The 144,179-nt window shown below is 36.4% G+C and overlaps 2 protein-coding genes across 9 annotated transcripts; one reads left to right on the top strand and one right to left on the bottom strand.

The window, feature by feature from the left end:
• Nucleotides 1–30,171: 30,171 nt before the first annotated feature.
• On the bottom strand, nt 30,172–66,994 carry COPS4 (COP9 signalosome subunit 4). Of its 3 annotated transcripts, XM_074324126.2 has the most exons (11): nt 66,704–66,811; nt 64,902–64,984; nt 58,114–58,193; nt 55,338–55,489; nt 54,666–54,769; nt 50,227–50,380; nt 49,913–50,063; nt 43,097–43,267; nt 39,176–39,291; nt 37,306–37,390; nt 30,172–30,693 (listed from the first exon to the last, which is right to left on the bottom strand). In XM_074324126.2, coding segments are annotated over exons 3-11 (1,068 nt in total). In that variant the 5' UTR covers nt 58,115–58,193; nt 64,902–64,984; nt 66,704–66,811; the 3' UTR covers nt 30,172–30,559. The 3 variants fall into 3 exon arrangements, with proteins under 3 accessions (XP_074180227.1, XP_019586885.1, XP_019586886.2); XM_019731326.3 differs by lacking the exon at nt 64,902–64,984 and having other exon boundaries at nt 66,704–66,994; XM_019731327.3 differs by lacking the exons at nt 37,306–37,390; nt 64,902–64,984 and having other exon boundaries at nt 30,502–30,693; nt 66,704–66,881.
• Nucleotides 66,995–79,217: 12,223 nt separating this feature from the next.
• On the top strand, nt 79,218–142,534 carry LIN54 (lin-54 DREAM MuvB core complex component). Of its 6 annotated transcripts, none has more exons than XM_074324238.2 (13): nt 79,218–79,395; nt 94,673–95,388; nt 99,510–99,633; nt 106,593–106,735; nt 125,438–125,654; nt 130,389–130,462; nt 130,615–130,809; nt 131,977–132,068; nt 132,854–132,925; nt 133,712–133,814; nt 134,240–134,377; nt 137,892–138,094; nt 140,188–142,534. In XM_074324238.2, the coding sequence occupies exons 2-13, from the start codon at nt 94,705–94,707 to the stop codon at nt 140,387–140,389; spliced, it is 2,247 nt and encodes a 748-aa protein (XP_074180339.1). In that variant the 5' UTR covers nt 79,218–79,395; nt 94,673–94,704; the 3' UTR covers nt 140,390–142,534. The 6 variants fall into 6 exon arrangements, with proteins under 6 accessions (XP_074180339.1, XP_074180352.1, XP_019586888.1 ...); XM_074324251.2 differs by having other exon boundaries at nt 79,228–79,395; nt 94,673–94,725; XM_019731329.3 differs by lacking the exon at nt 79,218–79,395 and adding an exon at nt 79,514–80,147.
• Nucleotides 142,535–144,179: the final 1,645 nt, after the last annotated feature.

Genomic DNA, 144,179 nt, shown 5'->3' with positions numbered 1-144,179 from the left:
AGGAGATATATCGGTAAAGATATCCCTAAGGGTAATGTCTGCGAGTTTACTTCCTACATTTTCTTCTAGGAGTTTTATTGTTTGGGGTCTTACATTGAAGTCTTTAATCCATTTTGTGTATGGTGTAAAAAGTTGGTCCAGTTTCATTTTTTTTTTTTTATGTATCTGTCTAGTTTTCCCAGCACCATGTCTTTGCTGCAATGTAAATTCTTTCTTCCTTTGACACAGATTAAATGCCCATATAGGCATGGATTTATTTCTGGGCACTCTGTTCTGTTCTATTGATCTATGTATTTGTTTTTATGCCAATACCATGTTGTTGATGACTATATCTTTGTAGTATGATTTGATGTTGGGTAACATGATACCTCCCACTTTGTTCTTGTTTTTCAGGATTGCCACGGATATTCAGGATCCTTTATGGTTCCAAATAAGTTTTAGAATTATATGTTCTAGTTCTGTAAAAATGTCATTTGTATTTTGATAGGGATTGTGTTGAATTTATTGCTTTAGGTAGTATTAACATTTTAACTATATTAATTCTTCTATCCATGAGCATGCTATGTTTCCATTTATTTGTATTTTCTTTAATTTCTCTCTTAAATGTCTTATAATTTTCTGAGTACAGGTCTTTTACTTCCTTGGTTAAATTTATTCCTCAGTGGTTTTTGTTTTGTTTTTTGATGCAATTGTAAATAGGGTTGTTTTATTAATTTCTCTATCAGATAGTTGGTTATTAGTGTATACAAACACAACTGATTTCTGAATATTAATTTTGTATCCTGCTACTTTATTAAATTAATTTATCAGTTGTAATAGTTTTTTGGTAGAATCTTTGAGGTTCTCTCTACATAGTATCATATCATCTGCAAATAATGACAATTTTTCTTCCTCCTTTCCAATTTGGGTAACTTTTACTTCTTTTTCTTGTCTGATTGCTGTAGCTAGAACTTTCAGTACTATGTTGAATAACAGTGGTGAAGGTGGGCTCCTTGTCTTGTTCCTGATCTTAAGGGGAATGCTTTTAGCTTTTCCCCCTTGAGTATGATGTTAGCTGTGGGTTTATCATATATGGCCTTTATTATGTTGAGATATGATCCTTCTATTTCCACTTTGCTGAGTTTTTATCATGAGTGGCTGCTGGATTTTGTCAAATGCTTTTTCTGCATCTATTGATATGACCATATAATTTTTATTTTTCATTTTGTTAATGTGGTGTATCACATTAATTGATTTGCAGATATTGAACCAACCTTGCATACTAGGAATGAATCCCACTTGGTTGTGGTATATGATCTTTTTAATGTATTGCTGAATTCGGTTTGCTAATATTTTGTTGAGTATTTTTGCATTAGGGATATTGGCCTGTAGTTTTCTTTTTTTGTAATGTCTCTGTCTGGTTTTGGTATCAGGGTAATGGTGGCCTCATAAAATGACCTTGGGAGCCTTCCCTGCTTCTGGATTTTTGGGAATAGTTTGAGGAGAATAGGTGTTAATTATTTTTTGAATGTTTTGTAAAATTCACCAGTGAAGCCATCTGGTCCAGGGCTTTTGCTTGTTTGGAGCTTGTTGATTACTGATTCAATTTCCTTGATAGCAATGAGTCTGTTCAGATGATCTGTTTCTTCTTGACTCAGCCTTGGAAGATTGTATGCTTCTAGGACTTTATCCATTTCTTCCAGATTGTCTAATTTGTTGACATACAGTTGTTCATAGTATTTTCTTAAATTTTTTTGTATTTCTGTGGTGTCTGTTGTCAGTTCTCCTCTTTCATTTCTGATTTTATTAATTTGGATCCTCTCTGTCTCTTTCTTGGTGAGTCTGGCTAAAGGTTTGTCAATTTTGTTTATCCATTCAAAAACCATCTCTTGGTTTCATTGATCTTTTGGGTGTTTTTTTGTTTGTTTTGGTTTTTTGGTCTCTATTTTGTTTGTTTCCACACTGATCTTGATTATTTCCTTCCTTAAACTCCTTTTGGTCTTATTTTGCTGTTCTTTTTCCAGTTCCCTTAGGTGTAAAAATAAGCTGTTGATTTGAGACTTTTCTTGTTTCTTTAGGTAGGTTTGTGTTTGTGTGGTTTCCAGTTTTCTTCTGTAATTGATTTCTAGTTTCATAGCACTGTGGTCACAGAAGACACTTGATACGATTTCAATCTTCTTAAATTTATTGAGACTTGTTTATTGGCCTTCATGTGCTGTATATTGCAAAATGATCCATGTGCACTTGAAAAGAATGTATATTCTGCTTTGGTGTGAAATGCTCTTAAAATATCCATTAAATCCATTTGGTCATATGTCTTTTAAGGTCATTTGTTTTCATATTGATTTTCTGTCTGGAGGATCAGTCCATTGGTGTTAGTGGGGTGTTGAAGTCCTCTGCTATGATTGTGTTACGGTTGATCTCTGTCTATATGTCAGTCAATCTGTTTTATATATTTAGGTGTTCCAATGTTGGGTGCATAGATGTTTACTAGGGTTATGTCCTCTTGTTGGATTAATCCTTTTATTATTGTGTAGTGCCCTTCTTTATCTTTTATCATAGTCTTCATTTTAAAGTCTATTTTGTCCAATGTAAGTATTGCTACCCCAGCTTTTTCCTCATTTCTATTTGTGTGAAATATCTTATTCCATCCCTTTACTTTCAGTCTGTGTGTGTCTTTTAATCTGAGGTTTATCTCTTGTAAACAGTATATGCATGGGTCTTTTTGCTTATCCACTCAGCCAGCATATTTTTTGATCGGAGCATTTAATCCATTTACATTTAAAGTGATTATTGATAGGTACATAGTTATTGCCATTTTACTATTCATATTTCTGGTCTTTGTTAGTCAGTTTGTTTTCTCCTTTCTTCTGCTTAAAGAAGCCCTTTTAACATTTCCTGCAATACTGGCTTGGTGGTAATGAATTCCTTTAACTTATTCTTTTCTGGGAAGCTCTTTATCTCTCCTTCAATTTTAAATGATAGCCTTGCTGGGTAGAGCAATCTTGGTTATAGGCCCTCGTTTTTCATCACTTTGAATATTTCCTGCAGTGGCCTGCAAAGTTTCTGTAGAAAAGTCAGCCGATAGTCTTATAGGCGCTCCCTTATAAGTAACTAGCTGTCTTTCTCTCGCTGCTTCTAGAATTCTCTCTTTGTCTTTACCTTTGCTTTTTTAATTATGATGTGTCTTGGTGTGGACCTGTTTGGGTTCATCTTGTTTGGGACTCTCTGCACTTCCTGAACTTGTATGTCGATTTCCTTCACCAGGGTAGGGAATTTTCAGTCATTATTTCTTCAAATAAGTTCTTGATGCCTTGTTCTCTTCTCCTTCTGGTACTCCTATGATGTGAATGTTGTTGCACTTGTTGTCCCACAGGTCTCTTAAACTATTTTCATTGTTTTTTATTCTTTTTTCTTTTTTTTTGGTTCTGATTGTGTGAATTCTGCTACCTTGTCTTCTAAATTGCTGATTTCGTCCTCTGCTTTATCTAATCTGCTGGTGATTCCTTCTAGTGTAGTCTTTATTTCAGTTATTGTGTTCTTTATTTCTGACTAGTTATTTTTCATGGTTTCTATGTCCTTCTTTATGTCCTTGCTATCTCTTTGTTGAAATTCTCACTAAGTTCCTTAAGCATCCTTATAATCAGTGTTTTAAACTCTGTCTCTGGTATGTTGCTTTCTTCCATTTCATTTAGTTCCATTTCTGGAGGGTTCTTCTGTTCTTTTATTTGGGAGATGTTTCTTTGTTTCCTCATTCTGGCTGACACTCTGTGTTTGCTTTTTTGTATTAAGTAGATCACCTATGTTCTCAGTCTTTGCTGGGTAACTTATGTAGTATGTGTCTTTTGTAGTCAAATTACATAGTCTCCTTAATCTTCTGTGCTTGTGTTCCAGAAGGTGTCTCTTGTGTTTTGTGTGTTCTCCTGTTATAGTTGAGCCTTGATTGCTATTGGCATGTCAGTGGGTGGGATTGACTCCCAGGCTGACTAGCTATGAGGACTGGCTACACTCACAGTGTATGAGCTGCTATGGGGACAGAGCCAGGAGTGCAGTTTCCAGGCTCTCGGCCTCACGTGGAAAGGTGCTGGCGCGGGTACTAGATGACCATCAGCTGTGGCTAGTTGGCCATCAGCTGTAACCCTTGAGCCATTGGCCACTAATATAACTGCTGCAGCTGCGCTGGGGAGTCGAGGGGAGTCGAGGAGAGTCGTGTTGGTCGGTTGCCAGAAAAGCGGACAGCAGGTCGCATATCGTGTGAATCCAGCCTCCAGTGAGACTATAGTGGTATGACTCCCCTACCTATGGCTCCGTGGGTGTGCCTTTTTGGCCTCACCATGTCCTGCATTCTTATGTGGGGAGCAGGACTGGAGACCCCACATGACACCCCCCATGACAGCTGCTGTGTGAGGGTTGACCCCTCAGAAGAGGCTTTGCCCCACAGGCTCTTGTGCCTACTGAGAACCCCCTTTGGGTGTGCCACTTGTGGGTCTAACCAGGTAGTGCTCTGGTGTGGTCTGAAGAGGGCCTCTGGGTGTGTTGTTTGTGGTGTCTCTTGGGCAGGGCTCCCATGCTGGCCAATTTCAGCCCGGCCTATTACTGGCCCATGAGTACCTGGTAGGTGCCTCAAAGCTGTATGTGGTTGGCTGCTGCCTGTGCTGTACCCGGAGTCCTATGGGCATGGCCTTGCTGTGAACTGAGGCTGGCTGCCACCCATAGTGGGCCTAAGACAGCTTAGCAAAAGGCTCAGAGCCCCCTAGGCCTGTTGCCCCTTGTCAGCTGCCCATAAGGCCCAGCTATTGAAAGAGGCTCCTTAGGTGTGTGTGCCTGGTTGATTGACCTGGTGTTTAGAATGCCCTCAGTGATGCAGCACTAGCTGGGCGGGGTGGAGTTCAAGTGAGTCACCAGATGTGACCAGTGGTTTTTACAACATTAATGCAGATTCAGCGCTTACGCCAATACCTGGCCTGTGACTGCCTTGTACAGCACCCCAAAGACCCTGCATCCAGCCTGCACCACAGGCTTACAAATTCCCGAGAGCTCTTCTCAAGTGGCTGCAGTGCAGTTTTGGGGTCACTCTTCACCACTAAAATCTCCCCAGGTCGTTGAAAATGGTCTGCTGTGTAAAAAACCTCCTCTGTGGTTTGTGGGGGTAGGACCAATCACCCAGGCACCCAGAGTGCCTCTGGCAATGCAGCTGTAGTTGGGCAAGGCGGGAGTTAAGGGGTATGGTCAGTGTTTCTACAAATTCAGTGTAGTCTCGGCTTTTGGACCGGTTCTGGGCCTGAGACCACCCTGCAAAACAAAACAAAACAAAGCAAAACATAACAAACCAACAACAACAAAACACACACACACAAACAGCAAACAACTAACAAAAAAAAATGGAAACAAACAAAAAACAGATTAAAAAAAACAGAAAAAAAAAGGGGGGGAAAACCCTCTTTGTCCAGCCACCATCCATCTACGCTGAAATGCAGGTCTTGGCTTAATGCCCTCCAGTAAACATTTCCAGGGCACCACAGGTGCTCTGCCTGTTTTAATCTGCATACAGCCTGTGGGGTCGGGCCAGCCACCCAGCAGTAAAAAGTTTCCCAGGCAATGTAGTACTAGCAGTGTGGAGGGTGTGGACCTGGGGCATCACCAAGGCAGTGTACACCGTGGATTTCATCAGACCAATAATGGGCATAGACTTGGCCCTTTGGGGGAGGGCTTAACTCTGAAAAAATGGTGCCCTCCTATAGGCTGCACATCGCAGGTTCCACACAGGGAAACAATAGCTCCTATCTCTCCAGATCCCACACCAAAGGCACTCAGCTCAGTCCGTCCCCACACGTCCTGTGCCTCCCAAGCTGCCACCCCTCTGCCAGAGGCCAGGTGGATGCCCATAGCCAGTGAGACTGTATGCCGGCTCTATACAAGGATGTCTGGTCTTTCAGGTGCCTTCCACCCACCAGGAAGGACAGGCAGAGTCCTTGCTGTTTTTCACTGCCAGATACCGTGGGAATGCCTCCTCCCAGCACAGGACCCCTGGGCTGAGGAGCCCAGCGTGGGGCTGGGAGCCCCCTCCCTTTTCTGGGGAACCCTCACCACTAAGGTTTCCCTCCTGATGTTCAGCCTCTCTCTCTGGGCTTGGGGTCACCCATTTCATGTCTCCACCACTTCTACCAGTCTCAATGTGGCTTCTTTATATCCTTATGGTGGTTCTGTTCCGCTGGTGTTCAGATGTATCTTGAGTTTGATAGTTCTATAATTTATTTTTAATTTTGGTGTGATCCTGGGATGCAGTAGGCATAGTATTTACCTAACCTGCCATCTTTGGGACTCTGATTTGTTTTTATTTATTTACTTTTTACTGAGGATTAATCGACATACATTATATTAGTTTCAGGTATACAACATAATGATCTGATATTTGTATATAGTGTAAAATGATCACCACAATAAGTCTGGTTAATATCCATCACCATACATAGTTACAATTATTTTTTCTTCTGATCAGAATTCATGTCCTTTCTTAATGCTTTATTCATGGGGAACTAGAGTCAGGGGGAGGAAATTTGTTCAAGTACCAAATTCCCCCCAAATAATGGAAAAAAAAAAATTAAATCCATCCATATTACATTTCTTGCCCTCTGCTCTATCAGATATTTATTTCTGGAAGCAAACTACCCAAACACTTGGTGGCTATACCAGCAATCATTTATTTTGTCCACAAGTCTGCAACTTGGGCAGAGCTCATAGGAAATAGCACATGTATTCCTCGCAGCTGAACAGGAAGGCTCTTCTTTCAAGATGACTGACAAGTACTAACTGTTAACTGGGAGTTCAGATGGGCTGTGGGCTGGGTTTCAGTTCCTCTCCATATGTACCTCTCAATGGGCTGCTGGATTTCAGCAGCAAGCATCTCAAGAGATAGGAAATAGAAGCTGCCAGTTTCATATGGCCTGACCCAGAAAGTGTCACAGAGTCACTTCTGCCATATTCTATGGTCAAGAAATCAGAGTCCAGATTCAAGGGAAGAGGGCATACATCTCACCTCTAGATAGAATGAGCATCAAAAAATCTTGGGAACATGCTTTGCTGCAACATCAGCAATATTTTTTTTTTTTTTTTAAACCAGAAACTAAAGAGATTGGTTACCTACAGGTAAGAAAGAGGTGGAAGGTGGAAAGAAAATAGGGCAGCAGAGATAAGGAGGGAGTAACACTTTCCTGAGTATATCTTACCTAAGCACACTAAAGGAGGTAGGAAAGAAAAAAACTAACCTAAGTAACTTTGGAAAACAGTGTTTTGATTAGATACTGTAAAACTAAAAACAGAAAGAACTGTACACAAACACTATAATCTAGTTAGTAAATTTGTTTCTCACAGGAGTATGAGTTAGAAATTCTGAAACCATCTTGTATACAATTGAACAAATAGGATTATAGGATTGAACAAATAAGTAAATATATTGTAAATAATGAGAACTAAATTTTTCACTGTCTGAGAAGGAACTTAGAAATAAGTCTAGAAAGGAAGGCTAGAATTAACCCTTGTGGTATTGGATTGGAATTAGAGGTCATGGTTTTGATTGATAGATAAAAATAGCTGTATGTATGCAAATACATATATGTATACATATTTACGTGTATATGTCTATATATATATATATATATATATATATATATATATATATATATATATATCTTAGCTTTACTGAAGAAGCAATGAAAAGCCAAGAGTAATGAGCCCACCTAGCACCCAGATCTTGGTTTCTAAATACCATTCTGCAGTGAAAGGAACGAGGGCTCCTTGGAGAAGAGGTTAATTCCGAGGCCAGGGCAGGAAAAACACACGATGGGCCCTGGGACATCTTGTGATGCCAAAGAGTAAGAAAGTGCTTAAAAAGGATGAAATCATGTGCAAAATACACAGGAAGCAACCTGAAGGAACTGTCAATGGCCAAAGGTAGAACAATTTGAGTCACAAAATAAATATTGATAGTATTAGATTGTAATTCATAGAATAAGATAAATATCTTTAAGTACATATTGATATGAATAAAAATTTAATGACTAAATGAATGGGGGAAGCTGTCTCTTTTCTTTACAGAAGAATTCCAATTAATGAATGAATAATAAATGAGGAAATAGAAAATTACCATTGTAGGCAAGATCTCATTAATGGATACTAAAATTAGTAGATGAAAGTGAGAGGAAGAAGAGGATATTTGTATAATCTCAAGTAGCTTCTTCAAGATATGCATGAATTACAAAAGAGAAAACAGTAACTTTACAGTGGGCAGACAATACCTCAGCCACGTGATCAAGGCTAACATCACCAGTAATAAGACGTAGACGTAATATAAGCTCTGTATGATGCACTGAGAAAATGTCAGAGAAACCCAAATTAAGAGACATTCTATAAAATAACAGATCAGTACTCTCTACAAATGTGTCAAAGTCATGAAAAACAAGGAAAAACGGAGGCACTTCTCCAATTTTTAAGAGACTAAGGGGAGAGATGACAACTAAAAGCAGTCTGGAATCCTAGAATGGATGCTTAAATAGAAAAAGGGAAATCATTGAGATTCAAATAATGTCTGGAGTTTAGCTATTATTATTGTATCAATTTTTTTCTGTTTTGGATAATGTTACTATGGTTATATGATACGTTAATTTTAGGGAAACTAGGTGAAGTGCATATGAAAACTCTTAGCTTATTTTTGCAACTTCTGTTAAGTAAAACTGTTTTAAAATTAATATATATATATATATATATATATATATATATATATATATATATATATATATTTAGGCACTTGGAGGGAAAAAAAAATCTCTCATCTCTCCAACATATATCTCTCTCTACCTATCTACATCTCAATCAGTAGCCAGTAACCACAAAAACCCTTTAAGTAAAGTGCTAAAAGCAATATTCCCTCGATGTTTTTGTTGTTTTTGTACTTGGGGGTCCAAATCAGATAAGAATCAGTCTTTGTTGATCTCTCAAAGAATAATTTTCCACTGCTAGGACAGTATAATTTCAAGTAAATTATTACTCAATGGTTTTTCAGGTATAAAGTGACAAGAATTAAATACACCTTAAGTTTCTTTAAGCAAAGAAAAAAAGCAGTTGGGGAAAATGGGTATTTGTTGGCTCACGTAACAGGGAGGTTTATTGGAGCAGCTCATGGAATCTGAGAGAGAGCTCCCAGGAGTCAGAGCCTCAGGGTGGGGAGGAGAGCCTTAGTGCTCCTTCAACTCTCTCCCCTCCTCTGTCACCTCACCCTGAACATTGGAATCCTCTCCTGGTGCAGGCAGATGTCTCCCAGGTAGCCAAGGAAGATGACCACTGGCAAGGCCAGGCTCTTGTTCCATTTAAACAATTCCAACAGAAAAGAGAGAGCTTTTTCCTTCCAGCCTCCTTACAGCAATCTTCCGAAAGAAACTGATTGGCCTTGTTTAGGTCAGATGCACAATCTTTTGGGCTAATCACTGTTCCGAGGAGATAGAGTTCTATGAATGGATAACCTGGGTCACGTGCTGTGTCTGGCATTGCAATGCACCACCTCAGGATTCCGCTCAGGAAAGGACTGGCTGCCTAGCTGTGAGGAATGTGGTTAGCTGACAGATTTCGTCTCAAGGTGGTCTGATGACTTCCCTGCCCAGTCCTTCTTTTCTTTTCACAGATGATAGCCCTTCAATAAACTGTCACAAACCAGGACTCCTTGGAGAAATGTATATATGTATATCTCAGAAACTATCTAAAATGAACTGGGAGCATCTTTTCATAAAGAAAGCAAGGAATTTATCAAAGCCCAATTTGACCATCGATAAGGATAATAACCCTGAACAGCTATGGTGTACACCTGAAACAGATATCATGTTGTATGTTAGCTCTACTTTTTAAAACAAATCTTTAAAAAACTAAGAATAATAACCCCAATGGATTGAAAGACATCCAGTATGTTTAAATGCATAAGTTCATAACGATATTAAAATTTTTTTAACTCATTAAGTACTTGTGGAAAATGTTAGGGAGCAACTTATTTTGCAAACTGGTAAATAAAGGGACCAAATCAAACATGATTTGCTTTTTTCATAGGAATTATACCTTAAGGTAACCAAATAATGGATGAAGAGAATTTTCTCTTTTTAGAAGCATTCCAGCTATAAATGAAGAAGAAATGTGTGTTAGTCCTTGTCCCCTGAGAAGCAGATGCCAAAACTGGATGAACTGTGCAAGGGTTTTAGTTGGGAAATGGCAGTGTGAAACGTGTTGGGAAAAAAAGGTGTTGACAAAAGAAAGGTCCAGACCTGTAAAAAGTCTTAATAAGAATTTATTTGAGTCAAGTTTTAGGACATGCCTGGAAACAAAACCTCATTTGAGGTTATACTCTGGAGAAAGGTAATTCTCTAGTTCTCTTTATACATTTAAAAATCAAAGGAAGAAAAGTAAGAAAGGTTACATGGAATCTATTGGCGATAGATTAAGAAGGGCGGAGAAGGCAAAGGGGGAAATCTCTAGGACTGGGTAAAAAGAAAAATGGAGTGATATATATACTTTTTCTACATTGGTGGGCACAGGATAGTTGACATTTAACAATTACAGTGAATAGAGGTGGTATGTAGGCAACAGGGTAACAACAGGGAGTTTTGATGTCCTGGAGCTCTGCTGCTAGTGTGTCTGTTTTGAAGGGTTTGGAAATGAAAATTACTCGGACAGTCCAAAAACATCCTAGATGCACAAGAACAATAGACAGGGCTTGCTTAAGGTAAAGCTCAGATTTCTGTGTTGACTTTCAGAGTCCACATAGCTAAGAAGTCACACAACTATGATTTTATCCCATATCAGCTCCGCTATAAGCTGTGAATCTTTTTTTAGTCTTTAAATTCTGTTTTTTAATTTTTCGATTACAGTTGACAAACATTGCTATATTAGTTCCAGGTGTACAGCATAGTGACTCGACATTTATATAATTTACAAAGTGATCACCCCAATAAATCTACTACCCATCTGACACCATACATAGTTGCTACAGTATTATTGACTATATTCCCTATGCTGTAAAACTATGGTTCTTTTTACTACATCACATCCAATTCTTTATACAACGTTCTTACATTTGTAGTTCATCCTTTTGAAATACTTGTGCATAGTCTTTAATTTCTGATACTGTCATTTAAGCCTTTCAGAAATGAGGCCAGCCTTCTCACTCACTCTGAAGTTGTTTGGAATAGCAAATCTTCCCCATTAGACGAGACTAGTGTTGGAGTGTACTGTGAGAGTGTGAAGAAACATGTGGTACAGACACTGAGTGCACAGATTAGATTCTTGTTTCAGCCAGTTTCGAGCTGCCACTTCCTAGCTACTTATCGTTGTTGTGACTCAGTTTCCTTATCAGTCAAATGGGGCTAATAATCATACCTAGCCCACATAATTATTGCAAGAAATCAACAAATTAATATGTGCATTTAAAACAGTGACTAACACAGAGTAAGCATTTAATCAGTGCTAGGGAAAACAAACAAAGGAGTCCAAAGAAGAAAGAAGAAAGAAGGAGAAGAGGGAGAAGAGGAAGAAGAGGAAGAAGAAGAAGAAAGAGTAGGAGGAGAAGAAAGAGGAAGAAGAGGAGGAGGAGGAAGAGAAGAAGGAGAAAGAGAGAAAAAGATGTCTGATTAGGTGTGGAATCCCAGATAGCCCGTTTTCTCCCAAATACTACCTATAAACTCCCCAATAAAAAAGATGGCTATATATATCTATATACATACTAAATCATAGTCATTGATTGTATTAAGGGGAGGAAGTAAATTTTAAAAATTGGTAAGCTCTGCCAGGCATGTAAAACCAATCAAATTATATAACGAATAAAATATTTTTCCCCCTAAAAAAAAAAAACACTATGAGTGTACCTAGCACAATACCAGAGAAGGAACACACGTTTTTTTTGGCAAGAAATATTGTCATTTTCAAGATAAAAGAAGCACACCTTTAAAACCCTTCTGCCTGGACTACATTGGCCAATGAAAAGCTCTGAATCTGTTCTTTGTGCTACATTCTGCAATGAAAACATGGTTACTTCTCCCCTTTCACATGCCTACCACTTCTAGATTCTCAAGCCACAAGACACTTCCTGCTCAGAACATATTTCTTACCTGTAAGTACTTTGAAATTAAGCACCTTTTAAAAAGCTTGTCTTAGCACTGTAAAAAAGAAAAAAGTTTTGTTTCAAATAATTTTTTTTATGGGTATGCAGGTCTTTTTCTTTAATTAGTTTTAGGTGTACAAAGCAGTGTAATAGACATTTACACCCCTCACAAAATGATAACTCCTGTCCCCCCAATCTATTACCAGTCTGATATCGTATATACCTGTTATAATTCCACTGACTCTATTCCCTATTTTGCACTCCTCATTCTGTGAATGTGTATGTGTATATATATACATATATATGTATATATAAAAATGTATATATACACATATATATGTATATATTAAATTATAGTTGACATGCATTATTATTCAGCTTCAGGTGTACAGCACAGTGGTCAGGCATAAAAGAATTTGATTTCCTTGGTTTTATTTCTAATATGCTGCATTCTGAGTTTCAGTTGAAAGACTTAACTAATTGTCTTAAATTTAGTCACATTCAACAAATATTGCCAACCATTAGATGCCATGTTTTTCAAAGTGGTATAAGATAGCCTTGAATCGTGGTCAACTACTGCTTTCAGCAGGAAATATATTTTGGGTGATATGTTTGCTAACTTGATCAAAATTTCATTCTTTATTTCAATACATAAGCATGTTTACTTGTGCTGGTCTAATTTCTTTGTGCCTCGAAAATGTTTTACTTGATTTTATCCATTTAAAATATTTAGAAACAGGAGATGGGATTTTGTAGATTTAGCTAATAAATCATGAAAATCCTTCAATTTTCAGTATGAAAGAAAAAAAAAACAGATTAGAATGCTTATACATTAAATTCTGGTGCTTCCTTTATAAACTAAGATGTTACCTTCTTATCTCATATTTGATAGCTTATGACATGAGAGATTATGAAACAGAAATATTTCAATCAAAACAAAAAAATTCAAATTTAAGCAATATATTTAGTGGCCAGATTGATTAATATTAATAATATTGATTAGTATTACAGTAGTCTCCCCTTATCCACGATTTCACTTTCCATGGTTTCGGTTACCCACAGTCAACTGAAGTCTGAAATATTAAATGAGAAATTCCAGAAATAAGCAATTCATAAGTTTTGAACTGTGCACTATTCTGAGGATCTGTCGTTGTCCTGCTCACTCCCACCCTGGATGTGAATCAGCCCTTTGTCCAGCATTTCCATACCGTATACACTACCTGTTAGTCAGTTAGTAGCGGTTTCCGAGTCAGATCAGTTACCAGAGAGAGAGAGACCACGTTCACATAACTTTTTTTTACAATATAGTGTTCTAATAGTTCTATTTTATTATTAGTTATTGTTGTCAATCTCTTACTGTGCCTAATTTATAAATTCAACATTATCATAGGTATGTATGTGTAGGAAAAAACAGTGTATATAGGATTTTACTATCCTCAGATTCAGAAACCTACTGGGAGTCTGGAACATATCCCCTGTGAATAAGGGAGGACTGCTATAATGTAATTTATTTAATATATTAATGCTATTAATGAATGTTAGCACGATGATAGTATCCTTCTTAAGAGTGAGGTGTTCCAGGACAGGGCAGACAGGTAAAAGGTTAGTTATAACTGAGACTAATTGGTAAAATTAGGAGTTTTCAAATGTGAACCAAATCTTGCAAGGTTCCCTGGCATTGATGCCATTCCATGAAAGGAGCCTTCTGGAGAAAGGAGTCTGTCTTCAAAGTTTGTCTACAAGATTCCCATTTCCATTCCTTCTGCCTCCATTTTCCCTTTATCCTGAGTGACCTCCACCAACTTTTTTTGGTGGAGGCCACTTTTTCTGCCCCTGTGGGATCAAAGATGGCATGAAACGAAACAGCTGTGTGGTCACTCAGTGATGGGCAGAGCTGCTGGCCATAGAGAGGGAACTGCAGGCATGTCCTTTACCAAGTCTAACACAAGGCTTTTACACACAATGGGTGATCGATAAAATGTTTGCTAGATTGGATTCGATCTGTTATCGTAGCAGAAGAGAAATGAAAAAGCCCAGGCTTGTAGATTACAGAGTATGCATTGCAAGGCTGCTGGCACTGGAATCTCCTGGCATGCCAGGGCTCTGCACGGGCAGGCAGCAAAGGGGCAAGTGGGGCTACTTCAGCCTGTGCTCCTCAGGCAAGGTGGGGGCCCTGGCATGGGCCGTAGTTGCCTGGAGAAAAGGATTCCATTGTTCTAATTCTCACCAAGCTGTGTCTACTCAGAAGGGCAGCCTTTCTCCACTTTACATGACAGCACTCTATGGCATAGGAGCAGCAGCCCCAAAGGCACTTGGTACAGATCCTGGACCCCAGTCCATGCCACCTAAATCACAGTCTCAGAGGAGAGCGCCCAGGAATCTACATGGGAAACAAGCTCTCCAAGTGGCTTTTACACACAGTAAGCACGGAGGACTACTGAACAGGGAGCCGGACTTGTAGATAAGGTCCCAGCAATTCTTAGAAACATCACTGGGCACGAAAGAGATTTCCAGGAAGTTGTCCCATTCCTGCTGTTGATCTTTTACCTTGTATGGCTAAGGTTAAAAACGACTGGATACTTTTTTTCCTCGAGTAAGAAATCTCGCGTGAGAGGTTTTCTCAGAAGAAGCTAAATTGGTCTAAGTCTGGGATGCTGATTCCCTCTTGTGCTGCAGGGCAGGGCTGGGCTGGGTAGAGCAGCTGTCTCCACTGCTGTAAGGCAACCTTCACTAGAGAGGAACCTCCACTTCAAATAGCATGAGAAACCTCGTGGGGCCACCACTGCCTGCTCAGTTCTCTCTGCTGATGCCCACAGAAGCACCTGAGTCACCACAGCTTCCTGTATTCAGACGAGGAAGTCAAAAGTACTGAAAGAAACAGAAACCCAGAGCTTTGACTGTTGGGCTGACGACTGTTTAGGCCACTACACTGAGGAGGTAAACTTTCCTACAGGCTAATTGGCAGTCAGCACACAAATATTATGGATGAAGCTGCCTGCTACCAAATATACAGATTACCACTGATTGGACTTCATGGCACCAGAGAATGATCAGGCCTCAAGCTGCTACAAGGACTAATAGCCAATTTGAATACACAAATACATATAGTATATATTGAGTGAGGACAGTCAGCTAAAGGATGAGAGGATTCTATAATTGCAGGCAAGTTTTTATTATATTAAAAATTTATTCTTGAAAAATAAGCAGGTTAAATGATCATGTTTTTCCTCTGAAAGAGCTCTTGGAGAGGATATTCATTTATTCACTCAACTGGTGTTTATTGAATGCCAGTTGGGTGCCAGGCATTGGCAAGGGTCTAAGGAAAAAAAATACAGACAGCTATAGGATAATCAGTATGACCCCTTTACATTATTTTTTAAGTCACTGGGTTTGCTTTTTGTTTCCCAAATGTATATTTCTTGTGTGGATTATAAAAGAAATAAATGCTAATTGTAAAAAAAAAATCAGACAATACACAAAATTATAAAGACAAAAGCGAAAAGTATCTATCAACCAATCACCCAGAGATAATCACCCAGCATTTTGTTGTATAGCCTTATTCATTTTTTTCTAAGATTTGATTCTTAAAAGAAATACAAAATAAATTTTAAACGTACGTTTTTTTAGCAGTTCCTGTGATGCTTCTTTCCAGGCCTCAAATGTGGGAAACTATCACCCAAAACTATGGTTTCTATCAATTAGTAGTGGAGTTTGGGATACGGGGAAGAACGTAATCCTAGTACGTATGTCTGGTGGTCGAAAGGAGTCCTGGGAAGAATGCCATTGTTTACACGGTTTCCAGGGCTGGGCACTAACCAGTGTCTATGTGTGCCATCTCCCGAGGGCATCACGCATTGCCTCTTCAAGATGGGAAGAAGGGGTCATGGTAGTGGGCCTGTTAGTGGGCACCTACTGTGTGCCAGGCCTTGTGCTATGTTTGAGATACATCAGCAAACATAACCCAGAGAATGCCCTGCCCTGGTAGAGCTTACATGTCTGACTGGAGGCTCACTTGTTCCACAGCCAAGCTGATAATTGTGGAAGAGGTGAGCAACAGAAATGGAATAATTGCAATTTCTTTACTCCTTTTTCATAAGATTGACAGAGCAACTTTGTTTCAGAGAAGTGTGGCTGCTTCCTCTTAAAATGAAAAGTGGATACATGCCCCAGAAGTAGACAGTAGGGCCCACCCAATACTGTCCTGTTCTGTCTGCCTCCATGACCCTCCTCCCTGAAGGGAGCCAGAGTAGAGCCCACTCACAATCACTCTGATCCGTCACCTGAAGTTTCTACCCTTCAAGATAGATCCCTTCTTCCCATATAGACACCACAGATAATGCACACACACACCTGTTTTTTGTTCACTTACTAGAACTTTCTTTAGCATTGTTTTCTGTGAGATCCACATTGGTTAGGCTCTATCTTTTATTGCAACAGAGCAATAAAAGGCCATTATTGTAATTTTTAAAAATTAAGCAAAAATCAAAACAAAATCACTTTAATACATATAAAAGGGCAAAGTTAATATATTTAAAATAAGCTTCAACTATTCTGAATGTATTTTATGCTATTTTACACACAAAAAGAGAGATTCTTTAGAATAGTTCCTAAGAATTATAAGAGAGAAATGCAACTGTAGTTCAGAAATCTTATAATGGCCGTACATATTTACATTACATACTACTTGGATTTGGGGATATTTTTTACAGTGTGCAACAGATTATTTTCACTCTAAATTTTATGGGGCTCCCCTCTTTCCATATTCTTTTTCATGCTTCGTTTTGTTGTTTTTTGAAATAATTTTATATTTATGAAAAATATTGCAAAAACACCACACATAAAGACAGATAATAGCAAATGTTAGTCAGGATGTGCTGAAATGGGAACCCTCATGCAAAACGCAGCTGTTTTGGAAAACAGTTTGAAGCAGTTCTTCAAAGTGCTAAACATGTGTTAGTGGTATAGTGGTGAACATAGCTGTCCTCCAAAATGCTAAACATAGAGTCAACATTCTGGCCCAGCAATTCCACTTCTAGGTATATACCCAGGAAAAATGAAAACAAATACCACCACAAAATCTATGCACAAATAGTCATAGGAGAATAATTCATAATAACCAAAAAGTAGGAACAACCTTAATGTCCATTAATTGATGAGTGGATAAAAACAAAATGGTATATCCGCACAACGGACTATTATTCAGCAGTAGAAAAGTACTGACACGTGCTACAACAGGGATAAACCTTAAACACATTATGCTAACTGAAGGAAGTCAGTCACAATGCATTCTATATATTTTTTGATTCCATTTATAGGAAATGTCTAGAATAAGCAAACCAATAGAAACAGAAAGCAGATTAGAGGAGGTTTGGAGCTGGGGGAGGTGAGTGGAAATGGGAAGTGACTGCTAATAAGTATGGGGTTTTTTAGGGTGGGTGTGCTAAAATGTTCTAAAATTAGATTGTGGTGATGTACAACTATGAATATATTAAAATCACTGGACTGTACATTTTAAATGACTGAATTTTATGGTATGCAAAACATATCTCAATGAATAGAACACAACATCCCCATATACCCTTCGCCCAGCTTTCCCGAGTCTTAATGTCTTACATAACCATAGTACAAACATTGAAACCAGTTCATTAATGTTGATAAGCTACTGTTAACTAATTAATCTACAGATCTTTTTCAAATTCAGCCAATTGTTCCACTAACATCCGGAGGAAAAGAAAAGCAGCCCTTGCCATCCAGGAGCTGGCCTGGTGCTATCAGCTAGGCTTTGATGTTGCTGCAAGCTGGCCTGGCACTCACTCATACCAGTCGAGGTATAATGGACATATAACATACTAGTCTCAGGTGTACAACAGAATGATCTGATATTTTGTATATATTGCAAGATGATTAGTTAACATCCATCACCACACATGGTTACAAATGTTTTTTCTTGTGATGAGAACTTTTAAGATTTATTCTCTTAGCAACTTTCAAGTATACAATACAAATAACTGTAGCCATCATGCTGTATATTACATCTCCAGGACTTATTTATTTTTCAATTGGAAGTTTATGCCTTTTGACTCCCTTTACCCATTTCGCCCAGCTCCCATCCCCCATCTCTGGCAACCACCAATGTGTCCTCTGTATCTGAGTTTGGTTTGTTTGTTTTAGATTCAACATATAAGTGAGATCATACTGCATTTGTCTTTCTCTGTCTCACTTACTTCACTGTAGCAGCAAGGGGCTACGTTTCAAGTGGCCACAGAATTTGGGTGTCGAATACGCATTCACCATGCACCCTGAGACGGAGTTGAGGCAGCAAAACACTGTTTATTAAGTGAAGCAGTAAGTAAGACAGAATAAAGCAAAGTAAGAGAAAGCACAGCGAGTTCTCACCACCCGAAGAGTGTTTCAAAGGCGCTGGGGAACTGAGACAGAGTCTTGGCTTCAGGGGTGTCCGGTGAGCGTCCCCGTCGAAGAGTTCGGACTAGGGTTCCCCCAGGACACTAATTATATAGGGTTTTTCCAATAGATTACCAGTTGGGAAAGAATGCTAGGCCATAGCGATTCCAATCAGCAAGCATGGGGACAATGAATCAAGTTTCAGGGTAATCATCTAGGGTAGAAGGCAGGGGGCATAATTTTGGCAGTTTCACAATGTACATGAGGTTACTATGGCCACAGGGCAACCTACGTGATCCTATTCATGCGTTCCACCGGATGGTCAGCTATTGTTCAAAGGGGGTTAGGGGGGCTGGCGAGGCCTTCCCGAGTTTACTCCTGCTGACTGGGGAGTCAATGTCCGGGTGCCACCCAGACAGAGTGTTCCCCTGACGCAACAAGTGGAAGTCTGATATTTTTTTATAATTAGTAAGATTTGCCCACTATAAAGTTGCTATTTTTCCCTATGTAATTAGTAAGTAGCCTGTGGCGAGATGTTTTGAGACCATATAAATATCTTGTTTCTCATACTTTCAAAGTCTCCTAATTTTAGCGTTCCTCTATGAATCTTGCTACACCAATTACTACTGTGGTGTTTGCCAAATGGTGATCTTGTACTTCCATCTCTCCTTCTACATTCATTAGTGGAAGTTCTACAGTAAGAAAACACTATCCCTTCTCCCTCATTTTTAAACTTTTAAAAATTATGTCAGTGTGGAATTATGGATAGTTATTTTAGCCTATGAATTATATTCCAATATTAACATAATTTTGTTGCTCAAATTGCCCCAGATTTGGCCACTGGGAGAGCCATCAGGTTGGCTCTAAAGTCTTGTCTCTGATCCATTTTCCAACCCTTTTTTACTTTTTGCCCCACAAGATGTTCCAGGCTTATCTTGTACTTTCCCTGCCCGAGCCCTGGAATCAGCCATTTCGCCAATGAACTCCAGCTCTTTTGTATAGGAAAATGGTATTTATGAGTCAAGATTTGGGCATGAAGTATGTTCATTGATACTGGGATTGTTGCTTCTAGGTCCTCTCAATGGAGAGGGCTAGGAAATATATTACTGTATACGTACATATACACACATTTCTATATCTATGTGTATGTGTGTGTAAGTAACTATGAGTTAAAACTCTGACTCCAATCCAACAGCACATTCTGGTTGATTTTAATTATCTATTTATATGTTGACTTCATATGTGATACATTGGCATGATTCAAAGAGAGACATGAGAAGGGTACAATTAGAGACGTGTCCCCCCACCCCCACCCCTACTACTCCATTTCCATTTTCCCATCCTTTTTACCCAATTTACTCTGAACATAATAAATTTCATTGTTTCTGGTTTATTCTTCCTGTAATTCTTATTGCCCAATTGAACAGATCGGTACATGTATATTTTCTTACATCCCTTTATTTCTTCCATAAAGGATATCACATGATATTCTTTTGCACACTGCTTTTTACACTTGACTGTACATCCTGGAAGTCCTTCCATATCAGTTTATAGAGATTGTTCTCATTCTTTTTTTTCATAGCTGCCTAACACTCTGTTGTGTGGCTGTACCATAGTTTATTCAACCACTCTTCTAAATAGAAGCATTTGGGTTGTTTACAGTATTTTACAAAAACACACAATGTTGCTATGAATAACCTCCTTCATATATATTTTGTATATCTTCAGGATAAATTTCTAGAAGTGGGATTACCAGGTCAAATGATAAGTGCATATGTAGTTTTGTTAAGTATTGCCCAAGTTCTTTCCAAAATGCTTGCACATGTCTGTATTCCCACCAGCGGTATCTTAGAGTGCTTACTTCTCCACGGCCTTGCCAAAAGAGTGTGCTGCATACTTTTGAATTTTTGCCAATCTGACAAGTGTTTAATTTGCATTTCTTTAATTTAAAACTCACTGCATAAGTTTGAACATCTTTTTTATATATTTAAGGGTCATTTTCATGTTTTCTTTTGTGAATTAATCTGTTCCTGCTTTTTTGCCATTTTCTCAACCTCGGGGTTTTCAACTGTCTCTTACTTTGGAGGTTTTTTATAATGCTTAAAGTCAAATTTTGTACTCATTTTGTGCACTTATAATCATTTTACTAAATTGAAAACAAAATCTGGTGTTTGCATGCTACTCTCACTAATAGGAAGGGAAATACCTAGAGCTGTTTTCTGATGGTGATGATGTTCAACAGATATAAACAGTTAAAGGAACATTTTAAAGGTTATTCCTTCTTTCTAGAAACAAACAGATTGGTTTTATCCTCACCCCAAACAACTGAGCATCTTTTGCATGAGGCTGCTTGATAGGACTCAGGGGACCATCTGTAAGGGTAGGCCTGGTTAATTTATAATTAGCTATGATGAAGCCTGGGCAGGTTTAGACATGTTTGAACCATTCCTGCGTGGTATACTTTCAGTTATGTGGAAAAATATCCAAGACGTTGCCCTGTTTTTAAAACTATTCCTGGTTTCATATACGGCTCTTTCGTGGTGTCCAAGGGAACTACCAAACTAGCCAGATGTTACTAAGGAATGAGATCTAGAAAGAAACCAGCTAATTTAAGAAATTTTAAAAGTGTAAGGTAATATGGAGGAATTGAATTAATTTGCTTGTTTCTGAAACTGCTCTATGAGGGAGAAAATATAAGAAAGCAAATAGTATGATCACATTGCCTGAGTATCTGGAGGCACTGTGTTTTCGATTTTTGTTTTTATTTTGTTTTTTAAAACATGTCCTGAATTCTGAAGTAAAAATTTATCATATCCCAATGCCTAGCACACTATAAGGGAATCAAGCATATTATAAGTACTTAATTCAATACAAGACAATGAAAAGTATCTTCTATGAGCCTAACATTGAGCTTGGTACTAAAGGAATAAATATGAGAGGATGCCAGTTCTCTAGGAGATCATAACAAACAATGACAACATGATACTGTAGTAAGTGCTGTGATGAAGTGGGGCTCTAAAGCTGAGGGGCAAAGAGAGGAGCAGGCTATGGAGTGAGCCAAAGAAAGACTTGCATTTCACAATTTAAACTCGCTGAGCTTTCATTTCCTTATCAACTCAATAATTTCTACTTTGCAGGCCTGTTGTAAGAGTACGTGGACAATGTGAGTCTAGTGCAGTGCCTGATGGAGAGTAGCATCTCAATGAATATTAGTTCATATTATTGTCCAAAAATGTGCATGGAAATCATCAAAAGAAATATCCTTGCTACATTTTTGTACATTATATTCACACTCCCTTGTATTTATCTGATTCTTTATTATTCATTCAATTTATTCCCAGACTTTATCTCATTTAGTAATCTCAATAAGCATGTAAGGTGTGTTGGTCAGAAACCATTTACATTTTACAGATTAGTAAATGGAAATTTAAATGATTGGTGAAATGACTACACTTTTAAGTGACCAGTCCAAGATCAGACAGCTCAGGAAACCAGGATTTGAGCAAAAATATTCTCATTCCAAAGCTAATCCATGTTCCATGACCCCACATTCATGATGGAGGAAAAATACGACGAACCTAACAAAATGTACTTCATAATAAACTTTGCTGGGACACACTATCAGGGCTTGCTCCTAACATGGGTCAAGAGTCTATCAAGCCAGCACTGACATGGCGACACAGGCTCCAGGTAAACTTGTAAATATGAAGTAAAGGATCAGCTTGGATGCAGGAAGATTGGCGAGGACTGCTATGATACCGTGATTTATATTTGGTCTTCATCTCTGTTCCTGGCACAAAGCTTCTAAGATCTGTTATGTCCTAAGTGATAAGCGTGATAAAGGTGTCTTGTTATTCAAAATAAGCCTCTCTCAACTACAGTTTATGCTAATAAAGTGACTTTTGGAAAGCCCTAGAAGATAGGAGCTGGTTGCCAGGCAACCAAACCTTGCCATTAGAGTGTTGGACTTTTCAGCCCTACCTCCCAATACGGCCAGGAAGGGGAAAGGGGACTCAAGATTAAGTTCAGTCTCTATTGGCCAATGATTTAATCAATGCCTGTATAATGAAGCCTCCATGAAAACCCAAACAGATGGGTTTCTGAGAGCTTTTGGGTTGGGGTGCCGGCAGCGTGACACACCTCGAACTCCACAGGTTCTTAACCTTGTCCTACGTATCTCTTCATCTGGTTACTCAGAAGTATCCTTTAATAGCCTTTACCATATCCCACTTCCTTTCCCAAGTGCATGAGAATTCTGTATTAGTGAACAAAAATAACTCTTGGAAGATATGTAAACAAATATTTTTTTATTTAGCAAATGATGTATCAAGTAGCTAGTACACTGCTAGGTGCTGTGGGGAACAAAAATAAAGGAGCTGGTCCTCTTGTCCCTAAGAGACTTTAGATTCCAAATGAAGGGATTAGACAAGCCCTCAAAATACAGTCTGACCAATGCCTTTAAACAAAATGCTATTTTATGTTCAGAGCAAGAAAAGATCATATTCTCTGAGCTGTACAAGTGAAAGTTTCTTGAAAAAAGTGGTTTTTGTTTCTAAAGAGGAAGTGACTATCAGGGTCACAATAGGAAATAGATGGAAATTGTGAAAATACAAGAATTTAATGAAGACCACTTATAAAGCTGTGGGTGGGAGACGTAGGGAAATGACAAGGGACGGTGAGTAACCTGGGCTAGCAACAGCTAATAAACCGTTACTACCCCTGGGCCTCAGGGAAGAGAGAACAGAGTAGCTAGCTGAATCCCAAAAGAGAGAGCTCTGTGACGCCGGCTGCTTGCTCTGAGAGGAAGAGAATCCTCTTAGTAGAGGGGCATGAGCAGCCTGAGGCAACCCTTCAGGATGGAGTCAGGGAAAGAAAAACCCAGACCTTACTCCCTGATGTCCTTCTGGGCTTGAACCCACTTGGAAGTCAGAAGGCAGAAAAGTAGTCCCCATGTCAATCACACAGGGCACAGAGCAGGGCTGACGAGGGTAGAAATGGATCCGATGGAGCAAAGAGAATATCTGACACAAGATGTGTTTTGTTGTTTTTTCTTTCTTCCTTTTTTAAAAAATTAGTTTCAGGTGTACAAAACAATGTAATAGTTAGACATTTATACCCCTCACAAAGTGATAACCCCTCCCCCAATCTATTGCTCCTCTGACATCGCACACAGCCATTACATTTCCACTGTCTCTATTCATTATGCTGTACTCCGCTTCTTGTGACTATACATACACACACACACACATATGTATATGTGTTAAATTATAGTTGACATTCATTATTGTTCAGCTTCAGCTTCAGGTGTACAGTGCAGAGATCAGGCATCTACATCATCCCTGAGGTGGTCTCCCAAATGGGAGACAAGTGTCCATCGGATACCCTACAAAATTTTTACAATATTATTGATTATATTCCCCAAACTGTCTTTCATATCCCCGTGGCAATTTTGTGGTTACCAATTGTGCTGTTTAATCCCCTCACCCTCTCCCTCATCCCCACTCCCCTCTCATCTAGCACCCCTCAGTTTTTCCTCTATGTCTCTGAGACTGTCTGATTAGCCTGTTCATTTATTCTGTTCTTTAGATTCCACATATAAGTGAGATCATATGGTATTTGTCTTTCTCTGTCTGACTTATTTCACTTAGCATAATGTTCTCTAGGTCAATCCATGTCGTTGCAAATGGTAAGATTTCATTCTTCTTTATAGCTGAGTAATACTCCACAGTTTCTTGATCAAGTCATCTACCGATGGGCATTTTGAGTGGTTCCATGTCTTGGCTATTGTGCATAGTGCTGCAATAAACATAGGGGTGCCTAACTTTTTTCAAATTAGTGTTTTGGATTTCTCTGTATAGATACCTAGGAGTGGAATTGCTGGATCATAAGGTAGTTCCATTTCCAGTTTTTTGAGGTACCTCCATACTGATTTCCATAGTGGCTGCACCAGTCTGCAATCCCACCAACAGTGCACAAGCGTTCCCTTTTCTCCACATCCGAGCCAGCACTTGTTGTTTGTTGATTTATTGATGATAGCCATTTTGACTGGTGTGAGGTGGTATCTCATTGTGGTTTTTCTTTGCATTTCTCTGATGGTTAGTGAGGTTGAGCATTTCTTCATATGTCTGTTTGCCATCTGTATGTCCTTTTTAGAAAAATGTCGCTTCATGTCCTCTGCCCATTTTTTAATTGGGTTGTTGGGACTTTTTTTTTGGTGTTGAGTTGAAAGAGTTTTTTTTATAAATTTTGGATATTAACCCCTTATCAGATACATCATTGACAAATATCTTCCCCCCATTCAGGATGCCTTTTTGTTTTATTGATGGTTTCCTTTGCTGTGAAAAAATTTTTTAGTTTGACATAATCCCATATGTTTAAGGTGTGTTTTTAATTAGTAGAAGTGAATGTTGCTTCTAATCAGCAATGTTAGTAAAACGTTAGAGGCAAAAAGAGGAAAAACATTTTTGTGAGCTTGGTCCAACTTGGCAGGAACTTATGGTTTAAAATAGGAAAATAATGAAATATGAAAGATTTTTAAAAGAGAGTTGGAGGCTTGGCATACAATGTCATGAATACTAGGCCAATGATTTGGCTGTTTATTTGGTAAGCAGTGGGGAGTTATTGCAGGCTTTAAGTAAGGGAGTAACATAAATAGAGCTACACTTTAGAAAACTTAATCTGATAATGGTATATAGCACAGACTGGACAGGACGAGGTCAGAAGTAAAGACGTGAAGTTAGACAGTTTTCAACACTGTTTATTTAAATAAATACATGAGACAATTTGGATAAAATATCTATCCACACATACATAATAATGAATCCTGACATCTGATTTGTTTTTTCAACCTTGGGGAAATTATTTGACTGAATCTTTGAACTGGTTTGAAATAAAATATCTTCGTGGTCCTGAGTTGTGCTCATCAACTTGGTCCTACATTATTAACTGACAATAAAACTTTAGATATACAAGTATCTGAAATGGAAGAATCAAAGGACAGAGATCAAAGAATTACATGATGTACATTAAAAACAGACTGAGACAAAGGAATATAGGAACCAACTGAAAAAGCTCCCAATAGTCAAAACTGAAACAATTTGAACAAAATAAGTAGTATTGGATTATAACCCAAAGTGTAAAATAAATATCTGTGAGTCCATACTAATATAAATACATAAATATAAAGAAATGGGAGAATACAAATCTCCCAGAAATACAGAAGAATTCCAAATAATTTATGTAGATATTCCTCCCTCATGGAGATGGAGCAAAGTCCCCACCCCTTAAGTGTTGGTTTGCATAGTGACTTCCTTTCTAGGAGTATAACATCACAAAGGGAAAAGAAAGAGTAACTTGACAGTGGAGAAACCTGACATAAATACCGCAGCCAGGTGATCAAGTGATAAGTCATGTTGATAGCAGTACCCCTGAAATGTGATAAGAATGAGAAAGGCACTTAACTTCTGTGGTCTTCCTCTTAAAACCAACACCAGTCTAACCATGAGAAAAATATTAGACAAATTAAAATTGAGGCACAGTCTACAAAATACCTTACCAGTACTCCTCAAAATTGTCAAGGTCATCAAAAATGAGGAATGTCTGAGAAACAATCACAGTTTAGAGGAACCTAAGGAAACATGAGGACTAAATGTAATGTGCTATCCTCAGTGGGGTCCTGGAACAGAAAAAGGACACTAAGTCAAAATAGAGGTTAATAATAGGTTAATAATAATGTATCAACATTGATTCATTGGTTGTGACAAACCTACCATAGTAAGATGTTAACCAATCTTTGCCAACTTTTCTGCATATCTAAAATGATTCTAAAATTAAAAATTTATTAAAAATAAAAATGTATACTGAGATAATTTAAACTTTAGAAAAAGTTTTTTGTGTGTCCCTTATAGGTAAAGAGCTCTTATTGAGGCAATTAAATCAGCAGACACCTCTTTAGCTTGAGTACATCTCCACCCTTTGCAACTGAAATTTGATTATGTTTAATTACAATCAATGGGGTAAAGAAAAATAGAATTTTGATTTATTTTAAATGAATGTTGTCCCTTAGTTTTGCTAAATGGCCCAGCTTAGTTTCTCCTTGCTTTCACATTATTAAATTTTCTGGTTTATAATTATTTTCTTACATTTAAAATATAAACCAAATAAAGGATTTTACTAACATTTTTTCTTTATGCTTCTTTGCTCAATAAAATGTCTTTAAATCATTAGTTAATTTCATGGGTCAATCTCATAATTTTGTTCTCATAGTTTGGTTCATGAACAGGAGATTTTGATCTACAGCAACCCAGCTTTCTTTCATCTAAGGACTTTAAAACAGAGACAAAAAGACTACAGATAACTATTTTAAGACACTTATGGTACATTTAGCCAACACTTTTGTTCCTTTTCATGTTATCTGTAAGTATTCTTAATGCTGACAAAGCAACAATGTACTATGCTCTGCTTCCCAAGTATACCTGACGTGTTCATTGTTACATTGTGGATTTCTTTCTCTTTTGAATATGAAGTATCAGAGTGAATAATAAAAATTCAATATGACTCAATTTTGGTTAAATATTGATGAATAAATATGTGAAGCAAGTTTTTTTTTTCCTATTTGTTATCCTATTTGATCCATCTGCAAGTTTTTTCTGATGTAAATCTCACTTCCTAATTTTCTTTAGCTTTCCTCCTACACTTCTGAGTCCATTCCATTTGTTGGGGGGAGGGTAGAGAATATCTACTGTTTAAATATATTGTGAAATTTCATTGAGATAAAATGTAAAAGCACCTGGAACTTCATAGGCATTCAACAAACTTGAGGGCTATGCCCCCCTCCATTCCTTGCCTTGTAGATGTCGGTACGTTGCAAAATGTAGCTTCTGTCCTCGGTCCACTCCTTTCACACCTGTTCTTCTTGGTGTCACCTACTCCCATGGCTTCAGCTGCCTCTTACATGCAAGGAAGACTGTATTGCCAGTTTCTCCCTTACTATTGATCTTCAGAATGTCTCTTCAGTAACCTACTAAACAAGTCCGGAAGAATGTCCCCGAGGCTGTCTCTACCCAACAGGTCAAATGATATCACAACTTAGTTGTTCAAGGTGAGAAATCTAGGTAAGTTGTGATATGAAATTTTGGTTAAGTTGTATTTTCATTTAGTTCTAAATATTTTAAAATTATTCTTGAGATGTCTTCTTTGACCCACGTGTTATTTAGCAGTGTAATTGTTTAACCTCCAAGTTTTTTGGGATTATCCAGTTATCTTTGTTATTGATTTCTAGTTTAATTTCATTATGGTCTGAGAGTACACATTGTATTTCTATTCTTTTTAATTTGTTAAGGTGTGTTTTATGTCCCAGGGGTGATCTATTTTGATGAATGTTTAGGTGAACTTGAGAATATGTTCTCTGCTATCGTGGGATGAAGTAGTCTACAGATGTCAGTTATATCCAATTGGTTGATGGTGCTGTTGAGTTCAACTGTATCCTTACTAATTTTCTGCGACTGGATCTGTCCATTGCTGATAGAAGGGTTGTGAGGTTGCCAAGTATAACAGTGGATTTATCTATTTCTCCTTGTAGTTCTAAAAGTTTTTGTCTCATGTACTTTTTTGCTCTGGTTTTAATTAAGCATTTTATGATGCCATTTGCTCCCTTCTCTTAGCATATCAATTGTATTTCTTTAAAAAATTTTTATAGTGGTTGCCCTAGAGTTTGCAATATTCATTTACAGCTAATCTAAGTCCACATTCAAATAACACTATACTGTTTCATGGGTAGTGTAGCTACCTTGTAACAGAATATTTCCAAGTCCTTCCTACCATTCATTTCACTTATCTATATGCTATAATCATCCAAAAATTGTTGCTATTATTATTTTGAACAAAATTATCTATTAGACCAACTAAAAATAAGAAAAAATATTTATTTTACCTTCATTATTTCTTCTCTCAAGGTCTTCCTTTCTTTAGGCAGATCCAAGTTTCTAACCCACAGCATTTTCCTTCTTTCTGAAGAACTTTTTTTTACATTTCTTGTAAGGAAGGTCTCTTGGCAACATTTCTTCAGTTTTTGTTGGATAATTTTGAAGGGTAATTTTGCTGAATAAAATCCTATATTGATGGGTTTGTTTTTTAAACATCTTAAATATTTCCACTCTGTTCTTACTTGCATCGTTTCTGACAAAAAAAAAAAAGAAAAAAAAAGAAAAAAAAAATTCCAATGTAAGTCTTCTCATGTTCCTCTATAGCAGGTGTGTCCAAACTTTTTTCAACATTTTTTACGAAGGGCCATATGCGGTAAAATACACAAACAGCCGGGCCACTCACTCGAGGTGAAGTACGTATTGCCTCACCTGGTTTATTGAAGTAAACTAAATGTATTTTTGGAATTTGCTGAGTCTGGGTCTGATGCTTGATTTGATCCTTCAAATTGTGTTTTTTTCCCTTGTATCATGCTTTGTAACTTTTTTGGTTTAAAGCCAGACATGATGTGTCAGGTAATAGGAACCGAGGTAACTAGGCTTTAGTATAAGGTTTTATGTTAATCTGGTTAGGAGCTGTGCTGCACCTAATTGTTTGCTGTAGCTGCAAGTGGCCGTCTTCTGGTTCCTCTGTTTTCCATATTTTCTTCTTCCTTGTTGTTTCCCTAAGAAATCTTTCTTAAAAGGTCTGTCTTGCAGTTCTCAGTCATAATTCGCTGATACTATACTGTTGCTCCGGTAGTAGAGTATTAGGGAAGCATTCTATAGTCTTATCTCTATTTATTTGGCCTGAGTCCCTGGCCTGTGCCCTTCAAAAGTGTTTCATAGCCTTTTATCCCTCCTCTTGCTATGATACAAGGCTAAAGGGGACGGGACTTGTCTAACTGCCTTTTCCCAGGTCAAATAAGGCTCAAAGAAAGTAGTTTCCCTTAGAGGGTAGGCCTTTATCATGGAAAATGATCTGGGTGTGTTTCAAAATAGTTCCTTTCTCCTCTCCAGCTTGCCTGAAACACTAAGGGGTCCCTGATCTTAATCATGAAAACATGGTAGGGTTCCTGGGGATAAATCCTAGAAAGCATAGGGACTTCCCTAAGAGAGGGCACTCACGGGTTTTAATTGTCAAGCTAGTCCACACTCAGCCTCCAGTAATTCATCAGTTACCAACTCACTGTTCATATCAGTTACTGGTTCGAGCAGATTCCGTTCCAGGAACGCTGATCTCCACTGTGATCCTATTTGCCTGTCTCTCCAGTTTTTGGAGTGGTGATTTGCTCTGTGACTTCAATTCTCTGGTGTAGCTAACAAAAGGCATTGATTTTTTCAGCCTATTCAGCTTTCTTCTTGTTGTGAGAATGGAGTGAAGCTCTTTATGGGTTGGAGCTGAAACTGGTAGTTGCCCACAAACTGTTTTGAAAGTCCGTTCCCATTTTCTCTATAAAATTAGACTGAAATAATCCTTTCTGAGGAACACTCCCCAGTCTGTCTCTGCTAAATGAAAAGCTCCTCCCTCTGTGTTCTAGTACTCGGTACAAGTATAAGTATCAGACTTACTATCTACTGGCTCCGTGACTCTGAATGCCTGGAGAGTAGGCATTATGGCTTATCTTTGCATTTCTAGCATATGGTATAAATGTCTGCTGAACTGAAAGGAAAAAGGAAAAAAACACTGTTCACTAATTAAAAACAAAATACTACTTTTATTTGGCTCACTTCTCCATTTATTAGAATAACCACATTTGGAGAGGCACAAAGCGCTTAAGTTTTACATGACTACAAAGTTATCACAAATCCCAAACATTTCAGTCACAGATATTTCACTTAACTCCGTTTAAAGAAAAGCTTTCAAAACATCTGAGTTAGCTTGATACACAGAGACCCTGAATACATGGGAACTACATAGTTTTAAATGCTTGTACTTCCTGCTCTAATAATGTCTTCTTTAAATGGAATCCAGCATAAAAGGGATTGAAATACGTAAGGTCATGATGCAAATGCTTTGGAGATAGTGAAATTAATCTGTACAACATGGGAAAAGATGTTGTGTGCACAGAAGTTCTATAAGGATTCACTGAGCCATCTGGGCTTCCATGGCTTGTGCTGTCCATTCTGGTGCTGTCTGACTAATTTTCTCCAAAAGGTTATTCACTTGGAAACAAAGCGACTGGATCTGTTTGTCCCATGTTGGCAGGGCTTCTCGTGCTAAAAGAAAAAAGGAATAAGGTAAAAAGTTGAAATTACTCCTTTATTTTCATAGCAAATGAGTTAAAAGATAACTGTAGTAACATTCATTTTTAAAAGTTTACTCCAAAATTCTTGGCTAATAAAATTAAGCTAATTAAGCAATAGTTAAGAAAAGTACCTAAATCACTGGCACAAAGTATAAAACAATAAAAAGACATATATACACAGATTATTATTTGTGAAAACAAAACCAACCAAACAACTTCAACTACAACCACAAGACAGCGTCACTGAAGCCAACTGTCTCATCCCCAATGATTCATAAAACACTGCCATCTACTGGAAAAAGTAAATCTATTTATATATTCAAGGCTGTCTCTACTTGACTCTGAAGGATATTTTAATATTTAAATCCCAAACAAACAAACAAAAAAACTAATCATAAATCCAGCAGGTTTTCCTCTACATCAGCAATATGCAGTTAGAAATGAAAAACTGGAGGGATGGGGATGGGAATTCTATTTAAAACATCACCAAACGTTACAAAAATGGACACAGAATTAATGAAGAAAAAACTATCGCTCTTCATAAAGAACATAAAATAACTTGAGTAGATGCAAATCACATTCCCAAATGGAAAGAAGCACTATCAGTCGTTTTCTATTGATATGTTAAGTTTAAAGAAATTACAAAGACAACCCCTCCTTTTTTTGTTTTGTTTTCTAAACAGGACAAAATGACTAAATATAGAGGAACTCATGTTTGAGAATAGCCAAAATAATTTTGAAAATTAAAAACAGTGGCAGGATTGTGGAATGGCTATAAAATATTATTCAGCTTTAAAAAGGAATGAACTACTGACTGTGTGCTACAACACGAATGAAACTTACAAACACCATGTTAAGTGAAAGAAGCCAGGAGGTCACATGTTGTATTGTTTCATTTATATGAAATATCCAGAATAAGTAACTCCATAGACACAGAATATAGACTGGTGGTTGCCATCAACTGGAGAGAGGGAGGAATGAGGAATAACTGCGAAATGTGCATGGGATTTCCTTTTGGGGAGATGAAATGTTTTGAAACTAGCTAGAGATGGTGGTCGCACATCACTGTGAACATACTAAACGACATTGACTTGTTCACTTTAAATTGGTTAAATTGGTTAATTTTATGTTATGTGAATTTCAACTTGATTTAAAAAAAATAGTGAAGGGTTAAGAGTTGCTTTCCCAATGGTAAAATTTACTATAAATTTGTTTATTACCATATTGTTACAAATCAGTAGAAGCAGAGTTCAGAAATAGATCCAAACAAATATGTGTAACCTCATATACGTCAAAAGTTAGAAAGGATATTAGTAAATGATACTTGCAAAATTGGCAATCCATCTTTTAAAATTTAACCAGATCATAGCTTAAAATTATACACACACACAAAAAATGAGCTGCAGACAGATTAAATTTCTAAATAAAAATAGAAGAAATTTTAGGAAAATATTAGTTTTACACCAACGTGAAAGAGAACTTCTTAATCAATACAGGAAACTCAAAAGCTTTCAAATTTAAAATGCACATGTTTGGCTGCAAAAAATATTTTTAATGTGTTTATGGTGTGTATTATCTTACAGAAACACAACTGACAGAATAGGAAAAGTATTTATAACACATATAGCAAACACAGAGTTAAAATTATCATTAAACCAAAAGCTACAGCAAACTGATACTGGGAGAGGTGTGGGAGGAAGGAAGAAAACAGATAAGAAAAAGTATTAATTCACAGAAGAGGAAATGCTAATGGCCAATACATGGAAAGACATTAAAGTTCACTAGTGCTAAGGAAATGCACAATAAAACAATAATTTTTTTGTTTTTCCCCCCAACAATTTGCAGAAGATTAAAAAGGAATAGTATCTAGTGATGAAGACTTTAATCTCTCATATTGGTGGCAGTGTAAATGGCCACACCATTCTAGAAAGCAAACTGCTAGTAGTTATTAAGAATCAAAATACAAGGGCAGCAAGTTAGCTCAGCGGTGCTCTTAACAACAAAGTTGCCGGTTCGATCCCCACATGGGTCACTGTGAGCTGCGCCCTCCACAACTAGATTGAAACAACTACTTGACTTGGAGCTGAAGGGTCCTGGAAAAACACACTTAAAATGAATTTTAAAAAGCTAAAAAAAATAAATTGATGTTCCATTTAAAAAAAAAATCAAAATACACATTTCCTTTGATTCAACAAAGGATGCAGTTTTTGAGACTTCTAGAGAACTAAGGGTACCAATATATAAAGATATGCACAAGGAAACCAACTGAATGACTATCAATAGGTGAATAGTTGAACTCCATGAAAAATTACACAACTATTAAAACAAATAAATTAGATTTATGTCTACTGACTTGAAAATACATCCATGGCATATTAACTTTTAAAAACAATTTGCAGAACACTATGTTTTTAAAATAAGATGTTACTTAAAAAAAATAAATCTCTGTTTTCACTTGTCTGTATAAGCATGTAGAAAGACACACAAGACTGTAGACTAATATTAATTATGCCAGGGAGCTGAGATTAAAGGAATGGAAGTGGAAGTGGAAATACATTATGAACTCTGTCCGCCTTTATTTATTCTTGTGATGCTTTGTTATTATGAGCATATTTATCATTGTAATTTTTTTAATCTAAGAAAATTAGAAAAATATTCTATATTCTGTCAAGTTGGTATACATTAATTTAAATGGTCCTTTCACTTGGTGACCCGTTTATACTGTTCATCACATACTGTGTTTGTTTTTCAATACTTATTTACCACTTACAATATGCGGGGCACTGGAACAGATGTTGGATATACCATGGAGAACAAGAAAGGCTTAATCTCTACCACCAGGAAGCTTAGCTTGTTAGCAGAAACAGACATTTAGACAAATAGCTACAGAAATGAAAATAATTATGATTAATGCTAGGAAGAAATTCAGGGTGACAAGAACATATAACTTAAAACCATACCTAACCTGGGGAGTTAAGAAAATCATTACCAATTAATGTTGCTCAAACTAAGACACGGAGACAAATAAAAGATAGCTGGAGAGATTGGCTGTGGAGAGGGGTGGATATATCAGAATGTTTGATGTGGGAAAGAATTTACAATGCTGAGAAAAACCCAAAAAGACCTGTATGGTTGGATTGGAAAGAGAAAGCTATAAAAAATGTAGGACCTTGTGGAGACTTTGTAAAACTTCGTTATTCTATAAGCAATGGGAAGCCATTCATTAGAGTGTCAAGGAAGAGAATAATATAATTTAATAATTTATTTTTTATTTCTTGTTTCTGTTAGCATTTTTTCCATTTTATTTTTTAAAAATTAGTTTCAGGTGTACAAAACAACATAATGATTAGCCATTTACACCCCTCACAAAGTGATAAATCCAAGTCTACTCATCTGACATAGTACATAGCTATTACAATACCATTAACTATAGTCCTTATACTGTACTTTACATCCTGTGACTATATATTTATGTATTTAATTATAGTTGGCATTCAATATTATTTTATATTATTATAGTTCCAGGTATATAGTGCAGTGGTTAAGTGTTTATATAATCTATGAAATAATTTCCCCAATAAGTCCAGTACCCACCTGACACCCTACATAGTCTTGATAACGTTATTGATTATATTTACCATATTGTATTTCACATCCCTGTGACTATTTTGTGCCTACCAATTTGTACTTCCTAATCCCTTCACCTTTTTTGTCCACCCCCCCAACCCCCTCCCATCTAGCAACCATCAGTTTGTTCTCTGTATCTATGAATCTATTTCTTAGTTTTCTTTGCTTGTTTATTCTGTTCTTTAGATTCCACACATAAGTGAGATCATATGGTATTTGTCTTTCTCAGTCTGACTTATTTCACTTAGCATAATATCCTCTAGATCCATCCATGTTGTTGCAAATTTCATTCTTTTGTAAGATTTGTATTGTAAAATTTCATTCTTTTTTATGACAAAGTAATATTCCATTGTATATATGTACCACAATTTCTTTATCCAACCGTCTATTGATGGGCATTTCGGTTGTTTCTATATCTTGGCTATTGTGAATAGTGCTGCAGTCAACATAGGGGTGCATGTATTTTTTCAAATTAGTGTTTTGTATTTCTTTAGATAAATACCCAGAAGTGGAACTGCTGGGTCATAAGGTAGTTCTATCTTTAATTTTTAAAGGAAACTCCACATTGTTTTCCATAGTGGCTGCACCAATTTGCAATCCCACCAACAGTGCAAGAGAGTTCTCTTTTCTCCACATCCTCACCAACACTTGTTGTTTGTTGATATTTGCATTTTAAAAAGATCACAATCACTCTGACTATACAAGGGCAACTGGACTAGAAAGGAACAATTATAGATATGAGAAAAAAAAGTTAAGAGCTATTTCTCAAGCCCAGAAGAGGTTAGGGGGGATCAGAATAAGCTGGTGACAATAAGAAATGAAGGAAAGTATGTGGATTCCAGATGTACCTAGGAGGTACAATTGAAAGGTTCTGGGGAGTAAAGAAGAGGAGAGAACAAGGATAAGGAATACTGAAGATAGTGAACAATGCAGCTTTTGGATGTCTGGTTAGTTGGTTGTTGTGGGAGGCAGGCAAGTGGGAGAGCTAATGAATGCCGTTTGGGATATGTTCATTCTGAGAAGCTCACAGAGCAATCAGGTGAGAAACATCTAGTAATCAATTAGAGCCAATGGGTCTGGGACTCAGAAAAGAGATTTATACTAGAAAGGTAAATCTACCGTGTTTCCCTGAAAATAAGACCAGGTCTTATATCAAGTTTTGCTCCAAAAGACGCATTAGAGCTTATGTTCAGGGGATGTCATCCTGAAAACTCATGCTAGGGCTTTTTTTCGGTTAGGTCTTATTTTCAGGGAAACACGATAAGCATGTCGGCATAGAGCTGGTAAGTGAATCAACAGGAATAGATGAGATTGCCTAGGGAAATCTCATCTTAATAGAGTGAGGACAAAAGGCCTAGAAGTAAGCCCTAAGCAGCTCCAATATTTAAATTTAAAGGCACTATAGAAGTCACAACGATGACTGGGAAGAATACCTGGAGAAGTGGGAAGGAAGGCAGGAGAATGGGGTGAAGGAGATGACAGAAATCAAGATGATGGGGACAGGGAGGTAGCAAAAAGGAGTGATCAATTCTACTCAATATGTTGAAAATTCTTATCACTTTGTGAGGGGTATAAATGTCTAATCATTATGCTGTTTTGTACACCTGAAAGTAACATAAAATAAAATAAAAAAATGTTGAGTCAAGATGAATCCTGAAAGATAAAAGGATCTTTGTTAGTATGACAGAAACCCAAGTATGTTTAAACATTGATGGAAAGAAGCCAACAGAAAAAGAAAGGATGAAAACAGACAAAGTAAGCTCAGGTTCTTAAAAATATTTGTTTGTTTGTTTGTGGGGAGTGTGGAAGAGGTCAGAGAAGGGATCCAAAACACAAGTGGAAGAGCTGGAGAGGGGGACGGAAACCATCTCCAGTATAATGTGAAGGAAGAAAAAGACAGAATTAGATCTATATTTAACATTTACAAGTTTATGCATCTGATAAAGAAGTTAATGTAATTTTACACAGTTTTTTCTGTGAAAAAAGAAACAAAGTTATCTGCTGAGATAGAAGAAGAAATGTCAGAGATTTGGGAAAAATGACATCTGAAATAATCTTTCAGAGTAGGAAAAAGAATATGTAGACTAAAGTAATATATCAAGAATACATTTCTTGAGGACCCATAGTAGTGTTGAGGACACATGACCCTGAATTTGCAGCAGTGTATCAATTTGTCTGGTGCTCTGACTCTTCTGTAACATTAGTTATCTACTCAAGTACAGGCATGGAAAAGATGGAGAATGGGTTCATTCAAGGTCAAGTTTTGCTGGACAGCTGGAACAAAAAGTTAACAGACAAATATTCTGGGGCATCCATAAAAGAGTAATGAAATAATAAATCATGTAATCCCAGCTGGATAGGAAGAGCATTAAAGACAAAAAAAGCCTGGGTGGACTAGAAGAAAGTAAAAGAGTCAGTGGACCAGAGGCTTCAATGCCATTAAGGAAGAATTTAAGATGAAGTAACTGAGATAGACCACTAGAAAGAGAGGAAAATGGTTATGGTTAGAGCGGGCTGTTTCAAATTAAAATTTTATAAATGGAATGGTTCTGGCCACAACAAGATCCACAGTATAAGTGAGGTAAAATAGGGGCTGAGGATGTATTAGACAATGAGAAAGTCAAGAGATCTTCTGCCTCCATTAATGTAATGAGCTGCTGAATAGGAAATGCAGCTGTCATTTCTACATGCCCAAGACATGGTATGTGTTCAATAAATGTTTGATGAGTAATTGAACCAACTGATGACAATTCCAGTTTCAAATGTTTCCACAGCATTGCATTAAGTAGATCCATGAATATAAATTCACAAAAAAATATTTTAAATTATTTCTTTGGGAAATAAGCTTATTCCAGTAGTAAGATTCTAGGTCAACGGAAATTGTTCAACATGTTTTAATCATAAATATACAACACCTCACTGACATTTCATTAAGGCAGAAACAAGCAAAACTTACTTTCAAAATGAACTATTCCATCAATCTGATCAATAAATCCATTCATACGTCCTTCTGTTATCATTTGCGATGCTATCTTTTCTGCCTGTTTGAAAAAACAGAATAAATTCTCAGACACTTTAATTATCATATCTAATACATCCACACATGACAAACAATTAATGGTTGGGCTACGCATCACTAAGCTTACACATTTGCTTCTCTGCCATACATTACAAGAGTAAATCTTATAATCAGCCTATTATATCCCCCCCAGTTCTTTTTGGGTACAATCCGTTATTTTAAGTTAACTGGGATCTGTTTTGCTTATTGTGAGATTTTGGATAAGAATCTAAGATAAGTACCCCTTTGTATAAGTAGTCCTCTTACAAATTTTAATCTCTGCTTAAAATCAAACTATAATCATCACTTCATAAATTATATAAATGTCTAACCACTATGCTGTATACCTGAAACTAATACTGAATGTCAACTATAATTTTTTAAAAATGTCACAGGAATATATAGTACAGCATAGGGAATATAGTCAATAATATTCTAATAACCCGTCTTACTGGGGTTATTACTTTATGAGTTATATCAATATCTAATCACTTTGTTGTTCTGTACACCCGAAACTAATAAAAAAAAAAAGATCAAACTATGATTTTTTTTTCCTCACTGGGCTCCACACCTCAAAAAAACCCCTAGTTTTTCTTATTTTATTTCATTTCAATTTTCAGTGTTTATCACCACAAAAACTTTTTATGAGAGTAATATTTCTGTAGAAAAAGTTGAAAGAAGGAATAGCTGTTCAAATTTAAAAGAGAATTGCAAGGATTTAAAAGACAATTAAAGGAGAGCAAGAGGATCTCTACCTAGCTCCTAAAGACGTATTTCATGTTTACTATGACAGCCATTTTAGTAATTCTGACCATCTTCACAATAATCCTAAATCACTTCTGAACAGATTGTAACTAGCATTTATTGTTAAAAATACATTCATATATATATATATGTATATATATATATATACATATATATATATGTATTTACTTCCCTTAGTCTCAAAAAGGGATAATACCTCAAAGTCTAAGAAAATAAGCATCTATTTTAATAGTAACTGAAGCCTTGGTTCCCAAATTTTTCCACTGCTATTACTGTGTATCGACTGTGTACATACAAAGGAACTGTGTTAGAAAACCCTAAATTAAAATTGCACTAACACATAAAAGGGTATGTGACCCATAATTACATGACTTTAGGGTTTGCAAGTTAGGTAAAAGTGAGGTTATTGTTTGCTTTTACTATTATTTAAAATTAAGAGAATGTTTTGTAAATGATACCTGAAATATCCTCTAAATACAATTGGGACTTTGTTGGGACTTATACATAGCCAACTAAATCCTTATCCTGACAAAAAATGAAATTAATTTCCTAATAACTCAGTCAACTCCTTAAGTTAAATCACGGACAGAAGTTACAATAGAATAGCATGGTGTATTACCATAGTCACTCTTTCAAAGAGAAGAAATATTTAACCTTTGAGTCAATCTAGGGCAGAAAAAAGAAGGCATGTATTGAAATCTTAAGTTAGAAATCAGAAACCACTATGAAGTGGATTTAAACATACTCTAAGCAAAGATACTGTCACAAAATGGGTATTATATCCTGAACCCCTTTAGAATTTCCATTCTAGGTCATTTTATTATAAAATACAAACAAAAAACAAAGACAATTCCACTACAATACTGTTTTAACATTCAAATAATTTGTTACCTGAGACTTTTTATGTGTAATTTTTGTTGTCATTATCAGTTATATGTTTTGTCATTATATCAATAGTTTAGTCTCTTAACTTCCTTTTTATGTATTAAAAACAATAAAATACCTTCGCTGCAGGGATCTCTAAAAGAGCTCCAAGTTCTTCAAAAGTAATATTATTATATAATTTACTTGCAGACAACAAATTGTGTTCAATAACAGCTCTGTCCAAGATGCTAGAACCTTAAATAAATATAAATAAGACAGTTATGAGTTTGAAACTAGTTTTACACTCTTAAAATATGCATCCTTTTTTCCTGAAAATTTCTAAGCATTCAATAACTCATAAACACTGTCAAAAACTTTTAAATAACCAAAATGCCTTATCTGAAACAGCTTAAATAACGTACAATCAAATACAAATAACATATTTAGAAAATGAGTGATTGGCAATAATTACTAACTGAATGGATTTAACCCTTTGGGTTTGAGGGTTTGTTTCCTTAAGCCAGCTGTCAGCTTCATTAACTTTTCTTGCTATAAGCTAACTTTCATTAGCAAGTACCAGCAAAATAATCAGGCAACCTGTCCTGCAAGCTTAATAAAGTCAATACATATAGCTCAACAAAAATATCTCTATTCTTTTAGGCATTCCACAAGCACCTTATTCTGAGGCAAATGTGAGAAATATGCAAAATGCAGGAACAACAGCTAACTTTCATGAGAGATTAGGCATAGTATCCTCCCTTAAGTGAGGTAATATAGGGCCTGATAAAATCCTGGACCAAAGGCCCATCCTGAAGGTGTTAGACCACTGGGCTCACCCAATTCTTTTTCCTTTCTTTCCAGTTTTATTGAGATATAATTGACATATAACATTATATTAGTTTAAGGTGTACAACATAATGAGTTGATACATATGCATATATATATATTGCAAAATGATTATCACAGTAAGTTTTGATAAGATCCATCACCTCACATAGTTACAATTTTTTTTCTTGTGATGAGAACTTTTAAAATCTACAATTTTAGCAACTTTCAAATGTAAAGACCTAAATAAATGGGGAAACATGGAAGACTTAATATTGTTAAGATGGCAATACTCCCCAAATTGATCTACAGACTCAATGTAATTGCTATCAAAATCCCAACTGGCATCTTTGTAAAAATTGACAAGCTGATCTTAAAATTCACAGGGAAATTTAAGGAACCAAAACAATCTTCAAAAAGAACACACTTCCCGATTTTAGAACTTACTACAAAGATACAGCAAATGAGACAGTGTGGCACTGACATTAGCCCAGGCATACAGAATAGTGGAATAGAACTGAAAGGCCAGAAATAAACGCTCACATGTACAGTCAATTGATTGTCAACAAGGATGCTAAGACAATTCAATGGGAAAAGAATAGTCTTTTCAACAAATGGTGCTGCAACAACTGGATATTCACATAAAAGTAAGACCCCCCCTCCCTTACACCATATACAAAACTTCACTCAAATTGAATGCAAGGCCTAATTGTAAGAGCTGCGACTATAAAACTTATGGAAGAAAACAGAGAAAATCTTCATGATCTTGGATTAGGCAATGGTTTCTTAGATACAACACTGAAAGTACAAGCAACGAAAGAAAAAAACACAAAACAGATAAACTGGACTTCATCAAATTAAAAACTGCTGTGTTTCAAAAGACACAATCAAAAAAGTAAAGAAACAACACAAAGAATGGAAGAAAATAAACGCAAATCATTTATTTGATAATGATCAGATCTAGAATATATAAAGAATGCCTACAAGTCAATAATAAAGGACAAGTAACTCAATTAAAAAATTTGCAATCTCATAGACATTTCTCTAAAGATATACAAATGACCAATAAGCACACAAAAAGGTGCTCAACATTACTAGCCCTCAAGGAAATGCAAATCAAAAACACAATGAGATACCGCTTCATACCCAGTATGATGGGTAAATTAAAAACATAGATAATAAGTGTAGAAAATACAGAAAAATTGGAAGCCTACACACAGCTGGCAGAAATGTAAAATGGAGTAGCCACTTTGTGAAACGGCTGGGATCTCCTGAAGACTAAATATAGAGTTACCATATGACCCTTAACTCCTAGGTATAGAACCAAGAGAATGAAAACTTATGTCCATACAAAGACTTTTATATGAATGTTCATAGTAGTATTATTAATAGCCAAAAAGTGAAAAATAACCTAAATGTCTATCAACTGATGAAGAAATAAAATGTGGTACGTTCACATAACAGAATGTTTCTTGGCAATAAAAGGGAATGAAGTATACTAATACATGCTACAACATGATGTAAATGAAAGAAGTCAGTCACAAAAGGCCACATACTGTATGATTGCATTTATATGAAATATCTATAACAGGCAAATCTATAGAGCAGAAAGTAGATTAGCAGTAATTTTCCACAACTCTGGTAATATACTAAGTCTCAAGATTGCTCGCCTAGGGTTGTAATGACAACAAAAATGTCCAAGAAAGATAAACAAGGAAAGCAAGTAAGTCTAAAATGAAACAGAAAGAAGACAAAACATCTGTCCTATCTACTCGTATATAGTCCCATGTGAGAAATTTGAGAATCACTTTCATTCTAACAGATCCTAGGGAATATTCCTCTTTTTAGAAAAGAATTATCTAACGGATTATACATTTTCTTTTTTTTTTTCCATGACCAGAACGCTCAAAGTCAAATCTGTGGTTTAACCGTATCAATTCTGGAAACTCTATCTAGCTTTTAACTTGTTTGTCAGACATTTTCATTCAAAGAGATTTGAAAGCTGCTCAGGAGAATACACAGAACAGAATATAAAAGTAAAAAAGAAGTAATGAACACAAAATGCAATATATAGATAATGTATTATAACATTGTACACTTGAAATTTATATAATCTTATTAACCAAGGTCATCTGAATAAATTTGATTTTAAAAAGTAAAAAAGAAAAATAAGAGTAGCAACAATCAAAACACATATACACTACACTAGAGCTACAAATTTAATTTTAAGCTTTCCAGCTACCAACCAAATTAAGAAAACCAATCAATTTATTAACTCACAGTATTTTTAAATAAGACAAAAAACTGCTCAGGAGAATTACAACTAATCCTAAGACTAAAAAGGAATTTTTTTCCTCAGGATCTACATAAAGAATATCCTATAGAAAACAGTTATCTCCTTTACACAGAAAGATAAGAATCAACTGGTTTGATTTTTAAAGTGCAATTAAATGAAATTCAATAGAAGGTCAATATAATCCCTTCACTGCTCTGGTTTAACTCGGGTTAGTATGACTGGGTGAGGTGTACATCTTTTATCCAAATCCTACATAAATGACTCTTTACAGCTAAATTCTCTTCAATATAGGATGACAGTGAATTCAAAACAGTTAATCTAATAAATTTGCAAGATTATTTTAACCTTTCCATTTTTCCAATGGTCTATACCTACATTTTTATCAAGTGTTATTGTTATAAGCTACTTTGAAACCTGTAAAATAATGGATGTTATGAACAAGCATTTATTAAAAAATTTCTTCCTTGGCAAAGACAGCGTGACTTAAGCAAAAACATCCCTTAACTAGGAAATACGACACTAAGTTCTATTCTTATTGGCAGCAATTTCACCCTGAACAACCTTGGGCAGGGTACTGTGCCAAATTTTGCTGCATCTAAAATTAAACTGGATAATTACTAAACAAATCGATGTTTAAGATCAATTTAGGTACTTATCAAATGGTTTGAGTTTTTTTAAAAATCAGGCATTTATAAAGCCTGGCCTATAATTTTTCTTCCCTTACAGTAATTCCACAAAATGCTTTCCAGTAGGGCTATTTTTATACTTCAAACCCTACCTGTGTAGGTTACTCATTTTCAGTCAAAATATTATTTTTAAAAATCAAATATTATATAAAAATGTTACAGAACGATATCAAGATGCTTCAAATTTAACATACTTTCCACTAGCATGTGTGTAAATATTCGCTACAACAGACTTGTAAGACACGATCATTACCATCAGCTGTAGTTGCTTTTTGATGAGGCATCAGCATGGCAGCAAATTCTTGAAGTTGATTTCCTCTGATGATCCTATCCAGGTACATTTTCTCTAGAATCCCATAAGCAGCAAGTTGCTGGCATCTTTCATCCTTAAAAAGAGTGGCTAGCATTCGAGAACGCTGCTGTCCTAAGGGAAACAAATGAACATCAAATATTCTCACAATCTATTTCTTCAATGAAAAACAATCTTTCTTATGACCCCATTTTTGCCTGCTAAAATATATAATCAATCCACATTATTTGCAGTAGTTATGTTTTATAAGGTTGCTGTCAACACGAAATTAGCAAATATTTAACTTCTGTTCCTAGGGGAAAATACAGGGTTAGGTTCCTATGAGCCTCTCGTCACAACATTTTTGTCAGCTAATCAGTATGTAACCTTGTTTTATGTGTGTTTCTGTTTAAAGGCACCTTATTTAATAAATATCCTTGATTGATTAACACTGAACTCAAGGCATATACTATAACTCATGCCTGAATGAAGCTTATCTAATACATGTATTTTCTCTGTCAGGCACCTCATAGACTTCCTTCACTTAGGAACACCAGATAGTACTTCAGCACTATGCTTAGGAACCACTTTAAAAATAAAAATCACCAACAAAAATGTGAAAAGCATGGTATAAAACAAGCCATAAAAAGGACACTTGTTCATAGTATGAGAGCTGAAACAAGACAGCAGAGTACTGCCTGGTCAACCCCATATGGAAACATACACTGTGAGATTCAAATCTTTTGCTGCTCTGCACATCTCTGTAAATGACTGTGAAGGCACCATGAATATTGATTTTGGGGTGACAAATTTTAACAAGTAGGCAAATTCACAAATATGGAATCCATGAACAGAGGATCAACTGTATATTTATTCATTTGTGAAGACTAGGATATACACCAAAATGTTACGAATGGTTCAAATCATAGCTAATTGTTATTTTCTTCTTGCTTATTTGTATTTCTACAATGAACATGCATTCCTTTGATAATAATAAAAAAAAACAGATGAACAAATATTTCTCTGATTGGAAACTTAATATTCATAGTTTCAATTTATACTTTCGATGGTCTTTAAATGGTGAAAAATTACATGACAACTAATGACACGAAAAATGGAACTAATGGAAAGAATACTATGAACACCCTTTTTCTTTTTAAATATATTTTTAACTCTGTATACTGAAAGAGCCTAACCACAACGACACCCAGTAGCAATAAACATACCTAGCATCCTGATCTTGGTATCCCCATGAAAAGAAACTAGGGATCCTTGAAAAATAGCTGATTTCAAGTCAGGATCTAGGAAAATACTAGGTAAGCTTAAGGCATCTTTTTATGCTATGATACAGGCAAATATTCAAAGATTAATGGGGCCGTGTCAAAAAGCCATGATTTGGTCATATCTGGGATAATGTGAGCATCAAAAGGATAATAACTATAATAATATCACATGGAATAAATAAAAAACAGAGTCAAATATACAAGAATGTTCATAGCAGTACTGTTCCTAACAGCCAATAAGAAACTACCCAAAGACCATAGGCAACTAAATTGGGGTGCATTCACACAGTGGAATACCATGTAACAATGAAATGAAGAAACTGTAACTTTTTGTAACAATATGGATACATTTCATAAAGTTAAGCAAAAGAAGGTGAGTATATATATATGATTTCATTTATATAAATATAAGAAGCAGGTAAAACTAATATATACTCATGATTATCTTGGTGGGTGGAGGTTGGGGCTCGTGGCTAGAAGAAAGCATGACAGACACTTTCAGGGTGCCAGTAATATTTTGTTTCTTGTTCTGGATGCTGATTACATGATGGTGTTCATTTGTTACAATTCATCAAGCTGTCCACTTTTGATATGTGCACTTTTCTTTGTGTATATTATACACACCAAAAAAATAGCAGAAAAAAAAGCCTATAGTGATACTAAAAAAAAAAAAAAAAAAAAAAGGAAAGCTCTTACAGAAGTGGCTAATAAATGTAGACTAGAATTAGTAAATCACCATTTTTCATTTGCACTTTATGTTATACAATATATTGAATGATCCAGGCAAGAATTAATAAATAATTATCAAATATGTGAAAAGAAGTTAGGGAACAGGATTTTTATAATGTCAAAGCACCCCACAAATTATTTACAAATACAAAGAGGACAAAGTACCTTTACAATGGAGTTTCCACCTTAACCAAATGACCAAACTCAGCATCACTGACATTATGTGATCTCAAATGTGATGCAACTACAAGTACACAGCATCACTATGAGGCATTCTTGCTGAAAAATTTTAACCTGAATCTAATCTTTTGCTAACTTCCATTTTATAGGAAATACTTGGGATTAAGGAATAAATAAATAATATATATCAAACAAATCGAGAATAAAGGACATTCTACACAACAACTTCAAAAAGTTAGTATTTTTTTTAAATGAGGAAACTATACAATGTTAAATATTAATTATATCTCAGTAAGCTGGAGGATGGGAGTGAGGAAACTATTCTAGACTAAAGTCTAAAAAGACTAAGAAGACATAATCACCAAATGCCACACATGAACTTGTTTCCTGTTTAAGGGGAAAAAGGTAGGTATAAAAGATATTCCTGAGATAACTGGGGCAGTGATAATATGAACCAGATGCTAAATTCTACAGTGGAATCACTGTTAATTTTCTTAGGGATGATAACTGTATTGCAGTTATGTAGAAAAATGTTCCTACTATTTGGAGATGCATGATGATATATAAGGAGGAAGTGTCATGATGGCCCACAAGTTACTTTAAAATGATACATCAAAAATGTATGTATGTGTGACAGAGTGAGAAAGCAAGTATGATAAAAATTCAGAAAAAATTGGAAAAAGAGTAATGAAGGGGAAGTATACCTACTAGGTAATAAAACATATTATAAAGCTACAATAATTCAAAAAGCATAGTATTAGTATATTCATAAATAAACAAGCTAATCAATGGAACAATACTATGTCCAGAAATCTACTATAACATGCTTCAAATCAATAGAAGGGAAAATAAGATGGATTGTTCAATAAAGGATACTAGGTCAAACGACTAGCCATTTAGGAAAAAAAAAGTTAATTCCCTATCTCATTCCTTACACTAAAATAAATCCAAATGGATTAGGATTTGTAGATAAATTTAAGTAAGAAGTAGACAAAACTCATATACTAGTGATTACTCTTTGGAGGCAGGGTTTGGAGGCAGTGACTAGGAGGAAGCATGAAGGTAAACAATGAAACCCTAAAGCAGCAATTCTCAAAGGGAGTCCCCAACCTTTCTGGAATCAGTGAGGTTGACACATTTTTTAAAACATAGAGACATCCTTTGCCTTTTGCACTGCCATAGACATCTACACTGCTGGTGCAAAAGCAATGGTGGCTAAAACTACTGGCACAATAGCACAAATCAAGGCAGTGACACAGGCGCCACACTGTATTGTGTCACACACTCGACAGTCAAAACAAAAAGATAGTTTCACTTAAAAATGTCCTTGCTTTAAAAAATATATTTTTAAATTAAATCTTGATAGCTGAGAACACTCCTTTTTAATTTTTGTATGACGAAACCGGAAATAGCATACAGCACTTTTGCTGCAAACCAAAGTACGAGGGGTGATCAAAATATACGGAGAATGTTTAAATAAAAAAAAATTATTACAGTAAAGGACACATTGCCATTAATCCCTCTCAAAATACTCCCCCTCGCTTCGAACACACTTATCCCATCATTCTTGCCACTTTCTGAAGCAGTTCTGAAGGTCCTCTTTCGTGAATGTCTTTACTTCATCCTCATCATGACAATGCTCCGTGTCACACATCGCTTCTGGTACAGCAATTTCTGTCAAATAAAAACATTACGGTGTGGCCTCATCCACCTTATTCACCAGATCTGGCACCACGCGACTCCTGGCTCTTCCCCAAAGTCAAAATGATTCAGGACATCAAGGCCACGACAGCATAACTAAAGACACTCATGAAAGAGGACTTCCAGAACTGATTCAGAAAGTGGCAAGAATGATGGCATAAGTGTGTTCAAAGCGAGGGAGAGTATTTTGAGGGGGATTAATGGCAATGTGTCTTTTACTGTAATAATTGTTTTAAATTTAAACATTCACCGTATTTTTTTATCACACCTCAAAAAATAGCGGTTCTCCCCAGCAAACACTGCAAACTGAACTATACTCTTTTTTCATGGAACACCATTTACATAAAATAATGACTGACACATTAGTATTTGGGTATTTGGCAGAATTTTCTTAAAAAATGAACAAAGTGAGCTTATCATTACAACCACCAACATTTATTGCCCTCAATAAAATATGAGTTTTTAAGAAAAAAATTAGAATTTTAGGAAACTTCTATCTGCCACAAGCTTGACAGGTTTGCAATAATTAAAGGTTTTTCTGATGAGATCAGCAGTAACATACTCAAATATTATTTTTGTACATTATGTAACAAAGTATATCAGTATTTGGAAGCTCTGAATAACTGAGTGAACCAATATTTTCCAAACAATCAATACATGATGGTACAAAATCTTGCATAGGTAAAAGATCTATTCAAGATGGACCAAGATTTTAATCATAACAGAGTACAAAACCTCATTGACATGGTTTCAGATGCCACGCTGTAACTAACCTCTACGAAACTATACCACTTGTCAAGTTAAGTGTAGTATCAAAGAATAATATCTACAATTATCTGAAGAAGCATTAAATATGCCTCTTTTTTCCAATTACACATCTGTGTGAGGCTGGATTTTCTTTATACTTCCACTAAAACAATATTGTAAAACAGGCTGAGCATAGAAGTACCTTTAAGAATTCGGTTTTTGTTTTTTAAAACTAGACATTGAAGATTGTTTTAAATGACTCCATTCTCCTAATGTTTTTTGCTCTAGAAAATAGTTATTTTATGAAAATGTGTCATTTATGTTTATATATAATAGACCTATTATTACTTTTAAATGAATTAATAATTTTAAATTTCTCATTTCAATTTGTAATACAGTAATCAATAGATATCCCTATATAAACAAAAGCTCTCTAGTGTTTTCAATTTTTCAGTGTAAAGGGGTCCTGAGACCAGAGGATTTAAGAAATTAAAGTACTAGAAGAAAACATGCACAAATATAAAATATGTAAATTTCAAAATAGGGAAGACCTTTCCAAGTAAAGTCAACAAAACCCAGAGACCATAAAAGAAAAGATTAATATACTTAACTATATAAAAATTTGAAGTTTCTGCATGGCAAAAATTTCATAAACAAAGTCAAAAAAAGGACAACAGATTGGCAAGAAAATTTGTTAAATTTCTTATATAAATGAAGAGTTTTTATAAGCCACCAAGAAAGGTTTTTTGAGATAAAAACTCAAAAAATGGCTAATGGACATAAACAGATTCATTCACTAAAAAAAGGGGAAAAAAATACAGATTTTTCAATAATGACTTATTTTTAACATGAAAAGATGCTCCAGAGCATTCATGATAAATGAAATGCAAATTAAAACTAGGATGAAATGCTATCTTGCACCTGCCAGATTAGCAAGGATAAAGAAATCTGGCAATGCCTGTGTGAGGAATCAGGTACACGTGGACATTGTTGTATGAAGTGTAGCATTAAACGGCAATGTGTACTTTCTATCAAAAGTTTAAATGTGTGTACCCTTGGACTGAAGAATTTAACCTATACATTTACTCATATGTGTGTATAATCACTACAGTACTGTTTGTAATTGACTAAACAGTGAAAAGCCAAATAACAAAAAATTAAAAAGAATCAGCTACATGTACTGACATAACACCACCACTACGATATATAGCTACATTAAAAAAGCAAGCTGCCGAAGTGTGTATATCATGTTATCATTTGTGTATAAAAAAAGAGGATACACACACATACACACTGTTATATTGAAGGAAATACAAGAAACCGTAAGAGTTCTTTAGAACAAGAAGCAGTACCATTTTATATATTGCCTTTTCAGTAACAAAAATAAGATTACTGCTTCCTAAAGAATGAAATGGGTAGTCTGAATATGTCATTAGGCTCTCAAACATAATTCAAAACTAAACATTCTAAAATGATTAGAAGGAATATAAATGATAAATGTCTATTACATTGTTTTGTACACCTGAAACTAATAAAAATAAAAACCTTTCATCTTAAAAAAAATAAAAATAAAAATAAAATAAAATGATTAGAAAACCCACGGCTTAGAATTATCAGCATTTCCTCTCAATGCCCTTTCTGCTTTATAAGTTGAGTGATTTACGTACTATAATTTAGTAAGAAAAACAAAGACTTGTTTATTATTTATATTTATTGGAAAAAAAATAGATAAAAGGCCAGGTCTAAAACTGAGACTTAAAGGTTAAAAAAATCCCAAAAGCAGTACATTACATACCACCAATCTCTAAATTTTAATTTTCTTTTTCTTCGGTGTAATTTTCACTTAATTTGATATTCATTATTTCAGTGATATTTTAGGAGCACTAAACTTCATATTGTCTCTTAACTATTCCTAATATCTGTGGGTAATAGGCTGATACATACACATTTAAAAATTTTTTAAGTTAGCAATCCATTTTATCGATGTTTCTGTTTAAATGTTGGAACTAAATTTACCATAACTGTATTAATAAGACATCCCCGTGAAGAATAGTTCCTTGCTCAATACTTCAGTAGTAGTGAGCCTAAAATAGTAAGCAAAGATAACTGACGTTCATTACAGCATAAATGACATGTTTACCTGCTGATGCTAAGATGGTACAGTGCAAAGCATGTTTTAAGGCCTCTAGTCTTTCACTTTCGTGCACTATTGTCTTGTAAGAGAGCTCGTTGTACCTTTGTGCAGCTTCAATGAATTTTCTTCTATAATCAAGAACACGTGCATAGCATACCTGTAGAAGGGGAAAAGTTTAAATTAGGGGGGGAAATTAAAAAGCAAAAACATAAAACAAAATTTCTAATATATAATAGCATTTATCAGATGTTACGGAGCATCTTAGTATAGCAGGATTCTCCAATACTACAAAATTAATTCCAAATCAGTTCATCTGTTACCTTATAATGTATCTGTAACTGTTCGTTGGTTGATTCATTCTGAAGCAATGACGCTCGATTTATGTAAGCTTCTGCCTGGACTGGATCATCATCCTCTAGATATAGCCTAGCAATCTTCAGATAAGTCTCCAGTTTATAATCTACATTGTACTGTCTGCGATGTAACAGGAAAACACAGGATGACTAATTATTTTAAGAAGAAAATTATTAAGGGTGGTAAAAAAAAGTTATTTTTTCCATATTTATATATATATGTGTATATATATATATATATATATATATATTCTGTTAATATAAGGGAATCACACTTTACTGCATTATATTATAGAAAACCTAAGAAATATTTCCAAAATAAGTTTTATTGAATTTTTATTTTTATCATCATTCTTCATATTATATTTTAGCTTATTCTAATCCTCAGATAATCTCATAAGTCAAATATCTTAAAAGAAAAAATGCCCAGTTAAAGGATATATCATATATTATTGGTGGGACTATAAATAAGCACAACCATACTGGAAAAAAATGTGGCAATATGCTCTCCAACCATTCTTTGAATCCTTTAAACTGCATATACTCTACCCACTACATTTTATCTCTAGAAAATAAACCCTAAGAAAATAATCACGGATGTGCATATATATGTATGTACAAGGATATTCATTTGTAAAGTCATAAATATCTGTAATAAGAAAAAAATGGAAATCACCAATTATGATATTTATGGTAATTAAGTTGTGGTACATAAAGATGATAGAATACTATACAGTTATTATCATCATTACTGTGTGATAATAATTATGTATTTTTGCTAAGTGAAAAAAATGGATAAAACAGTATGTAAAAACCATTAAAATGTATTCTATACACATATATCAACAGAGTAATAGCAATTATCTCTGGGTGGTGAGATTATAAGTGGTTTTCATTTTCTTCTTTAGCCATGTGATCATATTTTATGCAAGAAATGCATAACTGAAGACCTTACATAATCCAAAAATCACGTAATTTAAGATTAATTCTTACAGAAGAATTAATTCTATTTATCAGCAAAAGTGGTGCCACCATGTGGCAAGAACAGAGTTTACAACTGACTTGGTCCCAGCTTTGAAATTAATTCTTTTAAAATTTTTATACTAATTCAAACTTTCTTCCACAAGTCATATTATTTTTACTGTATTATTTCTATTTACAACTCAAACTTACATAAACTTCTATAAACGGCACTGTACTTTTTTGAATTTCTATATTTTATGCCAATGTATCTATTATATGTTACTTTCATAATCACGATGAATCGTCTTTTAAAGAAAAAAGTTCTCAGTCAATTATCCACATTCTCCTTTTAATCACTGTTACTTTATTTCTAAAACCACTAAATTTTCAGTCCTTTGGTATCCTCACAGATGTTATAGTACTATCAAAATGATAATAACCACCACTGCAAAGAACAATATCTAATTTTATATTTATTTCAACTACCAAGTGAAAATAAATCAATTGCTCTGTACTAGGGATAAAATGCTCTAGACAGAATAAGACCAAAGCAATTTAAAAAGTCCTGCCTTTTAAAACTGTCAAAGAAAAAAAACGAGGCTTTAGAAAGTAAAATTCGGTATCTACATATAAAGGTTTTTTCATATATTATGGCTGCTTTTTCAGAGCATCACTGCCTAATAATTTCATAAATGCACAAAAGGTAGGATGCCTGAAGTAGTATCTGCCTTATCATCACAAATATTAATGAGACAAAAAGAATCCCTCATTCACCTGGTGAAAGAGTAAAGCAGTTGAAAATATTTTTAAGTCATTCAGTTTGTTTTTATACTTGCCAACTGAAAGAGTTTAATAATACAACCAAGAGCCTCACACCTTTCACCCTTCTTGTATATATATATATATATATATATTTTTTTTTTTGGATAAATGTTTCATAAATAACCATAAATGTTTTTTTAATATACATCAGAAGGTAAGATTGGTTGAATAAGAGTTACAAACTATCGTCTTAATTTTGTCTAATTGTTTTTCCATCTCACTTTCTCTATTATCCCAAACCCAACAATTCATTGTGACCTACAAACCAGTGATCAGATATTATAATGTTACTGTCTTTTTCCCCTTAAAGGCCTGACTGCCCTCCTTACCTAGCTTAATTCCTGTGGTCAATCATAATCATTAAATGGCATATGCACTCATCTACCCTGTCCCTCTCATGCTGTCATATTTGTTGGGCAAAATCATAACTGTGGTTAAATCAAACAGTTCACCCACTCCTTTCCTGTAACCATGAAGCTGAACTCGGATAAAGAAAAATACCCAGCTGGTCTGACTGATTTCATTTTAATCACTACAACCTTCAAATGAGCCCTTAATGCTGCAAGTATACTATACATTCCTAGTCCATTCATTGTCCTTCTCTCCTAGAGAATTTTTTCTCATATTATCTCTCCTCAACCTCCCAACTCCCACCCCCACCTACACTTTTAGCTGATGACTAAATCCAACTTCACTAAGAATACTGAAGCGATCAAATAGTTGCATAAACTCCACCACCACATCCCTTAAATCTGCAGCCATATACTCTTGTGTCCCTGGCTGTTACTGTAGATCACGGGGATCTATTCTGCCCAGTAAACATGTGGCAATAGCAACAGACATTTTTGATTGTCACACCTGGGAGTGGTCATGCTATTGGCATCTAGCGAGTAGAGGCCAGTGATGCTGCCAAACATCATACAAAACAGCCTCCAGAACAAAGAATTATCCAATCTAAAATGCCAATAGTGCCAGGTTCAGAAATGGTCAAATACGAACTATCTATGCTTCCATCTTAAAGCCTATCTCTCCACTAGATTCCTTCCCCTCGTTTACTCCTGTAAAAATCCTCTCCACTACTCCCCTGTATCAAATTTTTGCTTCCCACTCGATCATAAAACAAAAAATAATCTCTTAACCTAACCTCTGCTATCACCTTCTACCCTACTTCTCTGCTCCTTTGTGAAAACTTCCCCCAAAGAGTTGCAACAATTGCTCACCATCTCCAGTTTCTCTTTCCATTCCCTTTCAAGCAACTTCAATCAGGCTTTTAATCCCACCATTTCACCAAAACAGCTTTTGTCAAGGTCACCAATGACCTCCACATTACTAACTCCTATGGTTAACCCTCACTCCTCATCTTACTTGACCCATCAGCACCATATTGATCACCTGCTCCTTCTCAATACATTTTCCTCATTTGGAGTCTAGGTCACCACATTCCACGTTCTTCTAGTTTTCTTCTTACCTCAATGGTCAATCTTCATTTGCTATATCTTCCTCCAGCCCCTGTCCTCTTATTGCTAGAGTGTTCCAGGCCTCAGTACTCAGTCCTCTTCTCTATATATTCCTTCCCTTTGAGATATCATCCAATCTAATGGCTTTAAATTTCTTCTACATGCCAATGACTCCCAAATGTATTTCTCCAGTCCAGACCTCCATCCTAAACTCCAGACTAATATATTCAGCTTCCTACTAGGTATTTCCACTTGGCTATCACATATCTGAAATGCAACCCTTGATCTTCCCTAAAAACCTATTCTTCACCACTCAGTAGACGGCAACTCCATTTTTCCAGTTGTTCAGACCAAAAACCAGGACTTATCTCGGCTCTTTTTCTTACACTCCATATCCAGCCACTTGTCAGGCATCCTTAGCTCTACCTTAAAAAAAAATCCAGAATCCAACATTTCTCATAAGCTCTATCTCACCTGCAACAGTGCATAAGCCTCTTAATAAATGGTCCTCCTTCTATCATTGCATGCCTACAGTTCATTCTGAACCCAGTCGTCAGAATGATTCTAAAAAATGTAAGTCAGATCATGTCAGTCTTCTGTACAAAATGTTCCAACGGCTCCCCCTCATTTCACTTAGAGAAAAGCCAATGGCTTACAAAACCCCACACAATCTGGTCCCTAGTACTCGCTGGTCTCATCCTCTATCTCCTCTATACTCTCCCCTTTGCTCACTCCACTCCGCCCACAACGGTCTCCTTGCTCTTCTTAAAACACTCCAAGCATACCCCCATCTTAGGGCCTTTGCACTAGCCATCCTGTCTAAGAGGATCTACTGATACTCTTCCCTTAGGTAGCTCTTAGCCATTCCCTTACCTCCTTCAAGTGTGTGAGGTGCGATCAGGATCACCCTACCACTCCAATCACCCTATGTAATGATACAACGTGTCCACACTTTGCCCTTTTCTTTTCTCCATAGCGCTTATCACCTTATAACATACTGCAAAACTTATTTATTCATGAAATTGTTTATTCTGTTTCCTGCATTAGAATGTAAGAAAAAACATTAAGTGAACAATTATACATACATACATATATATAAATATATATGTGTATATACTTATATATATACACATATATCCATCCAATATCCACTATTTACTATACTTTTGTCCTGTTTCCAAAGGAATTCCCACCAACACTTGGGCTGCATTTCTCCAGTCTTCTTCTTTCTCATATATGGATGCAAGATGCTGTCTTATGGAAGCAACCTGGAATAGTAGGTACACCATGTTATATTATATCAACTGACATTAGTAACTAATTAAAATAAATAGGTAACTTTATCTACTGCGACAATGCTCTCATTCAACATATTTACAAGAGGGCAAGTAAATAGGAAAAGTTTATCTAGACCACTCAAATTTTTATACAAGTTTTGCATTCATAGAATATGAAAATAGTAAACTGAAATAACACATTTCTGCAATGTGGATTATGGCAATAATTTAATTTAAATATTAAGTTTTGCTTTTATGTTTATGCATATCTAATGCTAGAATTTTCCTATGTTTTCAGCATAATTAAAAATTTTAGCAATTTTTAAAAATTGTCTAAAGAGCAATATTTGATGCATAAAATCAAATTGTAATAAATGAGCAAATGTCAGCTGGAGTCACAACATCCTAACATTTGTTTTACTTTACAGTGTAAAATGCTGACTGCCATACTATTTTGGCAAAATGACATTGAATGATCATGTCCTTTAAAAATTTAATAATATCTCCCAAAATAATTGCTGCTATCTCAAATTCAAAAATCACTGCTCTAGATTTTTACCTGCTCTTCAAATGAAATGACTCTAGGCTGGATCTTTTCCAAGGTGAAATGATAGATTTCTTTGGCTGTGCTATCAGGCAGGTTAGGGAGATGTGTGCAGAAATCAGTCAGCAACTGTCGAGAGATCACGAGGCTGACATTCTCATTTACCACTTGTTAAAAAAAAAAACACAAAAAACCAAGAGATAAGAAAACATGAGTAATTTTTTTTGTTAAGCAATCAATCTTTACCTAAAATTAATACTAAAAACAATATATATTATACAACCTGCAACGAATTATACAGGAATTTCCATACCCCTATTATCTTATATTACAGAGTAAATTTTCCTTGCACTGATTATTTGATTACAAAATGACTACACCAAAATAGTAAAAATACCATAACTTTTCTAAGAAACAGAAATGGTTGGAAAAAAGTTTTAACAGTTGAGAATTTCATATTCTTTCTGTCTCTTCTTTATTCTTCTACAAAGTAAAGGCAGAAACACCTTTATTATGTACTTATATCCCATCTTGCTACCAAAAGGAATTAAGAAAACGAAAATAATTTTCATGAAATTTAAATAAAGCAATAGTGATAGTTACTGCCACTTGTGCTTTCCCAATAAAAGCAACAGATAAGAAATTATGTGTCAGCACTAGATGTATTGACATATTTTATGACATTATTTATAAACATTTGTGAGGTTATTGTATGTGATTAAGGATGAAAGCTCTGGGGCCAACTGCTTCCACCACTCCTGATTGTATGCCTCCAAACAAGAAACTTCTCTGTTTCCTCATCTGTAAAATGTGGAGAAGGTTGTTGTGAAGCTTAAATGCAATACACATAAAGCACTCTGAACAATACCAGGGAACATAGCACTCAACAAATGTTAGTTATTATTATCATCACTATTACTACATTTTTATTTATCTTATATTTTTTAAAAACTTTTATTTGTTTAAGTGGGTTTCTCCAGGACCCATCAGCTCCAAGTCAAGTAGTTAGTTCAGTCTAGTTGTGGAGAGCCCAGCTCATAGTGGCCCACGTGGGGATCGAACCAGCAACCTTGTTGTTAAGAGCACCGCGCTCTAACCAACTGAGCTATCCAGCTGCCCCTATTACTACGTGTTTTAAAAATGCATTATGCTTCTGACCCACTCACTGCTGATTTAAATGTTTTAAATCAGCATTTACTGTGAAAATAAATGATGGTTCAAAAACTATTCAATTGATATAAATGATTTTAACATTAGACTGCTTTTTTTGGCAGTTCACTGGATTCAGTTTACAAATAGCACTTTTCTTTTCCTACTACAGTGCAATCAATGTTCTCAGTAAAGCCAGTCTTAAAAGTTTTTCTGGGGCCGGCCCGGTGGCTCAGGCGGTTAGAGCTCCATGCTCCTAACTCCGAAGGCTGCCGGTTCGATTCCCACATGGGCCACCACAAGGTTGCCAGTTCAATTCCTCGACTCCCGCAAGGGATGGTGGGCTGTGCCGCCTGCAACTAGAAAAGGCAACTGGATCTGGAGCTGAGCTGCGCCCTCCACAACTAAGACTTAAAGGACATCAACTTGAAGCTGAACGGCACCCTCCACAACTAAGATGGAAAGGACAACAGCTTGACTTGGAAAAAAGGCCTGGAAGTACACACTGTTCCCCAATAAAAGTCCTGTTCCCCTTCCCCAATAAAATCTTTAAAAAAAGAAAAAAAAAGTTTTTCTGAAACCACTGCTAGTTCATCTCACATTACAGGCTCCAATTTTTTGAGACAGTTAACTTACAGGTCTTGTAACTAATCAGTTTATAATATATTAATTGGAATTCATTATAGGATAATACTGGATGTGACTTAGAAAACAGTTTCATTACAAGTGCCATTAGACACATAACTGTTAGAAAATTACTATGCAAACTAGCGCTTTTCAGGGAAATGTAATTAAATAAGGACTATAAATCAGCAAAGTTAATTTCCAGTCTGGGCTCTGTCACTGACTAACTTGGAGAAAAAAAAGTCACTTAATCCTGAGACTCACCTTGCAATATATTATACAGGGATATCTGTATCTATATCGTCTAAGTCACAGAGTTATTAAAAGGAACCTGTGTGATGGACAATGTGTGTGAAAGCACACTGTAAACTATAAAGCACTATCAAGTATCATTAATTTGTTAACTCAGTATAAATTCTAGCCTGAATTTTGAGTAATTTTCAAGATAACTGATGTCAGGGAGTAGAGGAGAGTATCTTGAAAAATGGAAATTTCTAGTCCCCATTCAAAAGGAATGCTTTTAACATTAATAACAGCTCACACTCTATAGCACTTAATATATGCCAGATACTATGCTAAGTACTTTATTATGTATATTAACTCATTAACCTGCCAACAATTCTACAGAGTACGTATCATCTTCATTTTACAGACAAGGAAAAGGAGGCACAAAGAGGTTAAATAACTTACCCAGGTTAAATAGCTTATAAAATAGCAGACTAGGATTTGAATTCAGACTATTCTCTTCATCATTATGCTATTAACATATTGTCTTTCATCGGTTACTGTATCAATAACTATACAAAACCTTAATTGAGAATGTAACTCTGAAGACAATTCATTAAAAAAATCAAGCTGTAAATAGTTTAAATTCTAAAATCAGTTCATCAATCTCAAAGTATATTTAATTTATTCTCATGAAAATTATATTGATAATATGATATAAAACAAGGCTTGGGCAAGCTTTAAAGTCCTCCTCAGTAATACAAGGCAAACATGGACTTTTCATTGCACTTACTTGCTTCCACAAAAGCTTTCAAAGCTTCTAGTTGTTCTGCCCCAGATAACTGAATGGCTTTTTCCAGGATCTGACGATACCTAAAACACCACCAAATAAAAATAATGTTCAGAGGGCACTATCTATTCGAATGCTAACTTTGATGTTTAATCATGTCTGTTTCCCATGGTTTCTTTCATAGTGCTCTCATTTCTGGTTTTCTTTAAAGAACACCACTTTTTTTTTTCTCCAAGTTTCCAGTCCATCACGAGACACACTAAATCTATAATTCTAAGGTGCCACTTCTTCTAGTTTTCTTTACAGTACACCACTTTTAAAAAGTTCAAAAGCCTATCACAAGTTACTGGATGTAAGGTGCCATTTTTGCTGGAAAGTTTTAGTCTTGAATTTTAACTAAAAAGTAAATTTCTTTTCAAATGTCTTAAAATATAAGCCATTTTTCCTTCAATTATGAACTACTCAGACACACAAGAAGAGTAGATGAGGTAACCTCTAGAACCCTTTCATCTTGTGGACAATAGAATAATGTTGACTAGGTAATGAAACCAAATATTAGAGAATAAATGTCTTAGTATGTACAAAATAAACTCTACCAAGCGAAATGCACTGATAGAACGCCCTTTATGCTGTCAGTCAGTGCCTATTCTTTATTTGCATTCAATGCTAATAACTATTCTGCCTAATATCCATGACCATATATGATCCAAATCAGCACTTTAAAAAGGATGGGGAAATGCTAAAAAAAAAAAGCAACAACGACAATTATTAGGTAATGGCAAATTCCTTCCTAAAATATAACCTCCACGAGGACAGAGATTTTTGTTTGTTTTGTTCACTGCTATATACACAATGCCTAGAACAGTACTTGACACATCATAAGCACTCAAATAACTTACAGGTATATTGGTAATATTTTATTGCTTTATTTTATTTTATTTATTGGTAATTATTTTATTTCTCAAGTTGAGTGGTGAGTACTTGAGTGTTAAACTATTTTTTAATCTCGTTTGTCTTCATCATAATACTTATTGAAAGCATTTTACAAACGTAATAGCATTGCAATTATTCAGAATGTCATCAAGAATTTAGTCAAAAAAATAAAAATACGTAAATAGGGTCCAAACTCATTCAAATTTATGACTTGCGTTTTGTAGGATACACCATCAAGCTACCATTCAGCATTTACTGATTCTCAACTCACACAATAATAGTCTCACAACCCTGGTTACATGATTTCTCAAAACTACAATGAATCAAACTGACTTTGTAAGAAAGCAGGTCTACGGACAGAAAAGACAGCAAATTCCAAAAGAGAAGAGCTATGTAAGAAAGCAAGGAAATACTGCTATTTTAAAATAGAAATTGTTCTTTTTTAAATTGTGATATTTGTTGAACAAACAAAACAGACTCATAGATACAGAGAACAAACTGATAGTTGCCAGAGGGTTGGGTGGTGGGGGGATGGACAAAAAAAGTAAAGGGAATAAGGAGGTACAAACTTATAGTTATAAGTAAGTCACGGAAATGTAATATACAGTATAGTGAATACGGTCAACATCGCAATACACAGATGTTTAGTAGACTTCTGATGGTGATCACTTCGTAAGTTATATAAATGTCTAATCACTATGTTGTACACCTAAAACTAATACAATATTGTATGTCAACTATACTTTAATGAAAAAGTGCTTTATATTCCAGAAAAAAAATTGCTACATTTGAGGCATAAAATTCAGTTATCTCATTCTTTCTCTCTGTCTACACACACACATTTTTCGTTATCTATATTTATACATGTATTTTATTGCCCTGGGCATGCTTTCAGTTAATACAGTCAATGATTTATTATTTCTTTTTTTGATATTCTTTTTCCTTTTTTTTTTTTATTAAATTTATTGGGGTGACAATTGTTAGTAAAATTATATAGATTTCAGGTGTACAATTCTGTATTACATCATCTATAAATCCCATTGTGTGTTCATCACCCAGAGTCAGTTCTCCTTCCATCACCATATATTTGATCCCCCTTACCTTCATCTCCCACCCCCCCACCCCCCTTACCCTCTGGTGATATTTTTCATATTCAATTAAATCAAGGCTTATGGCTAAGCCCTCTTATTCTTACATCCTCATAGATTATTTTATACTAATAATAACATTCAAAGATGATAATGTCTCACTTACAGAAATTTGCTGATTAACCTCAGTTTTTAATAATAGTTTCATAACTTATTAACTAGTGTGTACTGGGAACACACCAAAATAAATCTAAAAAGTAATGAAAGCTTTATAGTAACAAATTGCGTAATTTGCCAGGGCCTTAGAAATTGCCTACTTAAACTCTTGACTTTTATAGATTAAGAGTTTGGGGCTAGATGCTACCTTGCTCCTTCTCTAATACATAATTTCTAGCACCTAAGAACAAGGACTTACTTTTTTCACAAGAATAATATAGAATGACTAAAAAACTTGTTTTAAATCAAAGATTTAAATAGCCATTTAATACTGCCATATAAAAATCATCCAAAAATGCTGAGCACCTAGGCTTTTTAAAATGCTATATGAGATTCTGTGTGTGACACTAAAAAAATTTCAAATAAGCTTAGACTTTGAAGATCTTATAGCTGGGAAATAAAAAATAATATAATATACCAAGTATTAAATTACAATAAAACAAAAACAAACAAAAGTTAAAATGAAACTGAACAGTGTAAGAGATACGACAAGTAATTAAGTATCTTATTCAGAAGCGAGTAAAACCAAAATGGGTTAGATTAATCAGAGGAGGTTTCACAGAAAACAATAATAGCTTTTTATTGAGCACTCAGTATATACTCAGTGGAAAAGAAGGAAAAGTAATTCATATGGAGAACATGACAAGTACCAAATATTTTTTCCTTAAAAAATGTGAAGGAAAACAAATTTCATTAAGTAAGGCACCTTATATCTGTTTTATCCATTTATCATCAACAAATGTTTACTGAGCATCTAATATATATGCATGTGAACTAAAGTTCAGTATGTCAATCCTGATTGCTTGGCACTTAAAAGGAATCTGGAGGTAAATAAAACATATACACATGAAAATGTATCACAGTCACTATTTAGGCATGTATTAACAAGATATTTCACTTACAGTAACGGTGAACTAGGTGATTAGACCAATCCTACCTCAAAAAAGAAAAAAAAAAATAAGCTAAAAGAAATGTAAAAAAACAAACAGCATAAAATCCTAACAAGAAAGAGAAACCAGGTGAGAGTGAGAGCATAAAGACGTGAATCATAGCTTCTCCCTGAAAGCACTTGCTGACTGTGGCAAGACAGAGAGGTAGAGTGGCACTTTTGGTGGGGCGAAGGAGGTGGGTTCTGCTTTGAGGCATTCCGCCATCTGCTGGAAAAACAGAGAAGCGAGTTGCAATTTCTGGCCAACGAAGAGAGCTATACCAGAAAAACAGGGATCTCAGTTCCTTGCTGGCCAAAGGAGGAAACACTGGCACTTTGGAAATAAGATTACAAAATCTATTCCAAGGATCACCTAGGTAAATCAAAAAATTCTGAAGCCTTGGAACCTAGATGGCTAGCACCCCCAGGTACCTACCTGGCACAAGGAAATGAACATCCTCCCTGAAAGGTAACATCTTAGGCCTCCAATTGTTTCTAAAAATACATTTTTAAATAATTGGCCTAACAAATGAAGATTACAAAGCACATGACAATATGAACTAGAATCAACAAAAGCAACAGGCAATAACAACAAACAGGAACTCCAGATACTAGTTATCAGAAAAACTATAATACAATTGTGCTTACCACGTTTATAGACATAAAGACAAACTGAAGTTTCAGCAAGAAACTGGGAATCATAAAAGGTGTCATTTGAAAAAAGAACTACGAAAAACTGTAAAACTGAAATACTATAATCAAACTTAAAAACTCAATGGTGTTCTTAACAGCACATGTGAAGAACTGATAAACTAGAAAGCCGGTCAGAAGAACTTATCCAGAATAAAGCACTGACATAGTAAGTATAGGAGACAGGGTAAGAGACAGAGACCACAGTAAGAGGGCCAACAGGTGACACTGGAGGAGAAAACAGAATGGGACAGAGGCAACATTTAAAGAGCTGTAGCTGAGGGGGGCGGTTTATCACTTTGTGAAGGGCGTAAACGTCAATTTAGTTGTTTTGTACACCTGAAACTAATTTATAAAAAGGGGGAAAAAATAATAAAAGAGATATAGCTGAAAACTTCCCACTGCAATGAAATAATCCAACCTATTGATTCAAGAAATGCAGTGAAGCTCAACAAGGATAATACAGTAGAGCATTTACAAAAAGAGGCCACAATTCTTTCACTCTCTGTATCTACATTCCTTTGCAATGTGACTTTGTAGCTCTTCACAATGAGAGGTAGTTTATTTCCCCACCCTTTGATCTGGGCTACTTTTGACCAATAGAATGGAGAAGTGAAGTGCCTATTCTGAACCTAAACCTCAAGAGGCCTTACATGCGTCTTTATCTCTTGGCACCCTGCTGTTGTCACACGAACAAGGCAGACTAACCTATTGGATAACGAAATATGTGGCGCAGTCACCTCCACTGCCCCAGCCAGCACACAGAAGCAGAACTGCCTACCTGACCTGCAGCTGACTACAGGCACATGTTCGAGCCCATGTGGAACCCAGGCCATGTGGAGCAGAGAACCATCCAGCTGAGCCCAGCCCAAACTGCCAACTAACAGAACTATGAGCTAAATAAATTATTGTTTTAACTTACTAAGTTTTACAGTGGTTTATTTCAAAACAAAAACTAATAAGTTAAAAAAAAATCCACATAGACCCATCAAAATGAAGTTGCAAGAGATTAAAAGACAAAATCTTAAAAACAGGTAAGGGCTAATATAATTTTTTAGGAGAAATAATTTCCTAAAGAGGTTGATCTCTAAGCATTCTAAATATCTCAACTTCGTGGTAAGTGGGAAAGAGTGGGGGAAGACAGGCATGCTAGGCAAAAATAAATAAATAAATAAATAAATAAATAAATAAATAAATAAATAAATAAAAATTACCATCTGAAATGCAATCCAGTTTCGTGAAAATAATGTAAAGCCAAAAGGCAGATGTGTTTAGAGGTGAGGGCTATGAGCCAAGAGCGCTGTATTCTGGCTTTGCCACTAGCTAGCTATGTGGCCTTGGAACAAGGTATTCTACCTCTGTACTTCAATTTTCTCATGTAATATAAATGTTACTTTTTAAGAATCATTAAAAATGTCAGTAAAGTTGTGCTTGGCACAGAGTAAACACTAGATATTAGGGAACTTCACTCTTGCGATGGAAACCACTAAAACTGTTATGTGTGGGAACAAGAACCAGAGAATCTGAGTTAGAAGGGGCCTCTGAGGTTATATGCACATCGTCTTTATCTTCTGTTTTGTGTGTGTGTGTGTGTCCTCCATTTATTGACAGTTTTATTCCACTCTAATCCAAAGTCTACTTTTATAATGCAGAGGAGTCTCTTTTCTTTTCTGTAAAACAGCTTTTCTATTAGTCAAAGGCACTAAAAGGTCTCCCATTACTTCCCTTTCTCCAGGCTAACAGCTTCTTATAAAATGAAATGTTTAGACTCCAAAGGTCTGATAGCTTCCTCTGAGTACCCTCCGTACCCCAAAATTGGAAAGAAAAGAAAAATATAAAAGGTTCTATTTCTATAGGATTAACTCAACAAAAACCTATAATCCAACCTCATACTTGCCCTCAAAGAAATCGTTCTAACTGGAGAAGCAAACAAGTAAACAGACAAAACAATTAAGCGCTATGATACAGGGAAATATAGGATGCCACTGGACATAAGAAGAGCAACTAACCAGGTCCTATGTGTGGGTGGTGAGTTTATGATAGTGGTTATTTAGAGAAGATTTTTGGAAGAAGTAACATCTGAACTGAGTTTTGAAAAACTAAATAGGTTTTAGCTAAGTGAATAAGACAGGCTATCACAACAGTTATCTACTCAAATGTTCCCTGTTAAGGCTCTCTTTCTCTCCTTCTTGTCTAAGGCTTATTTTGGGAAAATGAACACAACGCATACACGTACAAAAGCAGCCTATAAATTTGCAAAAATGCTTCTCCTATGGCCAATTTCTTATATCAATTTTACACTGCTGTGTTAAATCACAGTTATGGGAAAGTATTTCTAGTTGAAGTTTTGGCCAGAAAAGCAGTAGAGGTTAGTAGATTAAAAATGTGCTTTTTAGAGTAGACGAACCTGGATTCAAACATTAGTCCTGCACCTTTCTAGATATGCACTGAATCAAACATTTATTGAATGACTGCTCTGTTATAGATATCTTGTTAATTGCTGGGAACACATAGTATCAATATTTTAGAAACAAATTTTCTCCATCATTCCTTAATATGGAATGCTATGTTACTCGACTCCTAATGGAAACCCAAAACTACTGCTATATTTCATGAGTGTTATTCTCATAAAGCATGTAGCTGGCAGAACTATTTTGTTACTAAAATAAATATCCTGACGCGTTCTTGCCCACATAGAACCAGATATGTACCTGCACGCAAGGCTGAAACTTTCCTCAGAAAGCACTGGCTATCAGTTATCAAGCACATTATCTCATTTAATCTTCACAGACCTCCATGGGATAGATTGTTTGGCCTCCAATGAATTATGCCTCCCTCTGACAATGAGCCTTTGCAATGTAACTCGGCCACTCCTTCCATTAAAAGGTAAACTCCATTTCCCCTCCCCTTGAATCTGCGCTGGTCTTGTTACTTACTTTGGTACTTGAGAAGTGATGTTGTAAGACTTCCAAGCTAGCCTTAAGAGGTCTTGGCAGTTTCCACTCTCACTTTGTTGGTCCTGTAAGGAAGCCTTAGCTAAACAACTGAATGAAAGACCATGTGGAGAGAGAGAGACCCAGCCAACAGCCATATATGTATGTGAGTCCATTTTAGCCCCACCAGCCCCAGCTGAGCTGCCACTAACTGCACCTGTCTGAGTGAGCCCAAACAAGACCAGCAAAACAGTCTAGTCAACCCAAAGAATCCTAAAAAATAATAGTTATTCTACACCAGTAAGTTTTTGGTTTGTTATACAGCAATAAATAACTGAAGCACCCAATAAGATTGGTACTATTGTTTATCTGCAATTAGAACTGAGGAATTAAATGCTTAAGTTTCAGAATTCTGCAAATACATAAAAACTACATCTCTTCTGACAACTAATGCACTTATTTTCTTCAAGAAAACAAAGAAAGCAAGCATGGGAAAGAAATATAAGCTAGTTTTACTTTCATCCAAACCTATAGAAATGACATGCAAAACGGACTGAGCTATGAAGACATATTCAACTTATTTTCAACCTATAAATAAGTCAATATGTAATTACTAACTGCTTAATAATAATAATGATAATAGTGACAATCTTGTGGCACTTTCTAAGTGTCAGGTACTGTTCTAAGTGATGTAAGTGTTTATACACACATACTCATTTTGTCCTCAGACAGGAATAAGTCCTCTAATTATCCCCATTTTCCTGAGGGGGAAACTGCCACAGGAAGAAAAAGCCTATGATACACAGCAAAATTTCCTACTGATAAAAGTAGATTACATTTACCACCGAAGAAAAGGAAGCAAAGCCCACATAACACACAGTCAAGATTTCAATAGCCAGGTAAGAGTAGGTGTATCCTATATATCAAAGTGATCTCAGCTGTCAGGATGTAAATACTACATAGGATCAAATTGAGAAGCATACCTTAAACAGAATGCATGTTCATTATAAAAGAACAGCAATGTGAAATCTACAAAGAAAAATAGACAATCTCTATCTATTTATGATTAACACTGTATAATAACTGCTTGCAGTGCAGGCACTTGTCACAAATTTTAACTTGCTAATAAGCCATCTTCGACATAAATTTCGACAAAATTCCTAACCAATCCAGATTCCTACAAACATCACTACTCTCGATATCCTGACCCATATTATAAGGACATTCCGACCATGTGCCCTTCTTCAGAGTTGGTGGCGGAGAGAGAGTACCCAAAACACAAGAACCCACAGAAGATGGTCCGAGTGGTTCCGGACGACATGATAGCGGCCATACCTCCTCAATCCCCAAGAGCCTCAAGAAGCCATCTCCCTAAAAAAACTCTGCATCCAGGTCCCAGAATATAAATTTCCCTCAATTAAAAAAAAAAAGAGGTCCAAGGAGGTGCCAGAATTCGGTGTGAGAGTCCAGCCAGCGATGGAGAAAGGCACCAGGGAAGGCTGAGAAGGCCGTGGGAGCAGTCGTCCCTCAGACCGCGCTTCCACAATCTTAAGAGACCAGTAAGGATGCTATCAAGGGCTGAACAAATTGACAGTCACCCTAGGTCTATGGTCCCAAGAGCTCCCTGCACGAGGACTCCTCCAGCTTTCTGCTGCTCCCAACATTTGCCTCCACAACCGACCTCAGGCCCGCCCCCCTGATCCTCAGGGCTGCTCCTAGCCACACATCCGAAAGCCTCCGTCAACCCAAGGGGAACAAGTCTGTGGCTTCCCTCCCCACCTCCCATGGCCTTGGGAAATACTCACTTGCCCGCCAGATCTTTATGAGAACCGCTCGAATTCATGAGCTGGGCCAAATCTTGTCGCACGGCTGCCGCCATCTTTCTTCCAGCTCAGCCGAGGCTGCCGGGCCTCTCACAGCCAAAAAGAAAACGAGTGTAGTCCTCCAGAGCGCAGCCAGAGGGAACCCGAGATGCCATAGAGTAACGTCTGTGTGGGCCAGAGCGCCGGGTGTGTGAGCCTGCGCTACGTCCGCCCCCAGGGTTGAGTGACGCGAAGGCTCCACTCCTCAAGTCCGGAGCCCGCCCTGGCCTCTCCCGCAGGCTCAAGCTCGCACGCTCCCTGTTCGGATTGGCGGATGAACTCACAGACCGTGCGTCACTTGTGCAACTCCAGTAAGTGCCGGGTACGCAGAACCACCGCGTGTTCATTGTGTTCCGTGCTTCACGTTTGTGGTTTACCGTTCCTCGTTCTTTAAGGCAGCTCTTAAACTATCTGTGGTAAAGAACGAGTTGCTTTTATTGCCAATTTATCACAGCCCCGTACTTTTGTAAAATACAATATAAAATGTCCACATTCCCCCTCCTACTCTATATCCTTTTTACAGGTTGATCATACATCCAGTTTGTCCAGGACAGTGCCATTTTCCATCTGTTGTCCAGGAGTAATTATTAATAACACGTCCTTTCACTCTAGAAACAGTACCATCTGGATGACAAATTATACAGTCATCCTCTCTTTATATGTAATTGTATTCATTACTTATCCTTACAGAATACTGCAAATACAAGCAAATAAATACATGTAAGTTTTTATCTCCTTTCTTGCTTTCACAAACGATGTCACCCCACATCATTATTCTGCTCTTGATTTCTTCACTTTTGCTGGTGACCATATTACCACGTAAGTCTAGAGAGCGTCCTCGTTCTGTTTTAGAGCTGGAGAATATTACCTATAATGAGGGGATGCCATAGTTTATTTCATCCTTAGAGCTAGACACTTAAATTGTTTTTAATCAATCAATGCTGCGATGAATAACGTTGTACATGAATCATTTGGCATGTGTACAGGTAGAATAAATTCCAAGTAGAGAGTCAAAGGGCAGATATAATTTTTATAAATATTGCCAAATTGCACTTTATAGGGATGGTACCATTTTTGCTTTTCTACCAGCAATATGTAGGAATGCAATGCTCTAACAGCCTTGCCTACAGAGGATGTCAAACTTTTGAATTTTTGCCATCTTGATATGTTAAAAAAAATAGCATGATCCCTGTATTGGGAAAGGGGAAGAAAAGACCAGGAGGAGGAAATCCTTTAAGAAAATAATGTGAAGATTGCCCACATCAATTAAAATCTCACTCCACTGGCAAGAACTACATCAAGTGCATTTGCCTAGCAACAATGAGACTGGAAATTTAATTTCCAGTTAGGCAGGCTTTTGCCCAGGAAAAAGGAAAGGATTGCTTTAGAAGGACAATCAGCAGTCTCTACTAGTTTATCCCTCTGACCACCTAAATAACTATGTGTATCTTTCTTCTTACAGAACACTGTCACCCCTAAAGAAGATAGTTCAATTTCTCATTCAGTTTCTATATCAGATCGCTTCTCAGCCTTTTGGCTAAGATCAAGTGTAGTTCAAAATCCAGGATGTCTGATGATGCACAGTCTTCTCCATTAATTAGAATGTGGATTTTCATGGTCTAGAAACATATAAACTATAAAATATATTATCTGCTTCATGTCCATATATGTAACACAAAACAATAGTGGAACAGGAACAGAATAACCACAGTCAAAACTCTGAAAAAGTAAATAGGAAACAACAGCAGTTATTTGTCTGTGGCAATAGTGGAATTCTGGATAGTAATGTGAACACCCACTACTCCAGTAGTGGAATAAGTTCCTTGGTTAAACCCTAGTTCTGCTCTTTGAGAGGATCTCCATTGTCCATTGTGTTCTGTGGGCTCAACCTTTGTCAATACAGGTTAACAGGGTGTTGGAGAGTATTTCTTCTTTGAGGGGAATGCCTTAGGGCTTGAACAACTGGAAGCTTTTGTAGGCCAGGATTCTCAGTGTTTGGTTTTTCAAAAAAATATAATTTCATTGAATGTTCAGTAAACCCAGTTTGCTTCCAGACAGTTTAAGGGCCAAGACCAAAACCAAAGTTGTTTCTAGACATAGTTGTTAAACCTGCCTTATTTCCTAGCTTCCACACTCAACCCATCCTTAACATTTTTAATGATGGCAGCCTTGAAATCATCTGAAACAATAGGTTTAAATGAGAAGAGAATTCTATTAATTTGATTTTTGCTTCAGCTTATCTTTATTTTTTGTTGTTTTTTATTTGTGTTTGCCAAAAAGTTTTAATGGGCTATGAGAAATCTCCAAGCAATGTCTTCTCGTCTGCTATTTAAGGGTACATAAGCACTTGCCTTTTTCAACTTAGTGAAACCCCAGAATTTCTGGACATTTTATTCCCTTTTTACTCTGACTCCAAACTTCACTTGTAATACCTTGCTGAAAGCAAAAAGAAACAGCCACACACACAAATTGGCTCTTAACAGATAACTCCACTTCAGCTACAAGTTAGGGATGTTGTCTGCCTTCCTACTTAATGTATGCAACAATGTGATAATTTTTCAACATGACAAGGCCTCCCCTTTCTGGGCCACTGGTTACCTCTGCCCAACCCCTAAGAGAATAGTACATATTTTTAGGTTTTGCTTATAGCAGTGAAGAAAAACAAACCCAGATGGAAGCTTATTCTAACCATCTTTTCAGTTGCTTAGCAAGAAGTTTGCTAGGCATATCTGAATTAACTGAAGGAAAGTGCACAAATCTTACTTCTTTGTACTATGCAAAACCTTGTGTCCTAGTCCCAACCTACTGAGTCAAAATTGTCATGTTAACAAAATCCCTCTACTAATCCTTGCACATTAAAATTTGGGTAGCACTGCTCCAGCAGATGCCAACACAACTGGTATAGCAGCTCTCCTCACTAAACTCTTGTCTAATAACACCATTTCCTTGGCTAGGAAACTCCCATTTTTACATATTCAACTAGATGTTCTACCCCTTCAATTTCCCCCAAACAAGCAACGGAAGTCATCCTGGGGTCCTTTTCCTAGCTTATCTTCCATTCTAAGTGCCATGTGTCAAGGTCATATATGCCTTGCTGGAGAAGAAAAAAGAACATAGGCGATTGTATATATTCTGCTGTTTTCTAAGCACTCATTCTTACTCTACAGTTATTCCACATGTTGTTAGTGCTGTGTAACAAATTTGTTTTCGAGTGATCTTGTGTGTTTCCTAGCCTAGACCCAGAATTAGCCATTTCTCCAAGAAGCCCTTATTCCTTTAGTTCCTCTTAGGAACTGATGTTTACAGATAACAATCCGAGTGCTAGGGATTCTCATTGCTACTGTATTGGTCATTTGGGGAACTTTTCATAGAACAGAACTAGGAAATATATACATATTTTAAGGATGAAATAACTTATGAGTTCATACTGGTACTCTAAATCTAATTTAAGTGCTTTTACTTAACCTCTCCTATGTATTACAACTGTATCTCCTTGTACATCCAGAATCCTGGTTCACAGTACATAGAGGATTAGAGAATCAGTATATTCCATAATTATTCATTTCATTCATTCCATGTTATACACACAACACCCTCAGTATAACAATACTAATACCTACCACCCCCCAATATGATTGCTGAAAAGAATTCAATATTTTCCTGCTATTCCTCTCCCCATTTCCTCTCATTTTTGTAATTCTAGTATGTCTATATTATGAGCACATATAGCCATTAAAACAATACTTTCTTCATTTCATCTTAGTTCTATAAGTAATAAATATTTAATGCTTACCATCTGCTCTTATATTGATATCTCTCTAGCCATCTTGGTTGTCTGAAGCTAGTTCTTTACTAGGTTTCTCAGGAAGTGCTCATGAAGACCATATTCTTGCATGTTCCTGTATGTTCGTAACATCTTGTGCCTTTTATGTTTGAAAGTCTGTTCTGTTAGATATAATAAACCCTGATTCACTTTTTGAGAATCTTAAGTGTGGCTGGCACTCCATATTCTTGTGACATAAAACATTTTTGAAAAATATCTCATGAGGGCCTAATTTTCTTTCCCTTATAAATTACTTACTCTTTTTGCCTAATGCTCCCCAATTTTTTCTCCTCTAATATCAGGTAATTTTACTAGACTATATGCTGGTGTTGGTCATTCTCGATCAATCTTCTCAGGTACACAGTGTGCCTTTTCAATATGTAGTTTCAATTTTTTTCAACAACATTATCTTTAATTATATTTTTGTACTTCTTTTTGTTTCTTCAGAAACTACTATTATCTATATGTTAGATCTTCTTTACCTAGCTTTAATATTAGTCATTTTCCTCAAAACCTTTTTATTTCTTTTTTCACATCTTTTTTTATTTTAAAAAATTTCTTCCTTTTTAACTCTCTTAAGATACCACCTGCCATTTTTAGTTACTCCTGGTTTCCTCTTAGTTTAATCTTCATTACTAAAACGTTATTTTTATTTCTAATTCTTTCCTGAGTACTGCCACATATTCTGGGTGTTTCTTTCATGTCCTATATCATTTTCCTTTAAATTTAACTAGTGTGAAAGGTATATTAAGGCTTAAAGAAAAGTATGTCATCTTTTCAATTTAACTAGTGATTGCTTTCCCTTTCCTGATATTCACTATCAAACACTTTTTCTGTAATAATATGTGAGAACAGGTATTCAGCCATTTCCTCCCTTCTAGACATTTTAGTCCCCCATTGTCTCTTTATTATACCTCAATAAATGAGACTCATAATATTTTTACTTCCCCACCCTTCACTCCTAGTTGAGACCTTTAGAACATATTTACTTTTGCCCCTCTATCACCACGTAATTCCTAGGTTTCACTAAGAAAAGTTGGTACTTTTCCATTTCTCCAAGTATTTGATTTTCCTTTGCAATGTGTCTATTTTAGCAATCCTTAATTTACTACTTGTGTTATTATAATTCCTAGTGACCTTGTCATTATTTACGTACATTGCTATGTACATTTAAAGAAATTACTCACCACAAATTTCCCTTCTCTTCATCTTCCCTGTCTTGATATGAGGTCTCTGTTCTGATTGTTTTATTGTGTGGTAGTGTTCACTCCTAAGTGATCCCTCAGATGCTGTGCATGGGTAACATTTGTGAATCTGCATATTCACAAATATCTTTCTATCATCCTGACAGCTGAATGAGATTTGGGCTGAGCTGCTGGCTGTCTTTTTCCCTCAGTGACCTGTAAATGGTACTCCAGTCTTCTAGCTTCTAGGATTTTAGATGAAAAGTCCAGTGCCAGTTTCTCTGTCTCTCTCTTTCTCTCTCTTTCTCTCTCTCCCCCTCCTCCTCCTCCTTCTTCTCCCTTTCTTTCTTATCTTTGAGAGACTGAATATGCAAACAGAAATGGCAAGACCAAATATTAAAATAAAGCTCTGACCCACAATCTGCAGCAGTCATCCCAGGAAGCCAAACAACTGTAGCAATCAGCCCAAAATGTCAACTACTCCATAAATAACTGACAGATTCTCAAATTTTTGCCCCTACTTCTAACTTAGGACCCAGCAGCGAAAGCCAAGTATGTTCCCCTCACCAATCACATAGGACACCCCACTTCAATTTAGGCTGCTTGACAGCTTCCCTATGCCAACAGCCTCTAATTAGGGCGCACCTGCATTTCCGCTTTACCACTACAAAGCTTTCCCACTCCTCTGCCTGCCTTTGCCTCACTGTTAAACAGGTGATGGTGGCCAACTCCCTTGCTGTGAAAAGCTCTGAATAAATAGCCTTTGCTTGTTCTCATTTGGTCACTCTTTGTGTTTATTTCCACAACTTCCTCTTTCTACTTCTCCCCTTCCTTTTCCTCCCCTTCTTGCTCCCCCAGCTCCCTGTCCTCCTTGTTCTTCTTGTTTTTCTTCTTTTTATAGGTAACTTGTTCCTTCCACCTGGAAATTTTTAAGATCTCTTTACAGGGGTTTTCCTCAGATACGAAGGGTGTCTTTATTCATTGATCTTAGCTGAAACTCAGTGACCCCTTTCATCTGCAAATGCAAGTCTGTCCTTAGTTCAGGGAAACTTTTTATTATTATTTGTTTAATTGTGACCTCTCTTTTACCTGTTCCTTTCTCTCCTTCTGAAACTACAAATAGTCATATTTCAGGTCTCTTGGATTATCTTCAAAGAGACTTGCCTTTGCCTCATAATTTCTCTCTTTACATTTTTTGCTCTGTGATTTGAGATATTTTTTCCATTTAGACTACTTAGCAATATTTAATCTCCTGCAATATATTTTCAATGTTGTGTTTTTAAAATCATGATTTTAAAAAAAAAATTTTTTTTTTAAAAAAATCATGATTTTCATATGTTTACTTTTGTAAAAATGTTATAGCTGCTTTATTTATAATAGCACCAAGTGAAAACAACCCAAATGTTCATCATCAGGAAAGTGGATAAACAAGGTGTGGTATATTCATTCACTAGAATATTACTTAGCATTGAAAAGAAAAAAATTAGACACATGTGTTTAAAAAAAAGTTCACCTGGGTACAAGTAGCATCCCATCTAGCAACTAGAAAGGTGCTCCAAGGAGTTTTACAAAGTGGAAGGTTTTTAAAGGCAGAAAGAGGGTGGGACAAAAAAATTAGAAGAATGGATTATTTCAGGCAAGGTTACCTTCCCTTAGGGGAAGTTTTATCAAGCAGATTACTTGACTAGTGTTGACCAGGGAATTCCATCCAGACTGATTTATTTAAAATTCCACTCCTGGGAGAGGCTGAAACTACAGTATGGTTAGGTGTAAAGGCTTTGTGGGGCTTGTCAAAAGCGAGTCCACTTTGAATTTGTTATGTTTTTAACACATGGAACAACATGAATGGATCTCAAAAACACTATACTGACTGAAAGAAGCCAGACATAAAATAATTCACATAGGCATCCCCCCATCCACAGGGGAAAGTACCAAACCCTGTATATACTCCTTTTTTCCCCATACATACATACCTATGATAAAGTTTAATTTATAAATTGGACACAGTAAGAGATTAACAACAGTAACTAATAATAAAATAGAACAATTACAACAGTATACTGTAATAAAAGTTATGTGAATGTGGTCTCTCTTCTCAAAATACCTTATTGTACTGAATTCACCTTTTCACCTTACAGCAGCACTTTACAGCTTCTCTTTGGCACATCCGAATTGCCAGCATCACTACTCTTGTGCTTTGGGGCCATTATTAAGTAAAGTAAGAGTTTCTTGAACACAAGCACTGTGGAACCATCTCAGTCAACCTGGTAACTCAGATGGCTGCTAAGTGACTAACGGACAGTAGTGTATACAGCTTGGCTAAGCTGGACAGAGGGGTGATGCATGTCCTGGACATGATGGAGCGCGACAGCATGAGATTTCATTATGATACTCAGAATGGTGCACAATTTAAAATGTATGAAGTGTTTATTTCTGGAATTTTCCATTTAATATTCTTGGACTGGCCTATAGTTTGCCATAGCTTGATTGTCCTGAATTGCAAATGAGTTTATTCCTGAATAAACTAATTTGCTAGTAAAATAATTGGCTATTTTATTTTTGAGGTTGACATTATGGTTCCATCTACACATAGTTCTAAATGTGATACAACTAATCTATGGTGATAGAAAATCAGAAATTGCCTGGGAAGGGTGGCAGTTTACTGGGAAGTAGTAGGAGGTGATAGAAACGTTCTATATGTTGGTAGGGGTGGGGGTTATATGGGTGTATATATTTGTCAAAGTTTATCAAACTGTACACTTAAGATCTGTGCATTTCACTAAATGTAAAACCTCAATTTAAAAAGGGAATGAAACTATGCTTTTTGTTCCATAGTCTCGTGTATAGATACTGAATTTAGTCTTCTTAAGTGCTTTTATTTACGTATTTATATGTTATTTATGGTTTAAGTTGTCTTCTGTCTTCTCTAGCGGTTTCAAAGGCTAATGCTCATCCAGCCTCAGAGGAAGAGAAGTTTCAACACAATGGTTCTGCTTCCCCAAAGCTCCTCCGGTGTCAGGATAGCCAGCAGGTCCTCTTAAGGACAGTGCCCAGCCAGGTCCTATCCTTCCCCTTAGAGGTCCATAGATCTTCACAGGCTACACTTTCTCCTTCTTCAAGAGTGTGTTTTGATCCTCTTCCCTTTTGATCTCTAGATTCACTGTAACCTTACGCTTCATTCATGCCATCTCCTGCCCACTGTGTCTGTCTGCTGGCTCCCATATACTCATGTTTCAAGTGGGGTCATATAGTTGAATTGGAAGTGGAGAGAAAGGTAAAAGAGATGTGATAGACTGATTCATTTTTGTAAACTACCTGGCACCCAGAACTATGTGCCTTGCATTTAGTAAGTGCTCAAAAAATATTTGTTAAATTGAGTAAAGAACATAGTTGAGTAAATAGGAGTCTTAGAAAATCTCAGCATCATTGAATGTGATGGTGTGTCCATCTAAAGCTCCCTTCTCTGGGGGTGTCACTAAAACCAAGGAGTATACAAATCCAAAGATTGAGTAGGAACTAATGTCAGTAAGGTGAAGATGGTCTGAATATGCCACCAACCCTGGCAATAACCAGAAGAAGATAGTGAAACTTAGGTTGTGAAGCCAGAGCTCTGAGAAATAGAAAGACAATTAGAAAGAGGTGGATTAGGAGACTAAGTAGAAAGACTATGCTGGGTAAAAACTGTGATGAGAATTGTGGGTCAACAATAGAGACCCTCAGATTCTCTTAATAAAATAACACCTGCAGGAGTTCCAGCTTCTGCCTCAGTATAGAGAGCTGGAAAAAGCATTGCTCTCACCACCACCACAATAATCTAAGTAATGTACAAAATCATAACTTTTTCTGAGCCAATCAAAGAGCTGAGGTCACAGGGCAACAACTAGCCTGAAACCTAAGGAAAGACAGGTGATTCTAAACACAAATGAGATGCAAGCACTGGGTTATCTGTGGCAGAGCTTGGGAAGGAAGATGGTGTAGCCATACAAACAGGAAAGAAGAATTCTGCTAAATTTTAAAATAAATTGCTAAAGACGGAGTGTGGGCTGGCAGGGAACCCCATGGGAGGCACGATCATAAGGGGGGTTCACATCCACTCCCAGGGTCTTCTCCAGGGACCTCCACGGGGCACCAAGGACAAAGATTTGGAGCAGGGTGGCAGACAGAGACAGGCTGCAGGGTGGTCAAGGCCTAGAGGAGAGGAGTGGCTGCCACTGCAAGAAAGGCAACCAGACGCCGAGACCTTGTGCCCAAGGAACAAAAGACTTCCATTGATGGAGGAAGGCAACAAACCTGTTTTTCCCCAAAGGACATGTGGAGACCCACTGCAGCTGGAGGAATAGGAAAAAGGGGAAAAACCTTGAATCCTGGGAGAGAACTGGAAACTGTTGGGCCTAGACCATTAGAGGTTATAGTGCTGAGGGAGGATTAGGGTCACGGAGACCCAAGGACACGGAGCCTGCCTAAGAATGAAGTTGGAACAGGACCCACCGCAGAGAAGCTGTTTTCCTTCCCCTCTTCCCCACAATCAGCCTAGCAAGGACCAAGTAACAAGCATTCACTGCTGGGAAAAAGGCAAGAGCTTAGAGTGACCCTTTCTGAGTGGCAGGGACACAGAAGGCCTAACTAAAACTGGACTTAATGACAAATGGACTCATGAACAAAGGAACTTCTGAATAATCTTTTGGAAACTAACCTAGTTTAAGAAAATATGATTCACTAGCCTATAACCAGCAGTATGCCTGGCACACAATAGATGCCCAGTAATGCATTTATTTTATCTATGGAGAGTCCTACCCAGCTCATTCCTCTATAACACCACCTTTTCGTTTTTTTCTATCGTTATTCCCCCATTATTTATTTTTAAAGGTCTATTTTTTTCCTACTTGTTTATTGTCTGTTGCTTCCTCTAGAACTGTGGTGGTCCATATTGTAGTCATCAGCCACATGTGGCTGTTTAAACTTAATGACAAATAAAATGGAAAATCCCATTCCTTAGCAACACTAGCCACATTTTCGTTTCTTGACAGCCACATGTGGCTGGTGGCTGCTGTATCAGATAGTATGGCCATAGAAGAGTCCCCCCACTGTGGAAAGTTCCTTTGGCTAGAGCTGCTGTCTTGCTCACCACTTTATTCCCAGTGCCCTGCACAGTGCTTGGGATCTAGTAGATGACCAACAAATATTTGCTGAATATTTTTAGTTCATCTGGCAAAGCCATCACATAAATGTAAAGCAAAGATCCTCTTTTGAAATATAGATGTTTTGAAAATCAGTGGCTCTTAGGAGCTAAAATCCTTTCTTTCAAAAAGTAAAAGATTAGATTACAGGTTAGGCTGTGTTGTAGCTTTGATTATTAATAGTTTTCAGTCACTGAGCACTTACCATATGCCAGGTGCTGTTCTAAATGCTTTACACATACTACCTCATTAATCTTCACAACTACTTTATGATGTATGCACTATTTCAAGTTGCAATAACTGACATGCAAGAGGAAAGGAAGTTGCCCGACATCACACAGCTCTTAAGCATCAGGGTCAGAATTTGGGCCCAGGCTGTCTGGCTCCAGAGGCCAAGCGATTAACCACAACACTAGCTAGCTCTGTGTGATTATTTTTAATAAGAAACATTTAGGCTCTCTTTCCCAGTATTTAAAACTTTTTTCTCTTATTTAATTGCATCTAGCTAAGGCACCCTGAAAAATGTTAAGTAATAGCTGCTAGAGCCCTGCATCTTTGTGGGTTCCCTGGCTTCAATGTGAATGCTTGTGCCATTTCACTCTCTCTAATGTATAATGCTACTGTTGTTTTCTGATGATGATCTTGATCCAATTAAGGAAATGGTCTTTCATTTCTAGTTCAGTAAGAATTTTTAAATTCAGAAATGGCTGTTGAATATTATGTAATGCATCCCTAGAGAATATCATTTGGCTTTTCTCCTTTAATAAATTACATGAGATTTCTTAATGTTAAACCACTGTTCTTGGAATAAATTGTACTTTGTCGTGGTGTGGATTCTTTTTATTACCACATTACTGGATTTGATATCTTAATACTCAATTTTGTCTTTGTAACATTCATAGTGAGAAGAGAATTCCCCACTTTTTTTTTTTAAGTACTGCTTACCTTGGGTTTTAGTATCAGGGTTATGCTAGCCTTGTGGAATAAGGTGGGAAGTTTTCTCCTTTGGGCGGATTCTTTGTTTCCCTGGGCTTGGGTGCCCCATCTCACTCCTCTTCTTCCTTCCAGAGGTGCTCCATGGTACCACCAATCATTTAACCATGAGGCTGTTTTGTCACACTAACTCTCAAGGTTTCTTGTAAACGGGGCTCACCTACAGATCCCCAACAAAGCCTGTGTATAATTCAGCTTTCTCACGTTCTGTGCACTGGCCACAGACCTTCCCATTTCCAAAGATTTGCTAATTTCCTGTCACTGGCCTTGCTAAAGTCTAACCACTGAGTTTGAGGTGGGAGTTGGGGGGTGGTGTTGATCACGGCAGAGTAGAACGAACATTTGAGGCAGAGACTGTGTAGCTACTTGACACTCCTCTCCTCATTTAACCCTCAGAATCCTGGCTTTATTTTTATTTTGTAGATGGGAAAAGAAACTTGATAACTGTTATATACTAATAAGTGGAGGTGCCAGAATTTAAAATCCGCACTGCTTGATTCCAAAGTGATTGCTGCTTCCACTACCTCTCACCTCCTCCGCTGTGTTCCAGGGCTAGTCTCTCAACGTTGACCTGTACGTCCTCCTCTCTCCATTGGCAATTATCGACTGTACCACACTATTTTACATTACACTCTTGTATTTTCTATTGTTTCTTCTGTGTAGCTCTTGTCTCACATGGAGCAGTTATTACCTGAATAATCTCTCAGTGCCTGTTCATATGACTCCAAATTTGGGTATCTTTTCTTATTTTATAATAAAGGATAGCGGGAAAAATAAAAGGAAAAGGTGACTAAACACAAAGAATTTTGATTTGTCTTAGCTGTATACTGCAAACAAGTCCCTTTCAAAATAAATTTAACTCTGCGTGTTCTCCCAGGGGCTTTTTAGTGACCCCTACAAAATTAGTGCCTAAGAAACGAAAAGATTTGGCATTTGCGAATATTGGTCACCTCCGCGCTCAAGCACATCAAACAGCAGCAGGATGCTGGAAATCGCACCTGCAGCACGGACTTTCTAGCAAGGAAGGGTAGAAGAGGAAGCCCTTACACCTGCAGGTGTGATCCCGCTCTTCCCCCTCCCAGCCATAGTCGGATGGAACATTCCGTGCGAAAGCTTTGACAGAGCTCCCACTCAGAGTCACGTGGAGCTGGAGCGTACTTGCGGCACCTTGCGGAATGACGCGAGCTCGGGTTGCTAAGGGGAGGGCCAGGCGCCGCGGAAGGGGCGGGGCGGAGGAAGCCGGCCGGGGAGGCGGGGCGGACGGAGTGGAGGGGCGGGCGGAGAGGGGCGCGCGGGCGGGGAGGGCTCGGCGTATTATGGGATGCGGCGGTGGAATGGCGCTGGGCGCGTGATTTTGAACAAACCCGGGTCTGTGTCTCGGAGGCGCCGCCGCCGCCGCGGCTGCTGGGAGCCCAGGGAGCGCGGCGCGAGGAGGAGGCGGCGGCGCCGCCGGCTTTGGTAAGTGTCAGCCCCCGGGGTGGGGGCATCTGGGCGGGCGGGCGGGAAGGGGCCCGGCCCCCGCTTCGGGTGGTGGCGCGGGCGGAGGGCGCTGGACCGCCCCCTCCTGGAGCCGGGGCTGGTGGGTCGTCGCAGAGAGCGGGAACCTGCAAGCTGGGGGTCGCCGCACCCCACCCCCGGGCCGCAGGGGGCGGGAGGATCCTCCGGGCTCTGCCCCTTCCCGCCCGCACCCGGGAGGGCGGCTGTCACCCGGCAGCCCGCCCTTCCTGGCTGTCTGGAGGAAGGGCTCCCGCGGCTGTTGACACGCACACTGCGTGGCCGGAGGAGCCGGCGGTGTCGGCCCGGGATTTCTGGGAACCGGTTTTGCTGCTGTGTCATTTTGTACCAGCCCCTCCTTTCCCTCCTACCCGCCGCCCGGGTCTTCCTACGCCCCTTTGTATGGTGTCTTCTTCGTGTGTGTCCGTTTTCCTCGCGAAGCCCACCAGCCAAATGTCATAATGTTCCCGAGGTGCACGGGGGAAGGGAGCGGGCCGGGACTTAGCTTGGTCAAGCAACGGTAAACACCAAGAAGATTGCGGGTGGACGAGGCTGGCGGTGGGGAAATAAAGTTTAAAGATGAAGACATTGGGAAGACTTGATACTCTCAGCCTCTAACAGGCTACGCATAGAGACGGCGATTAGGCTGGGTGGTAAATAACATTAGTTTAAGCCTGAATCTACTGACTTTTATATGGAGTTGCCATTCAAGCAAGGTAAGGAAATGAAATGGCTTTTTCAACTTCTACCTCACTCTTCTTAGACTAACTTCTAAAAAAGACAGTAGAGCGGCCCTATTCGGAACCTTAAAATTCAGTTTGCTCATTTCAGATAAGTCTTTTAGAGCTTATGCTGTAGTTGAATGTATAGAAATTAAGTTTTTGAATGGGTGATTATCAAATCTTTTTGAAATTAACAAAGGTAGCCAATTTAGTTTTTAAAAAGATACTGGTCTTATCAGAAGTCTTGCAGCTTATGTTTTCTTGTTGTTTTTGATAATTTAAAAAATACCTATGTACTATTATTTATTAAACTGCATGATGAGAGGAGCTGGAAGGGGTGGGTGGGTAACTGGGGTCTTGTTCTAAAGCAAGCTGTTTCACTGTATTGAACAGTGGTAGATTTTTTTTTTTTTTTTAATTTGGTGACATAGATGCTAAAAACGTGGCAAAGAATTTTAGCTTAGAGGTAAATTTTCTGTTTTAGAAATTGTTCATTCATGAATAGGATCAATACATTTTAAACGTAGTTGCACTTTAACGTCTTAAACCAATCGCAGACAAATTGAAAGTCACAATGTTCATAGAAATGATCAAATGAAATTAAGTGGAGAGATAAATAATTAAGAACTTTATTTTTAAAACTGGTTGTTTGACCATAGTATCCACATGAGGATCAGTGCCTGTAATTTACAAACGTGTCAGAAAGGTCAGACGTGCATATGGAAATAGCTCATTCTGTCAAAGTAGTGCTGACAGAGGAGGAAAGTGTCAGAGTTGGTGAATGACGTGAAAGGTCTTGATCATGTTTTTAGTGTCAGAGATGGGCACAGTGAATAAAACGCATTCCATCACCTCTATCAAGTTGCTTTTCTGAAAATTAAAGAATTCGAGTGTATTGTCCTTGTCGCCTTCCCCATGGCTTTTGCTCTTCAGAAGAAAAATGTGCGGGACTGGGGATCCTGCAGGTAGCGCGACTTCCTTTGGTGTGGCTGTCGGGCCCGCAGGAGCACCATTTTTCGTTGTGGGGTGAGAGGTCTCGGCGTGGGCTGTGTGTACATTAGTATCTCCCCGTGCATTTGAAGGTTGGCGGGGCCGGCGGGAGGTTTCCCCGGATATGTGGGTGTGCGCCTCTCGGGAGGGGAGGGCTGGGGATGGGAGGAGGAGGAAGGGGGAGGTTACTGGCGGCGGCGGCTGCGGCGGCCCGGGCTCGGGCTGTCGGGGAAGCTGCTGAGCTGTGATGGTGATGACGAGGTGAAAATGGCGGATCTTTCGAAATACAATCCCGGCCCCTGACATACCAGAGGCGGCGGCAGTGGCGGCGTCGCCACCCGAGCTCCCTCTTCGGTCCCCGCGTCCCCCGTAGCGCTCCACTTCGGGCAAACTGGAAAAGGAAGCGGCTGGCCAGAGCTACCGTGCACAGGCAAACAAGCACCGCCCGGGCTCGGAATTGCCCGGGACCTTCTGGAGCCCCCACCTTGGAGCCGGAGGGAGGAGAAAGCGGCAGCCGCTGGAGGTAGAGAAGGGGGTACCCGAGGGCTTCTCTGTCTTGAGATCTCTTTATTTTGCGGCGGTGCGGGAAAGAATTGCGTTGTGAATCAAGGAATGACTAGTCCGGAGTGCAAAGAATCAGTAGCCTCATAATGACATCAACATTATTCTTTGAGTGTTAAGAGGGCTCGAGTTTGCTCTAATACCTAAGGCTGCTGCTGAGGCCTAGAGGAACCGCTAGCACTTATCATGATTTCCTGATTTAATTTTCAAAATATCCACTCTGGCGGGCGTTGGTGTGATGATGTTCAGCAGGTTATGGGGTTGTATGTTTCCTTTAGGGAGGCAGAGCATTGGCATTTTATTCTGCATTCAAGACCTTGTCTTAGATCATAGTCTATAACTTGTTGAGATGTGGATGCTCACATTTTTTGAGCGCATAGACCAGTTTTGTAATGGTTAAAAATGTTGTTGTTTTTTTTTTTATGACTCTGTCATCCAAAGAATGACCCCTTTGCTCCTGCCATTGGCAAATTACAATTGAGATGTTGTCAGGCATGTTTTATATTTATATGTTTCTCTGCCTCCTCCATCCATTTCATGAATCAGAGAGTAAAGTTATGGAAGATTTTGCAGTGGATTTTATAATCCAAGTGAACAATAGCCCTGGGAGTTCTATTTTGCTTAACAAGTTTTACCTTCATTGTAAGAAGGAAGTTGTGGTGGCTTGATGCATGCACCTGATGAGAGTACATTAGGTTAGTAAAGATGAATTGAGAGCTCCTATATTCTAAATATTGGAGCCATTTGTTTAAACAGCTGGAGAATTGGATTGATTGACTTTATGACATCCATAGTTTAATTTTGTTAGGTTACCTAAAGATCCATGTCTTGTGCCGCAGATCCCTAAGGAATCTGTTTCCTTGTACACGACAGTAAGTAGTGTTAGTGAAAAGTTACATGTTAATCAAATTTTTATATAGTATTACTGTAATTTGTAGCCCTCTGTTTTCTTCTAGCTTTTGTAGTGGCATATTGGGTCAGTGTCGTTGAGTATATGAGAGTGAATAGAGAGAAGTGTGTATTGGTAATTTTATGATTAGCAGTAATTTTCCCTATCCAAGTTTCCTACAAAGAGATGATGTCATGGTATGTCATAAATATCATACATCATGTGTTTTATTCAGAGGGGAAATATTTATGTGTGTATGTATAACTTGGACTTTTGGCTTTCACTCATTAGAAAAATAAGGGACCAAAAAAATTTTTAGGGGAACTAACTGAGAAGTACTCAGAAGGTTTAGTTAATTAATTTTTAAAAAATCATTTGTTTGATGTTCTTGTATTATCCGGTAGGAATTCGATTGTTTTTTTTCTTCATAGATTTTATGTTGCAATTATTTGGTCCATGCCAACCCAGCTGCTAGATTAGAAGTAAGACTAAGAATTTTTAAAACATTCAAATAAAGAGGGAGATTAAAATGTTTTTTCATTAGCTTTCTTTTGCTTTCAACCACAGAGGGCTATTGTCTTTCTGTGATTCCTTGTGCTTATCTTTAACGACCAGTTTTCAGATTGTTGTGGGTAGAACAATTGTCTATTAATAATTAGAAATATGTTAGAAAGAAATGAAGGGTTACGCCTCCAGAGATAGTCCAGTGTCTTTTGGGGTGAGAGGAGCATTACACACTTTCATTACTTTTCTCAAATATTACTATTGGTTATCTGTTACGTAGTACATACTATGCTAAGGATAGGGGATACCTCAGTATCATTGCTTCAGGAAACTCTCAGTTTAGGAATTGTTGGAGGTAAAATTGGAAGGATGGGGTTGAGTAGGGTCATAATGAAGAAGGCCTTGAGAATTATAGAAAATTTTTAAATAGGAGAATGAAAGCCTCAGAGATGCACTTGAGGGAGATAAATCCTGTAGCTTTTATGTAGGATGTGTTGAAGGTTAGAGGAGATGGAGGTAAAAATACCATAGTAGGCTCCAAGCTTTGGAGATTTGGAAATTCTTGGTTACATTTGGAAGGAGACATTGTGAAGGTGTAATCTGCATGATATATGATAGATTAATATATTGAGAAACATCAAGGATGATAAGATCTCAAACCCTGCTGTTTGATAGAATATTGAATGCCATAGAAAAAGAGAAATTAGAAGAAGCTTATTTATATAAAGAGGAAAAGACATTTTTGCTGTTAAATTTATTGGGATGAGATTGGTTAGTAAAATTATATAGGTTTCAAGTGTACAATTCTATAATACATTATCTATATATTGCATTGTGAGTTCATCACCCAGAGTCAGTTCTCCTTCCATCACCATATATTTGATGGTGATGGTCTTATTTTATTATAAGACCTGATCTTCTATTAATGTTTGCTGCAAAAGACACATTAGAGCTGATTGTCCGGCTAGGTCTTATTTTCGGGGAAATGATATGAGTGAAGTCATGGTTCTCAACTTTTTTTGTCTGACTTATATTGCTTAGCATGATAATCTCAGGGTCCATCCATGTTGTCACAAATGGCACTATTTCATCTTTTCTTATGACCAAGTAATATTTCATTGTATATATGTACCACATCTTCTTTATCCAATCACCTATCAAAGGACACTTTGGTTGTTTCCATATTTTGGCCACTGTGTGATGCTGCAATGAACACAGGGGTACATATATCTTTACAGATAAACGTTTTCAGATTTTTGGGTGGATACCCGGAAGAAGGGATTGCTGGGTTGTGTGGTAATTCTATTCTTAGTTTTTTGAGGAACTTCCATACTGTTTTTCATAGTGGCTGTACCAATTTACATTCCCACCATCTGTGTATGAGGGTTCCTTTTTCTCCACAGCATCTCCAATACTTTTTATTACTTGTCTTGTTGATGATAGCCATTCTAACAGATGTGAGGTGGTATCTCATTGTGGTTTTGATTTGCATTTCCCTAATAGCTAGTAAAGTTGAACATTTTTTATATCTGTTGCTTGTTTGTGTGTCTTCTTGGGAGAAGTGCCTATTCAGGTCCTCTGCCCATTTTTTAACTGGGTTCTTTGGGGTTTTTGTTGTTGTTGAGTTGTATGAGTTCTTTAGATATTTTGGACATTAACCTCTTAATGGAGGTGTTGTTTGCAAATATCTTCTCCCATTTGGTGAGTTGCCTCTGTTTTGTTGGTTTCTTTTGCTGTGCAGAAGCTTTTTAGTTTGATATAGTCCCATTCATTTATTTTTGCATTTACTTCCCTGTCCTTTAAAGTCAGTCAAATTCATAAAATCCTCTCTGAACCCAAGGTCCCCAAGTTTAGTACCTATACTTTCTTCTATGCAATTTATTGTTTCACGTTTTTATATTAGGTCTTTGATCCATTTTGAGTTAATTTTGATATATGGTGACAGCAGTCTAGCTTCATTCTCTTGCATGTGCTTTCCAATTGTTGCCAGCATCATTTATTGAAGAGGCTTTCTTTTCTCCATTGTGTGTTTTTGGCTCCTTTGTCGAAAATTATATATATATATAATATATATATATATATACAATATATATATATATACACACACACACACACACACACACACATATATATATATATATACAATATATATATATATACACACACACACACACACACACACATATATATATATGGGTTTATTTCTGGGTTCTCAGTTGTGTTCCATTGGTCTATGTGTCTGTTTTTCTGCCAATACCATGCTGTTTTGGTAATCGTTGCTTTTTTTTTTTTTTTTTTTAAATATAAATTGAAATCTGGGAGTGTGATACTTCCAACTATGTTCTTTTTAATTAGGATTGTTTTGGCTATTTGGGGTCATTTGTGATTCCGTACAAATCTGATGATTTTTTTGTTCTAGTTTTTTAAAAAATGCCATTGGAATTTTGATGGGAATTGCATTAGATCTGTGTATTGCTTTGGGTAGTATGGCCATTTTAACTATGTTGGTTCTTCCAATCCATGAACACAGAATATCTTTCCATTTCTTTGTGTCTTCAACTTCTTCTAGTAATGTCTTGTAGTTTTCAGTGTATAGGTCCTTGGTTAAGTTTATTCCTAGATATTTTATTCTTTTTGTTACAATTACAAAAGGAATTGTTTTTCTCATTTCTTTTTCTGAAATTTTATTGTTAGTATATAGGAATGCAGTGGATTTTTGTACATTGATTTTGTATCCTGCAATTTTGCTGTATTTGTTTATTGCTTCTAATAGTTTTTTTGTGGAGTCTTTAGGGTTTTCTATATAAAGAATCATGTCATGTGCAAAAAGTGACAATTAAATATCTTCATTCCCAATTTGGATGCCTTTTATTTCTTTCTCTTTCCTGATTGCTCTGGCTAGAACTTCCAATACTATGTTGAACAACAGTGGTGAACGGGCAACCCTGTCTTATTCCTGATTTTAAAGGAAAAGCTTTCAGTTTTTCAACATTAAGTATGATATTAGCGGAAAGTTTGTTGTATATTGTCTTTATTATGTTGAGGTACTAGGAAAAGGATTTTCATTTGAATTATAGTATATCACATACCTGTCTTCACAGTAACCATGCAAGTAAACTGAGGCTTAGAAAGATTATTGCTTAGGTGTACACATTCAACAACTAGGAGTGCCAAAATTTGAAAGTGGGTATTTCTGATTTGAATCCCTGTGTTTTTTCCACCATGTTAATCTTAAGCATGAATAATGTACAGTCCCCATTTAAAGGGAAAAAAAACATATTTTAGATCCCTAGTATTGTCCTAAATAATTTCATTAAAATATTTAATTTTTAGATGTATATAAATATAAATTCCTTATGCTTATTACTTTTTTTTATATTGGGGAAGGAGAACAGGACTTTATTGGGGAACAGTGTGTACTTCCAGGACTTTCTTTTTTTCCCCAAGTCAAGTTGTTGTCCTTTCAGTCTTAGTTGTGGAGGGCGCAGCTCAGCTCCAGGTCCAGTTGCCATTGTTAGTTGCAGGGGGCACAGCCCACCATCCCTTGCGGGAGTCGAGGAATTGAACTGGCAACCTTGTGGTTGAGAGCCCACTGGCCCATGTGGGAATCGAACCGGCATCCTTCGGAGTTAGGAGCACGGAGCTCTAACCACCTGAGCCACTGTGCCGGCTCTTTATTACTTTTATACAAGTATAAAACAAAAGTAAATTTATAAATGAAATATGAACAAAACTGTAAAACATTAAATTTAGGGTGATGATGATGTTGTTTTGCTGAAATGAAATCTTTCTTTGCATTGTGAATGTACTATGGTCTGCCTTGGCAAGGTGTGCAGTTTTCTATATATTATATATCCTATGATAACTCAATTCCTACACCACTTTTCTGTATTTGAATGCTCTAAAGCTTTCCTCTTTAAATCATAAGTTAGGTGATTTGGCTTTCATTTGGCATAAATATATCATTTACCTTGTAAGATCCTTCTGCGCCTTTTCTTTAGCTCACCCTAATTCTAGTATCGCTGATTGCAGATATGAGGTGGTTATCCAGATGATCCAGAATATACTTTTTCAAAATATAACATCAAAATGAAAATACAAACTTTTCGACTCTTCATCAGGAATCATGGTTTATAGTCCACTGCTCCTAATTTGGTTTGAGAAATGTAGTTTTGTAGCTAGCTTTTGAGATTTTGATGCTTGATTTTAGAAATCAAAGTTAAAATCCAAATAGTGTAGTGAGCCACTTAGTGCTGGTGGTAATTTCTAGGTACAAAAGTATAGTTCTTAAACACTCGGATATTTCTGTCTAAACATCTGCAATTACTCATCTGCAATATGGTTATAGGTCATCACTTCATATTATTAAGTGTAAGAATGAAAACAGTTGTTCACCCAGGTTGTCCTCCACCTGTAACTTAGAAAAGAACAGTGTTTCTGTACTGGTAATATTCTGTAAGAAACTTTAAAAAATGTAAAAGCATAGAGCGTTTGTCATTTCTATCTTATGTTATTTTTTTATTTTATATTTAATTCATTTCTTTTCATGGTTACCATCCTAAATCAGACCCTCCATTTAGCACTGTCTTGAACCAATTACTGTAATAGCCTTCTAACTCGTCTTACTGCCTCCAGCCCAATAATGTGCTGATATGAAGTTAATCCTCCTAAAGCACAGCTGTGATCATGCCATTCTTCTATTGATTTTTAAGCTCTGTTAGGGCAAGGTCTTTGGTTAATTTCCCATAATTCCCTTCACAAAGTTGATGAGTAATAAGTATTTGTTAATCAAATGACTGATAAAAATCATAAGGTAGTTAAAAGCTAAGAGAACCTCGTAGATTTTAAGATGGAATGTTATTGCAGAGTGTATTGGTTAAAAGCTGAATCTGAGTGTTTAAAAACTTATTTGAGTTTTTAAGGGAGTTTCTCAGTTTGTTAGTGTGTCTTATGACAATGTGAGTTTATTTCATTTGAAGTGTTGTGAAGTCTCAGCATTATATAAACCTATCGTAATCAATAGACAAACCAAAGTTATCTTTCAGAGCCTAGTGTACAAAATGCTAGTTTTAGATGACACCCCTTCTCCATGGTTAATTTATTCATTCTTCAGGTTTGTATTGAGAGGTTGTTATTCGCCTGCTTTGTTCTAGGTACTGGGGATGGGATACAGAGGTCATGAAGACAGACAAGTCCTTGTCCTCATGGAGCTTGCATTCTAAAGAAGTAGGGGAGGGAGAATCAGACTGTAAACAAAGGGACTTTCTGATTGTGACAGATACTGTGATGGAAATACCAGGGTAATGCTATAGAATGCCTAGGGCAGTGGAAATGGGAGTGGGGGTGCTAGTTTAGTTGGAGCTTATAAATGTAATACAGTTGAGACAAATTTATAAATCATTAGACTTTCTGAAATGAGTCAATCTTTTAAGTTTCATCAGACTTAAATCATTCAACCGTGTTTGACTTTTAAGGGGGAAAAATCTTAATGTATTGATTTCCAGAATTGTACTTTGCCTTTAGAACTTTGTTTTATGAGCAAAAAATATTGAAGGCATGGGGAATGCATTGTATGTTCTGTACTCTTTTACTACCATACCTTGGCAGGTACCATACCTTCTACAGCTGAGGTGAACTAAAGTGCCTCAGTCCTATTGGCTTGTGAAGATACTCTGTTTTCTTGAAGTGGTCCTCCACACACTGGTGATGAGGTTGCATTTGATAGTAGTACATGTCTTCCATTCCTAAGGGATAAAATTAGAGTGATGATTCATGTAACTAGATGGCCATACCCTTTCCTGCCATGCCCACAAGCTCCTTTTGAGAGTTTCTTTTAGCATAAGCCGCCCTGCCTGTGACCCTGATTGAAACAGATATGGATGTCTAATCATAAAGCGGTTATCATATTCTGCTCAGTGACTTATGAGGTGTGCTGGCTCCAGAACTCTGCACAGGCCTATACTACATAGAGACTGGCCAGACCAATCAGACCTTTTCTTGTTAGAAGTTTGAACTTTATTCCTAATTCAAAGGCAAACCCCCTGTCTTGTAATTCCTAGTCGCTTTTAAGAGAACAAATAAAAAGACATGTTCTTCTTAATGACAGAGCTTCAAAAATACATAAAGTAAAAATACACAGAAGAGAAATAAACAAACCCACAATCATGTTTGGGAATTTTAACAGCCTTTCTCAGTAATTGGTACTGTGTTTCCCCCAAAATAAGACCTATCCAGACCATCAGCTCTAATGCGTCTTTTGGAGCAAAAATTAATATAAGACCCAGTCTTATTTTAATATAATATAAGACCGGGTCTTATATAATATAAGACTGGGTGTAATATAATGTAATGTAATATGATACCGGGTCTTATATAAGACCGGGTCTTGTATTAATTTTTGCTCCAAAAGACACATTAGAGGGCCGGCCCGGTGGCTCAGGCGGTTAGAGCTCCGTGCTCCTAACTCCGAAGGCTGCCGGTTCGATTCCCACATGGGCCAGTGGGCTCTCAACCACAAGGTTGCCAGTTCAATTCCTCGAGTCCCACAAGGGATGGTGGGCTCTGCCCCCTGCAACTAAGATTGAACACGGCACCTTGAGCTGAGCTGCCTCCCGGATGGCTCAGTTGTTGGTTGGAGCGTGGGCTCTCAACCACAAGGTTGCCAGTTCAATTCCTCGACTCCCGCAAGGGATGGTGGGCAGCGCCCCCTGCAACTAAGATTGAACACGGATGGTGGGCTGTGCCCCCTGCAACTAGCAACGGCAACTGGACCTGGAGCTGAGCTGCGCCCTCCACAACTAAGACTGAAAGAACAACAACTTGAAGCTGAACAGAACCCTCCACAACTAAGATTGAAAGGACAACAATTTGACCATTGTTCCCCAATAAAGTCCTGTTCCCCTTCCCCAATAAAATCTTTAAAAAAAAAAAAAAAAAAGACACATTAGAGCTGATGGTCCGGCTAGGTCTTATTTTTGGGGAAACACGGTAGAAGAGGAAAAAGTAAGATGGTAGAAGATCTGAGCCACACTATCAACCAACTTGAGCTAATTAACATATGTACAACACATTCTTTTCTCGTGCACGTGCAGTGTTCACTAAGATAGACCATATACTAAGCCATAAACAAGTCTCTAATTTCAAATGATGGAAATGTTATGGAATGTATTGCATTCACTGACAATAATTGGAGTAAGTTAGGAATCAATAAAAGATAGAAAATCCCCAAATATTTGGAAATTAAATAGTATACTTCTTTATTTTCCCTGTGTCAAAGATGAAATCATAAGGAATGTTAGAAGACATTTCAAGTGAATGATAATAAAAACATTGAAGTTAGTAGGAAGCTAAAGCAGCATTTTTTAATGGAAATTTTTAATGTTAAATGTTTATTTTAGAAAAGAAGAAAGGTTTAAAATCAATGATCGAAACCAATGATCTGACAAACTTTCTGTAAAGGGCCAGATAGTAAGTATTTTAGGCTTTGCAAGCCATGTAAAAAACAATTTTTATACACACAGTCACACACACACACACAAAGACACACACACACACACACACACACACACACACACACACCTCCTCCTAACTATTTAAAAATGTGAAAACCATTCTTAGTTGGAGAGTAATTAAACAGATCATGTGCCTGATTTGGTCTATGGGCTATAGTTTGCTGAACCCTGATTTATGCTTCCACCTTAAGCTTCTAGAAAAAGAACAAATTAAACCTAAAGTAAGTAGAAGGAAGGAGGTAAAGATAACAGTCAATTAAATAAAAAATGGACAATTGAGAATATCAATGAAGCCAAACTGATTCTTTGCAAAGATCAATACAATTGATAAATATCAAGCGAGACTGATCAAGAAAAAAGGAGAAAAGACAGAAATTACCACAATGAGAAATGAAGTGTTGACATTTCTACAGATATTAAAATAAGAGAATATTATATGTAACTCTGTTAATAAATACAGCAACTTAGAGTAAACAGATAAATTCCTTGAAAGACACGAGCTGTCAAATATCGAAGATCACTCAAGAAGAAAGAGATAACCTGAATAACCCTACATCTAGTAAAGAAATTGAATTGATAGTTAAATACCTTCCCACAGGAAAGTTTGATGTCTAGATGGCTTCACTGGTGAGCTCCAGCACACATTTCAGGAAGAAATAGTAAAGCCATGCAGACTTTTCCTGAAAACTGAAGAGGAGGAAACACGTCCTAACTCATTGTATTAGGGTGGCATTATCCCCAGACAGCCACTACAAGAAAAAAATAACCTACGGACCAATATCCCTCGTGAGTGTAGACAACAATGTTTAACAACATATGAAATAGAAGTCAGCAATATCCTTAGTTGGCATGCAGACCCGCACAGCAGCTCCCTGGGCCTCTCCATGTCTGCTCTGTGGGGCTTGCGGGCAATGGAGGAACTGGTAACATACGGGATGCTCATGGTCCTTGCTGTGCTGTGAAGACAGAACCAAGACCTGTGTGTCTGACCCGGGACCACTGTGTGGGCTGGCAGTACCGATGAAACAGCAACAGGCTATTTTGTTAGCCTGTCTGGAGGTCAAAAGTCTCAGGTCCTTCACAGTTCCTAACAGTTTTGGCCATGAGGATGGAGTGCTGACAGAGACATGGCTTTCTGGAAGAGGAAGGATGAGGGCCTTGCGGACTGGGTTAGGGGATAGGAAAAGACTCGCTGGCATTTCGAATGCTCTTACTCAAGTGATAAGGGTGGCATGTGCAGGAGGAGTAAGAGTCCTTCAGTGTTCTACCTCTTAATGACTATTTAGGGGCTGAGCTGAGAGGTGGCCCAAATGGTGCTTTGGTTATTGTGTACTCAGTGCCGTGGCCCCAGATGAAAGGCAGTGTGGCTGTAGCTGCTGAGTTAAAGAGTCCCCTGAGGTGAGAAAATGGTGTGATACTGAGGATATAGAGCTTTGGTTGGATGGAAAACATTAGAAGTTTGTTTAGTTGAGCTGCCAGTTTGGGTACTTGAAACTGAAAGTAAATGCACTGATAGGCCACTGTCTCCCTTCATGGCCTGACCTCTCCCTCCTCCTACACCTTCACTTCAGGTGTTTTAAGGAGAAAGATGAATAGGAGTTGGGCTGAGGTCTCCCAGTCCTTAAGGGGGATGAACAGCCATACCCACCTGTCTAAATATGCTGGGGGAGCTTCAGGGAGAGGAGGGAGTCAACCTTTTATGGCTCTGTTGGGTACTGGCACCTGTCATCCTCCTGCCTCTTTCTGGGGGAGATGGAGTATTCAGATGCAACTGACAGGGCTTGGGCAAGTTTGCAGTGGGGAAGGGAAGCTGATGTGACATTGTGGGTGGGGCCCTTTGCTGTGTGCTGTTTGGCTTCCATTGCTAAGGTCTATTGGTACTGATGTTTTACGTACCTGTACTGTAAATGCCCCTACGTGCCTGTGGGGACTCTGCTGATCAGGAAGAGCCACATGTAGAGTAGTGCCACTACTTTGGGGTCCCCAAGCCCTAGTGATTCCTTTGAGCTACAAGTTATTGTGACTCATGATTCTGCAGTATATACAAAGAACTCATGCAGCTCAATAAGAAGAGGGTATCTTTAAGTATAGCTAAAGTTTTTAACAGGCACTTTTCAAAAGAAAATATACAAATAGATAATATGCATGCGAAAAGTTGATCAACATCATTAGTCATCTCAGAATTGCAAATTAAAACTACAAGGAGTTATCACTTCACACCCATTGGCTGAAATGAAAAGACCAACAATACCAATTGTTGGCGAGGATGTGGAGCAGCTGGAACTGTCCTCCATTGCTGGGGGCGTATAAAATGGTATAGCCACGGTGGGAAATCATTTCAGTGTCATGCAAAGTTAAAAATAAACTTACCTCATGACCCAGCACGTCCACTTCTAGGTATTTATTCAAAAGAAATGAAAATGCATCCATAAGAAACTTGGAACTTGAATGTTCATAGCAGTATTATTCATAAGAGCCCCAAACTGGAAACAATCCAAATGTCCATCAACAGGTGAATGGATAAACAAATCATGGTACATTTGTACAATGGAATATTATTCAACAGTCCAAAGGAACAGAAGTACTAATAAGTACAAGAATAAAAATAAATCTCAGCATGCTGAGGGAAAAAACTCATACTGTATGATTCCTGTATGTCATGAGTGCGTAATATGCGATTCCATTTATGTAAAGTTCTGGAATGGGCAAAAAGGCAAACTTAATCTATAGTGATAGGACAAATTGGTTGTGTAGAGTGGGTTTGACTGTAAAGGAGTAGACTTGGGGTTTTTTTTGTCCATTTTAAAATACCAGTGATAAGAATTTAAGACAATATAATTTTGTGATTAAAATTATGAACTTTGGTATCATAAAACATATCCTGAGTTTGAATCCTGACTTTTCCGTTTACTAGCTATGTGACCTTGGGCAAATTATTTAACCTAAGTTTTTTCATCTGTAAAATAGGGGTAATAATGATGCCATCTTATTGTGACGGTAAATTAAATTGTGCCATCACTGGTAGATAATAAGTGCTCAATAATGATGATAAATTTGGCAATACGTTTGTTACTGCCATGTCTGTTACCCTTAATCTCAGAATGGTTATTGATTTTTATATTTTAAAAAAGGGCAGAAAAAGAATTGTTCATTAGATTCCTATGGATCTTTGATATTCTATGGGCAAATAACTTATTGCTGTTTAGTCAGTCATAAATATAATGTGCTTCTTCAATAAGTGAAGACAATGATACGGACTCCTTTATCGGAAGTTCTGCATAAACTTTGGCTAAAGGCATCACAGTTCTGATTTGTTTATAATCTGCTTTATTACCACTTGTTTTCTTTGTGGGGACTGGCTGTATACCTCTTAAATGGTTCCCTTTTTGATAATTTTAAATGGCTGAGGAGGATTTGAGAATCAAAAGTCTCTGTGGAGCTAATTGATCAGACTTGGGCCAAATAAACCATTTGATTTGCAGTTACTGAGATGGATTACTCTGGACAGTCTTTTAGCATTAATTTGAGTATTTAATGGATTTTTATAAATGGTTGAATACTATCATTTTAGGACCTAGTTCACTGGAGATGTGAAGATATTTTCCAATATCTGTTTATATTTTAAAATCTTTATTTTTTTTGTGTGAATTAGCAGTTTTCCAGTCTGTCAATAAGAGGGAAAAACCGTAACTGGGAAGAAATCAAATGATCAGAAATGTCAAAGATTAAAAGTTTTATGAGCGGGTATTAGGAAGGAGTTTCCTGTAATTATGTGATGTAGTGTTACCTGAATGCAGTATGCTTTGGGGTTGAGGCACAGCAAATGAGAATATTTGCTTCTAGTTTTGTGTCCCACATAACTTATACTTCAGATTCTTGAAGGTTGAGGGTATGATAAAATGGTTTAACCTAAATTCACATCAGGAGTATTCTTCATTCAGTTACGTTAATAAAAAATATTTTAAATTTTATCATTTTTTCATTTGCATCTTTCTTAAATAATTTTTTTCTTAAATCTATTTTCAAAACCTAAGTAATTTTTTATTTTTCAACTTTTATTGCAGCGCCTGATCAACTTTCTATCAGGAGAACGATCATGGAGGTGGTGCCAGCTGAGGTGAATAGTTTGCTTCCAGAGGAGATAATGGACACTGGTATAACTTTAGTGGATGATGATAGTATTGAGGCTGTTATTGTTTCATCCCCAATTCCCATGGAGACAGAACTGGAAGAAATTGTCAACATAAATTCTACTGGTGACTCTACAGCCACGCCCATTTCCACGGAACCAATCACAGTGTACAGTAACCACACTAACCAAGTTGCAGTGAACACCACAATTACTAAAGCAGATTTTAATACCACAGTGAAACCAGCTTTTCCAAGTGGCCTTCAAAAACTTGGTGCTCAGACTCCTGTGACTATATCAGCCAATCAGATTATTTTAAACAAAGTATCACAGACATCTGATCTTAAACTTGGCAATCAGACCCTTAAACCAGATGGACAGAAGTTAATTTTAACAACTTTGGGCAAGTCTGGTTCACCAATTGTTTTAGCACTACCCCATAGTCAACTACCCCAGGCTCAGAAAGTTACAACTCAGGCCCAGTCAGGAGATGCTAAGTTACCACCGCAGCAAATTAAAGTAGTTACCATTGGAGGGAGGCCAGAGGTGAAACCTGTCATTGGTGTCTCAGCATTGACCCCAGGAAATCAACTGATTAATACTACAACTCAGCCCTCTGTGTTACAGACCCAACAGTTAAAAACAGTACAGGTAAAAAAAAAAAAAGGGGGCTTATGAATTAAAATGCATGTTATACTGATTTCGCAGTTGTGTTTGTAGGGTGATGAAATGCTTAGTTGTTATTGAATTCTTTTGAATGTTGCTTTTAGTAATTGTGTGGGGGTTTTTGGGTAAAATTTGATGTCTAATGCTTTGAAAACTTTTACTAGAGAACTTAGAACAAACTTAATTTTGGTTAAATTCCAAACGAGTGTATTTATAGCTTTTTATTCATTTTTAAATGCATTTTATTCTCAGTAGTAGTTTGATTACAAGGATGTTCTGCTGGTATAAAGATGCCAGAGTTGCTGCTGGGCTGTCAAAAAATAATTCATACTTGATTTTTTTCATTTAACAGATGGCCAAAATCTAGGAAAACTTGCTGCTCTGAGAAATCTTTGGAACCATAAATAGTACATACTAGCCAGTGTGCGCCTTCTTTGGGTTTACTGTCATAGCCATCATTCATGTTTACATTGTGGAAAAGGCAATGCTATGTGATGGAAGATAACATATAGGCTTTAGAGTTGGACCAAATGGATTTGAGTCACCTCTCTGCTGCCCTACCACCTGTGGAACTTTGGATAGGTTACTTATCATCTGAGTTTTTGACTTTAGCTGGAAGATGGCTGTTCGGTCATGATGAAATACGCAATAACAGATAGTAGTTGATATAATTCTCAAAACTTTGAGGATCCTTTGAAATGGTACCTATTATTAGTATGAATAGGATCTTAACATAGAAGGTTCACAGGACATGTATTAAATGGTTCCCTATTTTTCATGACCAAATAGGCCTTTTTGGGTCACCACTACCCTTAGAAATACAATGATCCACTTAAATGACCAGGGAACACAAATGCATTCCCTGTTTGAGAGTCACCTTTTAAAAAAAAAAGAGAAGGCATGAGTTGGAGAACTAAAGCAAGTGTACAAGGAACTATCTACCCCCAGTTGATGATATTAGAAATATTGTTTTGGTTATTATGTTGGCAAAATAATTAGGAACTTATATTCATGGGATTTTTATTTAAGAACTTTGTAAGATTTCTCAAACCTTGTAATTTGCCCGTGTTCCTTCTGCCCCTATTAAACACTCAGTGTCCTTTTCTTTCTTGTTCATTATCATCTCACTTATCCCTGACTCCTTTACTTTAGATTGAGGATCTCTTGAATGAGATACGCTATCACCAGCAAGTATCTGTCCTAAACTTGTTTTTTTAGTCAGGTTTGAAACTTGTTTTTATTGGTTTATCAGAATTTATTTGGCTTTGGGGATGTGGATCATAACCATGTCACAAGAAACTGATAATGTAAATTAGAATGTCATTTTTTTTATTTACAAGAGCAATGTACATATACTATTTCAATGACCAGTTTACTTGTGTTCACTAGTTTTCTACTATAATTCCCTAAATACTGACAATAAAAAACAAAGATTGGGATCTAATTCTTGTAACTTCTTTTATTATTACTTTTATAAACCCTGATTCTATTTATTGAGAAAAAAGCTTGTATTTGAAAAAAAGAAACCCCATTTAGAATATTGTTCTACTTGTCCGGTTATTTTTAGGCAACCCAAATCCTTCCAACTCAAAAGTAACCTACAAAGCTCTGATGCACAAGAAAACAAACAAACACGAGCTACACGTCTTATGTTTCCTTCTTAGGCATCAGAATATTTGGTTTGTTATTACACGGTGTAAAGGATTCTCTGTTTTTTTTCCTAGACAGTCCTCAGTGTTGTCTTAAGTTTATTTAGAGTATTGAAACTGATAGGGTATGGACAACAGGTAAGGGTTGAAGAAGGAAACCCATCTTAAAAAATGAAGGAAAGGGGTGACAGATGAGGCTAGAGGCAGTAACAAAGAGGTATAGTTACACTTAACATGTTGCGTAAGGCAGGGTTTAAATCCCTCGTGAAGATTCTCGTGATCCGTACGCAACGTGTTAATTACAGATATATAAACACTTTCCCATGTTTCTTGTGCATAGAATATAAGAGGAATAAATAACTAATAGTCTGGAGCAGCATAACTCCTTACTACTTCCTGAGTCTGTACAATACCTTGCTAGTAATTCCTGCATGTTATTATTTGGTCCCATATTTGGCTATCTTATTTGTAAATTTCCTTTATGATTCATTTTTGTCTTAATGTGCTGATTAGATAAATTTGTTATAAATGATGGTTTGTTTTACTTAATAAAGTAATTTTGTTCGAAGATAGTTTAGAATTCATAATGCATAAATCAGGGTTCCTTAACGGAACACGAAATTATTTTCAGCAAAGTTCCTCTAAAGAAACATAACCATAAAAAAGAAAAAAGAAAAGAAAAAAAACATAACCACAAGTGCAAGTTGAGATTGTTCCTTTGAATTATTAATGTGCTTTTGTTTGTATTGTTTACATTTTTTCCTGATTGGTAAGTATTCATATGACTATGTGATTATGAAAATCAATCAGTGGGCAAATACTTTAAGCTCCTGATCTTTATAGCTAAGATTTTTTATTTTGAGGCTTGGATTTTAAGAGCACCAATATTTCTGCCTCTTGAGATTATTAATACTAAGTCAATAGATGACAACTTCTAACTTACTTTAGCGTTTTAGGCCTGTAAACAGAGTTGAGAAATATATTCCCTTTATGTCTCCCAAAGTGCATCAGTTTTTTAAAGTACAATTATGGATTTATTTGGCTGAATCAGAATTTTGCAAGTTGGGTATTTTTTAATATAATAATGGATCTACATGTTTTTTAAAAAGTGATTTGTATTTAATGTGTATTTATTTTGTCAGTAATATGTTCTGAGTGTAAAACAGTGATATATTCAAAATGTAAGAAAATGTGTTATTTAGTTTAATTTATAATTTGAGTACAAAGCTAATATTTATCTTGTTCTGTGATCTATTACAGTTACTGGTATATTTCTGTCATTCAAATTGGTCATGTTTATTCATTTTGAGTCATTCTTTCCAATAATAAATTGTACTTTCAGGCCCTCAAGTTTCATATCTGCCAAAAGATAATATTTAATATCCTGCCTGCTTCAAAATCTATAATTTTTATCATACCTAAATTTCTGCTTCTAACTTTTAGAAGAAGTCTTGTCTTTGCATACATTGATAATTTCAGTATAAAAACATTGATAACTATTTTCCTTGACTTGTGGAGATTTTTAGTTCAGGTCAATAGCGTGCTAATATATAATTTAAGATTGGAGATGAGTAAAATATACACTCTCCCTTCAAGGAATTTATAGGTTAGTAAACAGTATTTTAGTAAACAATATTTCAGAGGTTTTGCCTTTGGAATAGAGTCTTTGCTTTGCGAAACTGTCTCTTTGTATCTAGGTCGTTAATTTGTTCAGTTCTTCGGTTATCTACCCCTGATATATACATTTAAAGCTGAACATCTAATCATAAGCCTGTCAATTTAATGTGTGTTTATTTTGCTTCCAGAGGCCAATGTCGTTTTATTTACAGGTGGCTTCATCATTTGCACTATTCTTTCTTAACCTACTCTACTCCCATCTTTTTATTATTGAACAATTTATTGTTTTGAGAAAGAATATTGCTGTGCCATAGTGTTTTATTATTATTTATTAAATACTTAATAGAGACTAAAATAAGGAGTTTCAATGAAATGCAAAGGTATTACTACATAGGGTGCCAGAAAAATGTATACACATTTTAAGAAAGGACAAAAACTATTAAAATTGTAATACTCAATATATACCAATAACAAAAGATGAATACAAGTCACGTGTGACTTCTGCAATTACAAGAGGTGCTCAAAGTGGTTACCATCAGTGTCCAGACACTTCTGATTACGGTGAACTGCTGTTTGAGCAACCCTGACCAAAGTGTTAACATCTCTTAAAATGTGTATACATTGTTTTGGTACCCCCAGTATATATTGTCTTAAGGATGTGATCATATTAACATTTTAATGAATGGCTGCATTTTAAATGTTTTTAACATTAATACTTAAGATATATTTTATTAAATGAGCTGGTTTCACATGTACTTCAGCTTATCCATCTTTTCTCTAATTTTGATTGACTAGATGTTTTATAGAAACATGGTCTTCATAGTTATTTATATATTTCAGATTGCTAAGAAGCCTCGAACACCAACCTCTGGTCCAGTAATCACGAAGCTGATCTTTGCAAAACCAATTAATAGTAAAGCAGTTACAGGACAGACAACTCAAGTGTCACCACCAGTCATTGCAGGTTATTTTTCTTTATAGTTTATTAAGCTATATATTTACCTTTCTGTCAAGTTTTAAAAAGGCTGTTCTGCCACTTTGAAATGTTTTAGTGAAACAAGTTTAGTTTATTGTAAACTAAAGTAGTTAATAAGAAATGTTACACTTATTAAATGTATGCTTCAAGCAAAATGTTTTATCTCAAAAATCAGTCCATTACTTTAGTCTCTTTAGTTTTTGGTAGAAATTTACCATGAAAATAGCAAAGTTTTAAACTTTAATAATACTAGCTAACATTTATATAGTGTTTACTATGTGCCCTGCGCTATTCTTAGCTCTTTACATATACAGAGGGTGCCAAAAAACTGTATACACATTTTAAGAAAGGAAAAAACTGTATTAAATTTGTAATACAACGAATGACGCTAGCATTCATTTGATTAATGCCATCTTTAGAGCTAACGTTGTTCTACACATTGCTACCGTAATTTAATTCAACTTCGAAAAGTAATACAGAGATAACATCTCTTAGAATGTGTACATTTTTTGGCACCCCCGGTAGTGACTTTCATAATCCTCGGGCAATCCTATGAGGTCGTCATACTCCGTCATTGTGGAAGTGGGGACACTCATCTAATACATGGCCAAGCTGGGATTTGAACCCAGGCAGTTTGTCTCTAGAATACACACATGTTAAGTCTAATAGGTTTAAATTAATGCACGTGGGAAAGTAGTATTTCATGGTTTCTGTTGGAATTTTTGGTTTCAGTATTTTAATATGCTCTGTATGCAGCTTTTTATGAGTAGAACATTGTCACAATGATAGTAATTACTTAAAATGATAACAGAATTTTAGCTATATTAATTTTAACCAACAAATTCCTTAGTGTGACCCAATTCTCTTTTATTATATACTTTAAAATTTGTCATCACCAAATAACTATAAAACCTCAGAAATCTTGACTTCAGTATTTCATTCTCTTTTCGTTTTTCCACCTTTGTACTCCCAATCTAGCAATTCTTTGACTTTGAAATCCTTTATCCATTAACCCTTCCACTTTCTCATAATAATCACCCCTTCCTGTCCTCAAAGTCTTCCTTACTCAACATGGAATCCATGACCCATCATATCTCTCCTTTGTAAACACCATTGATTATCTTTTCCTTGTCTCTCTATAATGGCTTCGTTAAGTCCAGCTCTCTTCTTATTCCTTGCCTGGCAAGCACTTCAGTACTTCTAGAGAAAATCACATAGCTGTGGTGCCTGGTCTTTAATTCAGAATTACACTTACATTACTCTTTTCACCAATTCAGAGCTCATTTCTAATATCCATTGTGCTAAGGGCTATGGAAGCATGTCTGGACAGTAGACTTTAACTAGAGACTTTCAAATGCTAACTACTTATTCCTATGTGTATTCTTGATGAGTGTACTTCAAATGTTAACTAACCATGGGTGGGGGAGAGATATATATTAAAATGAATTACTACTATCTTTGATAAATTTGTGGTCAGCATAACAGTAGGCCACTCTGAAGTCAATGGCAATGATTTACCATTTTCCTGAAGCTTTGAATTGTATGTAGGGAAGCTTCTCATTTTAGCAAATGAGAGAAGGCATGGAAAGACTGTGATTTGAGGGCAGTGTTGGGTGAGAGAATGTTCTTTTTCTCATTTGTCCTCAGTAGAGATTGGTGGAGGAGGCTAGTATCTTGAGGGCTGTCATAAGAGGCAGATATGGCAACAGAGGAAAGATTAGAAAGGATGTGGAATTGATGTTGGTTCAGGAAGTGGGCTTCAGTTGGCTGAAAGTGTGAGCAAGGGTTGGATGTGTTGATGAAAAAGGGCTGTCAGTCCCCTGGGAGGTTTCGGGTAGGTGGAGGGGGTTATCCAGGAGGAATGTCTCAATGCAATGTTCTTTACTGTTTGATTTTGAGAGTCCCTTAAATTTTTTAATTATGTGAAAAAACCGGATGCTAAACAATTGTGATATTTGCAGAAAGAAGTAAGTATCTGAATGAATTTTTGGTTAATGTCAAGATTTCATCTTTTACATGTCTTTGGGTTGTTTATAACGTGTTGCACACGAATCATAGCTTCACCTTTTAATTATAGACTGTTAGCCCCACCACAGTGCATAGAGATAGACCTCTATTATTAAATTTCACTAAATTGTTGGCATTAAGTTCAGTTTGGAGGGATAATCTCTACTGTTAACTAGTTTCTTGTGGCCTTTTAAATTCATGTAAACCAAATTTTAAAACATCAAAGTGCTTTCCTATTGAATTGTCTTATCACAAGGAGGTTCCATCGTCTTTATATTGTAGCTAATGATCTTTCAAAATATATTTAGATTGTTTTTTAATGACTTTTGGGCTTCTCATTAAAGATAGATATCTTTTTCTGTCTTTCAGTCAAAATAAACTTACCGTGTTTCCCCAAAAATAAGACCTAGCCAGACAATCAGCTCTAAGGTGTCTTTTGGAGCAAAAATTAATGTAAGACCTAGTCTTATTTTACTGTAATATAAGTAAAATTATAATATAATATATGATGTAATATACAATGCAATACAACACAACACAACACAACACAACACAACACCAGGTCTTATATAATATGATATAATGTAAGACCAGGTCTTATATTAATTTTTGCTTCAAAAGACGCATTAGAGCTGATTGTCCGACTAGGTCTTATTTTCGGGGAAACTTGGTATATATGTAAGTGATGTTTTTAAAATGGAAATCTGATCTTGTCACATCTTTGCTTAAAATTTTCTTGGCTGTATCCATTTCTGGGCTTCAATCCATTAGAATTAAGTTCAAATGCCAGTGCATTCTTAGCATTAAAGGCATTTATGATCTAATACAGACCTCTTTCATTTTTACCTTCTATTAGCTCCAGACCTACTTATTTAACTTACTTTAAGAGATTACCAAATGGACCATGTTCTATTAGGACTTAGGATCTTGCACTATTCCTTTTACCTGAAATGCCATTCTTTGCTGTTTCTCATTCGTAATTCATCCATTTTATTTTTGGATTACCTCTACCTATCTTGGAAGCTTTTGACCCCTCTGTGTAGTCACTCAGGTACTCTTCCTCTGACCATCTCTTATGTATTTCCATAAAACTTAATTATACATACCAAATACTTAAATTTAATTAGACTTCTATTAAATTTCACATTGGCTTTCAAATTTTCTATTAGTCACACTATTGTAATATTTGGCTTTCTTGCCTGTCTCTCCTACTAAACTCATGAGTTTTCTTAATGGTATTTTTATTTTGTTTTGTTTGTTACCTAGTTTTTTAAAATAAGTTTATTTTTTAAAATTGTATACATAACATAACATTTGATCATTTTAATAATTTTAAGGCTATTTTTTAATTAGTTTCAGGTGTACAAAACAACATAGTGATTAGACATTATATATACCTCATAAAGTGATAACCCCAGTGAGTCTTACCATCTGATACTGTACATAGTTATTACAGTATTATTGACTATATTCCCTATGCTGTACTTTACATCCCCATGACTATTTTAATTATAGTTGACATTCAGTATTATTTTATATTAGTTTCAGATGTACAGCATAGTGCTTAGACATTTATATAATTTATGAAGGGATCCCCTGATAAATCTTATACCCATCTGACACTATACAGTTTTTACAATATTATTGACTATATTCCCCATATTGTACTTTACCATCCCTGTGACTGTTTTGTAACTACTAATTTGTACTTCTTAATCCCTTTATCTTCCTCACCCAACCCCCATCTCATCTAGTAGCCATCAACTTGTTCTCTATATCTATGAGTCTGTTTGTCTTGTTTATTCATTTATTTTGTTCTTTAGATTTCACATATAAGTGAAATCATATGGTAGTTTTATTTCTCAGTATGACTTATTTCACTTAGTATAATACCCTCAAGGTTCATCCATGTTGCTGCAAATGGTAAGGTTTCATTCTTTATTATGGCAGAGTAATATTCCGTTGTATATAGGTATGTACCACAATTTCTTTATCTGATTGTCTACTGATGGGCAGTTCAGTTGTTTCCGTACCTTGGTTATTGTAAATAGCACTGCAGTGAACATAGGGGTGCATATATCTTTTCAAATTAGTGTTTTGGATTTCTTTGGATAAATACCCAGTACTGGAATTGCTTGGTCATAAGATAGTTCTGTTTTTAATTTTTAATTTTTTTTTAATTTTTTTTATTTTTTTTAGTTGAAAGCAATGGAAATTTATTCTGTCATAGTTCTGGAGGCTAGAAGTTAGAAATCAGGGTGTCAACAGGGGGTCATGCTCCCTCTGAGATTCTGGGTAGTATCCTTCTGTACCTCTTCCTAGCTTCTGGTGGAAGCTGTCAATCCTTGGCATTCCTGGCTTGCAGCTACACCACTCCAATCTCTGAGTGTTGTCACATGTTATTCTCCTACATGTCATTCTATTTTTAATTTTTTGAGGAACCTCCATACTGATTTCCATAGTGTCTGCACTAATTTACAATCCCACCAACAGTGCACACAGGTTCCTTTTTCTTCACATTCTCTCTTACACTTGTTGTTTGTTGATTTATTGATGATGGCTTTTCTGACAGGGGTGAGGCGATACCTCATTGTGGTTTTCATTTGCATTTCTCTGATGATTAGTGACATTGAGCATCTTTTCATATTGGCCATCTATATGTCCTCCATTTTAATCATTTTTAAGTGGATTATTCAGTGGCATTAAGTACATTCACATTGTTGTGCAACCATCAACACCATCCATCTCTAGAATTTTCTTCATCTTGCAAAGTTGAATCTCTGTACCCATTAAACAGTAACACCCCATTTTTCCCTCCAGCCCTTAGCAGGGACTTTCTGTCTCTATCACTTTGATTACTCTACAGATGTCATATACGTGGAATTATATAGTACTTATCCTTTTATGACTGGTGTATTTCCTCATGATTCATCTATGTTATACCATAAGTGATTACTTGTTTTTAAGGCTGAGTAATATTCCACTGTATGTATGTAGCATATTGATGGTAGTTATATTTCTATCTTTCCAATACCTGGCACAGTTTCTGACCCATAAATGTAGTTCAGTGAATGTATTGTTGAATGAATATGTCATGGAAGCAGTGTAGTGGTATGAAGGGAGCCATTGGAAGACTTGGGTTTTAGTCATGGCTCTTCCATAATTTTTCTTTGTGATCTTGTGTAAATATATTGTCTGTTCATCTTACTTGTTTCTGTAAAATGTTGATACCAACCACTTCACAAGACTTTTGAGATGGTTAACTGAGATACAGAGGTCCTTGTTATCAGAGCTTCTAAGGTACAAGGTACACTCCATTGATGTAAAGATATTCACTAATGAATTAATCTCTTACAGAATTAGTCCTCACTCAGATATGATAGCTCCCTGCCCCAGTCTGTTCCATCTGTAGCTTTCCGGAGTTTACCTCTTGATTCAGGTGGAGGACAGCTGACACTCAGAGTATAAATGCCTTGCAGATTGGTTTTAAGGTGAAATTGTATAGCTTGCATACTTGCTTGAATTTGTCTTTAGAGCTAAGGCTAAATAGGGATTTGGAGATTAGATAATCAGGAGAAATGCTATCTAGATGAAAAACAAGCAGGCCCCTCATTAGATTTGATTATCTAGCATCTTTTTAAAACGCCTTCAGTGACTAGAAATTTACTTGTGTTGAAACAGTCATTTCAATTGGAAATTTTTATTCGTTCTTTTGTAGTGCTGAGCTGAATATTTTCTGTTTCTATGCATTAGTGTTGTGCAACTGATATGATACAGATTGGTTGTAATACTTCAACTTGATCAGTCAGGGGATCTTGGCTTTCTTGTCATAATGAACAATCTCCAAATCTCAAAAGCTTAAAAAAAAATCCCCCAATTTAATTTTTTTATTCATACTTCATTATTATCTACATGTCCATTGTGGATTAGAAAGGGAGTTCTTCTCATCAGTCTCTGAAAGACCCAGGCTGACAGAGGGGCCACCATCTCAGATGTGGCTGAGGAAAAGAGCTTTGGTAGGCCTTGCAATAGGCAGTAAATGTTCTGGCTCAGATGACACACATCACTTCTAGTTATAATTCATTGGCTAGAACTAGTCACGTGGCCTTAACCTAACCACAGGGAGTGGGGAGGAGTAGGAAGTGTAGTTCTACCAGGTGCCCAGAATGAGAGAGAGCCAGAATATTTGATGAATCACATGAATGACTATCACACAGTCAGAGTTTTTAAGAATTTGGAGATGTGTCGTGTCGGTAGTCTTGCCTAGGATAAAAATTCCTCATTTCAACTCATTGTGATATGATTTCCAAATCCCTAAGCCATCCAAACACACTATAGTTTGTCTGTGTTGTTCCTGAAGGGTATTGTGCAGAAGGGAACACAGTATTTCTGTTTTCCTGTTGGAATCTTGCAGGAAGAAAATTTTTTTCATTTACAGTCTAAAATAAGATTATTAAACCAGACAGTGTTCAAGTTAGCTAGTAACTATATGTTTTATAGATGTGGATTTAATTGTATCCTTCAGTTTAAGTTCAAAGAGTAAAACAGCTTCAGTATAGTAGAGAAGAGAGCTTGAAGTTTTAAGACTCCAAGTCCTGACTTTCAGGAACTGTGTTATACAGCGCATGTTGCTTAGTTTTCCTGAACGTATTTTCTGATAGATGAAACAAGATTGATGAGAATGTGAGCAGAAGTGTTTTCTTGAACTTCATGTAAAATAGTACTAAGATACTAAATGTTATTAAGAAACATTTTTTTGTTTCTTCTTAGATTTATCATAGTTCGTTAGAGACTCAAGTGTTTTAAGTTCGTATGTGGATACATATGAAATAGTAAACATACATAGTACAGTCCTTGTGGGTGTGGATCACTATCACATACATTTTTATATTATTATTACTTTTAAAAAGTCAAACTGATGTGCTGCCTCTCGTTTGCAGGTAGGGTTCTTTCACAGTCTACTCCTGGGACTCCATCAAAGACCATAACAATATCTGAAAGTGGTGTTATTGGATCAACTTTAAATTCTACAACACAGACACCAAATAAAATAGCCATCTCACCTTTGAAATCGCCAAATAAGGTAAAAAAAAAAAAAAAAAAAAAAAAATTAGCCACAAATGCCAAGTATTGTGGTTAATACATTTATTTTCTTACTAGTCACTTCAGATACTTCAGTTTTAATATATTTCCAAGCAACTAATAGGCATTCAGTAAATACTGGATTAATTTAGTAACCAAGGATATATAGAGATAAAAAACTTACTCTAAACACATAGTAACCCTGTAATCATTTTGCATGCTAAGGTGATTTCCATGGCCCATCTGAATGTGGGCACAACAAAAATCTTTTGAATGAGGTACATTATATGTTTAGTTCTTATTCAGTTAATATTTGTGCGAAATTACTGTCTTTGGGTAAGTCACACATGTAGTGATTATATAAATATAAAATGTTAAGTGTAACTTTTTGATAAAATACTGTGCCTTCTGCTTAAGCTGTCTTGGGTCTTTATGGAGAGCTGAATTTCTGCTGGGTAACAGAGTACATGGAATACTAGAAATTGCCATCAAATGCTGGTAACCATATTTATCAGAGTTTTTCAGCTTAAGTACAATTCATTGAAAGCATTTGAAAGCTTTTCATAATTTGTTTTCATTTCGAGGTGGCAAAACCTATTATTTTACTCCTAGTAAGTAGCCTTAGCTCACTTTCCTAAAACATACAGATGTCATATACCAGTATAGCGCTTTGAAAAAGGTATCTTTTAAAGGACATATTTAGGTGGAAAGCTAAACATCATTATTCCGTAAGGTTCCACCCTTGTGATTCTGAAAACATACTGCCCTTTGTACCTGCCTTTTTCCTTAATTTGTTACTGTTCATAAATAGAACAAACATTAAACATTTGCCTTGCGTTTTTTAAAAGTCTAGTTGTTGGTTTCCATTTTAATGAGACTTGAATATAATATATAATTGTGATGTCTCGAAGTTTATTAAAATGGGATTCTACCTGTATAATAATGTAATTATTTACATACATGTGTGTTATGCATAGTGATAGGCACTGGGGATAAAACTATGAATCAGATCTAAGTTTTTAATTTCAAGTAGTTCAACAGGAAAGTCAGGCTTAACGTTAAAAATTGCCCTACAGAATCAAAACAGCCACAGGTGAATTTATGAGCTCTGCTGTGTCAGGGAAGGTTTATACAATGGAGGCTACTCTTGAAAGGTCTTAACTTTAAAAGTGGTTTGGGTCTTAGCTGTGGGTGAGCAAAGGAGGCTTTCTGGATTGAGGTAATATTTTGCACAAAAATGTAAAAGTGTGGCCCTTGCAGGTACCTACATTACTTTGGTAGGATGAGAGCTGAGGTTACAAAGGTGAATGGAAGGTCTCATTACCTTCAGAGGAGTTTGGATTTTATTGTTCTTAAAAACTTTCTGTTGCTTCCCATTGCTGCTAGGACAGTGGTTCTCAGCGTTGCCTGCACATTGGAATCACCTGGGGAGCTTTAATGCCAATGCCTGGTTTTTATCTCTAGAGACTTTGTTTTAACTGGTCTGGTATCAGGATTTTTAAAAGCTCTCTAAGTGATTCTGATGGGCAGTCCAGATTGAAAACCACTGCTCTAGGATAATAGGAGGTTTGCATTTTTTAAAAGATGATTCTTGTGGCATTATGAATGATGGTTTGGAGAAAGGTAAGCCTGGATTCTGGGAAATGCCAGTTATGCTAGTGATGCTCAACTGAGGCTACACTTTCAAAGCACCTGGGGACCACTTGAAAAAACTAACAGCTGGGCCCTTCCTGACCCTATTTAAATCAGAGTCTCTAAGGTGGGGCTTAGGTATTAGATTTAATATTTTAAATTTCTAAAGTGTAGGCCACAATTGAGTATCTAACTTAGATTTATTATAGTACTTCATGTGTGAGCTTGACTAGTACCATGTTTCCCCGAAAATAAGATCTAACCGGAAAATAAGCCCTAGCATGATTTTTCAGGATGACATCCCTGAACATAAGCCTAATGCATCTTTTGGAGCAAACCTTAATATAAGACCCAGTATTCTTTTCAGGGAAACAAGGTAGCTAAGGGGCTAGGGAGGAAGAGATATGTAGAAAGAGGTTTAAGACATAATGACTGGACATTATGGTCTTAGGGAGGGGGAGAATCTATGATGACTCCTGGATCCCTGATTTGAATAACAGTACATGGTGGTACTATGGACTAATATGACTGGTATATGGGCTGTGCCTTATAGCATACAGATAGAAACTAGCTTTATTTTTCTTTGATCCTTGACTTTAGCCACGCCATATTGGATCTTCCTTCCCTGCCTCTTGACCAGAGGTCATTTTTAACTATAAGCTTTATTTTAGTAATTAAATTTACAGTTCTGAAAAGTCAAGGTAACAGTTTATATCCAGTTGAAAGCTTTTCCTCTCAACTCAGACCTGAGTTGGATCAGGGGTCATGTAATGGAGAAGAGGAGTGTGATTTCTTTCTTTACTTTTCTACCTCCTCCCCCTTTCTATTTTTGGCTTCTTATTGGAAGGAAGATTAGAAGAGAAAGGACAAAATTTTATATGACTAAGATGATTGTAATCCAGCTGTCGGTACCCTCTGTGGCAAGCCCAATGTGTTGTGCATTTAGGGAGGTTTGGGGAGGCCCACATGGGTATGTCCACGTTGCCCCGTTCCCTGTCTGGGTATGGTGCACACACCAGCTATCTTTGGCAACTTCCTCCTACTCTTGGGTCCTGTAGTTACTGCGGAGTGCCCTTCATGGGTCTTTGGCCCATCAAGATCCTTTAGCCCTTTTGAAACATCAATCTGGCTAATGGGAAACCTATAGAACCCAGTGGTAGAAGTGTAGCTTGTGTAACTGCTGTCCTCTGTGTCCTTGCTCTGCCATTTTGACAGCTCCATCCAGCCTCTTGTTTTCAGAATTCTCCAGGCTGGAATCAGTTTCTGTGTTCATATATGCCCCAAACTCCTGGGAATGTGTGTCATGTTCTTCCAAGAACTTTCACTGCATTCAATTCTGGTGGCTAGACCAAAATGGGCTTAAGAGGTTCTTTATTTCAGTGCATTGCTAGCCAAAGATTTAGATGTCAGTTTTCTCTTAAAGTTATTGCCAACTCTATCCCAGAGGTTTTTTTGGAGAACTCCTTCCTTTGTTCTCACTTCAGCGTAAAGCCCTAACATTCTCTGTTTATGAATTCATTTCTGTTTCTAATCTGCTTTGTTTCATTTTCAATAGGCAGGAGGTGGATGATAGGGATGCTAATCTTTTAGTAAGTCTGGCAGGGATGTCTTATCCTTTTTAGAGTGTGGGGAGTGTATCTTTTGTAGTTCTCATCTTTAGGGGCCTCTCACTTCAGCCAAATTTCAAGATAGAAGAAAACATCCCATTATCCTCTTACACTAGAAAGTGAATATAGTAGGAATAGCTGGTTTGGGCAGAGGCATATAGCTTAGTTCCTGGAGATGTTTGTCATTGAAGTACCACTGATTATCTAGAGAAAGATGTCCGTTAGGAAGCTGCATATAGGCAGTGGCTAAAGCTATACATATAGATGAAATCAACCAGGGAGCATGAGGTTGTGTGTAGAGTGAAAAGAAAAGCAGTACTGAACCACAGACTATTAAGAGTTAGTAGAAGAAAAAGAGCCAATGGAAAAGAAGGAATGATAAGAGAAGTAATAGGAGAAACTGAAAAAAGTAGGAAGGAGAGATGATTTCAAAAAAGATACTGGGCTACAATTTCAAATGTCATAGAAAAGGCAATTAAGAAAAAGACTAAAAAGTAAGGATTTGCTAGAGATTGCCTTGCTCCCATTGATCGAAAGTGGTCAAAAGGAGTGTGTTTCCGGTCAAGATGACAGAGTAGATAAACTCTGTGTTTGCATTGTCTCACAACCACATCAAAATTAACAACTAAACTACATAGCAACCACCATTGAGAATTGCCTGAAGTGTAGCTGAACTGAAGCCCTACAACTAAGAACATATCGAAGAAGCCACTTCAAGACTGGTAGAAGGGGCAGCGACACGGAACAGCCTGGTCTCACACTCACATGTGACCATTAAAAATTGGGAGGGATATCTCAGTTGCTAAGTTGCACCCAGAGAAGTGAGGGAACCCACCCCGCAGCAGGCTACCCAAGCCAGGGTTTCATTGCCTGGGAGAGAAGTCCCTGTAACTTATGGTGAAAACCAGCAGAGATTGTGGCTGAGTGACATGAGGGCAGCTGGAGTCCGAAGTGTTCCCCTTAAAAGGACCAGGCACAGACTTACTTGCTGATGGACCCACTCCATCTGAGCTCCATTGCTGGGGGAGCATCTCGAAAGATGTCAGGACATACTGAGAGGAACTGAGTGTCTGGCTTCAGAATGAAGGCGGGAGGGGCAGATTTCTGCCAGATGGAGGAGCTGGTGGAATCCATTGTTTATTTGTTGAGCCCTCAACCCTTCCAGTGTGCCAGACGCAGGCAGATGCCATATCTGAGTCTCCATCAACCTGGCTTACATTGTTCATTCACCCTGCCCTGATGATTCCCTGAGACTGTGCCCCACCTAACTTGTGGGTCCACCCAAACTGTTTTTCTGTATAAACGGCCTGCCTTGGCTCATTCTGCAGACATTCCTAAACTCTTAAAGGTTCACAAAACCCGCAAAAGCAGCATCTGGCTTCAGCATGTCCTGTAGTTCTGGCTGAGCAACCTTAAGCCTGGCACTACCGACAGCTGGTCTTAGTTCTCAGCTTGGCCTCTCAGGGCACCTCTAAGCACAGTGAGGGTGGTGACCATCTGTGGATTTCTCTGTGGCTCATGCCAGGTGGCCCAGGGCAGGATATAGGCTGCAACTGAACTTGGCCTGCAGTGGGTCTCCTCCCAGGAGGTGCTGGGGCTAGCACACACAGTGGCCAGCTTCAAACCAAGCCAGAGCATCACCTGGCCACCTCCAAGGACAACACACCCAATGGGAAGACTGGGTAGACACTAAAGCGAATCCTGCTCTGTACCATCAACCTTTACAGAACAACTCTTCCACTGTAGACACAGCCAGTCCTCAGTACCAGTCAGCCTGAGGGTCAGTTCCTCCCATTGATGTGCAAACAGCAACCAAGGCTCAGCTACAGCAGGAGTTCACACACAACCCACACAAGGGACAAACCCGGAGGACCCAGTTCTGGAGACCAGGGCCCCACAGGACACCTACTATTTAAAGTCACTCTACTAAGACCGGGAGACATAGCAGCTCTACCTAATATGTAGAAACAACACAGGGAGGCAGCCAAAATGTGGAGACAAAGAAACATGCCCAAATAAAAGAATAGAACAGAGCTTCAGAAAGACAACTAAACAAAATGGAGACAATCTACCAGACGCAGACTTCAAAACACTGGTTATAAGGATGCTTAATAATCTCAGGGAGAAATTCAGCAAAGAGCTAGGAAACATAAAAATGGAGACTACATAGACCCAGTCGGAAACGAAGAATATAAGAACTGAAATAAAGGATACATTAGAGAGAATCAACAGTAGATTAGTGAAGCAGAGGATCAAATCAGTGACTTAGAAGATAAATTAGCAGAAAACACCCAAAGAGAACAGCAAAAAGAAAAAAGAATCCAAAAAAATGAGGATAGTTTAAGGGGCCTACCAGAAGGAGAAGAAAGAGAGCAAGGAATTGAAAACCTACTTGAAGAAATAATGACAGAAAACTTCCCTAACATGGCAAAGGAAATGAATATTCAAGCCCAGGAAACACAGAGAGTCCCAAACAAGATGAACAAGAAGTCCCAAAGAGGCCCACACTAAGACACATCATAATTAAAATGACAAAAGTTAAAGACAGAGAAAGAATCTTAGAAGCAGCAAGAGAAAAGCAGTTAGTTACCGACAAGGGAGCTCCCATAAGACAATCAGCTGATTTCTCAACAGAGAAATCAGCGTAAGGAATATAGTCAATAATACTGTAATATCTATGAGTATATATGGTGTCAGATGGGTACTAGATTTATCATAGTTAAAAATTTGAAGGGGATTGGGGGCAGGATGAAAAAGGTGAAGGGATTAAGAAACACAAGTTGGTAGTTACAAAATAGTCATGAGGGTGTAGAGCATGGGAAATATAGTCAATAATATGGTCATAACTATGTATGGTGCCAGGTGGTACTAGACTAGTCAGGGGGATCACTTCTTAAATTATACAAATGTCTAACCACTATGAGGTACACCTGAAATTAATATAAAATAATATTGAATGTGGAAAAAAAAAGTGGTCAAAAGAAACCCCCAACACCCACTGATACTCAGAGTTTGACCATCAAATCTGTCTTGAATCTGACAGAACTTCTCTTTATTTAACTTCGTGTAGACTGAGCACCATCAAAGGCTTGGAATCTTCGATCACCTTTCATCTCCCACATTTTTTCTCCTTAAGGCTGTCAGTATCTTCTGTTCCCTTTTCCCACCCATCCTCAACTCTTGAAATCCTCCTACTCTTTGGAGTTCATAATCAAAGTAATCCCTTAAATCCTGAACCTCTTCACTGAATGTTTCTTTTGTCTTCTTTGTCTAATGGATACCTGGCTCTCCTTGATACGGCTTCCCCTACAGACCTATTAAGTGATGACTGTTTCTCTTCTTCAGCCTTTATGCCACTGAGCCTTAAAGGGAAGGTTGGGGGATAAGTGTCTTTTTTGCTGCTTCTCACTGCAATTTGTAGATCATTCTCACTCTCTTTTCCATCTTTGAAACTAATGATAATCAGGCTTGTTGTGGGAAGTCGTACATGTCTAATGTTTTCTCAGTTTACTTAATATTATAGTTGTAGGACAGATTTATTTCATTATATTTATTTTCTAAAGTAATCCTCAGTTTTTAAAAATATTTATTAGACATGCAAATAAGCATTAAACTAATGAATATGTGATTCTGCATGGTTTACTTCCTTGCTTTAAATTTTAGCAGTGCTGTTATCCTCTACTTTTTGACATCTATTGTGTTTTTGTCCTAATTTTATTTTTTAATTTTTGGGGGGGAATATTGGGGAACAGAGTGTTTTTCCGGGGCCCATCAGCTCCAAGTCAAGTCATTGTCCTTTAGTCTAGTTGTGGAGGGTGCAGCTCAGCTTCAAATCCAGTCACCATTTTCAATCTTAGTTGCAGGGGGCGCAGCCCACCATCCCATGTGGGAATTGAACCGGCAACCTTGCTGTTAAGAGCTCACGCTCTAACCAACTGAGCCATCTGGCCGCCCCTGTGCTAATCTTATTCTTACCTTTTAGTGTTGTTTTGTTCATGGCATACTTGGGTTTTTTTGTTTGTTTGTTTTTCAGAAATACAATATGGTTTAACATTAAAAAATCTATCCGTTGAATTCATGACATTAATAGGAAAAAAGAGAATTATATGAATATATATAATGCATCTCAGTACATGCAGAAAAATCCTGATAGTAGCCAGCTTCCATTTTGGTTAAAAATACTTGAAACAATAAAAATAGAAGGCTAGTTCATAATTTGCAAATGGGAAAAATACATTAAACTTCATGTAATGGTGCAGTGTTGAAGAATACCCACTTTCAGCACTTGTTCAGTTCTGCTGTAGGTCTGAGTTAATGTAATAACACAAGAAAAAGAAATGAATGGTATAGGACTTCAAAAGAGAGTAAAACAATGCCACAATTTACATGTTCCATTATTATATGCAAGTAAAAGTTAAGAATCTGCAATTGTGTAAATTTAGCAAGATGGTCTGATATATGGTCAGTGTAAAAAGAATCAATATTTGTAGACAATTTACACTGAATATAATTATTGGTATAATTGGATTTAAATCTTGCATCTTACTGTCACACCTGTTCTTTTTCTTTCTTCAACTCTTTTTCTGCCTTCTTTTGGGCAAACTGAATAGTTTTTATGATTCCATTTTACCTCCACTATTGGCTTATTATAGTTGAATTTTTTTTTTTTTACTGGTTGTTCTAGAGGCAAATACACATTTTTGACTTACCACAATCTACCCTCAAATTTATGTCACTGCATGTATGATAAGAACTTTGTAGTGGAGTTCTTCCAGTTCCTCCCTTCCTGTCCTTTGTGTTAAACATTTTACTTTTACATGTTATAAACTTCATAACAAAAAATTACCCTTTAAAGCAATTATAAACAAGTCCTTTATTTATTTTCATTTTAACTATCCTACATCCTTTCTTTGTGTGGCTTACAATCTCTCTGGTATCAAACTCCTCCCTAAAGAACTTTATTTAATATTTCTTTTAAGGAAAATCGGCTGATAAGAGATTCTCTCAGCTTTCATTTGCCTGAAGAAGTCTTACTTTGCCATTATTTTTGAAAGATTATTTTCATTTGGTAAAAAATTCTGTGATCAAAGTTTTCCCCAGTACTTAAAAAATGTCACTCCACTGACTTCTAGATTGTGTAGTATCTGATGAGAAGTAAAGATGTAATGTTTGCCTTTTTCCCCTCTGTATATAATGTATCTCTTTTTCTAGCTGCCTTCAAGATTTTTTAATGTGTCCAGATGTGTGGTGTGTTGTTATTTTCTTTTTTAAATATATATTTATCTTGATTTTAAAGGTTTTTGGATCTATATTGTCTTCAATTTTTGGAAAACTTTTGGCCATTATCTTTTCAAATACTTCTTCTGCTTCATTCTTTCTCTCTTCTCATTCTAGAACTCCAGTTTCCCAATATGCGTGTGTGTGTGTGTGTGTGTGTGTGTGTGTGTTTCAGTTTGGATAATTTCTGTTGACACATTTTCAAATTCATTGATTCTTTCCTTAGTTGTGTGGAGTTCACTGTTGGACCCATTGAAGGACTTCATCTGTGATAATTGTATTTATTTTATTTCTAGCATTTCCATTTGACTCTTAATAGTTTTATTTCTCTGCTACAGTTCCTCTCTGTTCGTTGCATGTTGTCTTTCCTTCTCACTAGGTATGTTAATATATTAATCATAATTATTTTAAAGTCTTTATCTGATGGTTACAGCATCTAGGTCATCTCTGAGTTTGCTTCTCATTTTATTACTTGAATGGCCATCTGAATTTTTTAATTTATTGGGGTGACAATTGTTAGTAAAATTATATAGGTTTCAAATGTACAGTTCTGTAATACATCATATATATATCACATTGTGTGTTCACCACCCAGAGTCAGTACTCCTTCCATCACCATATATTTGATCCCCTTTACCCTCATCTACCATCCCCTTACCCCCTTACCCTCTGGTAACTACGAAACTATTGTCTGTGTCTATGAGTTTTTGTATCTTATTTGTTTTTCTTGTTCCTTTTTTGTTTTCAGTTTTATATCCCATATAGCAATGAAATCATATGGTTCTCGACTTTTTCTGTGTGACTTATTTCACTTAGCATAAAAATCTCAAGATCCATCCATTTTGTCACAAATGACACTATTTCATCTTTTCTTATGGCAAAGTAGTATTCCATTGTGTATATATACCACATCTTCTTTATCCCAGTAGCTCTCCATGATTGTATAGTGGTTAGTACTCTAGAACCTATAACTGTATAACTCTATATTTTAAAAATTCGTTGTGAATTTTTGAAAATTTTTTCATTTTTAAGCTTATACATGTAGGGGGAAACTATATTCTACCGTATTTCCCCAAAATAAGACTGGTCTTATATTAGTTTTTTGCTCCAAAGATGCATTAGGGCTTATTTTCAGGGGATGTCTTATTTTTTCATGTACAACAAACTACATTTATTATTCATGTACAAAAAAATCTGCATTTATTCAAATATAGTCATGCCATCTTCTTCTGGAACATCGTTATAACTCTCCAAACCCTGAATTCCAGCTTGAATTTCTTGTGACTCTATTTCCTTAGAACGATTGACTCCAATCTCTCATGTTCAGCAGTAGAGCTCTCATTAAATGAGCACTTTTTATCCATATAGCCTACTCGTACTGCATTGGCAGTACAGCTGTCAGTGATTTTGTCCCATGAATTCTTCACCCAAGTCACAACCTCTTGCAGGCTAGGGTTCACAAAGTTTCCACACTGATTTCTCTCCATTCTATTTTCAATGTAGTCATTGATTTCCATGCACAAATGGTCCTTGAATGGCTTGTTTATTGCAATATCAAGAATCTGGAGATAGGCAGTCATTCCTGTGGGATCATTATTTGATCTACTCTTCTCTCTGCAAGGAAGTTCTTCATATCTTTAGCGCGGTGAGTTCTGGCTGAATCCCAGACTAGCAGATCTCTTTGGCCACCTCGCAAAACAAGTGGCAGCATTAAATTGACCCACTTCCTTATAACTGCTTGTGTGCACCAGGCATTTTCGGTTTCAAGAACATAAATGCCTGAAGCACATTCAACTTTATCTTTCTTGCCCTTAGTGATGATTAAAGGTGGGGCTTTCTTTCCATCCAGACAAATTGCCAAAATACAGGTAACACGTGCACTTTTGTAACCACTGGAGGGAATGTAGATTGACGAGGCACCCCTCTGATCAATTGTCGTTTGAGATCCTTGGCCCATAAACACTGCAGTTTCATCCATAGCAATCATGTTGGAGAGTTGGTATTTAGAAAAGTCGATGCCGTCAACAAAGGACTTGAATGCAAGTGCACGTTTAATAACTTCAGTATCTTCCAGCTTGAACAGTGTTGTCGATCTTAGAGATAGTTCATATTGCTGAAGGAAGCCATCCAGTCAGTGTTGTGATGCTTTGAATTCTTGTGGGGATATTTCTAACTGTGGTGCCATTGCACATGCTTGAATAGCAGCCCTGCGCACAACCAAAGCCTTTGCTCTCCTGTCAGCAATCCATTCACACATGATGTTTTCTAGCTCAGGAAATAATGATGGCTGACCTGATCCACATGTGCACTTCTTAGCATTTCCCTCGTCCACCTGTCGATTGAGGTTATCGTACTCTGCTCGCCATTTTCAGACCATTCGGAGATCCAACTTCTCCTCTTTGCAGAAAGCCGTTAGATTCTTACCCCAGAAGACCTCCATGATTCCTTTTTTGTACGCAACGGAAAAGCTCTTTCTTTTTTGCATTCATCTTGTCTGGGGGTCAAAATATTATTCCCTTTAAATCTACCATTAAATCAAGTGTTAATTGAAGACTTATGAGACAGGAGTGGCAACAAAAATGATGACAGTTAAGAGTGATGGTCCACACAAAAGCGACAAAAAATTGCAGGCACCAAAATTCAGATGTTTCTTTATTTCACATGAGTGCATTAAGTACATCTTTTACTACACATGATGTATTGAATTATGAAGATGCATATTAGACACAGCCATGTCTGTTCATTATCAAGTGTGCACGTTATTCGTGCGTTGCGTCTACTCCGATTGGTCATTAGGCAATAAGTCTCAAGTTCATCTGTTTACCTCTCGTCCAAAGGCTCCCGCTTGGGTATTTACAAATAATTATAATTTATATTATCATTTATTTTAAGTATTAATGTCAATAATATGTATAATTATATATTAATACAATTATTTTATAATTCAGTATGTCCATCATGTGTTACAAACGGATGTACTAAATGTGTCTGTCTGGCTGACGATCTTAACTGGGGCTTATTTTTGGGGTACGGCTTATATTACGAGCATCCTGCAAAATCATGCTGGGCTTATTTTCTGGTCAGATCTTTTTTGGGGGGAAATAATGGTATTAAAAGTAGGTCACTTAGGGGCATTTGGTGCTCTTAACAACAAGGTTGCCAGTTCGATTCCTACATTGGCCACTGTGAGCTGTGCCCTCCATAACTAGATTGAAACAACTACTTGACTTGGAGCTGATGAGTCCTGAAAAAAAACACACTTAAATAAAAAGTTAAACAAATAAAAGTAGGTGACTTAGCACAAAGAGTAAAGCTGCGCTGTTGATTTGCAGCAAATCTGCTCACAAAAACTTCGTGATAGTTGAACTTTTGGATAACTGGACTTCAAGAAAGGTAAAGGTTCACAGAGCTTTGGTTTTGGAAAATTGAATAAAAAAAAATGAAGGTTAGAAACTTTGAAACCCTTTCTTTCCCACTAATTTGGTCTTAGAGTTAGTAAATATTCCAAAAATGTAAGGCCTGGTCAAACTTTACGTAATATTGATGGGTACTTTTTTACCCCTTCATGTCTTTATGTGAATACGTCTTCAAAATATCGTACTCTTTAGTTTAACAGTCTATGCAAATTATCCTGGACATCTTTGTATTCACTTTACATACACTTCTTGTCAGTTTTGTTCTTCTACCCAGGGAAGTGCTCTTTTATTGGCCTTTATCTGGCAAACAAATCTTTCTTGTTGGCCCACTCTGTTGTACGTAATTGAATCATCACATAGCCATTTAGAATGTAGAATGTACTTAATTCCCGTGTGAGGAATTGTAGAGCATAAGCTATGTAGAGCATAAGCTATGGTGTAAGAAAAGCTTTTTGCTTTTCTGATTTCTATGACCAGTATAACTTCTTACACTCTTCCTACTTCTGGGTCTTCTAGCTTGGATAGAATTCTATGAAGCGTCTATAATTAAATTCTATATTCAGCATTTTACTATAGTTGCTTTATCATTTATCCATCCCTCTATCCATTAATCATCCTATTTTTAAAATGCATTTCAAAGTAAGTGGCACATGTCCAGTCTGCTTCTCCCCAAATATGTCTTCTAGCATACTACTAACTAGAAGTCACTTCGTTTAAAGGGCATTTTTTTCCTTTTGAGGTAAAATTTACATGTACTGAAATAACGTGGCTCTTAAAGGTACCATCGGATGAGTTCAGATAAAATGCATACATCTGTGCAACCCAAACCTCTGTTAAGATAATGAACATTATTAACAATTTTTTTTTTCCTATTTCTGAATTTATCAGGGTAAACAAGGCACCTGTCATTTCATAGGTTTTGGTGAAAAGCTTTTTCGACATATTTCCTAGAAGTTCAGAAATAAGTGACTGCAGATTACTAAAAATTATTTTGCTTCTAGTTCAACTAGATTCCATTTTTTTCTTTCTACTAAATCAAAAGAGGACCTAAATGAGTTTTCAGATTATTAAAACTAATTTTTGATGTTAGACTACCATGTGATTTTTGGTATAAAATTGAGAAGGAGTTAAAATATTAATGTATATTATTACAATTAATAGCCTTCTGTTAATATATACTTATTTGTGAAAATGTTTTTCATCGTTTTATAAATATAAAAAAACAGGAAGAGAATTGGTATTGAACTCTCATTCTAAAAATATGTAATATTCATCTGTGGATACAGGAAGTAATCTTAAAAATGAGTCCATCAATCTTGCTGCGAGTTGCATTCCAATAAATCTTTATATATTGTAATAATTGCAGTTTGTAATATGTTTATGTTGCTTTGATTAAGTGTATCCAATAATTGTATTATTAACTACTAAACTACTGAAATTATTTAACACTTAAAGCTTTACATAAGGGTACTAGGGAATAATACTTTTAAAATTTCAGTTTATATACATCTTTTAGTTTCAGAGAATTATAATTAAAATTTTAAGGCATAAAAATGTTACACTAAAATAAATTTTTTAGAGGATTGGGAATTCAAGTACAAGTTTACAAAGGAAAGGAATAATACAAATTTCTGAATACTAAAGAATGGTTTATTTGCGTACTTAAAAATATCAAATCACTGTTGATTTGATTCCATTGGATACATTTTATAAAGTGATGTGACAGTTTTATTTTAAAATGCTAATATTTATAATAGGCTAGATATTACAATAAACTGAATGAAGGTATCAGTCTCCCTGAAGGTTATCCCCATTTCAGCCAGCTGGAAGGGAAAAGATGTGGAAAAGCGCATGTGGGAGGTTTTCATGGGCCAGACCTGGAAGTGTGCATATTGCATCCATTCATTTCACTAGGTAGAACTCAGTCGCATAGCCTTACCTTACTGCAAGGGAAGCTAGGAAATATAATCTGGCTATATGCCGAGGAAACAGAAGAGAATATGCATTTTAGTTATTAGCAGCAAGCATTCTATAGCATAATTGTCCATATATAGCATAATAGTGCTATATTAACACAGGTAATTTACATTAGTTAGGCAGGAAACTGGGAGCCTGAAAAATAATGAAGGTTTCCTTCATCCTATCAGTGGCTATCAATATTTACTGAGGTCTGTGTCTGCCCTGTGCTGAGACTGTGGGAACTACAGAAGAGTTTACAATGGTTGGACAGACAAAATTGAATGCAAGTAAGACAATAATGAATAATGAAATAAGTGCTAAGTTGTGTGATATAGATTAGGTGATACGAAATTAAAGAGAAAAGAGAAAGATACGAGGTGTGATCAAGCAATACGGTAAATATTTAAATAAAAAAAATTACAGTAAAAGACACATTGCTATTAATCCCCTGCAAAATACTCCCCCTCATTTCAAACACACTTATCCCATCGTTCTTGCCACTTTCTGAAGCAGTTCTGGAAGTCCTCTTAATGATGGAAGTCCTCTTAATGAGTGTCTTTAGTTGCGCTGTCATGGCTGCCTTGATGTCCTGAATTGATTCAAAACGTTACCTTTCATGGTCATTTTGACTTTGGGGAAGAACCAGAAGTCACATGGTGCCAGATCCAGTGAATAAGGTGGATGAGGACACAGCATGATGTTTTTATTTGACATAAATTGCCATATACCAGAAACGATGTGGGGCACGGAGGCTTTCCATTGTGACCACAAAATGCAGTGATTACTGCTGCCAAGTGTCATCCAACGGAAAGGCAGGAATCTTCAATATGGGAAGCGGCATGTGGAATCTTGGTAACAGTGTGTGACACGTTTCAGCTTGTTCGGTGCAGTCAGTCGGGAGTGAGCTACAATTGAGAGAAGGTGTGTTTTAAAGTGTGCCGTAAATCATCCTCCATCATGATAATGCTCCGTGTCACACATCGCTTCTGGTATATGGCAGTTTCTGTCAAATCAAAACATTACAGTGTGGCCTCATCCACCTTATTCACCAGATCTGACTCCATGTGACTTCTGGCTCTTCTCCAAAGTCAAAATGATTCAGGACATCGAGACAGCCATGACAGCACAACTAAAGACACTCACAAAAGAGGACTTCCAGAACTGCTTCAGAAAGTGGCAAGAATGATGGGATAAGTAAGTGTGTTGGAAGCGAGGAGGAGTATTTTGAGGGGGAATTAATGGCAGTGTGTCTTCTACTGTAATAATTTTTTATTTTCTTTAAACATTGACTGTATTTTGTGATCACACCTCATATTGTGAGAAGCATGCATGGGAACTCTTTATTAGTTTTGCAATTTCTGAGTCTAAAATTATTTTAAAATAAAGTTTTAAAAAAGTTATTTCTACTTCTATTCACTATACTGATTAAAAAATACTTTCATGTTTCTTAGAGGCAGATATGCAACTTTAGTTCTTAATAGTATTTTCTTGAGGACTCGATGTTCTTTTATTCAGTCATTTAATATCTATTCATTAAGTGTATATATAGCAAGAGGCATTATAATGTCTTACTTAAGAAAATGGGCTTTGGAGTTGGATCTGGTTCCAATCCTGGCTCTGCTACTTTGTAGCTGTGTGACTTTGGGGAAGTTACTTTAGCTCTGAGCTTTAGTTTCTCCTTCTGTAATGGGCATAATGATGCTGATACAAATAGCAGTTCACATTCATGAGCATTGTAATATGTGGTGAGTTATTTGCACTTTATATAATTTAACTCATTTAATCATCACAACAATCCTTTGGGAAAGGCATCGTTTTCACATTTTCAGATGAGGAACCTTAGGCATGGAAAAGTTTAGTTAATTGCACAAGATCACACAACTAGGAAATGTTGTAGCCTAGATTAAAACCCAGGAACTCTGGATTTTCTATTTTCGTCTCTACAGAACTAGCTTGTTGCAGACCCATCCCACCAAGAACAGCTAAGAAACAGCATAAAATATGTTTTAGAAATCTGTTTGAAGGTATTGCAGACCTACCAGGGAGCCAGGACACCCAAGGCGACCATCCTGAAGTAAAGGGAAGCCTGGGAAAGTCCACTTGATGTTCACCGTGACACTTCCCCTTGGGCATTGGCTGCTTTCTAAGTCAAAAAGTGGCCACAGAAAGGTTGAGGAGCTGAGATGATCTGTCAGTCTTACAGCTGTCATGGACAAAAATTTGGGTTCAGGCCCCAACAAGGAGAGGAGGAACTTACAAACACCCAAGCCTTAGTTGGGACCATGGAAGTGTAGTACAGGGCAAGGTTGGGCCAGAAATAGACAAGGCCTCCCGAAGACTGAACTTCAGCTTCAAATCAGCTCAGTTTATGATTGGTATAGGATAATCTGCCCCTACTCTTACCTGCCTGCCAGAAGCCAAAGGGAATTCTCTCTAGAGGAATGTAATGTCGTTCAGAGCCTCAAACTATCGCCTTAATTTTTATAAGCAGTGGCTGGCATTTAGTCAAAAAATAGGCATACCAGGCAACCAGACCAAATTATTCAAAACCAAGAGATACAGGTAATGGAGTTATCAACAGATTTTTAAAATAGCTAAGATTAATATATTCAAAATTTTATTTAACAAGATGAAGAATTTCAGCAGAGAATTAGAAACTAAAAAAGAATCAGGTGAATATTTTCAAACTGAAGACTTAAAACTGAGGTTAAGAATTTAGTAGATGAATTTACCAGCAAATTCCATACAGATAAAAAAAGGATTAGACATTTTTTAAGAGGGAAAAAACTTATCAGCAGACCCTGCACTTAAGAAATCCTAAAATGAGTTCTTTAGGCAGAGAAAAATGATCCCAAATGTCAGAACAGAGATATAGGAAGGACAGAAAGGGTAAATTTGTGGGGTATATATAAATGAATGTCTTGTGGAGTTTAAGTATATGTAGAATTAAAATAGTTAACAATAGTACAAACATGGGGCAAGAGTAAATGATACTGGTGTTTTATGGTTCTTTCATTGACTGGGTGATGTATAAAGTACCAACTTAATTCCTACATTGTAATCTCTGTGGTAACCACTAAAACAATAGTAATATAATGTATAAATAAGCTAATACAAGGGGGAAATGAAATAAAATATTTAACCCAAAAGAAGTCAAGAAGGGAGAGAAAAAGAAGATTCAAATAGGAAAAAGTACCATGGCAGATTTAAATCCAAATATTTAATTAACTATGCTGATGTAAACAGACACATGCTGATTAAAAATATAGTCAAATGTGATATATTTTTAAGACCCAATTATATACAGCTTGTAAGAGTTGTAGCTTGAAGTTTAGGATGTGGAAAAGTTGAAAGTAAAGAGATGGAAAAAGAAATACAGTACTGTGCAAACTGAACTAGCCTCTATACTTGTGCCATGCTGTACCTAGCTCATAATGTGATTGCTAGATTTAAACCAGATAATCTCACTTAGAGGTTTTTAAACCATTGTCCTGGATACATATTAAATACTCAATACATTTAACTATTATGTTTGAGGTACCTTGTTTCTTAAGATAGTATTTTTTTTTTCCGTTTTGAGATGATACAGCAAGGACTTTTTTTTGTAATATTGTACATATTTGTCTCATAGGTTGCTTGATTTTTCAGTATCTTCCATATGTACTCATACATATTTTATTCCTTTTCTTAAACTTTTATATTTTCATTTAACTTCCAGAGTGTTGTAGCTGTTATCTCTTATCTTTATTTTAAGTCTGCTTTGTGGTGCCTCTGTCTAATGATAGTATTACCTATAGAGTATCCAAACTAAATGGATTCTTTTTTTTTCTCCCTGGTCTTTTATGAAAGTGTTAAAATTCTCCAGAATTATTCTTTCATAAATTATTATTCACATAATATAGGCCTTCTCCATCATGTCAATTACCTTTTAGCATGAGGGCTTTTTGAAGACTAGGTGGGGATATAATTCTTTATAAAATAATGCTATAGAACTAGTTAGAGAATCTTGTCTGGACCTTTGCTTTGTATGACAGTCTGTTGTACATTGATTAAACATCGATCGGAGAAACTTAAAAGACTTTTGTTTTGTTCTGCCTCTGGTGTTTCATTTAGCTTTTTAAGATGGCACTGCTTTTTGTTGGACTGAAGGAGATTACAAATGATTATATCGACTCAGATCTGAATCACCCAAAATTAGTTTCCCTAAACAACCAAAATTGATGTAATTCTGGACTGAATTTGTCCTACCCATATGTTAGTGGGCACATTTGTATCTGTGGAATATTCTAAGCCTTTCAGAATTGACTAGACTTACTGAGGGTATAATATGGGCTTTTCTTTTGGGTTTCTTCATCCTTTAGAACTTGGGAAAATGAAATTTGTCATAGTTAATTTGGTGGGTAACAATAAAGTCAAATATCTGTAATCCGTTTTGTGTTTTTTTTTTCTATGTTGAATCTGAGGCTTAATTCTGGGAGTTTAAAAATAATCCTCTTCTTATAAATTTTACCTTATATAAATAAAACTGTACAAGTTCTTGTAATTTAAATAATAATTTCTTCATAGCAAGTCATCTGACCTGGACTAACAAGGAAGTTAACTACTAGAGGTGGAAGATAGAACTCATTAATTGTGGTTTCACTCCTGTATTCGTTACTGTTCTTTTCATTTCTCTTTGAACAGGTTGTTCCTTTCAACAGCTTTTGATGCAATACAGGAACAGACATTTTTACTTGAGTGATTGTCTTAAGTTAAAAGGTGTAGGAAAATTCAATACCAGATTAATGAGAGCCATGTTGTATTGTTTACTAGGCAGTGAAATCAGCTGTGCAGACCATCACTGTTGGAGGCGTGAGCACATCACAATTTAAGACAATTATTCCTCTGGCAACTGCTTCCAATGTCCAGCAGATCCAAGTGCCTGGAAGCAAGTTTCATTATGTCCGACTTGTTACTGCCACAACAGCCAGTAGCTCAACCCAGCCAGTTAGTCAGAATCCCAGTACAAACACTCAGCCTCTTCAGCAAGGTTAGTAACCATTTTTAAAATAGTAATTAATGCTTTGAACATTATTGAATAACATTGATCCTTTTCTTGCTGAAATCCTGATTAAATATGGCAATTCAGCTAAGAGTTTGAATTAGTAGCTGTTATAGAAAGCAGTGACAGAATTGTAGTTGTATATAACTATAGTATTTCATTCTGCTAGAAGTTGGTACACAGTGTGCTATAGTACCAGATAAGTATTCATCAGTTTGTGGGTAGTCATTTTATTGCTGGTTTAAAACCTACTATTGATGCCAGTGGGATAAATTTAGATGGAAACAAATTACTTATCTTACTTTCTAAACAATGAAGATGCTTGGTAGGGTTTGGGTCAGTTGAAATAACCAGTAGGCAAGGTGTAAATAAGTAAGAATTTATATCACTTTCATTCTGTACTTATTTTGAATCTGTAATTTTTAATAAAAAGCCATTGAAATGTTCTGTTGTTTTGCTCAGTTGTGTTTTTTTCCTGGAAGATATTCCTTTTTATAGTCCTTCCATCTTCTGTTTGTGTTTAACCCTTCCTACCACCTGATACACATACACAGACTCACACATAACCTTTCTCCATATTTATCTAATTGTTAAAAAATTGAATGGTGTGAAAGGATCAGGTTTTTTCCTTGGAAGACTGCCACATATTTCAGTGATGTCAAAAAGTTGATGCAAATGAATGATTTATTGTTTATGGATGTAAATAGAAGAATTAAAGACCACTTGTTTATTCTTTCCTTTTTTTTTTTAAAGGATCAGAGGGCGAAGCCGTCTATTGCTGATAGCTAGTTCACTTAAGGGAAACTAGAAGAAAAAACTGCTTATTTTTTAAATTACTAGTGGGAGAAAGTGGAGGACGCCTGAGGGAAACAGCATTTTAGTGTGTGTTCTATTAAAATCAGACATATCAAGTAAATTAAATTTTCTAATCCTTCTTTAAACTGATTGTGGAAGAAAATCTTTTATTACAGTGTTTGTTCTTAATGAGAGGAAAAATGACTAGGGGAGTCAAGGTTGTATTCTCTCAATACTGAAACTTAGCAGGTTACTAACAGAAGTGCTTACAAGTTCAATTTCCTTAGATATCATAATGATATAAAGCAGTCATTAGATACAATTGGTGATATTTTATGTGTGTGTTGTTTGTATGTATACAATATGCTGAGTATAATTTCCAGTGTGATGTTAAAATGAATTTACTCATTATCAAGAATAAGGCTTTGGTGTAAGTAGAAAAGGGAGCTGAAGATCCAGGAAGAGTGGAGGGATGGGTTGGGCATTTTGTAATTCTAGGGTATTTACCGGTGGCTTCTTTTCCAATTTCATGTCTGTCTTTCTGCCTGTATCTCTCTATTCTCTCTGCCTCCTGAAAATCCTTCATCTGCACGTCCCCACATAACACCCTTCCCTGCTTCTTCCTGTTTTGCTGTCCACTTTCAACTTTTCCTCTCTTCTCCCGTCTGTCTCTCTGGCTCCTTCTCTATGTATACCCTCTTCCCAGCCACTCACAGACACTTACTACCCATGCAGTTTCCCTTATATTCACCCATATTTTTCTTTTTGTCTTTCTCTTCTATCCCATAAAAGATCTGGGTATGTATAATATACTATATTATTTCTCAGGAATAGCGAGTTAACTTACAGTTTTTATTAGAGATACACTAAATAGTTGCTCTAGTTCATCAAATGTATTAATGTCTTTCTAAGGGCTTAATTTCCTATGAGCAATTTACTTATGCCAAAAAGAATTGGGCTCATCTTGTACATTTTCTCATGAAAGCCATACAAAAACAGCATTCAAAGGCTCCATACTGTTCATTGCAGGCTGGATGGCAGGTAGCACTGCAGAAAGAGCCAGAAGAGTGCTTGGTTAACCTCTTTAGAATATTATCTTCTGCCATCTTGGTGAGGGAGGAAATCAATTTAAGAAATTAAGAAGTCTCGAAACTTGCAGCTATGGTTTCTGAAGTTTGGAAGGGGCTGTTCTAAAAAGATTGTCAGAATTCCAGTTAAAGACTAGACAATGAAAGACTATGCCATCTTCTCTGAAAACTGCAGTAGTAGTAATACTGGACAGCTCAAAAGTTAAGGAGGAGAAATAGACTGTTGATTTATTATATAACGTCAGTATGATACCCCCCCTTCCCTAGGCAATTTATAGTGTCCTTTTTTCTGACCATATTTTCTGCATTCCCCAGGTTTCAGTTAAAACTCATCATGTAGATGCCAAGCTAATGTAAACCTGACTTCCCAAATTTTCCAGCTCTGTGTGTGTGCACATGCACACACACGCATGAGGTTCCTTTCTTTATTCTCCAAATAGGAATCATCAGAGTTTGAGGGCAGACCACACATTCCTTCCCCATTATTTCGTGGACTTGGAGGACGTTCTTACGTTTCTCTAGTTTTCGCACTTGCTTCAGAATTGCTGCTTTGTCTGCTCATGGAACGATGATCAGCATCTCCTCGCCCAGGAGCCAGTGGTGCAGGGAGTCCACTCTTCTGTGTCCCAAGCATGACTTCAGGCTTTTAGTACCTTTCAGTTCGCCTTTCAGTGCCTTACAGTATTGCTGAGGCCAGTCTACAATGGTTATTATAACTTTACTAAAGATAAAGTAACTGAGGAGACTCAACAGGAAACAATTTCAAATCAGGAATTGGATGTCACTGCTTCTATAATTCATGGTCATATACTCTTTGTTTAACAACTTTATTGAGATATAATTCATAGCTACTGTAAAATTCACCTTTGCTAAGCATATTGTTTAGTGGTTTTTAGTGTATTCAGAAATATGCAGTCCTCACCACTAATTATACACTTTCTGGAGGTCTCCTGCCTTCCCCTCTTCTCCTTAGTTTATCACCTTGATGCAGGGGCCTGCTCCCGTTTAGGTCAGCGTACTCACTAATGTTCTTCCAGGACTCTGTACTTTTGGTCTTCAGCCATTGACCTGCCCAGCGTTTCCATCCAAGGAAGTCTATTTTTTTTCCTTTTATTATTCTGAGCAGTTTAGATCCCCTTATCTCAACCTTTCTCAGACCTGGCTCTAGACTATTTGCATAAATAAGGGATGTCCTTTCTATCTACCTAAATCCCTTTTTTAGACTGTGAAAGTGGCAGTAGGCAGTATTAAACATTGTATTTCTTTTGATCTAAAGATAATAATAGGTCTTGTGCCAATCTCCTGAGTTTCATCATAGCGTTTCTGTCACGTTTCATCTTCCCTTCAAATCAGCTCATCCTTGAGTTTTTAGTTTTAATAGCTGTCATTTTCCCAGCCACTTGAAAGTTTCACAGTGACTTTTCTTCCCTTATACCTACAATTTCTGCCATCCAAAAGGTTGATAATTCATGTTCCTTCCACCTCTACCATGTTTCTTGCAACTGCTCTCTCCTTTCCATTCCCAGTGCTGTTACCCCAGACTAGACCCTCAGTTTTTGCACTCTTAACTTGTTTCTTGCAGCCCCATTCTGTCTTACACACTGCTGCCAAACACAGTTTCTTTTCGTGCTATTCCGATCATATTTCTGTACTTCGGAATCCTCAGATACTTCTCATTGCCTACGGAATTAAAAACACAGATTTCTCCCTCACATTCGAGGTCTTGCAGTCGTCCTTTTTGCCTGTGCTTGCCTAATTGCAGCCAAACTAGCTCTGGTCACTAACATTTTGTGCAATATTTGCTGCTTTCTAGCATTAAGCCTCCACTTCTCATGCCTCTCCCTCTGTGTGGAATGTCCTTCTCCAGCCTGTGTGCCCTCTCTGTAACCTATCCACTGAACAGGACCTATCTCAGAACCTGTGTCCTCAATGCATTCTTTCCATAGCTCATCCTCTGCCAATTGCATGTATGTTCTGTCGCCTTTGAACTCCCACAGCACTTCCTCTTTTTTAACAGTATTTATTTTATTGGGTCCTTGTCTAATCTGCTCGACTTGAATATAATCTCTTTGAGCGGGTGTCTTGTACTTGAATTTCCCTGGAACACTGTCCACAGTGTCATTTATATAGTAGTAATGGTTGTAGTAATAACATTAATCACAATAATGGCAACTAACATTTATTAAGCACTTACTATTTGTTGAGCACTGTTCTAATAAACGTTTATGAATTAATATTTAATCCTTATACCCTTTAAGGGAGATACCATCCCCATATTGCAGATAAAGATAAAGGCAAAGAAAGTTTAAGTAGTTAGAAAGCAGCAGAATTGGGATTTGAACTCCCAGGGTCTGATGATTCAAGAGACCATATTCTTAACCATGCTGTGCTGCCTTTTAATAGATATTCTGTAAATAATGAATTACACAAGAATAATATTTTTCTCTGGTGTAAATACAAACACAGCAATTAGAAATAGTATAGAAGAGCGTTGTTACCCAAGCTCCTGAATGGCAGTATTTTTTTACTTATGCAGTGTTTCATCTGACTGGATTTAGTGATGACTATATAAGTCGTCCAAATACAGACTGAAGTATTTTCAGTAGAATGTGTTAAATGACAAACATTCCCTCTTAAAGTGGACAGACTATATAGCTACCTAGCAGATGGGTTAAGGAATTTTGAAAGGTAGTGATCCTGATTAAACATTGTTTCAAATAGGAAGCAAATGGAATTCTGTAGGTCTTTCATGAGGATATCTTGAGGGAACTAAGTATCTTAAATGTTTTAAAAACTATTTCCTGTAAGTAAATTATCCCGTTTCCCTTTTTTTAAAAAGCGAAGCCTATGGTTGTCAACACCACTCCAGTGCGGATGTCAGTTCCACTTGTCCCAGCACAGACTGTCAAACAAGTGAGTATCACATAACATCTTTTCTCAGTGGCTCCCACAGACAATTTGCTTTTAAAATTGAAAGTTAAGATTGAAGGACAAGAAATGTATACTGCACCGAGAAGCTGTAAAGTTTATTTTTGTAATTATTGATACAATTTCTTCCTTTTTAGGTTCCAAAACCAATCAATCCAACTTCACAAATAGTTACTACCAGCCAGCCACAGCAGCGGCTTATCATGCCTGCCACCCCACTGCCACAGATCCAGCCAAACCTCACTAACCTGCCACCAGGCACTGTGTTGGCCCCAGCTCCGGGAACAGGGAATGTGGGTTACGCAGTGCTTCCAGCGCAGTATGTTACTCAGGTAGGAGGCAAAAATGAAGTCATTGCACTTCCAAAAGGATAATTGGGTCTAAAATGTCTAGCGCTATCACATTCTGAAACTACTCAAACCATCTAATTCAGTATTAAAATGGCTCTTTCCACAACCTTGAAACGTTAATGAGAACTTCTAAGTTATTTTTATGTATATTTAGCATTGAGGAATACATAGCATAAATCAACTATAAACGTCAAATAATTTGGAACTGAGGGCAGTTTGGCGAGAGGGCAAGATCATGTAGATATAAGAGAAAGTAAGTTGAAGCTAAAATCAGCAGAGTCCGAATGAATTCAGAAACAACTGTGACTAATAAAGCTCTTCCTCATCTATGAATATGATGTCACTGACTTGTTCTTGGAAAATATACTGTGATATACATTTCTATGCGATGTATCTTTAGTGACCTGTCCAGACTCTCTCATTTGGTCATCTTTAGATCAAAGCCACAGATTATCCAATTGTCTGGCTTGGGTTAGGAGTGTGGCTTCTAGGAAGCATATAGAAGTTTTCTTTTTCATGTAAGAATCAAGCAAATTAGTACCATGTTCTAAGCTATTGAATTTATTTCAGATTATAAGAGAGAGAGACGGAAACCTATCTGTATTTTAATGAATTGTACTTTAAAATACGTTATGTTTTTCAAAATATGTTTTAAAAAGATGTTTTTAAAAATTAATGTTCAGTATTTTTATCATTAGCATCTCTTATGTTTTGAAATGAGTTTGAAGTAGAAACTTCATTATTGTGCACATAACTTCTCATTCTCTATAACTTGCATTGTGATGATCAGTACAGTACCTGTTTTATTTACAAGTAGACACATTGCATTTTTCTAGCCAGTACACATTATTACTCTTTCAGAGCATTCATCTAGAATTTCCTAATCCTGATAACATACTCCTCTATGAAAAAATTTCCTGTATTTGTATAATGTGGCACTTTAAAATGTTTATGTTGTTTTCATCTCTAGTATTATTAGTTTGGGTCTTTAGAATAGACTCCATGAGGTGGTGAGTTTATATGAAATTGTCCATTCTGTTTTTCCTATTAATATTTTAGTATATGAATTGTGCTTCTGACTGATCATTATACCTGAGAATTTATCCATTTTTGTAAATAGAGTCTAAAATTACCTTTCTTTACATGTAGCTACAGCAGTCTTCATATGTGTCAATAGCAAGCAACTCTAACTTTACTGGAACACCGGGTATCCAGACCCAGGCAAGACTTCCATTCAATGGGTGAGTATTTTGAAAATATATAAATTGTTAAATCAGGTGAAATGCAGCATCAAATATATATATATATATTTCAAAATACATTTATTTAATTTTTTTCCCCTCAAAGCTATGTGAGCATGCCTCTATGGTACTGTTTATTTCGAAATACGTTAAACAGAAAAGTCACAAGAATAGTCAGAAGAACTCCCAAATATCTTTTATTTGCATTCACCAATTTTGCCACGTGTTCTACTGTTCTCTCTGTTTCTCTATCTCTCCACTTCTCCATCTCTCTCCCACCCTGAAGATATTTTTTTAATTAGTTTTTAAATTATGTTAGGTCTTTGCTTTTTTTGTCTGTTTTTAAATCTTTTTATTGTTACCTTTGCAGTGTTGATTTAGAGGCAGTGCCTAGCTATCTGACGGAATCAGTCTACCCTTTCCTCCCCTCCCAAATTCTGGCCCTACACACCCTTTTCTACTCACTACCTTTTATAATTGCATCCGAAAAGTTTTGAGATTTCAACTTTAGTTCTCTCAGAAGGAGGAATATGTTTTGTGGAATGTTTCATAGAAGCTATCGATAACTTGTTTTTTTTTTTTTTTTTAATCCGTATCTTGGCTATTTAGCTTTTTGTGTTACAACTTGCTTTTGAACTTAATGTAAACGGACAACACAGCAAACTTTTATTAGAGCTGGATATATTTGTTAAAGCTTCATTTTAGGAGGAATTTACAGATTTTTCTAATTTTAAATAGTTACTTTTAATTGATTAAAATGTATGTCTTTTTTGTTGTCTATATAGCATAATCTCATCAGAGTCCGCCAGTCGGCCCAGAAAGCCCTGTAATTGTACAAAATCGCTGTGTTTGAAATTGTAAGTCTTTTTGCTACTGTTACCTCATTGGATATACCTGAAATGCTTTTTAAAATAGAGTTAACTAAAAATTCTTGATAGACCAATTTTATAAGTCTGAGTAATTTAAATAAACATATAAGTGTGAATGTTGGAGAACATATGGCATTGTAAAAATACTTTCATTCATTCAGAAAAAAATAATTTCAGAGTCCTTCTCATAGATGAGGTACTGGAATTAGAGTTAGGGACGCAACAGCAGGAAGTAGATAGACATAGTCTCTGCCCTTAATAATAACACATTTGGTCTTATTTATGACCTTTCTGTCTGGTCTTCTGAATGAGGTGATACGCTGCGTAGTTTTAAAAATTGTTGGATGATTAATTTGCTTCTTAGTACTGAAGTAGGAGATTTGACATAAAACAGTTAAATGAAAAGCGCTGGTCATGTGGGAGTCTGAAAAAGCATGATAGTAGCTCAGGTGAGCAGGTTCCACTCATAGAATATAGCCCACAATTTTCCTTTTTCATTATTTTGAAAAAGCTTACTTTGGGGGCACATAAAATCATATAGCTGTTGTGTTAACAGCTGTTACTGCTGGAACTAAGTTTCTAAACCAAAATTCTAAGGAGCCGGTGACTTTCATTTTGAGTCTTACCATGTAGTTGACAACATATAAGTATAACGAGGTAGTTTTAAGTACAATTCTAAAATTCTTTGTTGCATAGATCATGCAGATAATTTCTAGTTTTGTTTGCTTTAACAATGACTTTTTTGTATGACTTACATTGACTTTTATATTCCAGATATTGTGATTGCTTTGCAAATGGTGAATTTTGCAACAACTGCAATTGTACTAATTGTTATAATAATTTGGAACATGAAAATGAAAGGCAAAAAGCAATAAAGGTGATTATTTTTATTTCATTTAACTCACAAAAATTTCTAATTTCACATGTTTTTTTTTTGTAGGACTCTTTGTTTTACAAAGCAAATTAATTCCCTTTGCAGTATGTGTGTATGTATGTATGTATGTATGTATTTATTTATTATTTTTAGAAACAGTTTTATTTAGAAATAATTAACACATATGATTCACCCAATTTAAACTGTATAATTCAATGGTTTACAATAGTCACAGGGTTGTACAACCATCATACAATCTTTAGAATATTTTTGTTTCAAGTTTCATCCATGTTGTAACATTTCCTTTTTACTGCTGAGTTCTATTCTGTTGTATGGATATGCCATATTTTATTTATCCATTCATCCTTTGCAGTATTTAAATGTAATCTGTTATTTAACTTCACTTGATATTTGATCTGTTTTGATAGGCATGCCTTGACAGAAATCCAGAAGCTTTTAAGCCTAAAATAGGGAAAGGAAAGGAGGGAGAATCAGATCGACGTCACAGCAAAGGATGTAATTGCAAACGATCTGGATGTCTTAAAAACTACTGTGAATGCTATGAGGTGAGATGCTCGTTGGAAAATAATCTAACCATCTTTTGAAAATAACTTTAGAAAGGGCATACTATAAAAATTTACTTGGAAATTAGGAAATTGCTTTGCTCTTGCAGTTAGAAAATATGTACAGTTGGCCCAAGGGCCCTAAATTGAGGAAGACGTGGTCTCCCAAGAAAGGTTCAGAGGAACAATTGCACTTCGCTTTATTGTGCTTCACAGATGTTGAGTTTTTTACAACTTAAAGGCAAGACCCTCTACCAGCAAAAAGGGTACAACTCGCTTTATTGTGGCAGTTGCTTTATTGTGGTGCTCTGGAACCAAACCCACAATATGCAGTATCTCCAAGGTATGTCTGTACCTTGGTTTTGTCATTACAGCTTGGGGTCTCATTAGCTGATTTACCAGTTCATAACTTCTTGATCATTATACCAGTAAGTATGCAAATCAGAGCACCAGTTTACTGATTTTCAATAAAAATAACATAAAAGTGGATTGGAAATTATAGCCTTCAACTGAGGGGCAATACTACCCAATCTCCCCCACGGGCTTTTTAGAAATATACATGGATACAAAATAGCCTATATTTCAGGGCGCAGTCCTGAAAGTAAAGATTGACCTGCCCAAATGCCAGTAGCGCCCTGTTGAAGAACACTGCTGTGCGAAAAACTAAATTATGTTAAGAAGTTTGCTTTGTGAACATAAAAATAGAAAAGGAGGAACATGGAATATTGCTGGAATTGGTTATTGGTCATTGTGAGGTGATTGCATTCATTTTTACCATTTCACCATCCCACTCAACTAGCTGTTTTTATTTATGGGTGAATCATCTTTTCCAGAGAATGTAGTTGAAACTCTGCTTTGAGATGCCATGTAACTTATCCCCTTCTTGCTTCAGACAAAGTACTATGTAGTTTATTATTTTTATTTGCAAAGCTTAAATGTAACAATCTAGTCAGGCCTGAGATTAACTCTAGGTTACTCTCGTTGGTTTCTTGGTGTGCCTGAAATTCTTTATGGACAATCTTTGGGGTTGAGTTATTTCTACAGTTGGCTCTTCTCATCTGGTATATTTTCATTCTTTCAAATTTCATATTCAGAGGGAGACTTTAGTTTGGGCAGAAGGCCTAGCCTTACACTTGGTAAAGTAATACCACCAAGGATTGCACTCTCCCCTAATAAAATTAGCTCTGCTCCAGGAGCATGTACCTGCAATTCAGTGCCCCTTCCCATACAGAAACGTGTCAAAGATTTTGTGTACTGAATTCCCTGTGTAATGAATCCTTTATGCATTGCAAAGGTCAAATACTTCTTTGAGGAAGTACAGTAAAGTAATAATCTTGTTAGTCCTAAAGTCAGTTAGTATGAGTGAAAATTGTGTATAATCAAGATTATTTATTTATTTTTTTAAATAAATGTTATTGGGGAATTGGGGGACAGTGTGTTTCTTGAGGGCCCATCACCTCCAACTAGTTGTCCTTCAATCTAGTTGTGGAGGGCGCAGCTCAGCTCTAAATCCGGTCGCCATTTTCAATCTTTAGTTGCAGGGGGTGCAGCCCACCATCCCATGCAGGAATTGAACCGGCAACCTTGTTGTTAAAACTCGTGCTCTAACCAACTGAGCCATCAGGCCGCACCAAGATTATTTTTGAAAGTCTCTTAAATTATGTCTCAGAGTCGAACAAGTTGGTTTTTCATCCACTATTGGAAAAGATTGACTCTTCTTTAAATACCTGATGAAAGAGGTGGCTTCTGTTCATAAACCATATCATATAAAAATTGTCATGAATATATAAAATGTAAGCTATAAAACCAAGTCCACAAAAAGAGAGAAAATAAAAATTGATGTAAAGCTGGGTCTGAAGAGCAAAGAAAGCCTTTCATGTATATGGCATTGAGCAATCAATACATTCTAGGCATATGAAATTCAACCATATGTGAATAATTTAATTCGCCACAAAAAAAGTTGAATAAGCAAAGCCAAATGGACGCCTTGTCATTCTAATTTCTCCCTCCTGAGATACTGTTAGGCATTATTAGTACCTTTCTTATGGTTCTTAAAACTTAACCCAAATTTCCTTTATTGGTATGTGTCCCCCCCACCCCGCCACCCCACTCCCTCACTGAGGGATTTTTATCCCTTCATCATTAGATACTTACTAAGTATTGCTTTAGTTAAGTAAAGTAACCCCGCCTGACTCATAGTAACCCAATTAACTTAAAATGTGTCTCCATTTTTTCCCTTGGTAAATAGAATTTATTAGTATATTGTAGTAAGAAAGGTGCAGTGTAAAATGTGTTCACAGTATGATCCATTTATCATGCTAGGTGCTGTAGAGAGAAATTATTTATTTAAATTGACATGGGTTCACTGAAGAAAATGCAGCCAATAAAAGATACTCAAATTTACTAGGAGTCTAGAAAATGCAAATTAAAGAACAGTAAGATCTCACTTTAGGTTTTCCCCTCAATCAGATTGGTAAATATTAAAAAGAGCTATAATATACCTTGTTGGAGGGAATGTGGGAAAGGTTTCTTTTATACATTTCTGATGAGATGTGAGGTGTTACAGCCTTTTGAAAAACAATCTGGCCACATCTATTAAAATTAAAATACATGTACCCTTTGGCCAGTAAGCCCAATTCTAGAAATCTAGCTCATAGAAATAAAAGTATAATATATACAAAAAATCTTTTTATTCATTGTTTGTGGTACTCAAGAACTGGAAACAAAATAAATACCCATCGACAGGGGAGTGAATGCCCAAATAAAATGTAGCCCATCCATACCAGGGATTAATATTTGAATTCAGCCTATGCCAGATGACTTGGAGGGATGGATTTCTTGAGTCTTAGTGTGAGAAAAGGAAGATGCAGAAAAGTGGGAATATGATTTTGTAAAACAAACTGAAAAAAGAAAGACTTATATTTGTGAGTTAATATATGTGTATGTATATAAGGTCAATGTTTTTCACAAATATACATATATTTTGCATATTTTCACATGAAAGGACACACTAGTTTAATATGGACTATCAAAGGGTTTGGGGAATCTGGAACAGAGATTCAGGGAAAGAGATATCCATAATAAAAATAGCATCTATTAAATTCCTTTAATGTGAATATTGTGTGTGTGTTTGCATAAGTGGGAGGTCACTAACATGTCGAAGATTTCACTGAGGTGGTTTGATTCTGGTGGACTCTTATTTTTTAGTACTGTAATGCATCATTTATATTCTTTATAAAGAACATATGTTATTCATACCAGGAGGAAAATCTATAGTGGAGGGGAAATTGACATGGAAGGGCTCAAACACAAACATTATGTAGCCACTCTCAGACTTGAGAATACCTACCGATCCACATGGGTGGTTAGCCCATTTAGTGTTTGTCAGCAAGAGATGTTTCCATTTTATCTTATATCAGTTGACCAGTTCTATTATTTGTTGATTTGATCATGGAGTCTACTTACAGTAATGTTTTTTGATTTGAATTTGGAAGCTTTTCTTTTGTGAATCTTCTAGGCAAAAATAATGTGTTCTTCAATATGCAAATGTATTGGCTGTAAGAATTTTGAAGAAAGCCCTGAAAGAAAGACATTGATGCACTTGGCAGATGCAGCAGAAGTAAGGGTACAGCAACAAACAGCAGCAAAGACTAAGTTATCCTCTCAAATTTCGGACTTGCTTACTAGGCCAGCACCAACTTTGAACAGTGGAGGAGGAAAGTAAGTCAATATTTTCATCTCTTTTTATAGTATGACATGAATATTCGTTTTTGGTAGTTTCTCATTTTGGACAAAATTGAGTTCATGCTTTTGGTTGTTGCAAACTTCATTTTTGCATTTTATTTAGTTGCTTGCTATAAAGGAATTTAAAGGTAACAGAAAAACCACTCAAATATGTTGCACAGTTCTAAAATGCACAGTAATGCTTTTAGTTGACTGTGCTTTAATTTGATTTCTCCCTACTAAGATGAGCAATTATGTAATTTGAAAAACGCCTAAGAAAACCAAATTTTTAATACCCACTACTGGTTGTGTCATTATCCGTATTTTTGCACTTTCTTATCATCTCTTGCCTTTTGCATATCCTCGCAGCACTTTCCCCATCCCGGTGGAGCACCTAATTTCACTAGACTGCTGAGCTCTGGAGTTGGAAAGGTGGAGCTTCTTTTAAAGTCAGGCCAACCTGAGTTTAAATACTATCTGTGCTCTGTAATAGTTTGTGAATTCGACAAGCACTTCACCTCTAAGCTTGTTTTCTTAGCCTTCAAATCTCCCTTATCACATGGCTGTGAGGAGTAAAGCATCTTTGGTGCGTTTGGCAGGGCCTGATGTAACATGTTTACTAACTTGGGTTTATATTAGAGAGTTTGTTAGAGGTTAATTTGAGGAATTATTAAGTGGAATGAGGCTTGCAAATGGTATATCATTTAAAATGCCTAAATTGAAATAAGATCCAATACTAGTAACAGTAGGACTTCTTTTGTACAAAATATTTCAGATACTAGTTCTAAAGAACTCTTACAACTGGAATATAATCAGCAAATGGTTCTTAACTAAATAAAGTGGAAATGGGCAGACATCTTAATAGGCAGACTCCTTTCTGGTAATATGCTTTCAATAATCCTTCAGAATATTAAATCTAATCTCCATTTGGAGACTGAAATATTGCTATACTCAAATATTTTACATGCAATTAATTTTTCAATTAATTTTCATGGGGAAATGTTTATATTATGAAGTATTTAAGAACACAAAGTTATATACTATACTCAAAACTATGTTAAAAAAAAACTGTATAAAAAGTTATACCAGCCATGTAACTTTTGTCTTTGAGTGACAAAAATTTGAATTTTTTCTTTACTTTTGTAGTTTCTAAATATTACATGTACTACTGTTATAGTTTTAATAATTATACAATATTATTATAATATAATATTTCCTAATTTAAAGTGCTTTTTATATTTTAAAGATTTCTATACAACTATATAACAGCCTAAGTCCTTAATTATCCTCTTTTGTCATGGCAGGCCTTAATTAAAGACTTTGTTTATTTTGTTTTGTAGTTTCCTTCTATCAGTGACTGCTTACAAGTTGTTGAGTTAGTGGTTAGAATTAGGTTGCCCGATTTTATCTCTTGCAGGTTTTTACCACTTGTCTATATATAGCAAGCCTCAGGATGGATTGCTCAAATTTAATATTCAGTAGTTCAGAGCTTTATGAATGAAACTCCATGTATAGAACAGCATCTGGTTTCCCCATTGTTTTTGTTGTGATAGAACAATGCAAGAATTTGGGGTACCTTTTTGTTTGTTTTGTTTCAAATATATGGGACTATAGGAAAGTGCTTTAATTGCAGTGTTGTACAGGATTGGACAGTGCTTTCAATTCCCAATATTACTCATTCATTCAGCAAATATGCATGGAGTGTCTCCATGTGTCAGGCACTGTTCTAGGCAGTGAAGAAGCAGCAGTAGATATAGCAATGACTGCACTTGTGGAGCTTACTTACATTCACAAATTAGGAGGACTTTTGTTATAGAAAAAGTCCAGTCATGTAGAATTACATCTTTTAGTTAGCTAAGAAGACATATTTTCTGAACAACATTTTGAAAATATGTTCAATCATAAACCAGCTCTAACTTTTCAAAGCTCTTTAGGATGTGCTTGTGCTCACTGAAAAGATTGTGATGCTCAGTGTCCTGGTGAACCATGAAAATGTCATCAGAGATTTCCAAATGAAAGAATGTCATCCATTTTTAAAGTTACTCAACACCATCATCATCTCTCTCTTTCTTTCTCAAAAATCATTTCAGATTGCCATTTACATTTGTAACTAAGGAAGTAGCTGAAGCCACGTGTAATTGCCTTCTTGCCCAGGCAGAGCAGGCAGACAAGAAGGGAAAATCAAAGGCAGCAGCTGAACGGATGATACTTGAGGAATTTGGACGATGTTTGATGAGCGTCATCAACTCTGCTGGAAAAGCAAAAAGTGACCCTTGTGCCATGAATTGCTAACTCTTGCATAAAAGACTGATAAATGAAACTGTACAGAAAATTGAAGGTGCAGGGACTCTTGGTTTTCTGGAAGTTAGTTTAACAATTACTGTATTGTTAATCCAGTCCTTGTGAGATCTGAAATTATAATACTGAAAGAGAAGAAATTTTAAATGAGGATATTAGTACATTTTAAATCTTAGTTAAATCTATGCCCCCTCTGAATTGAATTTTTTTGTATTGTATTATATAGATTTTTAATTTGCTTGGGTTTCTTAAGAATTAGATGTTCTATCCTTCTGACTCTATTGACAAAGAACATTTATAAATTACTATAATTTATTATGTATGGCGTTGTATGACTTTGTTCAGTAGAAAAAGCCAAAGAAGCATTGGTAATACCCAGTCATTCTTTGGTACTAGACTAGAATATAAGCAGATAGAATGCCTACGTAAACAATTCTTATGAAGCATATTCAAATGACATTTTGTGTTTAGAAAAGCACTATCTTTTTAAGAAAAAATGACTTTTTAAGGCAGATTCTGGAATAATATCCTATTGTGACTTTGAGAATGTCAGAAGGGGAAGTAATCTGTAGGCACACTTAAAATACAAAAGTTATTTTGTTTTTTTGAAAAACATTAAGTGTTAAGGGATAGTAAAGAATTCTCAAAGGATGGCCAATGTGTTTTTATAATAAGGGGTGACTAAGAAATGCTCTGGGATGTTTCCATTTTCTTTTAAGGAAGTGGTATGTATTTGAAATGATAATAAATTGTCAAAGTGATTACTGGGTACTATTAAAATGAGAGGTGCATATAAATAGAAGTAAACATTATTATTATTATTATTATTGCTATTATTATTATTATGTAGTGATAAAATAGAACCTTATATAATTACCAGGTATCAAATTCGGCTTGGATGGAGAAATACAGTATATTGAAGCTTGAAGCTCTAAGAGATGAGTTTCAGGAAGGATTTTTCATCCATACAAACACTTCTCTATTTTATAGACTTTTGAACCGAAAGGTATTAAACCAATATATGACTCTTACTTGATTTACTGAAATGGGCCTCCTAACAAAGCTTTCAAAATTGTAGTGGGATTTTTGTTTTTTATAATGGAAGCTTAATAAGGCATTACTTTTAGCCAGTGATTTGGTAAGCTGAAGGTATGAGTGTTTTCATATAATTCTAAAATAACCTAAATCATTTTCAGAAATACAAACCTTTATGAATTTAAGAGCCTGTTATAATAGGACTGTGGATTTTATGACAAGAGAAAACCATGTTGGAATTCAGGCATTTTGTTAGGTACCTTAATCCTCGGTAATTAGTATATAATTATTACATTTCCTGCAAGGAATCTATAGTTGTATGTATTAAGTGTGTATATATGTTCATATGAACACGCAAGATATAGGCAATAGAAATTAAGTAATCCAAAAGAAGATTCCATTATTCATTAAAGTATCTTCCTTTTGAAATTTGGATTTATAAAATTATAGTGCAGTAAACTTTAAATGTAGATAGTGCAGACATTCTTAGCACCTCAATCTAGTATGTTTAATTAAAATTTGTATAAATGTAAATTAGTGTAAGAGGATAAAATAATATCTAATCAAGTTATTTTTCAAAAGATTACAATACCTTTTTGGTCTAAACCTAAACTTTGTTCATTTTGTACATATTCTATGTTTAATTCTAATTGCACCTTTGTGATGTGTATTTATATACAGTGTGCAGAAAATGTTTGTGAAATTTGGATTACAATTATAGATTATGTATGATGGCATTGCTTGAGAATGTTTTGCTTGTAAAAATTTGAAGGTGCAATCAAATGCTACTAGTTTTTCTGATTTTCAAGAAGCTAAAGTATTAAGCCTTTTCCTTTGTGTGTAGTACTTACTAAACTTTTTGTATTTAGGCATTTGCATCAAATTGCTGAACAAGATTAATATCCACATTAACTCAACAATTTTAAAAGACTATTTGGGGAGGGTTGGGTATATAATTTTTTAGCTCTATTTACATCCCAAAGTAGAAAGATTAAATTTATATTTACTAGAGCTATTCAAAGAATACACTTTTCTATATTGTAAAAACAGGACAGCAAAGTAAATCATACAAAAAATAAACATTTATACTATTCTGTAAAAAAAGATTTTGCACTTTTTCTTTAATAACACCACTTTTAACCATTTAACATGCAAGAAACCTTTAAAATACCTGATTTTAAGTAAATTTAACATTATTTCTGAAAGCACACAACTGAAAAAGAAATCTGTCATTATAACTGTCCAGTTATCATGAACATAAATTGCTTTGAAATGACAATGTCTTTTCTAATTTTCTAGTTTCTTTTAAGGACAGAAACTCAATCTACTCTTTCCTTTCCTTTCGTTTTTATGGTGAGCACCTTTCTTAGTTTCCTTTTCTCTCAAGAACTAAAAGCAACCTGTAGATCTTGTCTTTGGACTCTATGGGAACCAGAACCTTAACCTTACAGGTAATGAACCTACTAGTAGCAACTTTGGGGAGAGACTATTGCTTTAGCTTCCACATCCTTTGATATGGACAACTGACATTTTCTCAATTCTTATGTAAAATGTAAATAAAAATACCTTTAGAAAAGTCTTCTATTTTTGTTTTGTAATACAAATAAATAGCTAAGAAAATGAATACTTACGTAAATGCAGGACCTTCAGCCCTGTGATCATACTGCCTCTCTTAAGCATTTTATATAGTTTTGTAGCAGCAACCCAAGGAGATGGAAGCCAATCCACGAGAAAGCCTTCACTATTATAATTTCTATTATTATGTAGTGTTATGTAAATTACGTAGATCTTTGTTTGGACTTCTTTAAATGCTCATTTTGTCATCTCTAGGCCAAACATGAGCTTTTCATGATCCACATGATTTTATTAAATGTAAGATATAAAGTTTTAAAAACTTTTGAAAAATTAAAAATTTACTTTTAAATAGTTTTATGAATGCATTTAAGGCATTTTAGTTTTTACTCAAAAGCAGTTAAGAAAATAATTATGTTCAGGGTAATATTTATTATAAGGTCACATACTTTAAGGTAATTTATTAGCAAATAAGATCTGACAGTATATAAAACACAATAACATCATGACCAGGGTGGGTTTATCCCAGGAATAAAAGGTTGACCCAACATTCAGAAAAAAACACACCAGTATTATGTATCAACATACAAAAGAAGACAAATGTGATTATCTCAAAAGTTGCAGAAAACAACCTTTTATTTATTTAAATTAGTTTATTGGGGTGACAATTGTTAGTAAAGTTACATAGATTTCAGGTGTGCGATTCTGTAATACATTATCTATACCTCATTGTGTGTTAGAAAACAACTTTTTAGATACACTAAAAACTACTGAGTTGTATGCTTTAAAAGGGTGAATATTATGGTAAGTAAATTACCTCAAAATTTCCCCCCCAAAAAAAGTGCAGAAAATCATCTGACAAAATTCAACACCCATTTATGATTACAAAAAAAGAAAAAGAAAAGCTCTTCAGCAAACTGGGAATAGCAGGGATCCTCAACTTGATAAAGAGCTTTTACCAAAAAAAGTCTACAGCTAACATACGAATGATGAAGACTGCTTTCTCCTTGAGATTGGGAACAAGGCACTCCTGTTCAACATTGTGCTAGTGGTCAATAAGAAAGGGGAACACCATAGATTGGAAACGAATAAATAAGACACTGTGTTTGTGGATGATGTGAATACCTATATATGTCCAAGATCTGTATGTGAAATGTAGAAAACATTGATTAAAAAA

This window comes from Rhinolophus sinicus, chromosome 1 (assembly GCF_057876585.1).
Source record: "Rhinolophus sinicus isolate RSI-liver-muscle chromosome 1, RSI-T2T, whole genome shotgun sequence".
Lineage (NCBI taxonomy): Eukaryota > Metazoa > Chordata > Mammalia > Chiroptera > Rhinolophidae > Rhinolophus > Rhinolophus sinicus.
The sequence above is the reverse complement of the archived record's forward strand: the minus strand, read 5'-3'. Positions and strand labels throughout refer to the sequence as shown.

Excerpts from the sequence above, each read along its gene's own strand:
- COPS4 (XM_019731326.3), bottom strand. The coding sequence starts at position 66,777 with ATGGCGGCAGCCGTGCGACAAGATTTGGCCCAGCTCATGAATTCGAGC. Across the intron at positions 54,770-55,337 it reads TCATTTCATTTGAAGAGCAG|GTTGCTTCCATAAGACAGCA; the intron begins GTAAAAATCTAG and ends CTACTATTCCAG. Across the intron at positions 30,694-37,305 it reads TGGAATAGTTCATTTTGAAA|CACGAGAAGCCCTGCCAACA; the intron begins GTAAGTTTTGCT and ends TTTTTCTTTTAG.
- LIN54 (XM_019731329.3), top strand. The coding sequence starts at position 80,126 with ATGGAGTTGCCATTCAAGCAAG. Across the intron at positions 130,810-131,976 it reads CAGCGCAGTATGTTACTCAG|CTACAGCAGTCTTCATATGT; the intron begins GTAGGAGGCAAA and ends CTTTACATGTAG. Across the intron at positions 133,815-134,239 it reads AAAGGCAAAAAGCAATAAAG|GCATGCCTTGACAGAAATCC; the intron begins GTGATTATTTTT and ends CTGTTTTGATAG.